The following is a 144,179-nucleotide window of genomic DNA, read 5'->3' on the forward strand; positions in this document are numbered from 1 at the left end:
GTAACAGGATTTTACAAATTTTTTAAAATTCAGGACTCTGAAAACTAGCGGTGTGGCTGTTTCAAGATGCACAATAAGGAGGCACTTGAAGAAAAATGGGTTGCATGGTTGAGTCGCCAGAAGAAAGCTATTACTCCGCAAATGCCACAAAGTTTCTCGCCTACAATACGCCAAACAGCACAGAGACAATCCTCAAAACTTCTGGAACAAGGTCATTTGGAGTGATGAGACCAAAATTGAACTTTTTGGCCACAACCATAAACGTTACATTTGGAGAGAGGTCAACAAGGCCTATGATGAAAGGAACACCATTCTTACAGTAAAGCACGGAAGTGGATCGCTGATGTTTTGGGGATGTGTGAGCCACAAAGGCACAGGAAACTTGATAAAAGTTGAAGGAAAGATGAATGCAGCACATTATCAGCAAATACTGGAGGCAAATTTGCACTCATCAGCACGGAAGCTGCGCATGGGACGTACTTGTACGTTCCAACATGACAACGATCCAAAACACAAGGCCATGTTGACCTGTCATTGGCTACAGCAGAACAAAGTGAAGGTTCTGGAGTGGCCATCTCAGTCTCCTGACCTCAATATCATTGAGCCACTCTGGGGAGATCTCAAGCGCGCAGTTCATGCTAGACAGCCCAGGAATTTACAGGAACCGGAGGCTTTTTGCCAAGAAGAATGGGCAGCTTTACCATCTGAGAAATTAACGAACCTCATCCACAACTACCACAAAAAAACTTCAAGCTGTCATTGATGTTAGAAGGGGCAATACACAGTATTAAGAAATGGGGTATGTGAGCTCTTTATCAGGTTCAGTTGGATGTTTTTGGTTGTCATTAAGATTTAAAATGAGAAAACACAGTAGTTTGACAATAAATGGCTTCACCCAACCAATAACCATGGAGAAAAAGTTTTTTTGTTATCATTCATATTCTCTGAAACAAGGCAAAGAAAGGAAAAATTCTGCCGGGGTATGTAAACTTTAGAGCACATCTGTAGACATCCGTGAGATATATAATTAGTGCCTTGCGTGTATTGGTTACTGTACATGTATTAAGCTAATAAATACATGAAAAAAATGACGTGGGGTCCCCCCCCATTTTTGATAATCAGCAAAGGTAAAGTAGTGAGCTGATATTATCAAGCTGGGAAGGTCCCTGGTTATTGGGCCGTTCCCAGCCTAAAAATACCAGCCCACAGCTGCCCCAGAAGTGGCGCATCACATTAGATGTGCCAATACCCGGCGATTGTGAATGGCAGTATAGATAACGCTTATCTGAGTCGCCGAGTCACACTGCCATCTGTGAGACTCAGCGACTCTGATGAGCGTTATCATTCCTGATGTCACCGTTGTTCAGAGTGGCCGGGTTTAACGGAGCGCAGCATGAGCCTATGACTCTGATGAGACACAACTCCATTACTAACACCAGGGATTGTAGAGAAAATCTGGGCAGTGAAAAAGATAAAAACTGGAAGAAGAAAGGAGCGCTATCTGAGCGCAGTAAATAACATCACATTTAGAATTTTGAAAAGGTAACTGGAGAGGCTCACCTTTGTGGGTTGTGCAGATCCAGGCACAACTCTAGTAAAGATTTAATAAAATGTTTTACAGGGTCTCCACCAATGGTCTGCCGCTCATCCGAAAGCCGTGGTTGCACACCTTGTCGTGGCCAGGTTGTCCAGGTTGCCTCCACTTGGGTTTGTGACAAGAGATTACCGGAGGCGCTCCCGTGGATAATGATAGAGACTCCACTGTAAGTTTAGTGGAAACGTTCCAATAGGCTCGCAGGTGACTGCTCAAAAGCGTATAGGTTCAAGATATAAAAATTTATTGTGAATTAAAAACTACTCAAGGGATGAGTGGTTGGCATATAAGAGCATATAATGGCACAACGTGTTTCTGCTCTCAAGGAACCTTCATCAGGTGCTGGGAAGGGACCAATAACCATGGATATGAAACCATGGTTATCAAAAATGGGGGGACCTCACGTCAATTTTTTTCATTTATTAGCTTAATACATGTACAGTAAACTACACAAGCAAGGTACTAATTATGTAGCTCACAGATATCTACCCCATATCTATCTATCTATGTATCTGTTTACCGCGTATCTAACTATATCTTTGCACATATTTAACATCTAAACATCTGTCATTTTTACTATGCATTCATTACGTGTCACACGGACGGCACATGTTATGTCATCTGTGTGCACATGTGCGGAACGTATTAACATCCGTGCTGCCGGAAAAAACGGACATGTCTACGTGAACTCACGGACATGTGTGCAGGCCCCATAGATTATAAAGGGTGCACTTGTGTGTCTCCGGTACATGTGAAAAATGTTACCACACGTACTGGAAACACGGTCATGTGAAGAGAAAACTGTGTCTGCTGCCAGATCTTGAGGAAGTCGCCGTAAGAGGCATCAGCTGCAGGAAACCTGGAAGAAGCAGAAATACTGTATGAGAGGGTACTTGAGGATGCCGGGAGTATACCATGAAGAATGCAGTTGCTCCTGAAGACTCCCAGGGGAGTAGTTGCACCCAGTCATCCTGATGGGCAGAGATGAAGTGGCCCTCGAGGATCTGATTTATCTGTTCCACCTGCCCATTGGTCTGCAGATGCTACGTGGAGGCAAGGCTGCCACCAGGAATTTCAGGGCCCTATACTGGCAAAATTTTCGGGCCCCCTTGAAACTCCACCCAGGCTCCACCCCAGCTCCGCCTTCACCCTTCAAATCTTCCACAGTCCCATCACCCACTCTTGTAAAAACTCTTCTGCACCAATCACACATTAACAGTTCCCATCGAACACCATATCACATACACAGCCATCAGCTTTTGTTTTGGCCAAAAGATTTTTTAAGCCGCCACCACAACAAGGTATGGCAGGATTCTACTCTACTGTAACCTACTAAAATTTCTTAAATATCAATACTCTTTTAGGTATATTTTTATTTATTTTTCATTAAGGGAATGTGTCACGTACATTTATTAAAATGACCAATAATATCATATACAAGGGATAAATACCGTCACACCATGCCCGGACCACAGATTACCACCACATAGTGACCGAATAATACCACATACAAGGAATACTGCCACACCATGACCAGGCTACATGTTACCACCACATAGTAACCGAATAATACCACATACAAGGAATACCGCCACACCATGACTAGACCACATATTACCACCACATGGTGACCGAATAATACCACATACAAGGAACAAATACCTCCCCGCCAAATGCTACAATACTAATCATTAATGAAAAAACATAATACTAATATTACCATAGGTGCCATTATACACAGGAGCTCTGTATATAGTGTCATTGTACAGGTAATACAGGGATCATCAGTGACATTATACACAGGAGCTCTGTATATAGTGTACAGATAATACAGGGATCACCGGTGACATTATACACAGTATATAGTGTCAGTGTACAAGTAATACAGTTATCACCAGTGACATTATACACAGGAGCTCTGTATATAGTGTATAGTGTTCAGGTAGTACAGGGATCACCAGTTACATATTATACACAGGAGCTCTATATATAGTGTCAGTGTACAGGTAATAAAGTGATCACCAGTGACATTATACACATGAGCTCTGTATATATTGTATAGTGTCAGTGTACAGATAACACACTGACTCACCAGTGAGGTCTCTAGTTGAAGTCCTTCATCTTCGCTTTTCTCCTTCATCCAGGGCAGACCACCATCACTTCTTCAAGCCAGGACTCGTCTCTGCATAAAATAACACACAGTTATCTACAGCACATTCCCCAACTTCTACACTACACCGCTGAATACAGACATGCACCCACCATTAATGTACTGTATAATTAGTTATTATGCAACCCATCATTCAAAATATAAATTGTAATCCACCATTGCGCCCCCACTAACTAAAATAGCTACTTTCCCCACCTAATAAATATATAAATTAATTAGAACCTGTACTCTTTTACCCAATTCATTACCAGTTACACTCCATCATCCTCAATGCCCCCCACTATCCCGATTCATTACATTTACATGCCCTCCTCCGCCCCAATTCATTGTCATGTCCTCTCTCTCTCCCACCCCCACTTCATCATCATTTGTAGTCCCCCACCCTCAATTCATTATCATTTGCTCTCCCCCTCCACCCTCAAGTTATCATTTGCTCTCCCCACCCCCACCTTCAATTCATCATTTGCTGTCCCCCGTCTCCCACCTTCAATTCATCATTTGCTTTCCCCGTCCCCCACCCTCAATTCATCATTATTTGTGCTCCACCACCTTCAATTATTTGCTCTCCACACCCCCACTCCCAAATCATTTGCTCTCCCCACTCCCAGTTCATCATTCGCTCCCCCCACTCCCAGTTCATTAGCTCTCCCTACCCCCCACTCCCAGTTCATCATTAGCTCTCCCCATCCCCCCTCCCAGTTCATCATGTGCTCTCCCCACTCCCAGTTCATCATTTGCTCTCCCACCCCCCACTCCCAGTTCATTATGTGCTCTCCCCACTCCCAGTTCATCATTTGCTCTCTCATCCCCCACTCCCAGTTCATCATTTGCTCACTTACCCGCCACTCCCATTTCATCATGTGCTCTCCCCACCCTCCACTCCCAGATCATCATGCCCCTGATGAAGCCACTGCGGGTGGCAACATGCTTTGGGCAAGAATAGCCCATTCACTGAACTTTCCTGTTGGCAAAAAATGGGTCATTAACCGTTATGCAGCTAACCAAGGTTTCTTTTCCTCCCTAGACACTGATGCAAGGGTTCTCATGGTATGAGTAACGATGGCAGACTGGAGGTCTGTATAATAGATGTCAGACAGGTCCAAGGGATCTCAGGTTAATACACAGATAGAGGGTTTAAACACATGAAATATTGAATTGTGGGCATGTCTGATAGATGTTGATCCTTAAATAATAATAATATTTCTGTAAATTGCAATGATTGCAAGGGATTACATGAGATAATAGGTGGTCTAAATAAACTACATATTGTATTAAGGGCATGTGCAATAGAGATTTGGGCAGTCTAAATTAAGCATGTATTGTATCTGGGGCAAGTGCAATAGATGTTAACCTTTATATAATCATGATATTTTTGTGAATATTATATAGTGATCATAATACATTGACCATCAGAGACAACCCTTAGGTATAAATTATCATGTTTTTTATGAAATGGGAGGAAATGTACAGTGAAAGGGTCACCACTCAGTGGGACGCATGCCACTGAGTTTTCTACTTGTGTTTCAGGTTTGTTTTTGGGTGTTTAAGCAACTGTGGATATGAAATAAAAACTTACAGTATATATTTTTATAACCAATCTCTAGAATTTTGGGTGATCACTGCAAACACAGTGTACCTCTTCTTTCTTTTTGTTGATATACAGTGTTTACAGGGTATACTGCAGATAGATTCCCATTAGATAGGGTGGTGCCCTCCAAAATAACTGTTGGTTGAAGACAGTGGATATGGAATACAAGCTGGAAGAACTGCGTAGCGAGTTTAGGAGTGGAGGGAGGACCAGCCAGAGGTATTAAATGAGCCATCTTAGAGAACCAATCCACCGCAAACCCAGATGGTGTTGCAACCCTCAGAGAGGGGCAGATCCATAATGAAATCCATAGCGATATGTTGCCAGGGAGCCACAGGAATCGGCAGAGGCTGAAAGAGACCAGCAGGCTTATCCCTGGAATATTTGTTTCTGGCGCATTATGAACAAGCAGTTACAAAGTCTCTGACATCCTTGACCATCGAGGGCCACCAAAAGTGGCGAGCAATCAACTTAATGGACTTACATATGCCCATATGACCAGCAAATTTGGACTCATTCCCCCAGGACAGAATTTTCTTCCTTCTAGCAGAGGGGACAAAGGTCTTGCCCAGAGGAATGTCCTTTAAAGGACAGGGGCTGCCTCAATAATTCTGAGGATCAAGACAGGGCATCTGCCTTAACATTCTCCGCAGGACGGAAGTGGAATTCGAAGTTAAAATGGCCAAAGAAGAGTGCCCACCTGGCCGGGCGGGTATTCAACCCCTGGGTGGACTGCAGGAAGGTCAGATTGTTTTGGTCAGTGTAAAATTTCACCAGAGAGCTGGCACCCTCCAAAAGATGTCGCCATTCCTCAATCGCCATCTTGATAGCCAGAAGTTCACGATCCCCAATGGTATAATTTCGCTCACCCGGCGTAAACAGTTTGGAGAAAAAACATAAGACTTTCCCAAAGAAGTTTATTGCAAAATCACTGCCCCGTAACTAACAAATGAAGCATCTACCTCCAAGACAAACTGCTTGTTGGAATCAGGGTGATGCAGCACCGGAGCACTCGTGATTGCCTCTTTCAAGTGCAGGAAGGCCGACACTACCGTCTCAGGCCAGTCTCTGGTATTGACCCCCTTCTTGGTTAAGGAAATAGGTGCCACGAGTGATGAGAAATGCGGGATAAATTGCCTGTAGCAGTTGGTGAAACCCATGAATCGCTGGATGGCACGCAGAACTTGAGGACGGGGTCAGGATATAACAAAGGCTGTGTGCCCACGATGCGTTTTTTAAGCGTTTCCGCAGCGGCAAAAACGCTGCAGAAACGCTTAAAAAATGCATGTTAGAAGGCCTGCCATGGTCCCCAATGATAATCTGCATGTGCTATGCACATGCTGCGGAAATTTCCGCTGCGGATTATCATTGCGGAAAAAAACGCAGCACTACCAATTATTTTGCGGAAGTGCTGCGTTTTTGCCGCCATTGACTTGCATTGGAATGCATCGATTACTCATCACTGCATATGTAGATACGGAATCCATGCGTTTCAATGTGCGGATGGTACTCGGGTGTGGAGGGCAGGAGACCCTCCTCCAGACCCGGGTACCATAGAACCTGTGAAAAAAAGAATAAAATAAAAAATAAATGTTATATTTACCTTCTGACGGCCCCCGGTGTGCTCATCCTCTCATGCCGGCAGCTCGCGATGGACTGAAGGACCTGTGCTGACGTCATAGTCATGTGACGGGTCACGCGACGCTGACGTCGGCAGCTCCTTCAGTGTACCACGATCTGCCGGCAAGGGAAAACGGAGCGAAGCAAGACTCCGGGGGCCATCGGAAGGTAAGTATAGATTTATTTTTTTATTTTTAACCATTCTTTTACGGTCACAGTATATAAATCCATGCTGTTTGCATGGATTTATATAGTGTGACCAAGTTGACAAGCACTTTCCAAGTGATGCTAAAATCGCTTGGAAAGCGCTTGTCAACCCGCATGCGGAAATGCATGTGAAGAACACTTCACATCTGCATGTCCCTGGCAGGAAAAATGCATGTACAATCCGAACGTGTTTTTTCTGCCAGGGAGATGCAGAAACGCTCAGGAAAAATCTGGAGCATTTCTGCATCGTGGGCACATAGCCTAAAGAGACTTTCTCTGGAACCATTTCAAGACCTTGATTGGAGACAGTGTAGCTGTGGAAAGGCAAGGAGGTTTTTTCAAGGACACATTTGGACAATGTGGAAAACAAATTATTCTCCTGGAGGCGCCGCAGAACTTGACGTACGTGCTGCCTGTGGGAAGGAAGGTCAGGGGAGAAGATCAAGATATCGTCCAAATACGCAACCATGGAAGCATAGAGGAGATCCCAGAAGATGTCATTAACGAAATCCTGAAACATAGCTGGTGCATTACACGGCCCAAAGATTATGACGAGATACTCATAGGAGCCATCATGGGTATTAAAGGCCATTTTTCATTCATTGCCCTTACAGATACGAATCAAGTTGTAACTCTGGGATTGAATTTAGAGAAGATCTTAGCTTGACAGATTTTGGCAAACAGCTCTGAAATCAGAGGCAGAGGGTACTTGTTTTTTATAGTGATTTTGTTGAGACCTCGATAGTCTATACAGCGGCGTAGAGAATAGAGATGAGCGAACCTTTCAAGGTTCGATTCCGTTTCGATCTATGAATTTCCTGATATTCGCCGAACAGTTAGTCGAACAGTTTGTCGAACATATCTGAACCCCACTGGATTCAATGGGAAGCAAAACCAATCTCATAGACAACACTTTCAAAGGGGCCCAGGAAAAGTAACATCAATTGACCCACAGTCGAAATTTTATAATGGCACAGCAGCAGTCAGCCATGGGCCATGCATGAGGTATCAGGCTCTGGGGCAGCATTTGAATTTAAGTTCAAATTAAGACAAGGCGGGTGAGGGGTCGGTGTAAGCCTGCTGTGCTAGGAGCCCTGATACCACATGCAACAGCTCAACCTGCTTTTCTGCTCAGCCACACTCAGGTGGCACAAATATGTTTTGTGGACTACTATTGCTAGAAAAATTTAAGGATGGTAACACAGGTTAATGACTGAAAGTAAGTGCAGGCCTGCCGGTCTGAGAGCCCTACTGCTACAGGCAACACACATGAAGGAGACCCAACTTAGAGTCTCCACATTTCAAAAAATTATTGCCATACACCACTAAAGTGGCATCAATTTCATTAGAGTAGAAATAGTATAATGGGGACTGACACCCCTTCCATTACAGGAAACACACCAGATGAAGACCCAATCAGGGGTCTCCACATTTCAAAAACGTATTGCCATACAACCAGGCCCATATTTGCCACTAGGCTCCAGGGGTCCTGTTCCTAGGGCAGCGGGTTGCAGGGGGCGACGCCTGGGTCGAGATTTAAAAAAAATGTTGATTTTCTTTTTTACATCTCTCTTCCTCCTCTAGACTCTTTACGAAAACCGGTGTCTTTCTGGATGAGGGACGGGAAGCATGCTATGGAGAAAATGAGGTTGGGGGAAGCTATGGAAAACATGAGGGGGCAAGTTATGGAGAACATGGGGGTCAAGCACACTATGGAGAACATAGGGGGGGAGGAAGCTATGGAGAGCATGAGGGGGAGGAAGCTATAGAGAACATATGGGGGAAGCACGCTATGGAGAACATGAGGGGGCAAGTACGCTATTTAGAACATGGGGGGAAGCACAGTATGGAGAACATAGGGGGATAACACAGTATTGAGAACATGGGGGGAAGCACAGTATAGAGAACATGGGAGGAGCTCAAAATGGAGTGGGGACAACATGAGGGGGGCAGTAAAGAGGGGGCTGCATTGAGTGGGGACAATTTGGAGATCATAATTCATAAGTAAGGAAGGTGTGGTGGATATAATTCATAATGGAGAGGACAGAGTGGTGATTTTTGTTTATGAGGGGGTGCTGTGACTGTCATATTTCACTAGGGCAGACAGTAGGGTGGGAATATTTTATGGGAAAGAATAGTGTTGAGGCCGTACATTAGTGAGACAGTGTGGGGTCATTTTTTTGTGCAGGTAGCACAGTGAGGGACAATTAATTATTCAGGGGCGCAACATAGGGCGTATATAGGGGCACAGCATAGGGCTTATTTAGGGCACAGCGTAGATGGTTCTTTTTATTCAGGAGCATTATAATGACACTGTTATTTTTAATGGCACCGTTTCAGGATGTGCTGCAGAAGACCGGAGAAGATCGAAGTCTGCAGAAACGAGCTGTGGCTGTGAGAAATCATCATGGAGTCTGGTACTTAGATGAATGTACATTAGTCAGTTGCAGCCTTTAAACGAATTGACGCCGATCAGCAGCCGCTGAATAACCTGTTAAGACAGGATGTGGCCTAACTTTCATGTGCACAGAACGATCATTAACATGATCGTCCTGTGCACATAGAAAAGCATCGTTCTCAGCAGCACATACTGTACGTACACAGGAGAACGTGTTGCTGAGAATGCTGATATATAAATGGAGCCTTTCTCCGCCAAAATGGCAATTATTCTGCATACACAATTATATAGGGGACATATCCTTGTGCACCCTCGCGTGGCCTATGCCTTGGTGCACCGTTACACCCTCCTATTTGCATATTAAAGCCATTCCTTTGTTATAATTGTCAGAGGTCCTTTGGTAAGAGTAAGTGCTTTGCATTTCTGCACTTGTGCCCTAACACTAGAGGAGCACAGTAGCACTCCGAGTGTCAGTGTGAACGCTCACACAATGTGACTGCAGGCCCTTTCTGATGCCTGGTTGCTGCCTGCTTTTGACTGCAGTCTGAATGAGGAGGAAGGGCGTTGAAGTGAGCAGAAAGCACATCACAACGCCTTGTCCCCTCCTCACCGAAGCCGCTCACTACTTCCAAGTGCACCAAGGGGCAGCCGCAGACAGACAGAACGCACCCACAGCCACATTATGTGCACACCCGCACTGACACTTGGAACTTGGTGCTGTGCTGATCCAGTGTGGGTGCACAAGCACAGACAGGTGACCTAATCTTAGACTGTGCTCGCTCTTACCAATGGATCACTATCAAGACAAGAGACTGGCTTTAAAGGGAACCTGTCACCAGGTTTTCCCCATATAAAATACGGCCAGCACCTATAAGACCTCTGTTACAGCATTCTGGTATGCTGTCTGTATGTCCCGAATGGCCTATGCAAGGCACAAAAAATAGGTTTTATTATATACACAGATGGTGCTGTCCGGTCAGATGGGCGTCTCTGGTTTTGATCCAACGCTTCTTTTCTTCTTACGATCGCTGTACTGCTTCCATGCTTCATGTGGATGACGCATCCTACATCATCATCAGGGTGTCCCCCATCGCGCTCCTACACAGGCGCACTTCTCTCTTCCCTGTCGAGGGCAGAGCAAAGTTCGGTAGTGCGCATGCTGCAGCTTTACCTATGTGTCATCAGTGCTCTTTTGTCTTTCCTGGCTCATGCACACTACAGTACTTTGCTCTGCCCTCAGCATGGCAATGAAAAGTGTGCCTGAGCAGGAGCGCAATTGGGGGACACCGTCAGGGCCGTATTTGGTGCTCATACTGCTCTAGGCATTTTAAGTGATCACGCCCCCTACTGATAAATCAGACTAAGGCTGCGTTCACACATTGCGTATTTTCCTGCGTTTTTTTATGCGCACGTATTTTCCTGCTTTTTTTACCTGCGTTTTTTACGCAGGTAAAAAAAGCACTTCCATTCACACACTACGTTTTTTCCTGCATTTTTTTACGGAGGTGCAGGAGAAATGAAGTGTGAGGAGCATAGACACCTGTATGTAATGTAATGTATGTGTATGTAATGTAATGTAATGTATGTGCCTGTGTGTCGTGTGTGTACTGTCTGTGTCTATGTGTCGTGTGTGTGAGTGTCCCTTTAGCAGTGTATGTACAGACAGCTTCTGGCTGCAGTACATACACTGCTTTAAAAGAAAAAAACTATGGATACTCACCTATCCGATGGATGGGAGAGGCGTCCGATCCGGTCCCGCGGCTACCAGCATCTGCCGTGAAGCGATCAGCTGACTGTCAGCTGACAGGCTTGTAAATCAGCTGACCGGAAGCCGGTAAGCTACAGTCAAATCACACAGTGTCTGAACGGCAAAGTGAATTTCCCATTCACTTTGCTGGCAGACACAAGGCAGACACAAGGCAGACACAAGGCACATTGCGTATTTTGAAAAAGCGCGCGAAAATACGCAATGCGTGAACGCAGCCTAAAGGTGCCCATACCCTTTAGATCAGGGTTCCCAAATTCCAGTCCTCAAGGCCCACCAACAGGTTATGTTTTCAGGATTTCCTTAGTATTGCACAGGTGATAATTTCATCACCTCCACAGGCAATAATTCCATCACCTGTGCAATACTAAGGAAATCCTGAAAACTTGATCTGTTGGTGGGCCTTGAGGACTGGAGTTGGGGAACACTGCTTTAGATAGTAGTTAAAGTCCCCAATACACACCAGATTAATGTCGGCCAAAGTCGCCGGAATCACCAGGTTCGAGCATATGAGAAATCACCTGAGTTTCATGCAGAAAACTCTGAGATTTTTTTTACATTTTCATCAGATTTTAATCCATGTGTCTGTTTGTTATGTCCGTGTGCAATCCGTTTTCATACAACTAGTTTAGAACATGTAAATTATCACATAACATTTTCCTGGTTTATAATAGAAATCTCTCTGTAAATATTGGATACCACTTAGATTTTTTTTCTCACACCCATAGACTTGAATGTGTGCATCTCATCCAAGACTTGGTAGAAAGTAGTTCATGCTGAGATTTTTGTCTCATGTACAGTTGGACTGAGAAAAAAATATTCATCTGAACAGCCCTATTGAATAACATTGATCAGTGTGCTTTCTGTGTGTGATCTGCTAAAAAAATCTGACAGCACAAGGCAGATTTAAACGCTCTTCTGCATGAGCCCTCAGGCTCCAGTCACACATCCGTGTGAGTGTTACAATCCAAGAGAAACAGACCAATTTTTTCTCAGGTGTCATCCTACTTGCACCTAATTGCTTTGCAGTGTAGAGGCGTCCTTGCTTCCAAGCCAATAAAAAAACCTTTGGAAGATCACGTTTTTACTCAAGTTTATCACTAAGCAACAAATCTGTGATGCCAAATGGAAGCTAATGTGAAGCCTCCAATGTGCACCCGTGTCTCTCGGATTCCCATAGATTGAATGGCAGAGTCTGATCCACGGATAGGATCCATATAGGATCAGATTAAGGCCACGACCCCACTATCAGTATTTGGTCAGTATTTTTTCTCAGGAGTGGGAGACGAAACCAGGTGAGGAACAATCAGAGAAAAGGTAAAATAGAAACAAGTCACCAATTCTGCACTTATCACCCACTCCTGGTTTTGGCTCCCACTCCGGAGAAAAAATACTGACCGAACACTGACCAAATACTGATAGTGGGGCCGTGGCCTAAGACCTGCTCTGAGAAACAGGGATCTCACTATCAGATCCATGGTCTTAACGATGTGTGAATACATCCATTCTACTCTATGGGAAAAAAATAAAAATTGGACAGCACTACGATATGAATTAGCCTAAGAGCGCAGTCAGACGGCCATATAACACGGATGACAATCGCATCATAGTGCATGGACTGGCCGGCGGCTCTCCTGACCTGAGCGTGACAGCTACATAGAAATACGCTCAGGTCAGGAAAGCCGCCAGCCAGTCCGAGCATAGCGATGCGATCTTCGTCCGTGTTTTATACGGCGTCTGACTGCACCCTCAGGCTAAGGTCCTGCAATCAGTATTTGGTGTAGAAAATCTGCAGTGTCAAAAACTCATCAAATAGCTTAATTTGCATTTTTTCAGCTGTGGTTTTTCTCTCTTTTTGGTTTATCATGTTTTAATTAAAACTACTTTGTTTCAGAAACTTCCTGTTACTTCGCTTTGCTAAGATTTCATTGATAAAGTCATGTGCAGGTTACATGCGCTTTTATTGCATTCCCGCTGTGGAAAAACACAAAAGCATATTTTATCTGTGAATTTCCTCATCACATTCAAGTCTATGAGTAAAATCTGCAAATAAGACAGATATTTACCGCAAGAGAAATTGACATGTTGACGATTTCAAAATCTCACCAATTCAGTTTCGGCAAAGTGAAAAAAAAAAAGCCCAGTGGGCATGAGATTTCGATTAATCCCATACACCGAATGCTCACCTGAGGAACTTAGTCTAAGTCAGGGGCCCCTGACAGATGATTGTCAGGTGAGGTAAGGATCGGGCATGTCTACTATTGGACTGCTGATCCTTTTGTAGTCTAAGAGATAGATAGGTTACCACCAGAAATGTCTGACAACTGCTTTCTCATAAAGAACACAGAACTTGGTGTATGGGAGACTCTGGCGAGATGCCTTGTTGTGGATAAATCATCTTTTATTACTTTATATAAATGACCTCTTCCAAGCTCTGGGAGGAAGATAATATTGCCTCTGCTCTTCATCTCCATATATCTCACCTCCCATCAGCGTCACTCTGTCCCTGTGAATGTGACGTTGGCCGCTTGAGAGGAAATCTCACACATGTGCATTATTGTTCTCTTCTTTCCTCTGCAGTTGCCTGCGCATGTGCAAGATTTCCTCTCGAGCAGCCGACATCACAGGCACAGAGTGGCGCTGATGGAAGGTGAGATATATGGAGGCAGTGTTATCTTTCGGGCTGCGTCCTGTCCATAGCTTGGAAGAGGTCATTTACATAAATGGATAAAAGAGGATTTATCAGCAACGAGGCGTCTGATATGAGGCAGATCGCCGTCCTCAGCAGTCTATAACCTGTAAGCCCATATTAATAGTTTAGATAGGTCAAATATTGTGACAGCTTTCTTAAATATCATTGAACATCAAGAACATTTTTATTCTCTGCGCACAGAGCGATCTTATTAAGTATCACTTTGTGCACATGAAAGTGCAGTCGGCCGGTCTAAACAGGCTAATAAACTACTGCCGATTGGCTTCATAAACCGGTCTGTGGTCATTTAAGTTCTGCAATTGACCAGTGTACATGTAGCCTTAGATCCAGGTAACTTATAGGTGGCATCTCCTCAGAGGTTCTGCTCCTCTTCTTCTTCATCTGGTCCCAATGCTGTAGCTCGTCTCTGCAGATGTCCCTCTTCTCCAGTCTACTGCAGCACATCATGACACAGTGCTCTTAAAAATAAAAAGTGTCTTTATAATGCCACCTGACAAAAAATAGCTGCCCATGCTGTGCCCTAAATACATAATTGCTCCTAACTGTGCGCTCTGCCCAAAAAAGTGAGACCCACATTGCCCCTCTTATGACCTCCTATCCTATAAAATATTGCCTTCACATCGTCCCCCCTTATATATTATAATGCCACCCCATTCCTCCACCATGACCTATGGCCACCACATTGTCCTTCCTTATGAACAGTAACTGTCAAACCATCCTGCCTTAATAACTATAGCCTATACACTGTCCGCCCTACACACTGTACCTGTGTTATCAAATATAGCCTCCAAACCCTACTTCAATGCCCCCACTCCATACTGTACTTCCTCCATACTGTGCCCCCTCACTGTCTACAGTAAAAACTGCTTGTATCTTCAGCTCCACTAAGGAGTGCTTACCTTCCCCTCCTTTGTGGCGCTCTATCACATACAATCCACACCCTATGTACTGCACACATACAGCCAGCACCCCCATGTACCACCCCTACATACAGTCCACACCTCATGTACTGCGCACATACAGCCTGCACCCCCATGTACTCCCCTACATACAGTTCACACCCCATGCACCACACACATACTGCCTGCACCCATATGTACCCCACACCTACAGCCTGCACCCCCATGTACCACCCCTACATACAGTACACACCCCATGTACCACGCACATACAGCCTGCACCCCCATGTACCACCCCTACGTACAGTCCACACCCCATGTGCTCCACACATACAGCCTGCACTCCCATGTCCCCTAGACATACAGCCTGCATCCCCATATGTACCCCCACATATATTTTTATTTATTATGCATTGCTTATATAGAAACATCATATTGCGTGGTGCTTTACAGACATCATCATCGTGGTCCCCATTAGGGCTCACAATCTAAATTCTCTATCAGTATGTCTCTGAAGTGTGGGATGAAACCGGAAAACCCAGAGGAAAGCCACGTAAAGACCGGAGAACATACAAACTCCTTGCATATGTTGTCCATGATGGGATTTGGGCTTCACCCCCATATGTACTCCAAAATATCACCTGCACCCAACATATGTACCCCCACATGTGTCCAGCACCTCCCATATGTACCCCCACATGTAGCCTTCACCCCCATATGTAGCCTGCACCCCCATATGTAGCCTGCACCCCCATATGTACCCCCATATATAGCCTGTACCCCCATATGTACCCCAATATGTATCCTGCACCCCCATATGTACCCAAACATGTAGCCTGCACCCCCATATATAGCCTGCACCCCCATATGTACCCCCATATATAGCCTGCACCCCCATATGTACCCCACACCCCCATAAGTACTCCCACATGTAGCCTGCACCCCCATAAGTACCCCCACATGTAGTCTGCACACCCATATGTACCCCCACATGTAGCCTGCACACCCATATGTACCCCTACATGTAGCCTTCACCCCCATATATAGCCTGCACCCCCATATGTACCCCACACCCCCATAAGTACTCCCACATGTAGCCTGCACCCCCATAAGTACCCCCACATGTAGTCTGCACACCCATATGTACCCCCACATGTAGCCTGCACACCCATATGTACCCCTACATGTAGCCTTCACCCCCATATGTAGCCTGCACCCCCATATGTACCCCTCTATATAGTCTGCACCGAACATATGTACCCCAACATGTAGCCTGCTCCCCCATATGTACCCTTGTTGTCCACTACATACTATACTGCCCCCATTGATTTAAACCTGGTAAACAAGTGTTTTTGGAAATACATACTGCTGCCAATTGTGCCTGTATCGCTGACCGCTCACTAGACATCACGTGACCCGGCTGCAGCCGGCTCTGACATCCGTTGATGTCATGTCAAGTTCCGGCTGCAGCCGGGCGTGAGCCAGTCGCAGGCTCCCCCCTAATTGATGGTCTGTTGGCAGGGTTTCACCGCACGTCACAGCCCAGCATCCACCGCGCGCTTTCCTTCTGCTTTCATTGGACGCAAGCATGCGGTGGAAGTTGGGCTGTGACGTGTGGTGAAATCCCGTCCACAGCCCATCAGGGGGGGCCTGCGATTGGCTCACGCCCGGCTGCAGCCGGAACTTGACGTGACATCTACGGATGTCAGAGCCGGCTGCAACCGGGGGTCACATGATGCCTGGTGAGCGGTCAGCGATAGCGCTGCTCACAGGCACAATTGGTAGCAGTTTGTATTTACAAAAACACTTGTCTACCAGGTTTAAATTATTGGGGGCAGTATAGTATGTAGTGCACAACCTATTTAAATTGATTGGGCTAACGTTTTCCTTCATTGTTCATACCAGTTAAATTGCTTTCCTAAAGTTCCCCTACATTTTTATGAAATTTGACTCTCCAACTAGAATGCAGTTAATGCTATTATAGAATTTTGGATAACTAGAGGAGGAAGACATGTGAAGACTCAAATTTCAAGGTTAGATTTCAGAAAGGCAGATTTTAAGCGACTCAGAAAGAGAATAGGAGGGATCCAATGGCCGGATATCCTTAAGGACAAAAATATCCAGGAAAGATGGGAAATTTTTAAAAATGAGATTCTCAAAGCACAATCGTTAACAATCCCGAAAAGTAGGAAGAATGGGAAGCATTTAAGGAAACCAGGATGGATGAATACAGAACTTAAACACATGCTAAAAAGAAAGAAAGAAATGTTTATCAAATGGAAAGAGGGAGGCATATCTAAAGAAGATTATAATGCAGTCTTCAGAACCTGTAGGGCACGTATTGGGTTAGCTAAAGTTGACAATGAATTAAGGTTTGCAAGAGATGTCAAAAGCAATAAAAAAGGATTTTGGGGGTATGTCAAAAGTAAAAGAAAAGTCAAAGATGCTATGATTTTTACAGGATGAAAATGGTGAAATGGTAAGGAAGGATGTTGAGAAGGCCAAACTTTTTAATTCCTATTTTGCATCTGTTTTCTCTCAGAAGGAAAATGTAACATCAACTGATCTTCACTGTCCTATTAAAGGAAAGAAAAGAACAAACCGAACCTGCGGACTCTAGATCAATATGGAACAATAAAATAGTGTCTTTAGAATCAAATACCTTTATTGTATATAAAAACCATGGTACCCTATACAAGAGAAGTACATGTGCAGCACATCACATATATTATATAGATAGAAAAAAGATTATACATATACATATATAATGGTTACACAGGAAAGAAACACATAGTACAATAGTCAATTCAATCAAAAAAGCACCTGAAAAAGCTCTCCACTATTCCATAATGCATAAATGAAGGGATGGTATTTGCTTGGTATGAATCTAGACTGTATGCCCTCAAATACAGAGAGAGGGATCCAATAAATCCAACATGCACAGCTAAGGTTGGGGTCAAAGTATATATCATTTACAATAATATCGCACAACTGTGTGCATGACCCATATACCCAATCCATCCATACTGGAGGCAACAGTCCGTGGAGTATCAGGACAAGTGCAAGAGAATAAAATTTTTACAAAATGTGTCTCTGGATGCACAATGACATACCGGTGTATCGTTGGAGCACTGCACTAATGTACACCCCGACGTGTGTTTCGGACCGCCGCCCTTCGTCAGGGAGTAGCGTCCATAGAGTGTGCGGTGTTTAAAAAGTGGAATGGTGAATGGTGCGGAAGAGAGGAGGGTCATAACGTCACATCCGGATCATGTGACATCCGGGTCATCATGCGTTTCAACTACCGGAACCCTGCGTACCAGATGGGCGGAAGGAGATATATCCGCAATGATCACGTGATCTCGTGCCGACAGTGGAAAGTGAAGGTGGACACGCCCCGCAGGCACGGACATCCACTTGACAACACTGGACCGGGAAAATGGCGCATGCGTCGTCTGGAGGGACCGGAGGCTGCAACCCCTGCGTCAAACGACCGATGGCGTCGGATGGACATCCGAGTGACCGGTTGTCCCCAGATACCGGGGCAGCAACCAACCGGACCACAGACGAGGCATACACACAACCCAACACGGTGCGACAAATAAGTGTCAAACAATGTAAATCTACTAGTAATCACTAAATAAATGATGACACTATGTGTATTTGTTTGTATTAGAAAAATATATATGTCTATAAATATTTGAATGAAATCTAGTGCCAAACAATATATAAGACCATCCAACAAACAAATCACAGATCACATGACCCGTTATAATGTATCAAAAGGTGACAATCAGGATCCATGGGCCAACTACAACCACCTCAGTAATAATGGCAAAATATGCTGGTAATCTAATAACATCCATATAATACAAGTAAGAGGAAAATAATAAATAAATAAATCAAAAATATATATATAAATAACCATATAAAAATATATATTTCAAGTGTGAAACATAGGCATACCAATTGGGTGTCAATAGTGCAATATATTAAAAGGAATTTATGATAACTAAATGACGTGAATATATTTTGATAAATATGCTAAAATATACACTATTACAAATAAATAAGTAAAAAAATGTGAATTAATTTATATATAATTATACTCAAGTGTATGACTAAAACTAAAGTGCTGGTAATTGTATAGAATGAAGAGAAGAAAAACTAATGTGATGAAGAGCTGATAAACGATGGAGAATCATAGGAGTATATGAACATATACAATTATAAAAGTGCTAATGTGCTATGTATTGTGCAATGAGTGTAAGATCATACAAATGTGATAAATCATGATAAAAAAAGGATACAAATAATTAAAAGAGCTTAGCAGATTGTGTATATCTACATATATTTTTTTCATTTATTTATTTATTATTTTCCTCTTACTTGTATTATATGGATGTTATTAGATTACCAGCATATTTTGCCATTATTACTGAGGTGGTTGTAGTTGGCCCATGGATCCTGATTGTCACCTTTTGATACATTATACCGGGTCATGTGATCTGTGATTTGTTTGTTGGATGGTCTTATATATTGTTTGGCACTAGATTTCATTCAAATATTTATAGACATATATATTTTTCTAATACAAACAAATACACATAGTGTCATCATTTATTTAGTGATTACTGGTAGATTTACATTGTTTGACACTTATTTGTCGCACCGTATTGGGCTGTGCGCATGCCTCGTCTGTGGTCTGGTTGGTTGCTGCCCCGGTATCTGGGGACAACCGGTCACTCGGATGTCCATCCGAAGCCGTCGGTCGTTTGACGCAGGGGTTGCAGCCTCCGGTCCCTCCAGACGACTCATGCGCCATTTTCCCGGTCCAGTGTTGTCAAGTGGACGTCCGTGCCTGCGGGGCATGTCCACCTTCACTTTCCACTGTCAGCACGAGATCACGTGATCATTGCGGATATATCTCCTTCCGCCCATCTGGTACGCAGGGTTCCGGTAGTTGAAATGCATGATGACCCGGATGTCACATGATCCGGATGTGACGCTATGACCCTCCTCTCTTCCGCGCCATTCACCATTCCCCTTTTTAAACACCGCACACTCTATGGACGCTACCCCCTGATGAAGGACGGCGGTCCGAAACGCACGTCGGGGTGTACATTAGTGCAGTGCTCCAACGATACACAGGTATGTCATTGTGCATCCAGAGACACATTTTGTAAAAATTTTATTCTCTTGCACTTGTCCTGATACTCCACGGACTGTTGCCTCCAGTATGGATGGATTGGGTATATGGGTCATGCACACAGTTGTGCGATATTATTGTAAATGATATATACTTTGACCCCAACCTTAGCTGTGCATGTTGGATTTATTGGATCCCTCCCTCTGTATTTGAGGGCATACAGTCTAGATTCATACCAAGCAAATACCATCCCTTCATTTATGCATTATGGAATAGTGAAGAGCTTTTTCAGGTGCTTTTTTGATTGAATTGACTATTGTACTATGTGTTTCTTTCCTGTGTAACTATTATATATGTATAATCTTTTTTCTATCTATATAATATATGTGATGTGCTGCACATGTACTTCTCTTGTATAGGGTACCATGGTTTTTATATACAATAAAGGTATTTGATTCTAAAGACACTATTTTATTGTTCCATATTGATCTAGGGACCGCAGGTTCGGTTTGTTCTTTTCTTTCCTCATGTACTTTTACCGAATGGTCTACCATTCTATGGTCCGTGTACTGACTTCCACATTTTGGATTTCATGCCGGAGACTGGATTCCAATACACAATTGTATTTAGACAGTTTTCCAGTGGCCTTATTCTCTAACTGTCCTATTAAAGGAATAGAAGAATCCAGGTTATCTGTAAACAGAAAGATTGTGAGGGAATATTTAGCTAACATAAATGAGTTCAAGTCTCCAGATCCAGATGAATTACACCCCAGAGTATTGAAGGAGATCGTAGAAGAAATTTTAGAACCACTCTCCATAATCTTTGAAAATTCTTGGAGAACAGCAGAAGTCCCAGAAGACTGGAGAAGAGCAAATGTTGTTCCTATCTTCAAAAAGGGGAAGAAGGTGGACCCAGGGAACTATAGGCCGGTGAGTCTGACTTCTATACCAGGAAAGATCGTTGAACAAATTATTAAACCACATGTATGTAAGTACCTGGATAAGAATGAAGTGATTAACCAGAGTCAGCATGGGTATGTAACTAACAAGTCATGTCAGACTAACTTAATTTCCTTCTATGACAGAATCACTGACTGGGTGGATCAGGGAAATGCTGTAGATATAGTATATCTTGACTTCAGCAAAGCATTTGACAAAGTATCTCACAACATCCTTATTGAAAAAAAGTATGGAATGGACAAGGCAACTGTTAGGTGGATTCATAACTGGCTTAGTGATCGGACTCAAAGAGTGGTCGTAAATGGCTTCACATCCAGTTGGATGAATGTCTCAAGTGGGCTACCACAGGGCTCTGTCCTGGGACCTGTATTTTTCAACATCTTTATCAATGATTTAGATGAAGGAATTGAGGGTAAACTGATTAAATTTGCTGATGACACAAAGCTAGGAGGGATAGCTAATACTAGAGAAGAGAGAGGATTCAAAAAGACCTAAATAAACTGGAGCAGTGGGCAGCAACTAACAGAATGGTTTTTAACATCTGGGCAATAAAAATGAAAAAAGCATATACAGACTGGGAGGAATAGAGCTAAGCAACAGTACATGTGAAAAAGACTTAGGTATACTAATAGATCATAGACTGAACATGAGTCAACAGTGTGATGCAGCAGCAAAAAAGGCAAATACAATTCTGGGATGTATTAACAGAAGCATACAGTCTAGATCACGTGAAGTCATTATCACACTTTACTCCTCTTTGGTCAGATCTCATCTGGAATACTGTGTCCAGTTTTGGGCACTACATTTTAAAAAAGACATCGACAAACTGGAGCAAGTTCAGAGAAGAGCGACCAGAATGGTGACCGGTCTGCAAATCATGTCCTATGAGGAACGGTTACAGGATTTGAGAATGTTTAGCTTGCAAAAAAGAAGACTGAAAGGAGACTTAATAGCTGTCTACAAATATCTCAAGGGCTGTCACATTGTAGAAGGATCATCTTTATTCTCATTTGCACAAGGAAAGACTAGAAGCAATGGGGTGAAACTGAATGGGAGGAGACACAGATTAGATATTAGAAAAAACTTTTTGACAGTTAGGGTGATCAATGAGTGGAACAGGCTGCCACGAGAGGTGGTGAGTTCCCCTTCAATGAACGTCTTCAAACAGAGGCTGGACAGATATCGGTCTGGGATGATTTAGTGAATCCTGCTTTGAGCAGGGGGTTGGATCAGATGACCCAGGAGGTCCCTTCCAACTCTACCATTCTATGATTCTATGATAATTATTGCTAACATATATTTCAACTAAAGCCCCAAAACCAAGATGACACCCGGAAACTGTACCACTTACAGTTTCTCTGTACCTGTCCGTTGGATTGAGGGTGGTATGCAGACGAGAAATCCAGGACAATGCTCAGAAGCTTACACAAAGTTCGCCAGAATCTGGATATGAACTGGACACCTCAGTCGGACACGATGTGGCCAGGGAATCCGTGAAGACGGAAGATGTGCTGGATGAATTTCTCCGCAAGTTCTGGAGCGAACGGAAGGCCTGGTAATGGGGTGAACTGTGCCATCTTCGAGAAGTGATCCATCACTACCCAGATGACAGAACAGCCCAAGGACACAGGAAGATCTGTAATAAAGTCGATAGCAATATGCTGCCAAGGTGCCGAGGGCACAGTGAGTGGTCGGAGTCGGCCAGACAGGAGTTGCCTAGGAGTCTTGTTGCGGACACAGGAAGGACAAGGAGGAAACAAACTCCATGATTTCCTTAAGCATAATTGGCCACCAGTAGTGACGAAATATGAGCTTCAAAGTCCTTTTTCTGCCCAGCATGACTGACAAACTTGGATGAATGCACCCATTGCAGAACTAGCCTCTTGTCTGATTCTGATACCATAGTCTTTCCAGATGGGATTTGGGATAAGTTTACCAAAGCCACAGTAACCATCTTGGATGGCTCGATAATGAGTTGAGGTTCTTCCTCTTGGTTGGCAGGCAGGAAAGAGCAGAAAAGTGGATCAGCTTTGATGTTCTTGTCAGCAGGCCGAAATACAAAACAAAATCAAATCAGGCAAAAAATATAGCAAACCACCTAGCTTGACGTGGGTTCAGCCTTTGCGCAGACTGCAGATAGGTCAGGTTCTTATGGTCAGTAAAAATGACGACAGGATGGACTGCTCCCTTGAGAAGGTACTGCCACTCCTCAAGAGCCATCTTAATTGCTAACAACTCTTGGTCGCCAATCGAGTAGTTGCGTTCTGGGGCAGAGAAGGCCGTGGAGAAGAAACCACAGGTCACCATATGGCCGGAAGGAGACTTCTGGGTAAGAACTGCTCCAGCCCCAGAAGATGAAGCATCTTACTCCAGTAAGAACTATTTGTTCACTTCTCGTCAATTTAAATTTAAATGGCCTGCTTCAGAGAGAGAAAAGTGTTCTCAGCTTCTGGAGTCCATAACTTTGGATCGGCACCCTTATGGATCATGGCGGAGATGAGAGCGGTCCGGGATGAAAAATGTGGAATGAACTGTCTGTAGTAGTTGGCGAATCTTAGGAATCACTGAATAGCTTAAACGCCATCAGGGTGCTGCCACTCAAGGATAGAAGGCACCTTCTTTGGATCCATCTCCAGATCTGTGTCCCAGATGATATAACCTAGGAAAGGGAGAGAAGACTGCTCAAACACTCATTTCTCAAATTTAGCATACAGGCGATTCTCTCTAAGTCGCTGCAGCACTTGGCGAACTTTCCGCCTATGAGAGGGCTGATCTGAGGAGAAGACCAAGATAAAACCACGACACAAGTGTAGAGGAGGTCTCAAAAGATGTCATTCACAAATTCCTGGAAGATAGTGGGGGCACTGCTGAGTCTGAAAGGCATAACTCGGTATTCATAATGGCGGTCCCGGGTGTTGAAAACAGTCTTCCATTCATCTCCTTGACGTATCCGGATTAGATTGTATGCTCCTCGCAGATCCAGTTTGGTAAAGATCCTAGAACCTCTGAGGCGGTTAAACAACTCCGGAATCAATGGCAATTGATACTTGTTCTTAACCGTGATCTGATTGAGACCCCTATAATTAGGTAAGCCAGGCAGACAGGATCAGAGACACCGGTATGGGGACTTTACAACTAGCTAGCAGGATAAAACTGATTGATTAAAATTGTTAAGGCACCTACCAATAGGGGAGGGTGCCTTATATACCAGACGTCTCCCAGCTATTGGCTAGGGACGTTTTTAGCAACGCGCACTAAAGAGACAGGGAGCGCGGACGTGTGAGCCATAAGCACATTCCTAGGAGACCTGCGTGCCGTGCGCACATTCTGGGAGCAGACAGGCGATGAGGGAGCGCGGACGGGTAAGTCAACCTGTCGGCGTCTCTGCAGGGGGAGGGAGAGGACACAAGCAGGGGCACTGGAGATGTCCTAGCACTGCCAATGAGTGCCTCTTCAGTGTCCTATTTTTGGCTGATGGTGAAAATTTATTTACAAATTACATCACATGATAATGTTATGAGAAAAACAGATAACAGTAGCTCAGAATGTTAAAGAGGTTGTCCACTACTTTCACATTGATTGCTGACCAGAAGTATTTATTTGCAGAGCTGGCTGTCTACTTTTAGTGGTCGGGGCTTGTTACTGCACATCTGCCTCCTACTGATTTGAATAGGGGGCGGATGTGCAGTACCCTGCAGAGGCCACTATAAGCAGACGGCCAGCTCCGCAAGTATGTACTTGAGGCCGCCGCCACCGATAACAGCTGATAGGCAGGAGTGCTGAGTGTCAGACCCCGGCCAATCAGACATTGATGACCTATCCTAAGGATAGGCCATCAATGTAAAAGTAGTGGACAATCTCTTTAATTTAATGGAAAATGGTGTTTTGTAATACTTATTCAACTTAGTGACTGTACAATCAGCTAATAAAAAGAATCTACGTGCTATACTTGTTTACAGTGATTTTTGTATTTTTCCCCTTTAGAGGTACATAAGTCTTACTGAACAGCTGAAAAAAATTGTGGCATCATCGATGTAATGCACACGCCCGGGCTGAGCGGCGTGTGCGTGCGATTCCACTGGACCGTACCGGAGAGTGAATGCCTGGAGGGGCGTAACTAGGTATTCACCCGATCCGACCAGGGTCGCACGACGGCATACGACGCCAGTGCACCAAGGAGGAACCGAGCAGAGGGACCAGGTGCTACTCCAGGACAGACCCCGGACACGGCTGTTGACCCACACAGGGGAATACAGGAACAGGCTGGTTAGGATGGCGCACAGACTGGTGGGTATAGGCAGGCACGACTGGTATGCAGGCAGGCGGTATGCAGGCCGGGGGGTACAGGCAAGCACAGCTAGAGTGCAGACAGGGAGGCACTAGCAGGTAGGAACACAGGCGGGATAGGACCCAGTACACACTGGGACTCAGGAACAATACAGGCAGAGGGGTACAGGCAAGCACAGCTAGAGTGCAGACAGGGAGGCACTAGCAGGTAGGGACACTGGCGGGATAGGACCCAGTACACACTGGGACTCAGGAACAGAACCACAGATGTGGCGGACAAACACAGCAGAGTGAGGCCGCCCAGAGAGGTGAGCGAGAACAGGGCAGGACGAGACCGCCTGGAGCGGTGAGCAAGAGAGGAGCAAGACTGCCGGAGCAGTGAGCAAAAGGATAAGAGCGGAGCGAGACTGCCGGAGCAGTGAGCAAAAGGGTCAGAGCGGAGCAAGGCTGCCGGAGCAGTGAGCAAAGGAGTCAGAGCAGGCTAGAACCGCCGGAGCGGTAAGCAAAGGAGTCAGAGCAGGCTAGAACCGCCGGAGCGGTGAGCAGAGGAGTCAGAGCAGGCTAGAACCGCCGGAGCGGTGAGCAGAGGAGTCAGAGCAGGCTAGAACCGCCGGAGCGGTGAGCAAAGGAGTCAGAGCAGGCTAGAACCGCCGGAGCGGTGAGCAAAGGAGTCAGAGCAGGCTAGAACCGCCGGAGCGGTGAGCAAAGGAGTCAGAGCAGGCTAGGCTGAGCAGGGGGGACAGGGCTCTGTTCACACGGAACAAACAGGAAGGGAAAGGCAGAGCCAGATACCCACAGGGTACTTGCAGTGAAGTAGCGAGTGGACCACAAACTCACAAACGGGAGTACAGAGACAACAAGCAGGAGTTAGGTATGAGTTCAGACTCTGCAGAAAAAGGAAGGGAACGGACATAGAGGCAAAACAGGTAAAGGATAGGAGAGAGTTCAGACTGGAACTGAGTGTACGGAGGAGACCAACACTGCAGCGGAATACAGGAGCGGGTCTGGGAATACGGCCCCCAGAGAGGCAGGACGAATAGGCAAGGAGCGTGTTCAGACAGGACAGACAAGATACAGGAGCGGGTCTAGGTAATCGGCCCCTAGAAGGCGGGAGGAACAGGCTAGGAGCGTGTTCAGACAGGTCAGACAAGATACAGGAGCGGGTCTAGGTAATCGGCCCCTAGAAGGCAGGAGGAACAGGCTAGGAGCGTGTTCAGACAGGCCTGGAAATACAGCCTCCAGGATAGGCAGACAAGAGAACACAGAACGGGACCTGGCACCTTCAGAGTGCAAGCACACACTGAATGAAACACTATGCTCAGGCAGGGATCGATTGGAGCAGCTGAGCTATATACCAGGTGACAGACAGCAATAGGCTGAGGACGCACAAGGGGTGTGACCCACAGCAGGTACAAAAAGCAGGAAGTGATCGGGCGCCGCCCTTAAGCAGCAGAAACAGACACAAACAGACAGCATGGAGGGAAGCCAGAGAGACATTCTGGACAGGAGATCAAGTGCGCGCTCTTGCACAGTGGGAGATGGACCACTATGCAAGGACGCCGCCAGGTATGTTACAGTACCCCCCCCCCCTTACGCCCCCTCTTCTTCAGGCCTGCCAGAATCTTCCGCAGGGAATTCGAGGGCCAATTCTTCACTTCGAAGAGATCACTTCCATTGTCCACCGGAAAAACTGGTCTCCTCTGGGTAGCTAGGATGCTACCTCCCATCCAGCCACCCTTAGCAACAGACGAAACGGGTGGAGTACCAGGAACAGCACACAAGGAAGTCTTTCTCCACATATTTTCAGGTGGCACCCCAGAGGGTACAGGAGACAACTGGAAGTCCTCCACCGGGTTGGAGGGGGACAGAGACTTGGGGGTAATCTCTGCTTCGAGGTACATCTTGTCAAGCTCACAGGAAGAAATAGACGGGTTATCAGGTACATAATGAGGAAAAGTCACTGTCTCTTTGTTATCTGGTGGTACCCCGGAGGATTCAGGAAACAACTGGAGGTCCTCCGCCGGGTCAGAAGAGTGCAGAGGCTCAGAGAAAACATCTGCTTCAGAGTACACTAGGTCGGACTCACTGGACGAAGCAGGCGAGGTATCGGGTACCGAGTATAGGAAAGTCTCTGTCCATTCACCACCAGGTGGCACCCCGAAGGGTTCTGGAGACAACTGGCGGTCCTCCGCCTGGTCAGAGGGGTGTAGAGACTCACGGGTAACCTCTGCTTCAGAGTACACAAGGTTGGACTCAGTGGACGAAGCGAGCGAGGTATCAGGTACAGAGTATAGGAGAGTCTCTGTCCTTTCGCTACCAGGTAGCACCCCGAAGGGTTCTGGAGACAACTGGAGGTCCTCCGCCTGGTCGGAGGGGTGTAGAGACTCGGGAGTAACCTCTGCTTCGGAGTACACTAGGTTGGACTCACTGGACGAAGCGAGCGAGGTATCAGGTACAGAGTATAGGAGAGTCTCTGTCCTTTCGCTACCAGGTAGCACCCCGAAGGGTTCAGGAGACAACTGGAGGTCCTCCACCTGGTCGGAGGGGTGTAGAGACTCGGGGGTAACTACCACTTTGAGGCACCCATTGTCAGGCTCACAGGACGAAGCGGACAAAGTATCGAGTACCGGGTGTAGAGAAGTCTCTCTCCATTTGTCATCGAGTGGTATCCCGGAGGATTCAGGAGGCAACAGGGGGTCCTCCGCCAGGTAGTAGAGGTGCACAGACTCTGAGGTAACCACAGCTTTGGAGCATCCTTGGACATGCACACCGGTTAAAGTGGGTGAAGCATCTGATGCCGGGTGCAGGAAGTTCTCCTGTGTGGAGTCTGGATGGGCAGAAGTCTCTTCGGGCAGGAGAACTGGTGCACTACCCACGCACATTACCCGTTGGGGCTTCTCCGGGATACAGGGAGATGAAGCTTCAGTAGGGACTTCAAGGTTGGGGTCAGGAGGTCTCAGGGAGGACAGACCCTGGCGTGACGGCTTGCCTCTACGTCTAGCACGTCTGGACTGCCTCTTGAGGTTGGGAGAAGTATTCCGGAAAGCGTAGTCACCCTGTGAGGATTCTGAGTGGGCAGTAGTCTCATTGGGCTGGAGGACTATTGCGCTACCCACACACATTACCCATTGGGGCTGTTCCGGGATATTGGGAAGTGAAGCTTCAGCAGGAGCCTCCGGGTTAGGATCATCGAAGACCATTAGAAAGGCCACCAGGAAGGCCATTAGGTCCAGGAGGATCGGATCCTGTGTTTCATATAGGGGGTTGATCCATTCCAAGGCATCACCCGCCAGGTAAGACATAATGAATGCCACCTTAACCCGATCGGTGGGAAAACATAGAGGGTAGAACTTGAAGTGTAGCATGCATTGCTCCACAAATGCACGACTTTGTCTTGGATCCCCATAATAACGTAGCGGATCTGCAGGAACGAGAGCAGATAGATCCATCAGGACGGGTGCGTAATTCGCCTGGAACTCAGCTAAAGGGAAAAAAAAATTATTTATTTATTTTAATGCATGTATTCGCTGGAAAACTTCTCAGAGAGCGAAGGCCGTGGGGCTCAACGGGAACCATGGCCTGAGCATGCTGTAATGCACACGCCCGGGCTGAGCGGCGTGTGCGTGTGATTCCACTGGACCGTGCCGGAGAGTGAATGCCTGGAGGGGCGTAACTAGGTATTCACCCGATCCGACCAGGGTCGCGCGACGGCATACGACGCCAGTGCACCAAGGAGGAACCGAGCAGAGGGACCAGGTGCTACTCCAGGACAGACCCCGGACACGGCTGTTGACCCACACAGGGGTATACAGGAACAGGCTGGTTAGGCTGGCGCACAGACTGGTGGGTATAGGCAGGCACGACTGGTATGCAGGCAGGCGGTATGCAGGCCTGGGGGTACAGGCAAGCACAGCTAGAGTGCAGACAGGGAGGCACTAGCAGGTAGGAACACAGGCGGGATAGGACCCAGTACACACTGGGACTCAGGAACAATACATGCAGAGGGGTACAGGCAAGCACAGCTAGAGTGCAGACAGGGAGGCACTAGCAGGTAGGGACACTGGCGGGATAGGACCCAGTACACACTGGGACTCAGGAACAGAACCACAGATGTGGCGGACAAACACAGCAGAGTGAGGCCGCCCAGAGAGGTGAGCGAGAACAGGGCAGGACAAGACCGCCTGGAGCGGTGAGCAAAGGGTCAGAGCTGAGCGAGACTGCCGGAGCAGTGAGCAAGAGTAAAGCAGGACGAGACCGCCTGGAGCGGTGAGCAAGAGAGGAGCAAGACTGCCGGAGCAGTGAGCGAAAGGATAAGAGCGGAGCGAGACTGCCGGAGCAGTGAGCAAAAGGGTCAGAGCGGAGCAAGGCTGCCGGAGCAGCGAGCAAAGGAGTCAGAGCAGGCTAGAACCGCCGGAGCGGTAAGCAAAGGAGTCAGAGCAGGCTAGAACCGCCAGAGCGGTGAGCAAAGGAGTCAGAGCAGGCTAGGCTGAGCAGGGGGGACAGGGCTCTGTTCACACGGAACAGACAGGAAGGGAAAGGCAGAGCCAGATACCCACAGGGTACTTGCAGTGAAGTAGCGAGTGGACCACAAACTCACAAACGGGAGTACAGAGACAACAAGCAGGAGTTAGGTACGAGTTCAGACTCTGCAGAAAAAGGAAGGGAACGGACATAGAGGTAAAACAGGTAAAGGATAGGAGAGAGTTCAGACTGGAACTGAGTGTACGGAGGAGACCGACACTGCAGCGGAATACAGGAGCGGGTCTGGGAATACGGCCCCCAGAGAGGCAGGACGAACAGGCAAGGAGCGTGTTCAGACAGGACAGACAAGATACAGGAGCGGGTCTAGGTAATCGGCCCCTAGAAGGCGGGAGGAACAGGCTAGGAGCGTGTTCAGACAGGTCAGACAAGATACAGGAGCGGGTCTAGGTAATCGGCCCCTAGAAGGCAGGAGGAACAGGCTAGGAGCGTGTTCAGACAGGCCTGGAAATACAGCCTCCAGGATAGGCAGACAAGAGAACACAGAACGGGACCTGGCACCTTCAGAGTGCAAGCACACACTGAATGAAACACTATGCTCAGGCAGGAATTGATTGGAGCAGCTGAGCTATATACCAGGTGACAGACAGCAATAGGCTGAGGACGCACAAGGGGTGTGACGCACAGCAGGTACAAAAAGCAGGAAGTGATCGGGCGCCGCCCTTAAGCAGCAGAAACAGACACAAACAGACAGCATGGAGGGAAGCCAGAGAGACATTCTGGACAGGAGATCAAGTGCGCGCTCTTGCACAGTGGGAGATGGACCACTATGCAAGGACGCCGCCAGGTATGTTACAATCGATCTATACAGTATTACACAGGTACATAGCAGAGCTACTCAACTACATACATTGGTCTGCCGTCAAGTAAAGGTCCAGACTGAACACCAACCACCTGCCTTTCTCTTGGGATCTAAATAAGATTGGTAATATGCATTAAAGGAGAAATTACCTTATTTTCCAGTTATGAGCCAAGTTTTTCCCTCCTCCTCCCGCTTCCCGAATGCATTCACTCTGAAAAAAACTCAGCTCAAATCCACCTTTCTCTAAGAAGTTGTTCCCACGACCGTATTTTCGGTCCGAGTGCTGTCCATAGAAAGAATTGACAGCGCTAGGACCAATGTTATTTAATGGGGCAGTGCAGATGAGCTATTTTTTTCATTGACCATATCTAGGTGTGAAAAAAAAAATCACAGCATGCACTAGTTTCTAATGTAAATCGGATGAGACTCACCCGTGCAAGTCTATGGGTGCGCAAATAAATTTCTGATGCCATGCGGAGCGACAGTATAGCGTCCGATTTTTACGGATACATTCCAATTCCGTAACATATGAAACTGTAAATTGTCTTGTAATTTTTAATAGCTGCTGCTATAAAAACAGATTGCACATGGATCACAAGCAAGAAAAAAAATTGTCAAAGTTTTCTGGATGAAACTCTGAATGATTTTTTATACACTTGTGTGAACCTACCCTAACAAAGATGGACTGACTGCAGAGTGAGGTGCAGGTTACAAAGCCTATAAATCTATATGGAGAGGGAAGGAGGTGAGATGACCAGAGTGAAAAAATAAGCAGAGGAACTTTTATTAGCTTATCTCAGAGCAGGATTTATAGTTACACTGCTCAGTGCTGCTGTATAAAACCATTAATGCCTCCAAAGCTTATGTCTGTGTGCTATCCAAGGAAAGAAGAGCAGGAGTCCCTCTTTGTGTGTGCTGTATAGGAGACATTATAACAGATACTGTCACAGCTATACCGCGACAGAGAGGGGTCAGAAGACTGAGGTGTTTGGTTTCGGGTACCCCTGCACTAGTTAGAAGCACTTCACCATTGTATTAAACAGTGCAGTTTTTTTCCTTGCTTGCTTGCTGTTCAGTGTTGGCCACTACCCTCTGCTATATATTCGCCTCTGGCACTTAGGGATTGCCAGTGTTAGTTCATACTGCCTGTTTCTGGAGTTGGATGTGTAGTTCGTGGTTGGAGGTGGCATTTGGAAATTTGTTCAGAAGACTGTTGCTTGGAGTTTTTGTGTGCACCTCTTCATTTTCTCCTATTTGACTTCTCCTTCCTTTAACTCCCCGGTGTTCCACTCTGGTTTGCGAGTGCATTTTTGTACTATTAGTATCTTCATTTATCCCTATCCATCTTCCCTTGTTTGTCTGGTTAGTGTATTCCTATACACTTCAGCTTCCCACCTCCCTGGGTTGGAGAGGGGACAGATAATGGTTGATATAGGAGCATAGCACATCACATGACCCCGGCGTCTTCACCATCAGAAGTAATCCGAGGGACAGGGATAGACACAAAATCGCTGCAACCAATCACTTGCCTAAGCGGTTTCTTGCTGTACATGCAAGATTACTACTGCTGTTATGTTTGCCTACAATGTTCCACCGAGTACACTGCAGAGAAAGAAACAGCCTAGTGAGACTACCAGAGTGGCAGCTCTAGAGTGACGAGGATTAGAATAGGTAAGTGATGTGTTTTCAACCCAACAACCTCATTTGCCTATATGCCCCACATGAAAGGCACATAGGTGTACAAAGAGACACATAGAACAGTACATATTACAGAATAGTCTACTTTACAGACCCATAATCTGGGTAGAAGGACCTGGATTTGTCATGTTAAGAATGCCCCACCTATCAATGAAACCACAATTTGTCACATATATGTTGCATTACCATAAGAGACCACACGTTCTTTCATCATTGTAACATGTGAAATAAACTAGAACAAAACTCAGCTGTTTTTGCCAGTGCCATTGACAATGAATGATACCTAATGAAAGAAATATACAGGGCGCTCCATAATGCAGACATCATTATGAAATTAAGCAAAACCATCCAATTCATAAGGCGATATGATCACCTTATAAGGATGCTACTACCAGGCACAACCTTGTCACAAGGCCAAAGTCTGGTAAGTCAGCTGCAGCATGACCCAAAATACCAGTCAGTCATAAGAATAAAATAAAAAACTGCATTACTCATGGCCCGAAGAAGGCACTGGTCCAGTGTTGAAACGTATAGCACATACTTGACTTTGACTCCATTCTAACGCATCCTAGATGAATTCTGTCACTTGAGGGAGACAGGGACAAATTCTCCACTTCTGATGACTTAGCAGTAGGATCCCCTCCTATCTGCTGGATAGGTGAAATATGCTGTATATGGTAATACTCCTATAAAGGGGTTGTCCAACAACTTAACATTCAGAACTGTGTAACATAATAAAAGAAACGATACCAATTTACAAGTCCCCCATCAGTCCTGTGCTGATGCCTCATGCTGAGTTCAGATGGAAATGTGACTCCTGCAAGAAATCACTGATCACAACAGTGAAGTTCCCAGACCAGCAGTGGACCTGGGAAGCAAAGCAAGGAGACCAGAGGGAGATCAGTAAGGTGAGTATTGCTGCTCCGTTATTTTACATCATTCTGAGAGTATTTAGACAAAAGTGAAGTTCCTATAAATCCCATTTACAGTCTTTGGCAAATTACTGAAAAGTCTGCACACATAAAGGGCCAATTGTAAATCAATACTGTGTGATTCTTATCTTATCTTATCTTGTTTATCACAACGACTCATACAGTTTGATAAATCTTACACATCTGGACTGAGTTTATGTGACACCCCAGGGGTCTGGTTGCCACAGTGATAGAGATGTTATGTCTGAGAGCAGGTGGGAGGTCCTTTGGTCAGGGATCCTGTGCATGCCACACCTCCTGCCCAGTCTTGGGAGGGGAAGAACTTCCCCTATATAAACCCGGGGCTGAAGCAGGGTTAGCAGTCAAGGAGAGTAGAGACAAGAAACAGCAGAAGCAATACTACTACGAGTCAGGGGCTGGCAGCTGCAGAGCTCGCCCTGACTGAGAAGCTTTCTTACCGGACCCGGCGTCCGAGGCTGTGGGGACTAACTCTTACCCAGCAGCAGAAGCCGACCGGCAGGGGATTTCAGGTCCTCAGGCCCAGAAACCCGAAGGCACGGTCACACGTGTGGGACCAGCACCGCCATCGTGGAGCGGAAGCCATTAGAAGGCCCCGAGTCACCGGCCATACGGGTGAGCACCACACGGTACACTCAGGGACGTGGGCTACTTATATCCGCTTCTAGCAAGGTAGCCAGAAGAGTACAGTCAGTTTGGGAGGCCTACAACTCCGCCTGGCCAGGGGAGATCCCATCTGCTCAAGGACTGACCAGGCCCCGTTCACTAGCAAGTACTCCGGGAGGGTCTATCGTTGTTACCAGTAAAGACCCTGAATTACACTGCACCGTCTCTGAGTGGTTCCTGCTACCCCCATCATCCACATCTGCTGCCCTGAGGCCATACCCCTCCCGTTGGGGGTTATACCATCTACGCTGCACCATCCATCCACCGGCCTCAGCGGACTGTCCTGCAGCGGCAGCTCCATAGCTGCATTCAACGGGTGGCGTAGTCGTCCTGCATCTACCGCTGTTACATCGCCGCTCAGTTTGACTCCCTGGGCACGGACCGGGTCACCGCGACGAGACTACAACCCTCAAGAGATCCGGCTCCGGGTAAGCTCCCGCGTGCGCAACGCAGCGCGACACAGGCCCAGGGGCGCGTCAACTTTGGCGTAGTCGGCAGGATTTCGTGCCCGCAACCACCAGGTACTGCGTGCCTGAAAAAGAGACTTTTCAAACTTACCTGTGGTGAAGATTCCCGCCATCCGGCGCCATCTTCAGCCTTCTTCCCGCCATCGGTGAAGTTTCCCGCCATCCGGCGCCATCTTCTGCCTTCTTCCCGCCATCCGTGGAGTTTTCCCGCCATTGGACGCCATCTTGAGGACGCCGCGCGGGAAGAAGAGGGGCGTGGACTCCGAAAGCGCGCGAGAACTGAAGCCCCGCCTCACGTCCGGACGTTGCGTAAGGTCCTGGAAGGAGCCCAGCAGACGCCGACGTCACAGGAGCGCGACGGAAGGTCCTCAACCCTGACGATCCACTGCGGAGCCGCGGCCTACGGAAGAGGATCATCGCAAGGTAGGCCACGGTCCACTAGGGGGGAGGAAGATGTCGGATACGGAGGAGAGCTTCACTGCCTCAACCCCCGCCAGCGCTACCGCTGCTGCAGTTATGCCCTTCACCATGCCCTATATCCCGGGAGCAGCTTGGCTACCCCAGTACTCAGGGGAGTCACATACCCTGCATGACTTTAGAGAAAAGCTGGATAGCCTCTTCCAGGTGTACCCCCTCACAGAAGAGCAAAAAGTGAGCATCCTGGTGGCCCAACTAACCGGGGCAGCCAAAAGGGAAGTAAAATCCTGGCCACCTGGGAGGAAGACTGTCGCAGGGATACTAACCCGGCTGAAGGACACCTTTGATACCCGCACCTCAGCCGAGATTAAGCTTAGATTCTACGGTTGCAAGCAGCGAGCGCATGAGAGTATAAGGGACTATGCACTAAACCTACAAGAGGCCCTGAGGGCCATTAAGCAGACCGACCCTGATGGAGTGGGAAATGAGGACAGGCTGTTGACCGAACAGTTTATAGAGGGACTGTATTGTAATACCCACTGAACCCAGTTGCGGGCAATGGCCTTACAGGATCCCCATCTGGGCTTTGCACAGTTCAAGGACAGAGCCATCCGGGTGCTCCGAGAACCGGCACCGGGTGGCGTTGTGACCCACAAGCGCCCTGCTATCACTTACCACCAGGAGGCGGCGCCCTTGTCGGCAGGGCCTGTGGGAGCTGATGCGCAGGCTTTGGACAATGACCCGGCTCCAGACCTACACCATCAGGTCCAAGAGCTAGCTAAGAGCGTTGCTGCGCTAACCCGAACTGTGCAGTCTTTACAGGCTTCCACCCCAGGGAAGATCCAGCTGGCATCCGGACCGGAGGACATCCCGTGGCGTCGACCAAGGAGGACCCCACCGGCCAGAGGAAGACCCAGTGACCGATACAGCGAGGACGGACGACCCATCTGCCGCCGCTGCAATCAACCTGGACATATGGCACAACCTGGGGTAGAGGGCCAACCCCCAGGAAAAAGATCACCAGGCCCATCGAACTGGCGCGACAGATATGTGGGAGGACGTCCAGTCTTGCCTGTGGTACTGGATGGCATTCCCATGAGTGCCCTACTGGACACCGGGTCACAGGTCACCACCATCCCGTACGTGCTCTTTAAGCAGTACTGGAATGACTCGGATATTACCCGCTACCCTGACGACGACTTGAGTATCATCGCCAGCAATGGCCAGCCCGTGCCACAGATCGGATTTAAAGAGGTGACCATCAAAATCGGTAGAGTCGAACTGGCAGCACAGGGACTGATCATTGTAGATATTGACAAACATGAGAGTCACCCAAAAATAACTCTAGGAACTAATGTAATTGAAAATTGTCTTGCAGAGGTGATTTTCCTTTTACAGCAGGTTGCCAAGAACGCCAGCTCCGGCGAGCAGCGGGTGCTCCAGAAAGAGATCCGGGCACTGATGCGACGGCAACAGGTGGAACTCTCCGGCGGTGAGATTGGTAGCGTAAGAATGTGTGACCCTTTTCCTATTGCCATGCCCCCAAAAAGTGAAATGATGATTTGGTGCCGGGCAGCTATTGGTCTGAGAGGTAGAGATTACCAGGCAATGGTAGAACCAGTTTACTCGGACAGTAGGCCCACCATTTTGACAGCACGGGGGGTGGTTGATGTACGCCATGGGAGGGTGCCCGTTCGCATAATAAATATCGGGGAGAGGGAAGTGTACCTGCCCCGGTATGCCACGCTAGCCAAATTATATACCATTAACCAAAATTCTATACAATCTGTGGAACCCTTGCCTCCATCTCACCTGGAGGAAGGTAACGGCTCTAAGAAAAACATGGAGGACTGGTGTCAGCAACTACATCTGGGTACTGACTCCACTCCCGCCCACCAGAAACAAGGAGTCTATCGGGTGGTTCAGGAGTACGAGAGAGTGTTCAGTAAACACCCGTTAGACTTCGGGCGAGTCAAGGGGGTAGAACACCACATCCCCACGGGAGACCATCCTCCTATAAAAGAGAGGTATCGACCCGTACCCCCTGCCCACTACCAACACGCCAAGGGGATGCTTAGAGACATGAAGGAGGCTGGGGTGATCAGGGATAGCTGTAGCCCCTGGGCAGCTCCACTAGTCTTAGTCCGAAAGAAAGACAACACCATGAGGATGTGTGTAGATTACCAGAAAATCAATCGTATCACACACAAGGATGCGTACCCCTTACCAAGGATAGAGGAGTCATTGGCTGCTTTAAGATCTGCTAACTTCTTCTCTACCTTGGATCTCACTAGCGGGTACTGGCAGGTTCCTGTAGCAGAGGCGGACCGGGAGAAGACCGCATTCACCACCCCGATGGGACTTAGCGAGTTCACCTGCATGCCGTTCGGACTCTGCAACGCACCGGGAACCTTCCAACGACTAATGGAGTGTTGTCTGGGCCACAGAAACTTCGAGACGGTCCTGTTGTACCTGGACGATGTCATCGTATATTCCAAGACGTATGAGGACCACCTGAAACACCTGGCGGAAGTGTTCGAAGCTCTGGCAAGTTACGGCCTAAAGGTGAAACCCTCCAAGTGTCACCTCCTGAAACCAAAGGTGCAGTACCTGGGACACGTGGTGAGCGCTGACGGAGTGGCTCCCGACCCTGATAAGATCACCGCAATTAAGGAATGGCCAAGCCCCTCCAGCGTAAAAGAAGTGCGGCAGTTCCTCGGGTTGGTAGGCTACTACCGAAGGTTTATTCCCGGTTTCACCAAAAAGGCAGCACCTATGCAGGACCTCCTGATAGGCCAGTCCCGGAAGGCCAAGAACCAGAAGCCGCCCTTCAAATGGGAGGAGCTGGAAGAAGAGTCCTTCCGCCAGCTGAAGATGGCCCTCACGGGGGACGAAATCCTGGCGTACCCGGATTATAGCCAGTCCTTTATCCTCTACACCGACGCCAGTAACATCGGGCTAGGAGCCGTACTGTCCCAGATCCAGCAGGGGAAGGAACGAGTAATCGCCTACGCCAGCCGAAAACTGCGACCCACCGAAAGGAACCCCGAGAATTACAGCTCATTTAAGCTAGAGTTCCTGGCCGTAGTATGGGCAGTCACCGAGCGCTTTAAGCATTACCTCGCTTCTTCCCGGTTCACCGTGTACACGGATAACAACCCGTTGACACACCTGGACACGGCAAGACTCGGTGCCCTGGAGCAGAGGTGGATGGCCCGTCTGTCCAACTACGAGTTCACAATCAAATACCGGGCAGGACGCTCCAATACCAACGCGGACGCCCTGTCCAGGATGCCCAACCTGCCGGACGGAGGAGAAGATCCGGAGGGACTGGAAGAAGTTGAACTCCCTGCGTTCCACCGTCATGGAACTATCCAGTATTCCCACCGGGTAAGGAGTAAGCAGGCTGCTACGTTGAACCCCTTACCCCACTACAACTGGGCGGAAACGCAAGACAGCGACCCTGCCGTCCGACTGGTGAAGGAGATGCTGACTCGGCCGGAGGCTCGCCTTGAACCAGACGCTCCGGAGGAAGCCAAACAACTATGGGCAGAGAAGAGTCGACTGTTCCTTTACAAAGGGAAGTTGTGCCGCAGAATGGTTAACTCCCGGACGCATGAATTACTCTGGCAAGTAGTGGTGCCACGAAGAGACGCAGCCATGGTGATGGAGGCATACCACGACGGAGCTGGACACTTCGGGTGGAAGAAGCTGGAGTTCCTGCTGCGCGAGCGGTTCCACTGGGTAGGCATGAGGGGAACCATCGAGAAGTGGTGCAGAGACTGTGGCCCGTGCAACCTGAGAAGGAAGGACCGTGCCAGCCAGAAGACTCCCCTGCAGTCCATCGTCACCCGGCAACCGTTGGAACTGGTAGCCTTGGATCATGTAAAACTGACCCCAAGCAGAAGTGGCTACGTCTACGCGTTAACCATCGTGGATCATTACTCCCGGTTTCTGGTTGTCGTCCCCGTCAAGGACTTAACGGCTCAAACAGCAGCTAGAGCCTTCCAGCAGCACTTTTGCCGTCCACACGGGTACCCGGACCAAGTGCTGACGGACCAGGGACCTGCCTTTGAAGCGGAGGTCTTCCAGGAATTCTGCAATCTGTATGGCTGCCGGAAGATAAGGACGACACCCTACCATCCGCAAACTAATGGACTTTGTGAGAAAATGAACCAGGTGGTAATGGATCTTCTAAAAACGTTGCCCCTGGAAGAACGCAGTCTGTGGCCTGAGAAGTTGCCCGATCTGGTGGACCTATACAACCACATCCCGGTAGGTTCCACCAACTGTACCCCGGCTTACCTAATGAGGGCAAGACCTGGTAAGTTACCTGTTGACCTGGAAATGGGAGTCCTGACACCCGAGGACACTTCGCCAGAAACAGACTGGGACACAGAGAGGCAGCAGCAGTACCGGAGAGTACAGGAGAGCGTGGAGCGAAGTCTCTGTCAGGCTAGGGAAAGACAAGAGAAAACTTACAACCAGTATGCTCCCGCTGTTCCCCTGGTACCCGGAGAGCAGGTCTTGAAGAGGAAGAGACGGCTCCACAAGTTGGACGACCAGTGGGAGAAGGACCCGTACACCGTACTGCCCTCAAGCCACGAGAACCCGAAGGTTTGTACCATCAGTAAAGACGGAGGGGAAACCACAGCCATTGTATCCCGGGACCACCTGAAGAAGTGTCCCGAACAACTGAGGAACCCTGAAGAGGAACAAGAAGACCATCGACCCGTAGAGGAAAGGGAAGATATGGTTAGTACTGTGCTCGGGGACTTCCCTCGGTCTTGGACTCAAGTCAATGGTGCAGTTGTGGTACCCGTACTCACCTTCCTCCAACCAGCATCCCAAGCACCTACGGAGCAACAGGTAGAGCTGGAAGAACAGCCGGTCCAGGAGGCAGAAGACTCCACACAAGCAGAACAGGAGGATCAACCCTCTGCTTATAGTGAGCCTGCCGTACCCCTAGTGAGACAAAGAGCCGGTAGACAGCTGCCCAGTTTACCCTTGACAGCTCCTACACCCTGTAGTTCAGGGCCAGACAGTCAGCTCCGTAGGTCCACTAGGGCCACTAGAGGCCAGTTACCCGCACGCTGGAGGATTTGAAGTGTATAAATGGTTTTATTTATGTTTATCTGTGTATTGTTGCTTGTGTATAATTTTGTGTTTCCAGTTATTTTTAGGAATCCTTGGTGGATTTACCGGGAATCCTTGTACATAGTTGGAGCGTAACCCAGGACGGACTAAAGACTGTTAAGGACTCGGGGTAGGACAAACCCCTACCTGGTTACGTCTCCCTGTTTTGGTGAAATGGACACCTTGCTTTTCTTCAAAGACTGCACCCGGTTACGGACATGCCGTAACCAACTTTATATGTTTTTCTTATTGTATTATTATTGTTTTTATCTTGTTATGTTTTTCTAAAATATGTTTAGTCCCGGAGTACTAAATTTCACTAGGGGGGAATGTGACACCCCAGGGGTCTGGTTGCCACAGTGATAGAGATGTTATGTCTGAGAGCAGGTGGGAGGTCCTTTGGTCAGGGATCCTGTGCATGCCACACCTCCTGCCCAGTCTTGGGAGGGGAAGAACTTCCCCTATATAAACCCGGGGCTGAAGCAGGGTTAGCAGTCAAGGAGAGTAGAGACAAGAAACAGCAGAAGCAATACTACTACGAGTCAGGGGCTGGCAGCTGCAGAGCTCGCCCTGACTGAGAAGCTTTCTTACCGGACCCGGCGTCCGAGGCTGTGGGGACTAACTCTTACCCAGCAGCAGAAGCCGACCGGCAGGGGATTTCAGGTCCTCAGGCCCAGAAACCCGAAGGCACGGTCACACGTGTGGGACCAGCACCGCCATCGTGGAGCGGAAGCCATTAGAAGGCCCCGAGTCACCGGCCATACGGGTGAGCACCACACGGTACACTCAGGGACGTGGGCTACTTATATCCGCTTCTAGCAAGGTAGCCAGAAGAGTACAGTCAGTTTGGGAGGCCTACAACTCCGCCTGGCCAGGGGAGATCCCATCTGCTCAAGGACTGACCAGGCCCCGTTCACTAGCAAGTACTCCGGGAGGGTCTATCGTTGTTACCAGTAAAGACCCTGAATTACACCGCACCGTCTCTGAGTGGTTCCTGCTACCCCCATCATCCACATCTGCTGCCCTGAGGCCATACCCCTCCCGTTGGGGGTTATACCATCTACGCTGCACCATCCATCCACCGGCCTCAGCGGACTGTCCTGCAGCGGCAGCTCCATAGCTGCATTCAACGGGTGGCGTAGTCGTCCTGCATCTACCGCTGTTACATCGCCGCTCAGTTTGACTCCCTGGGCACGGACCGGGTCACCGCCACGAGACTACAACCCTCAAGAGATCCGGCACCGGGTAAGCTCCCGCGTGCGCAACGCAGCGCGACACAGGCCCAGGGGCGCGTCATTTACACCAACAATTAGTTGTCTTACTTTGTGCAAGAAATTTATGGCAAAATATTGGTGCACATTTGTCCACACCCCTTTACCATCAAACCCATTTAGTATAGTCCACGCCTCTTTGATGCACAAATCGCAGAAAGTATCTAAAACACATAAATTTGGTGTAAGTGATGAAACACAGCTTATTGCTGCTAGTTACGGCACAATCCTTGTGCATACAGCATGATAAATCACCCCCACGTTGAGTTGTGGATTTGGTGTTTTTTGGGGTCAGTGTCGATTTTAGTTGTCAAACCTAGCATGCATTTTTCCTATAGGCTTTTGCTTAGAAATATTAGAATAAAAAAATGTCCAAGATATAATAAAGAGAAAAAAAATTAAAAACACTTGATATGGGGCGTGGCCTAGCCAGGGATGTAAGCAGACGTGTTCCGGTGCTCTCCCGCCGACCGTCGCTGTGTGCGCCGACCCGGTGTACCGCTGAGCCCTTCAGACACCGCCGGATCCTGTGAGAGGCTCTCCTGCCGCCCTGGGGAGCGTTTCTGACGAGCAGGAAAGACGCAATGACCCGCTCCAGGCAGCGAGATCCCGGCCCCGGTAGAGGGGGCAGGGGCCAAGATGGCACTGAGACTCAGGAGGAGGCGGCCAGAGAAAATGCGGCGTGCTCCAGGAGGATGTCGGCTGCTGCTCGCCTTGAGAGGTTTGCAAGGGTGGAAGTGGGTGAACACAGTGCTGGACTTTAAGAAAGGGAGGCTGGGGCAGAAGATGGTATGGAAGATCAGGAGAATACTGTGGGTAAAGGAGACTGTGAGGCTGATGGCTCTGGAGATGTGGTGCAGGACAAAAATATGGAATCTGCTGCTGACACTATTGTGGAGGAACCCACTCTGAAAGATGTGCTCACTGTGGTGTCATATTGCAAACAGGCGCTTACAAAGTTGTCAAAGCAGGTTACGGGTGTATAAGCTGAAATTACTAACATTAAAGCTGCCATGCAGAAAGCTGACATCCGCACAGGAGAGGTAGAGGAAAGAGTGAGCACGGCTGAGGACACTATAATATCTTTACTAACTGCTCAGAAAAAGCTGGACAAGCTATTAACTGATGTCATTGCTAAAAATGATGACTTGGAAAACAGGTCACGACGCAACAATGTCAGGATAGTGGGGGTCCCGGAAAAAGCAGAGGGATCAAACCCTACAGAGTTTATTGAGAACTGGCGGCTGGAAAAATTTGGAGTTGATAAACTGTCAAAGGTCTTTGTTGTAGAGCGAGCTCACAGAGTCCCACTGAGACCCCAGCCTCCAGGAGCAGCTCCCCAGGCCATGCTGTCGAGGCTCTTAAATTACAGGGACAGAGACACTATCTTACGTACGGCAAGAAAGATCAAGGATTTAACAATTGATGGACAAGACATCTCGTTCTACTCAGACTATTCACCCACGGTGCAAAGAATGCGCATGAATTATAGAGATGTAAAGAAAAAACTGAGAGATATGCGACTTGCGTATTCTGTGATGTATCCGGCTAAGCTGAGACTGGTTGCACAGGGTAGAGTACACTTTCTGCAATCTCCAGAAGAAGCACTGGACTGGATTGAAAAGAATTCTAGACGAGTGCGAGAGCACAAGGACAGTTGAAGAGAGGCAGATTGTGTTTTTGTGAATGTGATTTATAATAATCCTTTGCTATCCTTTTTCGGTTGCATTTAACTATTTGTTACAGGATATACTGTAAGTCTGCTCATGAACTGGAGCGGCATACTGGTGGTGCATACAGTTTATATACGTTTTATATACTATGTTTTTCATAAGGCGGGAGAGACCTTTGGGAAGATAGTTGGTGGAATAGGCCGATTTCATTCACCCACTCTCGGATGAGAGAACGGAACGACAAATTTGGAGGTGGATTGGAGGAGATAGGGGCGGTCAGAGGAGTTTTGGTTTGGGGTATGGGGGGGGGTTGGATGTGGGGGGGGTCGTGGACGGACGGCATGGGGGACATATTATGATGTGGTTGGAATGCACACGCCCGGGCTGAGCGGCGTGTGCGTGTATATGTAGTGATTCCACTGTACCGTGCCGGAGAGTGAATGCCTGGAGGGGCGTAACTAAGTATTCACCCGATTCGACCAGGGTCGCACGACGGCATACGACGCCAGTGCACCAAGGAGGAACCGAGCAGAGGGACCAGGTGCTACTCCAGGACAGACCCCGGACACGGCTGTTGACCCACACAGGGGAATACAGGAACAGACAGGTTAGGCTGGCACACAGACTGGTGGGTATAGGCAGGCACGACTGGTATGCAGGCAGGGGGGTACAGGCATGCACGGCTAGAGTGCAGATAGGGAGGCACTAGCAGGTTGTAACACAGGTGGGATAGGACCCAGTACACACTGGGACTCAGGAACAGAACCACAGATGTGGCGGACAAACACAGCAGAGTGAGGCCGCCCTGAGTGGTGAGCGAGAGCAGGGCAAGACGAGACCGCCTAGAGCGGTGAGCGAGAGAAGAGCAGGACGAGGCCGTCTGGAGCGGTGAGCAAGACTAGAGCAGGACGAGGCCACCTGGAGCGGTGAGCAAGACTAGAGCAGGACGAGGCCGCCTGGAGCGGTGAGCAAGAGCAGAGCAGGACGAGACTGCCGGAGCAGCGAGCAAAGGGTCAGAGCAGAGCGAGACTGCCGGAGCAGCGAGCAAAGGGTCAGAGCAGAGCGAGACTGCCGGAGCAGCGAGCAAAGGGTCAGAGCAGAGCGAGACTGCCGGAGCAGCGAGCAAAGGGTCAGAGCAGAGCGAGACTGCCAGAGCAGCGAACAAAAGGTCAGAGCAGAGCGAGACTGCCAGAGCAACGAGCAAAGGGTCAGAGCAGAGCGAGACTGCCGGAGCAGCGAGCAAAGGGTCAGAGCAGAGTGAGACTGCCGGAGCAGCGAGCAAAGGGTCAGAGCAGAGCGAGACTGCCGGAGCAGCGAGCAAAGGGTCAGAGCAGAGCGAGACTGCCGGAGCAGCGAGCAAAGGGTCAGAGTAGAGCGAGACTGCCGGAGCAGCGAGCAAAGGGTCAGAGCAGAGCGAGGCTGCCGGAGCGGAGAGCGAGGCAGGGCAGAGGGGACAGGGCTCTGTTCACACGGAACAGACAGGAAGGGAAAGGCAGAACCAGATACCCACAGGGTACTTGCAGTGAAGTAGCGAGTGGACCACAAACTCACAAACGGAAGTACAGTGACAACGAACAGGAGTTAGGTACGAGTTCAGACTCTGCAGAAAAAGGAAAGGTACGGACATAGAGAAAAACAGGAAACAGGCTAGAAGAGTATTCAGACAAGAACAGACACAGTAGCAAGATACAGGAGCGGGTCTAGGTATGCAGCCCCTAGAAGGCGGAAGGAACAGGCTAGGAGCGTGTTCAGACAGGACAGACAAGATACAGGAGCGGGTCTAGGTATGCGGCCCCTAGAAGGCAGAACGAACAGGCAAGGAGCGAGTTCAGACAGGCCTGGAAATACAGCCTCCAGGAAAGGCAGGCAAGCAAACACAGAAAGGGACCTGGCACATTCAGAGTGAAAGAGCACACTGAATGAAACACAATGCTCAGGCCGGGTTTCCTGGGAGGAGCTGGGTTAAATACCAGGTGACAGACAGCAATAGGCTGAGGACGCACAAGGGGTGTGCCTGCAGCAGGTACAAGAAACAGGAAGTGATCGGGCGCCGCCCTTAAGCAGCAAAAACAGAGGCAAGCAAACAGCATGGAGGGAAGCCAGGCTAGCAGACAGGACTGGAGATCAAGTGCACGCTCTTGCACAGTGGGAGATGGACCACTATGCAAGGACGCCGCCAGGTATGTTACAGTGATCATATACACAGAAGTTGAATCTGATAAACAATGGCGGGTATGGTTAAGGTGTTAAGCTGGAACATACGTGGTTTGGCAGACCGTAAGAGACGGGCTATTGTTCTCCAAAATATTATGGCCCATGGGCCTTCCATTATCTGCCTCATGGAAACACACCTGACGAGGGACAAAATTGGGCTCCTGGCGAGGAAATGGGTTAAAAAAGCATACCACTCTACTTATTTTGCATATGCGAGAGGGGTTTCCATTTTGGTGCATGTGGGGACTCCATTTGAGGAGGTTGAGGTTAAAATAGATAAAGATGGACAGTACGTTTTTCTAGTCTGCAGACTTTATGGCAAATTATATTGTGTGGTGGCAGTGTATTTCCCACCGCCATTTACTGGGACAAAACTGCAAAAGATTATAGAACTTACGAGGCATTGGACAGGGACCCCTGTGTTGCTGATTGGAGATGTTAACAATATAATGAATAAAATTTGGGAAAAAACTAGTAGGCAACCGGGAGGAACTGACGGAGAGGGGGAGACACCCTTTGCTAAATATGTGTGAGAGGTGGGCCTGATAGATTTGTGGAGAGTGAGACATATGGGAGTGAAGACATATTCATGCTATTCCTCGACGCATGGTTCTATGTCTAGAATAGACTTAGCCTTGGGAAATGGGGTGGTTAACCAAAACATCGCTCATATTGATTATTTGCCTAGGATACTCTCTGATCATAGTCCTTTGCTGGTTCAGTATGTGTGGGAATGCTGGAAACGGTAGATATTCGAAAAATAGCAGGAGAGGTGGAGGAATTCTTCCAGAACAATATGGGAAGTACAGCCATAGGAACTGTGTGGGACACAATGAAGGCTTATTCTAGGGGTTTATTGATTCGAGATATATCCAGATGTAAAAATCAGAACAGATTGGAGGAAAAAGAGGCATTGGCTGCGCTGAGGGGGACAGAGGAGGAGTTGGTGCTTAATCCCACCGCAGAGGCGCAACAGAGCATGAAGGAAGCTCAAAAAAAGGTGGATAAAATATTTCTGGCCAATGGGGAAAAGAAGAGGGAATTCCAAAAAATTGCCTTTTATGAAGAGGGTGAAAAAGTTGGTCACTTGTTGTCTGCTATAGCGGCAGCGCAGAGGGAACCGGGATTTGTGTATGGTCTCTTGGATCCAACTGGCACCTTAGTCACTGAAACGCGAGATATCTTAAGGGTGTTTAGGGACTTCTATAGTGAGAGATGATATAGACCAATTTTTGAGGGGTATTCAGTTATCTAGGGTTAGTGAGGAGGCTAGGGATAGCTTGGAGGGCCCCCTGACGGTAGAGGAAATGGAGGAAGCTTTGGCTTCAATGGCAAATAATAAAGCCCCAGGTGCAGATGGTTTACCGACAGAATTCTATAAACATCTTAGAGATGTACTATTACCAAAATTAAAAGATGTGTTTTTGGCGGCTCTGGAGGTGGGAGAATTACCGGAGTCAAAGCGGGAGGCTACGGTGGTGGTTCTGCCTAAGGCAGATAAGGACCGGACACAGCCAGATTCGTATAGACCCATATCCTTACTACCGGCTGATATTAAAATTTTAGCTAAAGTAATGTCTAACCGATTGATCCGGGTGGTCTCTGGTGTTGTACACCCGGATCAGTCAGGATTTATGCCGGATAGATCGACGGCCATTAACTTGAGGCGGCTATTCGTTAATATGCAATTGGCCGCTGATAATGCTGGGCATAGAGTGGTGGTCTCATTAGACACACGGAAAGCCTTTGATAGTGTGGAGTGGAGTTATCTCTGGTGTGTTCTCCAGTTGATGGGAATTGGTCCGTTTTTTTTGGCATGGATAAAATTATTATATACACTCCCGGTGGCCAGATTGAGAGTAAATGGGGAGCGGTCAGATAAATTTGATTTGACTAGAGGAACTAGACAGGGCTGTCCCCTCTCTCATTTTTTATTTGCCCTGGCCATAGAGCCGTTGGCTGCTGTACTGAGACAGTCAGAGGTGGTAATGGGATTTCGGTATGGTGTGGCGGAGGAGAAGATAGCGTTGTACACAGATGATATTTTATTATTCTTACAAGACCCTCAGATATCATTACATGGAGCAATAGCTATTATCAATAGATTTGGTCTATTATCTGGGTTACAAATTAATTGGGATAAATCTCATATTATGGAAATAGACTCCCTGAATAGTTTAGATATTGAACAGGTGGAGCGTACACAACTCAAGTTGGTACGAGAATTTAAGTATCTTGGAATTACAATAACATTACCAGTAAAGGAGTACCTTCAGTTGAATGTATACCCGATACTGGGGAAATTAAAGGATAAAGCATCTACATGGAGCAAAATGCGCCTCTCGGTGGTGGGACGCACTATTCTTCTTAAAATGGTGCTGCGGCCATGCTGACAGTGTGCGCTATTAAGGAGAATGACTATTCACTCCTCTCCACGCCCATATTCCCGGCGTGGAGAGGAGTGAATATCCCCGCAGCTCACCTCGGCTTCTGAGGGTGCATGGTAGTGATGTCATGAGCTGGTCAGATGCTGAGATCAGCTACTGACAGACAGGACACAGCGTTGGCGCAGAGGGGAGGAAGGAAGGTAAGTAGAAGTGTTTATTTTTTTCATGTGTGCAGTGATAGAGGGCCATGTATACCAGGATAGGGGATGAGGGGCCCATGCATACTAGGATTGGGGATGAGGAGGCCATGCATACCAGGATTGGGGATGAGGGGCCCATGCCTACCAGGATTGGGGGATGAGGGGCCCATGCATACCAGGAGGGGGATGAGGGGCCCATGCATACCAGGATTGGGGATGAAGGTGCCATACATACCACGATTGGGAATCAGGGGTGCCATGCATACCAGGATTGGGGATGAGGGGGCCATGCCGCATGATCTGTCCCTCTTTCTCTTCTTCAAAAGTTGGAAGGTATGCCTTATTCACCCTACCTTGGTCCAATGCTTTAGTCTCCACTGGGAATGAGGAGGCCATACATACCAGGATTGGGGATGAGGGGCCCATGCATACCAGGATTGGGGGATGAGGGGCCCATGCATACTAGGATTGGGGATGAAGGTGCCATACATACCAGGATTGCCATGCCGCATGATCTGTCCTACCTTGGTCCAATGCTTTAGTCTCCACTGCTGCTCCAGTGTTATTGTCTGCAGCGGTGCTGTCTTGTCGACATTGCTGCAGCCAATCAGTGAGCTCAGCGGCTCTGAGTGATTTGTGTCATCAAGTGATTGGCTGCAGCGCTTTCTCCATGACATCAGTGCTGCAGACAATAACAGACACAGAGCAGCAGCAAAGACTCTGTGCTGGACCTAGGTAGGGCCAGTAAAGTTAGTTTGTTTTCAAAACAAACTGCAGCAAGGCGGCAGTGGTTTAACCCTTTAGGAAACCCTGGTATATACTCTGGGTGTTAGCATGTGACCATGTACAGTAAACCAGTGGTAATACGTCATATAAGGAGCTGATATCAGTTAATAATAGTTATTTTATTAATAAGTAATAACATAACCCCGCACTGTCTTCATGGGAGCATTACACTGTTCGCACGGTCAGTTTCCGTCTGCACCCCGGGCCCAGTGCCCACACAGACGCTCCTTCACTGCGCTCTTACAGTCTCATTCCAGAAATAAAGATGGCGGCCGCGTGCGTCACATCACGTGTCTGACGTTGGCGAGCGTGCTATTACCTCTATGGTACGCCTCTATGACTGGAGGTCTGAAGATGGCGGAGGTGGAGTTCGGGGACACTGAGCTCTTTGAGCAGTTGGACGGTGAAGCCGCTCAGCCCGTGCACATACGCTTTGACCAGACGGAGGACAGCGAGGTGGAGGCTAACAGCTTCCATGGGCAACTCGCCAGATGCGAAGAAACCATCGAGCAGCTGCGGGCGGAGAATATCCTTTACACTAAGGCTGGGAGTCCATTGAAGGAAGTGTCCGTCCAATAACCCCCCTCCCCTAGTAATGGCAGCTCTCGGCTGTGGTAGCGCACGTGTATACACATAACCCCTGTGTCCTCTCTTACTGCTTATTTCCTTATCCAGTCGTGAACATCAAGAGCTCAGGAGGAAGCTGTCTATTCTGTCCCGACCGAGGTAGGCTCTGCTGCTAGTGTCGTGACTGGTGCTCTGCTGCGACCTGTAGTTCTCCCCCATGCCCTGACCAGCACAGGGCAGTGCTCTAATGGAGACTAACGGGTAACTGCTGGTACATCCGATGTGATGGATCACACTGGTGTAGCGGGGCCCAGTCTCCCCATTATTATCTGTGGGTAATCTAGTGTATCCCGGGAGGGGTTTTCTGGTCTGTACAAATCTGTGTAGGCACCATGGGGGGGGGGGTCACTCTTGTAAGGCACCCTAGGGGGGTGGGGGCGGTCACTCTTGTAAGGCACCCTAGGGGGGTGGGGGCGGTCACTCTTGTAAGGCACCCTAGGGGGGTGGGGGCGGTCACTCTTGTAAGGCACCCTAGGGGGGTGGGGGCGGTCACTCTTGTAAGGCACCCTAGGGGGGTGGGGGCGGTCACTCTTGTAAGGCACCCTAGGGGGGTGGGGGCGGTCACTCTTGTAAGGCACCCTAGGGGGGTGGGGGCGGTCACTCTTGTAAGGCACCCTAGGGGGGTGGGGGCGGTCACTCTTGTAAGGCACCCTAGGGGGGTGGGGGCGGTCACTCTTGTAAGGCACCCTAGGGGGGTGGGGGCGGTCACTCTTGTAAGGCACCCTAGGGGGGTGGGGGCGGTCACTCTTGTAAGGCACCCTAGGGGGGTGGGGGCGGTCACTCTTGTAAGGCACCCTAGGGGGGTGGGGGCGGTCACTCTTGTAAGGCACCCTAGGGGGGTGGGGCGGTCACTCTTGTAAGGCACCCTAGGGGGGTGGGGGCGGTCACTCTTGTAAGGCACCCTAGGGGGGTGGGGGCGGTCACTCTTGTAAGGCACCCTAGGGGGGTGGGGGCGGTCACTCTTGTAAGGCACCCTAGGGGGGTGGGGGCGGTCACTCTTGTAAGGCACCCTAGGGGGGTGGGGGCGGTCACTCTTGTAAGGCACCCTAGGGGGGTGGGGGCGGTCACTCTTGTAAGGCACCCTAGGGGGGTGGGGGCGGTCACTCTTGTAAGGCACCCTAGGGGGGGGGGGGGCGGTCACTCTTCTTGTAAGGCACCGTAGGGGGGGGGGGGGCGGTCACTCTTCTTGTAAGGCACCGTAGGGGGGGGGGGGGCGGTCACTCTTCTTGTAAGGCACCGTAGGGGGGGGGGGGCGGTCACTCTTCTTGTAAGGCACCGTAGGGGGGCGGTCACTCTTCTTGTAAGGCACCGTAGGGGGGGGGGGGGCGGTCACTCTTCTTGTAAGGCACCGTAGGGGGGGGGGGGGGCGGTCACTCTTCTTGTAAGGCACCGTAGGGGGGGGGGGGGCGGTCACTCTTCTTGTAAGGCACCGTAGGGGGGGGGCGGTCACTCTTCTTGTAAGGCACCGTAGGGGGGGGGGGGGGGCGGTCACTCTTCTTGTAAGGCACCGTAGGGGGGGGGGGCGGTCACTCTTCTTGTAAGGCACCGTAGGGGGGGGGGGGGGCGGTCACTCTTCTTGTAAGGCACCGTAGGGGGGGGGCGGTCACTCTTCTTGTAAGGCACCGTAGGGGGGGGGGGCGGTCACTCTTCTTGTAAGGCACCGTAGGGGGGGGGGGCGGTCACTCTTCTTGTAAGGCACCGTAGGGGGGGGGGGCGGTCACTCTTCTTGTAAGGCACCGTAGGGGGGGGGGGCGGTCACTCTTCTTGTAAGGCACCGTAGGGGGGGGGGGGCGGTCACTCTTCTTGTAAGGCACCGTAGGGGGGGGGGGGCGGTCACTCTTCTTGTAAGGCACCGTAGGGGGGGGGGGGGCGGTCACTCTTCTTGTAAGGCACCGTAGGGGGGGGGGGGGGGGCGGTCACTCTTCTTGTAAGGCACCGTAGGGGGGGGGGGGGGGGGGCGGTCACTCTTCTTGTAAGGCACCGTAGGGGAGGGGGGGGGGCGGTCACTCTTGTAAGGCACCGTAGGGGGGGGGGGACGGTCACTCTTGTAAGGCACCGTAGGGGGGGGGGGACGGTCACTCTTGTAAGGCACCGTAGGGGAGGGGGGCGCGGTCACTCTTGTGAGGCACCGTGGGGGGGGGGTCACTCTTGTGAGGCACCGTGGGGGGGGGGGCGGTCACTCTTGTGAGGCACCGTAGGGGGGGGGGGCGGGCGGTCACTCTCTTATAAGGCACCATAGGGGGTCATTTTTATGGGGCCCTTATAGCAGACGTTAGAGAGCCACATCCAGAAGAGTTTCTGCTGTAAATGGTCAAACTGTCTGTAGCAAGAGGCATTTCATCTTTGTAATTGTATGTGATGTTTATAGTCGCACTGTGCTACCGCTGTCTTCGTCATGAATGACATTTTGGGCATGATTGTCTGGAATTACGAAGTGTCTTTGTGCTTAAAAATGAATTTACGCTGAGATTATCGTGAGCCAGCCTTCCTAGAAACGTTTATCTCCCCAAAAACTAAGGCTGCCGATCACCTGATAAACAAACAAAACACTCCTACATCAGGTAAAATGGTATTTTGTGCAGCACAAAAGATCGTTTTCGGCAGCCCAATCTCCTGTGTACAAAGGTCCTGCGAGGCTGAGAACTGGCAGCTTATACAGAACATTCAGTGCACATCAAGGTGGTCGGCCTGTGTAAATCAGCTGTTAAATGACCGCCAATCAGTAAACAAGTTGACGATCGGCAGTTGTTAAAGGGGTTGTCCCACTTCTACCTGTGCTTGCGTGACATTGTCATGTGAGCCCTGCACCCAATCAGTGGCTGCTTTATCTTCCCCTTCTTCGGGCTAATCGGACATTCAGAGGAGGTGAGAGAGCGGTCATTGCGTTTGCAGGAGCGGAGTGTGAAGCAGCCAGTAATTGGGTGCAGGGCTCGCATGACATAATGGCTTCCCATAGAAGTCTATAGGGAAAAATTCAGTTTACATAATTTTTAAACTAACGGTGAGTGTGAGTTTTCATGAAATCACATCCACTTTGCTTGAAGTGTTAAGTGCTGCTGATTATCTGTACAGAAAAACGCAGCATTTACACTACGTGGGAACATTGCCTTGGAGCAATGCCTTCTAGATTTTCAGGCTTTTTGCAAAATACCTGGAGACAGGTTTTATAATTGCTTGTAAGAAATAACGTTGCTTGGTTTTGGCATCCCCCTGTGCTGTCCCCATTTCTTAGTGCTCTCCTTGTCACATAGGTCCAACTACTATCAAGAGCGCTGGGAAGGCATTAGGGTGTTGTTAAGGACATGTAATTGTTTATTTCTACTACACATACAGGTGCATCTCACTAAATTAGAATATCATCAAAAATATAATTTATTTCAGTTCTTCAATACAAAAAGTGAAACTTTTATATAGAGTCATTACAAACAGAATGATCTATTTTAAGTGATTTCTGTTAATGTTGATTATGGCTTACAGCCAATGAAAACACAAGAGTCATTATCTCAGTAAATTAGAATACTTTATAACAGCTTGAAAAATGTTTTTAAAATCCGAAATGTTGGCCTACTAAAATGTATGTTCAGTAAATGCACTCAATACTTGGTAAGGGCTCCTTTTGCATCAATTACTGCATCAATGCGGCGTGGCATGGAGGCGATCAGCCTGTGGCACTGCTGAGGTGTTATGGAAGCCCAGGTTGCTTTGATAGCAGCCTTCAGCTCGTCTGCATTGTTGGGTCTGGTGTCTCTCATCTTCCTCTTGACAATACCCCATATATTCTCTATGGGGTTAAGGTCAGGTGAGTTTGCTGGCCGATCAAGCACAGTGATACTGTTGTTTGTAAACCAGGTATTGGTACTTTTGGCAGTATGGACAGGTGCCAAGTCCTGCTGGAGAATGAAATTTCCATCTCCAAAAAGCTTGTCGGCAGAGGGAAGCATGAAATTTCCTGCAAGAAAGCAATAAAATTTCCTGGTAGACGGCTGCGCTGACTTTGGTCTTGATAAGGCTGAGTGCCCACGTAGCGTTTTTCAAGCGTTTATGCTGCGGAATTTCCGCAGCATAAACGCTTGTGAAACGCTAGGTAATCCGCACCCCATGGTCCCCAAGGGGATTCCGCATGTTCTATGCACATGCTGCGGATTTTTCCGCAGCGTTTATGCTGCGTACAAAAATCCGCAGCATGTCATTTAATTTTGCGGAAGTGCAGCGGAACTCCCGCCATTGACTTGCATTGAGACGCATAGAAACCGCGACTGTACATTTTTACAAGCGGCTTCTGTGCGTCTCTATGTGCGGATGGTACCCAGTTCTGGAGGAGAGGAGACTCTCATCCAGACCTGGGTACCATTCTACCTGTAAAAAAAAGAATAAAATAACAAAGTTTATATTCACCTGTCCGGCGGCTTCTCTCTGAATGCCGGCATCGCTTGAGGACCTGCGGTGACGTCACAGTCATGTGACCGCAGGCCCTTCACCGCTCTGTCTCGCGATATGCCGGCATCCAGGAACCAGACAGGAACGAGCACTGCAGCCACGCCGGGCATCGGGGGTGAGTATAGCTTTATTTGTTTTCATTTTTACGGTTCACACTATATAAATCCATGCTGTTTGCATGGATTTATACAGTGTGACCTAGTTGTCAAGCACTTTCCAAGTGATGCTATCGCCTGGAAAGCGCTTGTCAATCTGCATGCGGAAACGCATGTGGATCCGCATGTATTCTGCAGAAAAAAACGCATGCACAATCTGCATGCGTTTTTTCTGCCAGGGAGATGCAGAAATTTTCTGCTTAATTTCTGCATCGTGGGCACAGCCTAAGGCTATGTGCCCACGTTGCATTTATGAAGCAGAAAATTTCTGCTTCATTTCTGCAAGTCCTCTCCCGGAAAAACGCATGCGGAATTCCGCACGCGTTTATCGCGCATTTTTCGCGCGTTTATCACGCTTTTTCCACATGCGGAATTGCCTTGCGTTTTTTATGCATTGGACAAAGGCAATTCTGCTTGCGGAAACGCAAAATTAAATGACATGCTGCGGATTTTTGAACGCAGCATAAATGCTGCGGAAAAATCCGCAGCATGTGCATAGAACTTGCGGAATCCCATTGGGGACCATGGGGTGCGGGTTACCAAGCGTTTTACAAGCGTTTCCGCTGCGGAAATTCCGCATCAAAAACGCTTGAAAAACGCTACGTGGGCACACAGCCTAAAACACAGTGGACCTACACCAGCAGATGACATGGCTGATTGTGGAAACTTCACACTAGACCTCAAGCAGCTTGGATTGTGGCCTCTCCACTCTTCCTCCAGACTTCGGGAACTTGATTTCCAAATGAAAATTGGAACTCTGGAATCTTGTGGAGTGTGTCAATGACTGCCTTCTGGACATCTGTCAAGTCAGCAGTCTTCCTCATGATTGTGGAGCCTACTGAAACAGACTGAGACCTTTTTAAACAAGAAGGAAGCCTTTGCAGGTGTTTTTTGTTAATTATTTTAATTTACTGAGATAGAATCATAGAATCATAGAATGGTAGAGTTGGAAGGGACCTCCTGGGTCATCTGGTCCAACCCCCTGCTCAAAGCAGGATTCACTAAATCATCTCAGACAGATGTCTGTCCAGCCTCTGTTTGAAGACGTCCATTGAAGGGGAACTCGCCACCTCTTGTGGCAGCCTGTTCCACTCATTAATCACCCTAACTGTCAAAAAGTTTTTTCTAATATCTAATCTGTGTCTCCTCCCATTTAGTTTCATCCCATTGCTTCTAGTCTTTCCTTGTGCAAATGAGAATAAAGATGATCCTTCTACAATGTGACAGCCCTTGACATATTTGTAGACAGCTATTAAGTCTCCTCTCAGTCTTCTTTTTTGCAAGCTAAACATTCCCAAATCCTGCAACCGTTCCTCATAGGACATGGTTTGCAGACCAGTCACCATTCTGGTCGCTCTTCTCTGAACTTGCTCCAGTTTGTCTATGTCTTTTTTAAAATGTGGTGCCCAAAACTGTACACAGTATTCCAGATGAGGTCTGACCAAAGAGGAGTAAAGACCAATAATGACTTCACGTGATCTAGACTGTATGCTTCTGTTAATACATCCCAGAATTGTATTTGCCTTTTTTGCTGCTGCATCACACTGTTGACTCATGTTCAGTCTATGATCTATTAGTATACCTAAGTCTTTTTCACATGTACTGTTGCTTAGCTCTATTCCTCCCATTCTGTATATGCTTTTTTCATTTTTATTGCCCAGATGTAGTACTTTGCATTTTTCCCTGTTAAAAACCATTCTGTTGGTTGCTGCCCACTGCTCCAGTTTATTTAGGTCTTTTTGAATCCTCTCTCTCTCTTCTCTAGTATTAGCTATCCCTCCTAGCTTTGTGTCATCAGCAAATTTAATCAGTTTACCCTCAATTCCTTCATCTAAATCATTGATAAAGATGTTGAACAATACAGGTCCCAGGACGGAGCCCTGTGGTACCCCACTTGAGACATTCATCCAGCTGGATGTGAAGCCATTTACAATCACCCTTTGAGTCCGATCACTAAGCCAGTTATGAATCCACCTAACAGTTGCCTGGTCCATTGCATACTTGGTCATTTTTTCAATAAGGATGGTGTGAGATACTTTGTCAAATGCTTTGCTGAAGTCAAGATATACTATATCTACAGCATTTCCCTGATCCACCCAGTCAGTGATTCTGTCATAGAAGGAAATTAAGTTAGTCTGACATGACTTGTTAGTTATAAACCCATGCTGACTCTGGTTAATCACTTCATTCTTATCCAGGTACTTACATACATGTTGTTTAATAATTTGTTCAACGATCTTTCCTGGTATAGAAGTCAGACTCACCGGCCTATAGTTCCCTGGGTCCACCTTCTTCCCCTTTTTGAAGATAGGAACAACATTTGCTCTTCTCCAGTCTTCTGGGACTTCTCCTGTTCTCCAAGAATTTTCAAAGATTATGGAGAGTGGTTCTAAAATTTCTTCTACGATCTCCTTCAGTACTCTGGGGTGTAATTCATCTGGACCTGGAGACTTGAACTCATTTATGTTAGCTAAATATTCCCTCACAATCTTTCTGTTTACAGATAACTTGGATTCTTCTATTCCTTTAAAAGGACAGTGAAGATCAGTTGATGTTACATTTTCTTTCTGAGAGAAAACAGATGCAAAATAGGAATTAAAAAGTTTGGCCTTCTCAACATCCTCTCTTACCATTTCTCCATTTTCATCCTGTAAAAATCCTATAGCATCTTTGACTTTTCTTTTACTTTTGACATACCCCCAAAATCCTTTTTTATTGCTTTTGACATCTCTTGCAAGCCTTAATTCATTGTCAGCTTTAGCTAACCTGATACATGCCCTGCAGGATCTGCAGACTGCATTATAATCTTCTTTAGATATGCCTCCCTCTTTCCATTTAATAAACATTTCTTTCTTTCTTTTTAGCATGTGTTTAAGTTCTGTGTTCATCCATCCTGGTTTCCTTAAATGCTTCCCATTCTTCCTACTTTTCGGGATTGTTAACGATTGTGCTTTGAGAATCTCATTTTTAAAAATTTCCCATCCTTCCTGGACATTTTTGTCCTTAAGGACATCCAGCCATTGGATCCCTCCTATTCTCTTTCTGAGTCTCTTAAAATCTGCCTTTCTAAAATCTAACCTTGAAGTTTGAGTCTTCACATGTCTTCCTCCTCTAGTTATCCAAAATTCTATAATAGCATGATCGCTGCCTCCTAGGGTCCCAGCCACTTTTACCTCCTCAACCATTTCCTCCTTGTTTATAAGGATTAGATCCAAAGTAGCAGATCCCCTTGTTTTCTCCCCTACCTTTTGGAAGATAAAGTTGTCAGCAAGAGAGGATAAGAATTTGCTTGACCTGTTAGTTTTACTTGAGATTCCCAACAAATGTCTGGATAGTTGAAATCTCCCATGACCACTACGTCATATTTTTTTGAGAACTTGGTCATTTGATACATAAAGAGTTCATCCATATCTTCAGCTTGCCCAGGTGGCCGGTAGTAAATGCCTACAATGGTGTCCTTTCCGTTGTTCTCTCCTTGTATTCTTACCCAAACAGTTTCCACAGAACTCCCAGTCTCTGAAGCTTCAATCTCTGTGCAGATATACGCTTTTCTAACATACAATGCGACACCTCCTCCTCGTTTATCAAGTCTGTTTCTTGCAAATAAGTTGTATCCTTTTAGCCTTTTATTCCAATCATGTGTATCGTCCCACCAAGTTTCAGTGATTCCAATGACATCATATTTCTTTTCCTGCGTTAGGGTATGTGCACACGATGCAGAAAATTTCTGCATCATTTCTGCATCTCCCTGGCAGAAAAAACGCATGCAGATTGTGCATGCGTTTTTCCTGCAGAATACATGCGGATTCACATGCGTTTCCGCATGCAGATTGACAAGCGCTTTCCAGGCGATTTTAGCATCACCTGGAAAGTGCTTGATAACTAGGTCACACTATATAAATCCATGCAAACAGCATGGATTTATACAGTGTGAACCGAGAGAGTGTATATACTTACCTCTGATGGCCCGCGCTGTCCTGCTCACTCCGTTCTCCCGGCTGCCGGCAACTTTGAATTGAAAGACCTGCCGACGTCAGCGTCACGTGACCCGTCACATGACTCTGACGTCACCGCAGGTCCTACAACTCACTGCAAGTGCCGGGAACCAAGCGGGAGCGCTGCGCGGGCCGACAGAAGGTAAGAATACATTTATTTTTTATTTTATTCTTCTTTTTACAGCTTTTTTAATGGTACCTGGGTGTGGATGAGACTCTCCTCTCCTCCACACCCGGGTACCATCCGCACATTAGAACGCACCAATTACGCAAGTACAAATGCTGTCTTGCGGAATTGGCGCGTTCTAATGCAAGTCAATGGCGGCGAAATCGCCGCGTTTCCGCAAAATTAATTGACATGCTGCGGATTTTTGACCGCAGCGTTAACGCTGCGGAAAAATCCGCATCATGGGCACAGCACATGCGGATTTCCATTGGGGAACATTGCTGCCCTTCTACCATGCGTTTTTCATGCGTTTCCGCAACTGCAAAAACGCCGCGGAAACGCATGAAATACGCATCGTGTGAACACAGCCTAAGTAGTTCTAATTCTCCTTGTTTGTTGCCCATGCTTTGTGCATTTGTATAAAAACATTTTAGTTTGTGATTGGTTTCTCTTCCTCCCATATTTTTATTAATTAGATTTTTTGGTCTTTGTTCTTCTTTTCCACTTCCTGTAGCAGAGATCTCAATAGTATTTGTCAGCTGTATGGCTTTTTCTGGCCTTTTGCTTCCCTTCCCACATTGTTCTAGTTTAAAGCTCTCCTGATGAGTGCAGCAAGGCAATTTCCAAATACATGTTTTCCAGTCTTCGTAAGGTGCACCCCATCTCTAGCAAGTAGTCCATCGTATAGGTAATTCATTCTGTGATCCAGAAATCCAAATCCTTGTTGACGGCACCATCGACGTAGCCAGTTGTTCACCAGTAGAATCTTATTCCACCTCATTGTTCCATGGCCATCCACTGGGAGGATGGATGAGAAGACCACCTGCGCTCCCAATTCTTTCACTTTCTTGCCCAAGTCTTCAAAGTCACTGCAGATGGTTTCCAGGTCCTTTCTTGCGGTGTCATTTGTCCCCACATGTATTAGCAGGAATGGGTAGTGATCTGTAGGTCTGAAGAGTCTTGATATCCTGTCAGACACATCTTTAATTTTTGCTCCTGGAAGACAGCACATTTCTCTTGAGGTTATGTCTGGTCTGCAGATAGCAGCCTCTGTTCCTCTTAACAGGGAATCCCCCATGACCACCACTCTCCGTTTTTTCTTCACAACATTCTTCTTTCTCCATCCAGGAGGATTCTGAGGGCTTACAAGGTTATTCATTGCTGGCAAAGTATTATCTTGCTGTATTTCTTCATGGTTCTCCTGCGAGAGAGCCTGGTACTGGTTCCTGAGCAGTATAGGTGCTGACTGCCTCTCTATCCTCCTGCTTCTCTGGGTCACATGCTTCCATTCCTCTGTTTCCTCAGGTGCAGTTCGAATTTCTTCTCTTTCTGAATCATGAAGAGATAATTCTGCTCTGTCTAAGAACTCTTCACCTTCCTTAATGATTTTCAAGGTAGTTAACCTCTCTTCTAGATTTCGCAACTTTTCCTCCAACAGGGACACAAGCTTGCATTTCTGGCATGTGAAGTTTGGCTTTTCCACTGGCAAGTCTGTGAACATGTAGCAGGATATGCAGCTCACCAAATGGCTCCTGGACTCTTCCATGTTCTTATTGTTAATGTTCTGAAAACAGTGAAAAAAGCTTAAAAAAAAAGCTTCAAAATGCGCGCCGGTAGGCGCGTGGTTTACCGATGTCCTCTTTTCAGCTCCAACAGCCAAAATCCAGTGTTCTTTGAGCTCACGGAGACTCTTCACTTACCCCAAAATGCAGTGGGAATATGCAAATTATCTCCTCAGGACTCCTCCCCTGGTTTACCGATGTTCTCTTTTCAGCTCCAACAGCCAAAATCCAGTGTTCTTTGAGCTCACGGAGACTCTTCACTTACCCCAAAATGCAGTGGGAATATGCAAATTATCTCCTCAGGACTCCTCCCCTGGTTAGATATTGACGTGTGTGTGTTTTCATTGGCTGTAAGCCATAATCATCAACATTAACTGAAGTAAACACTTGAAATAGATCACTCTGTTTGTAATGACTCTATATAATAGATGAGTTTCTCTTTTTGGATTGAAGAACTGAAATAAATTAACTTTATGATGATCTTCTAATTTAGTGAGATGCACCTGTATGTACTTCCAAACTATTCCAGAACTAGGGTTCATAGCAACCAATAATACCAGAGTTCTAGCACTGATTTAGGGTTGTGTCCCCTTTACAGACTTTTTTTTGGCATGGTGTGACACAGACCACCCGCTGTGCAGGGAACTGCAGCTCAGACCCATTCTATCATTTTGCCATCACTTTGAAAGATGTAAATAATGTTGGAATTATTATTCTGAAAAGTGAAATAGATTTATTTCATGTGACCCACTGTTTATATAAAGCAGTGTCTTGTCACTTGAGACTTGTAGATCCTCAATGCATTTGAGTGGTTCAGAACACCGCTGTACTGTTTTTTTGGTGATCTGTTATTCTGTTTCTTTCAGTGGCTTGTCGGTGGATGATGTGCTTGATGGACCTCTGCTACAGATCCTATTTATGAACCATGTCATTTCAAAGTAAGTCTTTCAATCCTTTAAATCAAATGTGTATAGGGGCGACAATTCTTCCCCGATAGCAGATGTCTGGAGCAGGGAGTAGCTTTTATTCTCATGGAAGGAAGGTGGGCTGTGACCAGATGCAGGTAAGACTAATTAAAGTGTGTATTGAGGGATGGGGGGGCTGTCTGTAGAAATAGCTTTTGGTCAAGGTGTATGGCCACCTTCTATTTATGTAGAATAAATATATATTCTACTAAATTGTTCAGAGGAGAAGCTGCAATCTTATTACTTATCTATAGGCAGTATCATCAAGAAATTGAAGATTTTGTTGCGGATCTACTCCAGAAGCATGAAGAGGAGGAGAGAGCTAACCCTGAAAAGACCACCTTTAATATTAAGCCTCAGGTGAGTCTCATCTACCATTTCTTAATGCACGTTTGATTTTTTTTCTACCTATTTTTGTTAAATGGTTATTCCTATATTATGTAGTAATGGTATATTGCTAGGATATCCCATCGCTTTGATTGTGGAGAGGGGGGGGGGGGGGGGTTCCTCATTGCTGCAGCGGCGCCCTGGCTGATGCCCAGAATAGAGTATGGATTCAATACAAAGTGTGGGCTTCATACGCAGTCTTTCTTTTGAATCTGTAAGGAAAATGTTCTGATCTTTGTGTTAAACATTTTAAAAGGACACTTTTGACTTGTATGATCCGTCTAAACACATGGGAATGTCAACATATTTCTATGCATAGTTGCATGGCTTTAATCGCTCCCCGGCATTGTGATTGACAACTTTCTTTGCACACGTATGATGCTGAGCGAGCTGTCAAAGTGCTAGGGATTGATTACAGCCGCCCCTCACAGTATAGTAAGTGATGACTGTAATTACTCCATGCACACCCCTTTCACTGAAAGTTAGCGGCTACAGAAATTAAATGACCTTGTAGCCATATTTTCAGTAAGGTAGCCAAGCAGCATCTTAATGCTATTTACCTGCAGATTAACCCTATATCTACAGGTGAAGTGTTTTTGCACGACATGTACCCTTTAAAAGCTATGACTTTTTTTTTTTTTTTTTTTTTTTTTCTAATTATCATTATTGGCTGTTTTATTGCAAGTTTCTTACTTGTAGTTAGGTTTTATTAAAATCTTTCTCCCTACTCTGCTTGCATGCACTACAATGCAGGCTGCTACATCCTGCTTTGTTCCATCAGAGGATCTTTGTGATTGTTCTTGACAGCAGACACGATCTAACCTCTCCCGAAGCAAATTGAAGTAAAGATTTTATTTGGTTTAAGTTTATTATAATATCCAGTAAATTGGCTCTTTTATTATATTGTACTAACCATTTGAATTATTTTATTTGCCATTTTTGGTGCTATAAAGGGAGGTGGGTACTTAAAAAAAAAAAAAAAAAAAAAAAAAAAAACCCAGTATTTTTAATGCTGAACATTTGATTCTGGTATATTTTTTTCCTTTTCAGCCATCAAGTATTTCTTTGGAGGCCAGTGAAAACTCTAGTGTGAATGCAGTTAAGAAAATTAAGGAAGCCTTCAGTGTAAGTGTAAAACAATTATTATTCACACATCCCAAGTTCCGCCCTAATTTCTTTAAAGGGTATCTGTCATCCCCAAAACTGAAATGTGTCAATTTAGAAATTCATATAAGGGACTTAGTTCCAATAAAAACATTTTTTACCAATACTGTAGATTTTAGTCAGTTTGTATAGAAAAAGTTAAATTTCTGGGCCTTTGACCATGGTGACACACACTGACAAGCTGCTGCACACAGGAGAGGGGCATGAGAACCCAATCCTTGCACACCCTGACACTGTTTGCTCTCAGCTGCTACAGTGTCAATATGTGCAGGCTGGGGATTTCTATCAGGCAGCACTCCAAAGTGGGTGCTGTCAGTCACCATTAGGGGAGCGGCAGAGAATGGTAAACGAGGGGGTCAGAAAGGTGCACCCAAGAAGCCCCCCTCACTTGCATATGTACTAAAACTATTTTTCTGTACAACAAACTTACACAAAAATCTACAGTGCTAGTGTGTGGTTGGTCTTTTTTTTTTTTTTTTTTTTATTAATATAGGTGCCAAGTCCGTTCAATTTCAGTTTTGGGGGTGATAAGCCTCCCTTCTAAAGGGAATGTGTCATCCAAAAAGGACTTACCGTATATTCCGGCGTATAAGACGACCTGGTGTATAAGACGACCCCCCTACTTTCCTGTTAAAATATAGAGTTTAGGATATATTCACCGTATAAGACTACCCCTTTTCCAACGCATACCAAACACCGGTAAAAATTAAAAAAAAACAGATTTGAATTTAACATGGTCCTTTTTTAATTTAAATTCTTATGACATGCAGGTATATAGCAGGAAAACTGTCACTCATAAACATATTAAAATAGGGGGGACCCCACGTCATTTTTTGGGGGGGTCCCCCATTCTAATAGCTAGTAAAGGCTAGGTATTCAGCTGGGGGCTGATATTAGTAGCCTGGGAAGCTCCGTGGGTATTACCCCCTTCCCAGACTTCAAACATCTGCCCCAGCCGTCTGCTTAACCTCCGCTAGAGACTATAATGATGGTGGATCCCACGCCAATTTTCTTTTTAAAAAATCCTTTATTTTAACACTAAATGACAATTGAGGGGTTAATAAAGATGCAGTCCCTAAATTATTATTAATTTTGTAATTAATTTTTCCCAAAAATGTTGACGTGGGCTTCGCCATATTTTTGTGTCCAGCCAGGTACAGCAGGCAGGAACGGGCTGCCCCCAACCACCAGCTGCCTATTTGTACCTGGCCGGACACAACAATATAGGGAAGCCCTTTTTTTTTTAATTATTTCATGAAATAATTAAAAAAAAAAGACGTGGGGCTTCGCCCTATTTTTGTGTCCAGCCAGGTACAACTAGGCAGCTGGGGGCTGGAATCTGCAGCGCAGGGAGACCCAAGCTTTCTGGGGCCCCCCCGCTGCAAATTGCAGTCCGCAGCCACCCCGGAAAATGGCGCGTTCATAGAAGCGCCATCTTCTGGCGCTGTACCCAACTCATCCAAGGCCCTGGTGCGGTGGCTCACTGGGTAATAAAGGGGTTAGGGCCAGCTTGGCATTATCAGCTGGCCCTAAGCCCGAAATTCATGGGGTCACGCCAATATTAGACATGACCACCATGAATTTCTAGTAAAGTAATTAAAAAAAACACAACACCCAGAAAAAAGTCCTTTAATTGAAATACACAATTTTTTAATGTTCTAAATTAAACCATACTTACCGTCACGCCCATTCCAGCTGAAGCCAACGATCTCCTGCAATAAAAGAAAAATAATAAAGCAACCTCATCCTTACCTTTCCATGGTTCCCAGGACCGGTCCAGCTCTGCTACATTCACATGACAGGCTGCACCGCAGCAGAACGCTGCCGTTCAGCTTGCCATGCGGCAGACACTGAGAAGCGCAGGCATGCTTGTGCTCCTCAGTGTCTGACTGTGACGGCATCCAGATGAGCCGAGATCATGTCCAATGAACTCGGCTCACCTCATGCACGTCACTGACAGCGTGGGAAAATTCTCCTGCTCCCCGCATGCGCAGTAGAAGTTTCCCACGCTGTCAGTGACGGACGTCCAGGAGGTGAGCTGAGTTCATTGTCGGCTCATCTGGATGCCGTCACAGCGAGACACTGAGGAGCGCAAGCATGCCTGCGCTTCTCAGTGTCTGCGGGATGACAGGCTGGATGGCGGCGTTCTGCTGCGGTCCAGCCTGTCATCTCGATGTAGCAGAGCTGGAGCTGTCCTGGGAACCATGGAGAGGTAAGGATGAGGTTGGTTTATTATTTTTCTTTTATTGCAGGAGATCGTTGGCTTCAGCTGGAATGGGCGTGATGGTAAGTATGGTTTAATTTAGAACAATAAAGAATTGTGTCTTTATTTCAATTAAAGGACTTTATTCTGGGTGTTTGTGTTTTTTTTAACTTTGACTATGGGGTTAGTAATGGGGGTGTCTTATAGACGCCTCTCCATTACTAACCTGGGCTTGATGTCAGCTGGCATTATAAGCTGACATCAACCCCAACCCTATTACCCCACTGCCACCGCACCAGGGCAGCGTGGAAGAGCGAGGCTAAGTGCCAGTGTTGGCGCATCCTATGGATGCGCCATTTCTGGGGCGGCTGACGGCTGGTGTTTCTAGCCTGGGAGGGGGCCAATATTCATGGCTCCCTTCCTGGGCTATTAATATCAGCCCCCAGCTGTCTGCCTAGCCTTTGCTAGCTATTAAATTAGGGGGGACCCCACGTCATTTTTTTTGGGGGGTCCCCCATTTTAATAGCTAGTAAAGGCTAGGTATTCAGCTGGGGGCTGACATTAGTAGCCTGGGAAGCTCCGTGGGTATTACCCCCTTCCCAGGCTTCAAACATCTGCCCCAGCTGTCTGCTTAACCTCCGCTAGAGCCTAAAATTAAGGGGAACCCCACGCCAATTTTTTTAATAATAAATCCTTTATTTTAATACTAAATGACAAGTACAGTAATCAACACTGTCACTGTACTTCATATATATGTGACTGACATGTTTCTATCTATGTGTGAAGCTCTATTCTGTCTGTTATAAATTGTCGGGTACCGCTGCTGAATTGCCGGCCGGCTTTTTTAAAGAGACGGTGCATGAAAACACTATTATTTGTTTTAATAAATCCTTTACACTAAATGACAAGTACAGTAACCAACACTGTCACTGTACTTCATATATATGTGACTGACATGTTTCTATCTATCTAATCTATGTGTGAAGCTCTATTCTGTCTGTTATAAATTGTCAGGTACCGCTGCTGAATTGCCGGCCGGCTTTTTTAAAGAGACGGTGCATGAAAACACTATTATTTGTTTTAATAAATCCTTTACACTAAATGACAAGTACAGTAAGCAATACTGTCACTGTACTTCATATATATGTGACTGACATGTTTCTATCTATCTAATCTATGTGTGAAGCTCTATTCTTTCTATTCTAAATTGTCGGGTGCCGGCTTATGCCGCTGCTGAATTGCCGGCTTTTCATATATTGTCACAGAAGCGATGCGAACTTCCCAGCTCCGGACACAGCGCAGCGCTTCTGTGACAAGTGAAAGCTGTCGGCACAGAAGCCCTGCGCTGTGTCCGGAGCTGGGAATACGCAGCGATGTGTCAGTTTCAGCACAGAAGCGCTGACTGTCTGGACCTACCGCCGCCGTATTTTAACTCCCTCCACCTTATATTAACTCCGACATGGCAGGGATACGGCCACGGCAGCTTATTAACACCCCCAGAGTATCCCCGCATGTCAATTTCTGAAAGTTTAAAAGCATTACCGGCGTATAAGACGACCCCAGACTAGACAGAAGATTTTTCAGTCTTCAAAAGTCGTCTTATACGCCGGAATATACGGTAGTCTTTTTGTTAATGTATGTTTTCAATATTTTTTTTTGCGTAATTTTCCACATCCCTAATTTTTTTGCTTTTAATTATTAAAGATTAAAATGTAAGGTAACATCTATAAGTAGTACAGGTCTATACTACACACATTTTGCCCAGAAACCTCAGGGAGTCAGAGCCAGGTCTCTTACCATTTGTGTCCCTGTGACTACTGAGACAAAGCAACAGAAAAAAATGTTTGCTGAGTTCCACAAAGTGTTATGTCCTGCACACCGCGGTAATTAAGACCACATGAAGTGGATGTGCTCATCTGTTTGTTGTGTAAATACATTTTGGGTTAATTAGCAGCAGGTACCTTCAGACTGCATTGCTCTTGTTTTGGATTGCAATATCCTTGAGAGATCGCTATGAATATGCCTATGCTAACCTCGCTACTATCAGCTATTGAATAAAGCTAACCTGTAATATCCCCAAGTGCTTATATATATATATATTATACTTTGCGTTCTAACCTCCGGCTTTCAGTCATAGAGCAGCACCGTTTTAGACGGCTATTAACCGGTTCCCGACCGCCCACTGTAGATAAACGTCGGCGCTTGCTGGGCTCTGTGCAGCGCCGACGTTTAAAAACGGTGGGTGGTCTCGCAGCGCTCAGGACCCCCAGGGTCCTGCAAGCGCTGCGATTCCGGTGCAGAGCGTTAGCTCTGACAGGGAACATCATCGGGACCTGATTAGATCAGGTCCCAGTGATGTTAACCCTTAGCTGTCTTCTATATGCTGTGATCTATAGTGATCGCGGCATATAGGAGACAGCAGGAGGAGAGGGGGTCGTCAACTTACCTCTCCGAAGACCTCCGAGTCCTTCCAGGACCTGGGGTTGCTATGGCAGCTGGAGGTCACATGACCGCCTCCAGCTCTGCCATATATGGTGTCCTGTCTGGCTCAGCTGCAGCTGTAGCCGGACAGGAGACTCTGACTGAAACAGTCAGGGAAGATCTCATGTAATGTAATATATGTCTATTACATTACATGAGATCAGAGATCAGAAAAATAAAAATTAATGTCCCATACAGGGACTAAGAAAAAATGTGAAAAAAAGTAAAAAAAAAAGTTTTTAAACTATTAATAAAAAAATCACAAAATAAATAAAAATAAATAAATAAAATATTAAACCAATAAATCCGTATATTTTTACAAAACCAAAAAAAGTACACATATTTGGTATCGCCGCGTCCGAAACAACCCGAGCTATAAAACTGTCACACTAATTAACTCCTTCTGTGCACACCGTAATAAAAATAAATAAAAAACGGAGCAAAAAAATATGCTTTTTCATCATATTGCCAAACAAAAAGTGGAAAAAAATGCGATCAAAAAACAAAATAGAAATAAAAATGGTACCACTGAAAACGTCATCTTGTTACGCAAAAAAAAGCCGCCATACAGCTCCATCAGCCGAAAAATAAAGTTGTAGCGCTCAGAATAAAGCAATGCAAAAAAAATATTTTTTTCTCTAAAATAGTTTTATTGTGTAAAAGCGCCAAAACATAAAAAAAATACAGTAAGCGTAGTATCGCTGTAAACGTACTGACCCGAAGAATAACGCTGCCTGATCACTTTTACCACACGCAGAACGGCATAAAAAAAAAACTCAAACAATTCCTGAATTGTTTTTGTTAATTTTACCTCCCAAAAAACGGAATAGAAAGCGATCAAAAAATGTCACGTCCCCAAAAATGGTACCAATAAAAATGTCAACTCGTCCCGCAAAAAACAAGCCGTCACATGACTCTGTCGGCCGAAATATGGAAAAATTATAGCTCTCAAAATATGGTGATGCAAAAACTAGATTTTGCAAAAAAAGCGTCTTTTAGTGTGTGACAGCTGTCAGTCATAAAAACCCGATATCAATCTGGTATCTCTGTAATCACACCGACCCGAAGAATAAAGTAATCTAATCAGTTATATCACACTAGGAACGACGTAAAAAATAAATAAAACCAATTCTTCACCTGCTACTGATTTGTTTATTATGTCCCCAAAGATCCCAGTAAGGCTCTGCCCACATTTATCCTGTGCTCTGCGCTGAGCACTTACACCAGAGTTTCCGTGTAAATCTCTGAAATACATGATTCAGCCGGAACCCATGATGGAAGATTCCCTGTAATGAGACAGATATAGGCCACTGTGGACGCCGTCTAGCCTGGGATCCCACGGTGTCATTTGTTTTAGGCGTGCATAAAAGTGCGGTTGGCCACAGTTTTGTGCACTTCTGAAAAAAAGGACACCGCTACACAGAGGCCAGACGGAGTCCAGAGTAACTCTGCTGCCTCATTACAGTGAATGGATCCCGCAGGGGTTTCATCTGAATTACATCACTTGGAAATTTAGATGGAAACCCCGATGTAAGTGCTCAGCCTAGAGCGCCGGATAAATGTTACGTAAAATGTTCCCAATAAAAGCTTCAACTCAGTCCTCAAAAAAAGCTAGTCCCCACTCAGGTCCGTCATCTGTTAAAAATATAAGGGACTTCCAAGTTACTGGTAGCAGAAAGGCTCTGGAAAAGCAAAATGACCCTTGCCCCCCAAAAGAAATTCAGAAAATTTTGTGCTCCCAAATCCAAATGCCTATTCTACAATAATTTGTTCTCCAATTGTCAAATAGCACTCCGTCCCCCCCAGATCTCACCGTATGGCTAAGCGGTACGATACAGCCACATATGGGGTATTGACACTTTTAGAAGAAATTGTGTGACACATTTCGGCACCATTTTTACCCATTGCCCTGTGTGAAAATGTAAAATCTGAGGGTAAAACATTTTTTTGTGGTAAAAATATAATTATGCTTTTTTCACTGCCCAATGGTATAAATTTAAAAATTAAAAAATACTCACTACTTCCCTAGATGAATTCCTTGAGAGGTGTAGTTTACAAAATGGGGTCACTTGTGGGGGTTTCTGCTGTTTCGGCATGTCAGCGACTCTTCAAATGTGACATGGTGTCTGCTGCCTATCCCAGCCAACATAGCGCTCCTTTCTCTTCCGAACCCTGCCGTACACCAAAGCAGTGGTTTTCCCCCACATATGGGGTATCGGCGTACTCAGGAGAAATTGCACAACAAATTTCATGGTGCAATTTATCCTGTTACCCTTATGATAATACAAAATTAGAGAATGAAAAAGATTTTTTGTGGGAAAAATGTGAAAATTTTATTTTCACGGCTCAATATTATAAACTTCTGTGAAGCAGCTGGGGGTGCGAGGTGCTCACCACACATCTAGATAAGTTCCCTAAGGGGTCTAGTTTCCAAAATGGTGGCACTTGTGGGGGTTTCCACTGTTTAGTCACATTAGGGGCTCCCCAAATGCGACATGGCGTCTGCTAATTATTCAAACAAATTTTACATTCAAAAAGTCAAATGGCGCTCCTTCCCTTTCAAACCCTGCCATGCGCCCAAACAGTAATTTGCCTCCACATATGGGGTATCAGCGTGTTCAGGAGAAATTGCACAACAAATTTCATGGTGCAATTTATCCTATTACCCTTATGATAATGCAAAATTAAGGGATGAAAAACGGTTTTGTGGGAAAAATGTGAAAATTTTATTTTTACAGCTCAATATTATAAACTTCTGTGAAGCACCTTGGGGTTCAAGGTGCTCACCACACATCTAGATAAGTTCCCTAAGGGGTCTAGTTTCCAAAATGGTGTCACTTGTGGGGGGTTTCCACTGTTTAGGCACATCAGGAGCTCTCCAAACGCAACATGGCGTCTGCTAATTATTCAGACAAATTTTACATTCAAAAAGTCTAATGGCGCTCCTTCCCTTCCGAACCCTGCAGTGCGCCCAAACAGTGGTTTTCCCTCACATATGGGGTATCAGCACGCTCAAGAGAAATTGCACAAAAAAATTTGGGGTCCATTTTTTCCTGTTACCCCTGTGAAAATAAAAAAAATTGGGTCTAAAGTAACATTTTTGTGAAAAAAGTTAAATGTTAATTTTTTTTTTCCACATTCCAAAAATTCCTGTGAAGCACCTGAAGGGTTAATAAAGTTCTTGAATGTGGTTTTGAGCACCTTGAGGGGTGCAGTTTTTAGAATGGTGTCACTTTTGGGTATTTTCTGTCATAAAGACCCCTCAAAGTGACTTCAAATATGATGTGGTCCCTAAAAAAATGTTTTTGTAAATTTTGTTGGAAAAATGAGAAATCGCTGGTCAACTTTTAACCCTTATAGCTCCCTAACAAAAAAAAAATTTTGGTTCCAAAATTGTGCTGATGTAAAGTAGACATGTGGGAAATGTTATTTATTAACTATTTTGTGTGACATATCTCTCTGATTTAAGGGCATGAAAATTCAAAGTTTGAAAATTGCAAAATTTTCTAAATTTTCGCCAAATTTCCGATTTTTTCACAAATAAACGCAAGTTATATGGAAGAAATTTTACCACTATCATGAAGTACAATATGTCATGAAAAAACAGTCTCAGAATCAGGGGAATACGTTGAAGCGTTCCAGAGTAATTACTTCATAAAGTGACAGTGGTCAGAATTGAAAAAATTGGCCCGGTCACGAAGGCAAAAACAGGCTGTGGCGCGAAGTGGTTAACCTACCGAACTAGGGTTAATGTGCATGACAGGCTCCCTTTTAAGTTCTTCTGCATTTGACACATCTCTCTGCTTAATGTTCATTGCTGTCTCCTAACGGAATAGTAACGTTGAATTTAGTGCTGTGCTTTTTTTTTTTTTTCTTTAATTATTAAAATATGTCCCGTCAATCATAATGCCACCCCTCTTTCTTTTGTTTAGAGCCTTTAGTTGCAAACGTATGTGGCATTATGGAATTAATAGTGAAATCTATTTTTTTATTTTTTTTTAAGAGGATTGATTTCCCAAAACAAGTTATATTGAAGACAATAATGCTTACTACTTGGTTTTTAAAATGCTAAACACTGGGAGTTTTTTAATCATACAGTTAATTTATTCTGTATTTGTATCTGTCTTAGTGGTCCTTGTGGATATTGCAAGGTTTCTTAATTGTATTTTTTTTTATTTATATTTGTATTAAAAAAAATATATATATAACCTTAAAAACGTGATTGAAAAGAGAAGGCATTTTGTGGTTATACATTTCCTTTCAATGGTTGCAGACTACTAGACAACCAGTTTTCAATGACCCTAAAGTGCTCAGTAAAACCTCACACTTTCCTTCCACACCAGCTCTGCTTCAAGCGCTTTACTCCCTGTTAACTTGCTATGCAAATTCCTTTAAAATAATCTGCATATGACTAACCCATAACTGTTGAATCCTTTTTTTTAAAAAAGACACTTATGAAATACTTAAGGGTGGCTGTGGGCACTTTTTCACTATGCCACTATCTGCATAAGCTGGGTTTACACTGGCTGAATATAATGACCGACTGTTTCTAGGAATGCTCATTGACGATAATCATCCAGTATAATTAGGCTGCCAATCACCCAACAAGTGAGCAAAAACCCTAATTCATTTGGGAAATTATTTTTAAACAATCGTTCGTGCAGCACATCGTCCTGACGTTTTTCTGTGCTGCCCAGAAAAATATCAGTCTATGTGCAAAGAATGATCTATTACAGAGTATTCTGTGTGCATAGGATATAGGGGTGCCTGTCCAAACAGTTTATTAAATGACCGCCAATCAGCACATAAGTAGCTAATCCGTGATATTTTAATGCCAGAAGTCAAATGTTGTAAACCTGCCCCAACACTGCTACATTGCTGATATGAAAAGAAGTGAAAATATACCACGTTGTATACGAAGTAGGTGTTCTCTTGGAGTTCCTAATTGATGATGTGCCCCTAGTTTTAATCTGTAAACCCTCCCAAACATCTCAGCTTTGCTTTTTAGTGACAGATCTTGCAGTTTTTAGGTGCCCTACAGTATGCCTTCTGCTCCCCACTGAGATTTGTGTTCATTTTAATGATGTTGGATGCACATGGTTAACTTCAGTATCACATTTTCTTACAGGTTGTGGGAAGTGTTCTTTATTTTACTAATTTCTGCCTTGACAAACTTGGGCAGCCCCTGCTGAATGAGAACCCTCAATTAACTGATGGATGGGAGGTACCAAAGTATCCTAACATGAAGTTGCATTTGCACAAAGTGGTAATTCTACTTATCCTCATATCCAAGTTTCACCTTTAACACCTAAACACGCCCATATATAAAGCGAATTGTGCTGACCTTCTAGGACCATGTGATGTTTAACACTATGGTTTTTGTGCTTCATCTGTACTTAACACATGGCTGAAAATATTCTAGCAACTTGCAGTAAAACAGCATGTTATTGCCACGTGGTTTTTGGCAATGGGCGCCCAACAGCTGTTTAACGTGAAGCTGCATTTTCATAGAGGGGCAATTACCTTAATTTTCAGTTACGTCTTTCTTTCCTCTATGTGCTTGCATTGTATTCAAATAATAAACTAGTTGTTGATCACCCTTCCCGTCTATATCGGCACTGCTGCAGAGCTCACTGATTGGCTGCAGTGGTCACTAGTGCCGTAGTCATAATGACACCACTCTAACCGCTGTTGTCGGTGAGCAACAGCTAATTTTTATTTTAACACTTTTACTGCTGTTTTTTTTTTTTTTTTTTTGTTCTACTTTTTCCGGCTCTGGTAGCCACAAGATTTTTCCCAAATTTTTGACATGTACAAATAAAATGACAAAATATATTGATAAACCTTCATATCTATTTCTTTTCTGAAAGTAGATACCTGATGCATTATGAAAATTATACTGAGCACTTTATACGTGCAGCCACCTTCATGCAATTTTGCATCAGTGACTCTTCTATTAAAAAAAAAAAAAAAAAAAAAAAGCATAAAAATTGATATTGGTGACATAAGATCCAAACAAAAAATTAAATACACCACACTTCCTTTAAAATAAAAGTTTAACGTGTGGAGGAGATGCCATACATGCCCCTTAGGCCTATGTCTACATTTTATATATCTATATAAAATCTTAAGAACCAGAGACCAAAAATCTTATTTTACACTGAAAAAAAATCAAATTTGATGCGTCACTTCAGATGGCAACAACCTTGCAGTGCTTTTACATAGCCTAGTGGTTCCTCTTATTTTTGAGACATGTTGTACCTTACGTTAGTAGTACATTTTGAATCAGTATGTTTTTAATTTGTTTAAAAAAACAAATTCAAACATAAAAAAAATTTGCATCTGTCAAACTTTTTAGGGTATGTATACAGGTTAAGTACTTGGTGCAGAAACTTCTGCATCTCTTGGCAGGAAAAACAGCGTAAAATACACACGTTTTTGATTGTTTTATTACATGCGTTTTTGGCGCAGATTTTTCCCTAGTTATGGTTAAAATGTGCAAGCAAAACGGTGAACGAATTGACATGCCACCGATTTTAAATCTGCACCAAATGTGCAAGTCACAAATAAGCAACGTGTGCATGAGACTTCAGGATTGTCTTTCACTTTGCGGGCATCAGGAAACCCTTCATGATTTGTGACATCTGCTCAGAAAAAAGCAACAAATCTGCAACGTGTGCTCAGACCCTAATCTAATGCGAGATGCTTGTGGGGTTTGGGTTTCTACCTCCTAGATCAAAAGGCAACCCAGCTATTTTACTTAGAAAACTTACTTTACAATGTGCTCATTTAAATCATTGAGATTCCACAGAACAAGAGTTGTCTACTCTAGTTACAGAATGGTTGTCAGTCAAAGGACTCCTTTTTTTTTTTTTTTTTTTTTACGAATGAATTAAATCCTTAATATATTATAAAGATATCAGCAAGTTTTTGGGCAGATTTTGTCTCTAGACGGCCAAGAAGTACAACTACAAGTAAAAACAAAAAGGTTTGTATATATTTGTTTCATTTCCTAGTTGCTGGTAGAGTTTTTTTTTTTTACTTTAAAATATTAGAATATATCTCTGTTCTTAGCTATGTGGTAACTTTTATTTGATATCTGCAGACAGTGCTTAAGAAATTAATGTGTTGTGTTTTTTTTTTTTTAATTTCTCTATAAGCTTCTGCACTTTGTCAAAGCCAAAGTTTTACAAAAAAATATATACTTATTAGGGAATGGGACAGAGCAATGGTATTTTACGGCTCAAGTGTTTTAATTTATTACAGACCTAAACCATGCTGCTTCAATTGTGGTTCAGAGGACCATCAACTGAGGGATTGTCCAAAAGTAAGTTGTGGTTTTTTTTTGGGTGGGATAATAAGTAATTATTGAATATGCTTCCAGCATAATAGTTTATCATAAGTTACTAAAAAGATAATTTTACGTAATTTAAAAATTCACAACCATTAGATGAGTTTGGGATCATTGAAAATAAAATACTGTCTTGAATCATTTTGTTATTCTTTATACAAACGTTGTGTAGGAGTAGCTTGTAAGAAAAAAAAAAAAAGCAAAATACAAAGGTAGTACATTAGGATAGTGTAACATATGGATGCTCACATTCTATAGTTTTGCTGAGATATGCAAAACGCTACTGCAACCCATTTAAAGTAGATTTGTTGCTGCCTTGTATTCTTCTCCCTCTGTAATTGGGTAGTAGTCCAACTAGTGGAAATGTGATGGTGATCAGTGCTGGAAACCTGGTTCAAAATGAATACCTTGAAGACTGCACAGAGATTGAGACTAAGCAAAAGCCTTGGGTCTGAAAATGGTTCTCTCTGGAATGTTGGGATTTGGGATTAGGGTGGGTTAAGGAATTGAAGTTGAGATACTTTGTTCATGTTTTATACTATGGAATTAATATGTTATTTGAAAGATGGAAAATTTGTATTTGGAGTTTTTCAATAAAACTCTTATTTGATTTAAAAACAAAACAAAAAAACCTTGGGTATACTAAGATCAGACTGCATATCAGTTAACAGTGTGATGCAACAGCAAAAAAGGCAAACACTGGAATGTATTAAGAGAAGCAGAGTGTAGATCATGTGAACTAATTATACCCCCTCTACTCCTTGGTCAGACCTCATCTGAAATGCCCTCTCCAATTCTGAGCACCACACTTTAAAATAGACTGAAAAATTGGAGCAAGTTCATAGATGAGCTACCAGGACGGTGAGCGGTCTGCAAACTGTGTCCTATGAGGAGTGGTTAAAATATCTGGGAATGTTTAGCTTGCAAAAAATACTGAGGAGATTCCCATCTCCAAGATCCCTATCCCACCCAACATGTAGTAGGTAGAATAATAATAATTTTAGCAAATGCCTCAAATTAGAAATGTAGTATCATTTTCTCTATCGCTTCATTGGGGGACACAGGAAACCATGTGCTGTGTCCCCCCAATGAAGGCTCCGTGAAAGGGATTTTACGGTGAGTACCAAAAATCCTCTTTGATTCTCTTTCCTCATGTGCAGGCATTGCAGGACCTTGGGTATCCATGGTTACGGCCATTGATCGTGACAGTTAGCTAGTTGCTAGTGGTCGTAACCACGGATACCTGACTGTCACGATCAGTGGCCGTAACCATGGATACCTAAGGTCCTGCAATGCATGCACATGAGGAAAGAGACATGGTGAATCAGAAAAACAATTACATTTCTAATTGGAGGTATTTGCTAATATTATTATTACACCTACTACATATTGAGAGAGGATCTTGGAGATGGGAATACCCGTTTAAATAGATGTCTACAAATATCTGAAGGGATGTCGGCGTAGCTGGATCATCCTTCTTATTTGCACATGGACACCTGAGAAGCAATGGAGTGAAACTGAAAGGGAGAAGATGGATTACATATTAGAAAAAACTTTTTGACAGGGTGATCAATGAGTGGAACAGGCTGCCATCCTTCAATGGAAGTCTTAAACAGGCTGGACAGACATCTGTCTGAGATGGTTTAGTGAATCCTGCATTGAGCAGGGGGTTGGACACGATGACCCTGGAGATCCCCCTTCAACTCTAACATTCTATGATTTACAAAAGACCATAACAAGGTTTCTTTTAATGATGATCTCCAGTAAAACGGTTTTCTGGAGTCCCTGGGTCCTATATCATTTTGTCTCTGCTTTAACCTCTAATAAAATTATCATTGAAAGGAACCTAAGTCATTGTCATGGTCTTCTGTGGATCTCTTCTCAGCTTTCAAGGTATTCATAGTGAACCAGGTTTCCAACATTGGTAATCATCGCATTTCAATCTATACGAAAGAGTGACACATTTAATTATTCACTGCATCTGTTTTACCATGGTTGCAGATGGCATGGATTTCATATTAATGACATTGCCTCTTTCTTTAATTATCCAGTCACTCTTGTTTTGCATAAGAAGGAAATCACTGAAGTACATTAATATGGCCACTATCTCGTTTCATTTTTGTATTAAAAGGTTAGATGTCTGAGCATGTGCAACAGAATGCTCCGCTGTTGTGATCCAGAGATGGCTTTGATAGTACATGGCATAGATGATCTCCAGGTTAGCACATCCTCTCAGGTTTCTGAAACAGTGGATAAAAAAAAAAGTGCAGCCTCTTCTTACCTCAGTGCCCCTGGTATCTCCAATATTAGATCAGAAAGACAGGGTGAACAGCAGTGTGAGCAGCCTCTTCTTACCACGGTATCTCCAGTATTTGATCAGGTGGACATCAGTGTGAGCAGCCTCTTCTTACCTCAGCACCCCTGGTATCTCCAGTATTAGATCAGGTGGACAGCAGTGTGACTGGCATCTTCTTGCCTCAGTGACCCTCATCTTGGCATTCCTTGTATTTTTTGTATAAGATCAAAATATCCAAAGGGTGCACCACTTCTTGCATATGAAATGACAAACAGAGCTTCTATTGCACATGCTCACAGGCATCTATCCTATTAACATTCTAGGGCAGGATTCTGTCAGTGTAATAAGATGGTGGCCATTATAATTCAATAGTCATTACGTCAATAGGCAAAGCGAGTGTGATTTGATAATAAATGGTGTTTAGGAATATATTTAGAATTACATTCCCTTTCTAGTCATATTTTCCTATTCCTCGAGAAACCCTTGAACACTAGTAAGAATGTTTAATCTTTAATTTACCACTCTGTGGGTGCCACTGTTACATCAATCACCAGTCCTCCTATGGCTGCTGATGTTGGAGAGTCCTGGTGTCCCTGCAGTTGTGAGGTTGAACATGCTGAATAGATGAGTGTGTTGCTCTTTTCTCTCTGTCTTGGCAGCTACTGGGAGTAGCTATCTATCAGGATATCCCTCCTTTGTATTCTCTGTGACTCTCTCCTTTCCTGTGATCTCTCCAGCTCACCTGTAAGAAAACTTCTATAGCACCACTTTCTTGGGGCTCCTTTTTATAGCTTTAAAGTGTCCCGTCTGTGATCCCCCTTACCTCCACTATGCACTGTTCATTTTTTTTTTCTCCCATAATGGTGAAGCTCTATCACCACACTCCATATTGGAAATGCATTTCAGCTTCATCTAATCTGGGCAGACTAGGTTGTACCTTCATTTTCTTCTCTCCCTGCTACCGGGGTGTGTTCCAGTTCTGCCCCTTCTACATTGGACAGATTAGTCTTTCTTGTGGGAGTTTTTTTTTTTCCCTACAGAAGTAATTTAACTTTGCACCAAAATGCTGTGTCCTCTTCTTGGGGTCTCTGTTGCTTCTGTACACCATTGGAAGACTCCTTACTCCTGCAGATTCCTCTAGACCATATATGTCAAAACTCTGTCTCGTGGGCCAAATCTGGCCTGCAGGGTGATATTTGGCCTGCGACACCAGAACCACCTCTCCTATCTGGGGCAAACTATACTGTATAGAGGACTATGTGGGGCCATTATACTGTGTGGAGGACTATGTGGGGCTCATTTATTCTGTATGGAGAACTGTGTGATGCCCATTATACTGTATACTCGTTGCCCTGTGACTTTGGCCCTCTGTGTGTTTGAGTTTGATAGCCCTGCTCTAGACCTACTTGCACCCTTCTGACACCTCTAGGTTATGCTAGGCACCCTGCTAGGCCATTACCCCCTTCTCCCTATGAATTACCTTCTTCTGTCCAGGAAGCTACTTTTAGCTCCTAGATCTGGAATGTCAAACTCAAATACACAGAGGGCCAAAATGCCAAAATTTAAAGCTTGTACAAAGTCAGGGGCCAACTTTGATATTTAAAAAGTCTACAATTGAGGAGGTTTTTCCTTATCAAATATAATGATGGACTTTTTTTATATGGAAATAGAAAGTAGATTTAAACTAATAGATTTTAACATATTTCAATATTTTATTCTATGTAAAAAGCATATGGCCCAATGGCCTAATTTAAATAAATAACAAAGGTTAAAAAAAAAACCTGAATAATGCAGATAATTAAGTATGCCAACAAAAAATACCCCACAGTACCCTCCACACGCATGGTATGATTATTCTACTGTACCCCCCCCCTTCCCCCTTCATTCCCTTCAACAAAGAATGGTGACCCCCCATATAACAGTATGATTCTCCAACTGTAATCCCCACACAGCTCTCCATACAGTATACTGGCCCCACATAGTGCTCTATAAAGTTTAATGGGCCCCACATAACAAAAAAAAATAAAAAAATACCTCTGCCGGGTTTCGCCGCTGATTCGATCTCCTTAGCGTGTCTTCAGATCCTCTGTACAGCGGGCGTGTTGTAATGACATCATAACGCCGATGCGCTGAGACTTCAGATGCAGAGGAGGAATGATGGGAGAGGGAGTGTCAGCTGGCGTTCCTTCCGCCATTATTGCTTTCAACTGTATATGCATCCAGTATGGCGATATAGCTGAAAGTGCTTCGTGGGCCAAATATACGTATGCATCCTGCAGGCCAGGTTTAGCCCAGTTTGACGTGTCCTAGATGGCATTAGTTCTCCTCTTGGGAAGCCCCCCTCTCGCTGGAGGTTTTTTTTTTTTTTTTTTTTTTATCCGACTTTGTTTTCTAATGCTGCAACAAATGCTTAATGAGTATGCCTTGACCAGTCCGAAACTTTGGTTGAAAACACAAACGTTCAAGCAAAACGCTTAACTGACCTTAAACATGCAGGAGCCTATTTGGCTAGTAGTAAATTCCTTCCATAAGGATAAATCCAACTTCTCCTTCACTTGCACTGTCCACAACAGGTGTCTTTTCCTTAACACTGAATTTTTAGTGATCTTATTTCCAGAAAATAGAAACATCCTAAAGGCATACACATCTTGACAGGTTTATCTTTAAAGAAGTGGGGGCACAATAAAAAGTTGTGGCCAAATGTATTCCCCCGGGGCCCATAGGTGTCTTTGTAATTGCCTTCTGTTGTAGGTTCTGCCTGTGAGCTGCGCTATCGGTGGCCGCTCACAGGCATCATGTGACAAGTGAGGCGTGACTCAGCGCTGGGGTCCCCGCGGTAGCTGCTGGGTTGTGGGCGGGGTTACCCCGCGTCACACCCTGCATCCACCGCGCGCTTTCCCAATGAAGGGGGGGGGGGGTAGAGCGTGCGGTGGATGCGTCACCGGTGGAACACATAAGAGGGACCCTCGGCTGCAGCCTGGACTTGTCGGGACATCAGTGGATGTCAGAGCCGGCTGCAGCTGGGGGTCACGTGATGCCTGTGAGCGGCCAGCAATGGCGCCGCTCACAGGCAGAAGCTGTAACACAAGGTAATTACAAAGACACTTATGGGCCCCGGGGGAGATTCATTGGGGAGGGGATAAGTAGTGGACAACGCCTTTAAGGGATCCAAAGTCCTTGGGTAGTCCATGCCTTCCTCCGTATATGTCTTCTGAACAAACACTCTGCCTCTTAGTAAGCAGAGTCTCTGCGACTCATTGGGTAAATAGTTCGTCTCCCTCTCAAATGCAGCCCTTTCAGCAGTCGCTTCCACTTTGGGTCAGGTGTAATTTCTGTGGGTTACAATATGGAATTTACCTTCTTGCCCCCCAAGAAGGTCGTGGTTTTTTTTTCTTCTTCTTCTTTAGGAGTCATTGTTCTAAAAATATTATTTCATGGAGGACTCTTAAAAACTTTCTGTACCTGACGAGGCTCAACATTTTGTGTGAATTTAAAGATTTCACTTCAGTTGTGTCACTGGAGTTGGAAGAGTTCCTCTTTATTGGACATACATGACGTATATATTTACATTCCCATTGGCAGATCGTTCTAGCACCTGGCCCTTCATCCTTTGAATGGGCGACAGCTTGCCAGTGTCTTCACCAAGGTTCTTAATTAGTGATGAGCAAGCATGCTCGTTACTCGATTTATGAGCATGCTCGGGTGTTTTCCGAGTATCTTTGGCGTGTTCCAATGTTATGTTTGAGTCACTCCGTGTGCATGATTTGCGACTGTTTGTTAGGCATTCCTCACATGTATTAAAGCTGTCAAACAGTCGCAAATCATGGACACAAAGTGACTCAAACATAACATTAGAGCACGCCGCAAATACTCCTCGAGCACCTGAGCATGCTCTCCGAAAGGGTTAACAGTACACGCTCGCTCATCACTATTCTTAATCCCTTCATAGCACTTTTACACGCCAGTCTGTCTAGCCTTCAGTTCACTATGGACTTTGTAACGGATTGGGTCCTCAACTGACTGAAGTAATGTCTCACTCCATTCAAGAGCATAGTCTTTCTGGTAATGGTAATGACCTTTGACTTCCATATGGGTCAGTTTTTCTTCCTCTAGAAAAGCCTTCTGCTCTTCAGTCCTGGAATGTTTCTGTTGTGGACGGAGATCTGATTTCCCGTGCGTAAACGTCCTAAGTGGGGTAATCTTGGCCTTTGAGGCAGTACCATATACCCATTTTCACTCTGGTTTCTTTTGGAGTTCCATTTTTGTCTTTTTGTAACAAGTCAATGGACTTTTTTACTATTTAGATCCCATTCTTTTTTGACTGGCGGTGTTCTCAGGCAAAATTGTGAGTTAGCCCACGCTCTTGGATGAAAACAAACCCCACACATGAAAGGTCTCAGGATACTTACTGTTGGCATGGCGTAGGTGTGACGAAACAGCTTCTTATCTTAATCAGCCAGACGTCTAGATTTGTTAAGCCAAGAGAATTACACTATTGTGTTTGTGTTGACTTGTGAATGTATGTGTTTTTCTTTGGCTGGTCAAGGAGGACGTACTATTAGTAGTGTTGAGCGAGTATGTTCTGTTCCGAGTATACTCGGGCCGAGCTCCGAGTATTTACAGCTGCACGGATATGTGTTTGAATCGCTCCCGTGTGCATGATTGGCAACTGTTTGACAGTTTTATTACATGTGAGGAATGTGTAAGAAATAGACATTTCTCACATGTAATAAAGCTGTCAAACAGTTGCAAATCATGCACACGGGATCGATTTAACCTTATCACCGAGCAGCTATAAATACTCAGAGCTCGGCCCGAGCATACTCGGCGAAAGGGTTAACAGAACATACTCGCTCAACACTAACTATTAGGTGTATAAACCTGAATGTTGACTTCTCTTGTTTGGAAACAACAATGTTAAATATGCTAATTACATATTGTACTAAAGCCAGCTAGTTGTTGATTTAAAGAGCCCCCCTCCCTGCTATACAAACGATGTGACCTGGGCCCTGTGGAATAATATCCCTAATCCTTGACCTGTGGATGTGTATTTGAAAGGACAATTGTAACTATTTAAGGGACATATGCCTCTGTAGCAGTCAGAATTGAAAGAGAGCATCAAAGATCAGTCAGACTCTTCAAGATATCAGCTTGGTAGCATGGCTTGATTCAGAGAGACACAGATTTGGATTCTCCATGACTGTGGCCTAAGGGTACATGGCCCTGACTGGAGGGATACGGAGCTGCTCCATTGAACATCAGAGAACGGATTGATAAATTTGAGGAGACCAGGTTGGGACGATGAAATCACCTGAGCCCATGGATATGTTTGGGGTTGCCAGGTGGGACGTTCCGGTTGCCTGGAACCCATGGAGACATTCGGAGAAGCCAGATTGGGACCAGCCGGGCATCTTGTACCATGGAAACTCTCGGAGAGGTCAGGTTGGGACCCTCGGGTCTTCTGGCCTTGTACCTCGATGGACTGTCAGCTTCCTAAGCTTGCCGCTACCTCCTCTCTGTGGGGGCCCGCCAAAAGCAGGGGGCCACTGGTTGAGGTAGTTGGCCCTGGAAGTCCCAAAGTCGCAGCTGTTCTTTTCCCAGGCGAGCCAGCGGAAGGGTGAGACTAATTTTGCACCATCTTGGGTATTTGCTGGGACTATTTATTTTAACTACTGTTCTGTTTATTGCTCGTTTTGGCGCTTCAATAAAGTATTGCCATACTGTTTTACCCTCAGTAGTAGTATGCCCATTATTTACCCTGAGTAGTATTATGACCTCGGAAGACCCGGGTCTTCACAGCAGGACTCGTGGTAGCGCTCGCCTATCTCTTCACTGGACAATCATTCTTCCAGATGTCTGTCTGAAATAGACTTCTTCTATAGTTTCTCAAATCAGGATTGGACTAGCCTCTCCCATCTTAAGGTACAGTTTTCTGCCCTTTCCATACTTTTTCTGGGCATTCTTCAAACACATGAATACGTTCTTTCAGTGGGTGTCCCATAGCACCAAGCATATGGAAAAAACTTTGCACCTCAACCTTGTCCTATATGTGCTGCTAGTCACGCTTTTGCGCCTCTTCGCAATTCTTTCCCCAAATTTCTTTCCTGAAAGCAGCCAGCATTTCTGGTGATCACATCAATTCACAGGTGTCTAATCATGTTGCAATTTTCTATAAGGCTCTCTTCTATTCAATCACGACAAGATGGTCTTATGCCCTTGTGCATTCTTTCTTCTAAAAGTGATGGTGTCCTTGCAGAGAACAATGTCTTTGTTTAAATGTTTCTTTTGCCCTTCCACCTCTCATACCCAGGAAAGATCTCTTTTATAGTTTGGCCATTAAGCCCTATGTTTTAGAAAATGTAGCCTTGCAGCTTTCCAACTCTTCTAATCTGTGCTGGGCAGCTCTAGGGCATGTAGGTCTCCAAAACAACCATTTTAAAGTGGAAAAGGTCTGTGAATATGGATGCCTACAAGGCCAATAATCTCTGCCTTTTCAGATGACTGCTTATTCCACCCGTACAATTTTGGTCTAGAAGTGTTTATGACCACTGTACGCTCTGTGAAGCACTAGGCCATCTGTTGTATTTCTCACTCTTTGGGCTGTTGTAAGACATCCTATGTTGCTATGTCCTCCACTATTAGTTTAAAAATACAGTTTTTTTCTTTTGTTCACAGTAACATCTCATTGGACATATTGGGGGACACTTTCACCCTGTTTAACTTTTTGGTGTCTTGAGTCAGTTCTAGTAACCTTGGGCGTTGTTCTCTTCCTCTGATTCCGGTTATATTGATTCCTGTTTTTTGTTACTACTTGTGAGCAAAGGGTATAGCCCACCGCTCAAAGTCAATATTCTCCACCTAGTGTCATATCTAAGGTGTTATGTCCCTAATTTTACTCAACTGGAGAGATTTTAAAATGAGTAAAAATAAATTAAATCCAATCTAATTCCCACTTCTGTTTGTGTGGGTGTCTCTCACTTTATTTTTTTTTTTAGCCTCGGGACCTTGCGCATATTGACATGAAAAGAAAAGCTTTTAGAGATTCCTGTGCGGAATCTGGCAACCAGAATTACCAGCAACGTTATCATGTTGAGGAGGTAGCAGAGAGATTTGGAAAGTTTAAGCCTGGGAATATTAGGTAGGTTATTGGTATTTAACCATTTTCTAATCACTTAATTGTATGAATTTCTAATTACTGAACCTTATTTCCACCAGTAAAGCTAATTTGAGTATGAGGGTCCAATGACAGGTCCAAAAATATTTGGACAGTGACGCAAGGTTTTTTTGTTTTTTTTTGTTTAATCAAAACATTCGAGATACAATGGTATATAATTTAACTTAAAGGGGTTGTCCACTACTAGGACAACGCCTTCTCAATCTGAGTGTGTTTTCCCTTCAAAATAGAACCACTTATACGCGATTCCAGTGCTGTATGCACTAGTGTTCCCGGGACTCACATGTGGTGTTCACATCGCATGAGCCCTGTGACCAATCAATGCTGGGTTCTCTCTCCACCTTCGGACAACCCAGCAATTAACATGAAGTGAGCGGCAGCCACAGTTCTGACTTCCTGTTAATTAACTGTTAAGTAATTAGGAAGTCAGAAATGCGGCTGCTGCTGCTCACTTCCTGTCAATTACTCAGTCTGCCGAAGGTGGAGAGAGGTGGTGCTGACTGGCCGCATGGCTCACGTGTCACATCAACCGCACGAGTGCCCTGGGAATGCGAGTGCCGGCACTGGAGGTGAGTAGAAGTGTATTTTGAAAGGGCAATACACTAAGATTAAACTCATATTAATAGGGGTGGTACACTACTAGGACAACCCCTTCTTAAAGTGCAGACTCTCAGTTTTTAGGGCTTGCTCCCATGAACGTTTAGCACAGCCGAGTGCTATCTGATGTTTTATTGGATAGCACTCTGACCAATGTTAATAAATGGCAGATCTGTACTGTCCCATTGTATTTCTCATGCTGATTTGGCTTGACAAAAAAATCGCAGCATGCTGTGAGTGGCTCTGGATTACTGCTCACGTTCACCCATTCAAGTCTATGGGTGCTTGTAAAACATTGGACTGCACTCTGATGTCATCTGACAATTAAGAAGATGCAGAAATGAAGTTCTCAGTCTTCTCCAAATCTGTGCTGCGATTTATTTTTTGCAGTAGAATCTAATCACACGAAGCTGACACAAATTGAGTTTGAGCCTAGTGTCATTAGCATAATTGAGCTGATTGTCTCTCTCTCGCATGATCATATGTGGATCACGCAAGACACGTCATCCACATCCATCACAGTGGGAGGATGGTGTTTAGCAGGGCAGAGGATTGACAGGTGCCTCTGCAATGATTCCCATCGGGTCGGACCGTCCAAATTTGGATACTTCACTGGAGCACTTCAAAAGGTGTTTTTTGTTTTTTTTTCTATTGATGGTATCGGTTCATAAATTTAAAAACTGGTGACAGGTTCCCTTTAATTTAAGGGATTTCACATCCCAATTGGAGTAAGGGGTTAGGAAGTACAGCTCTTTAATATTTAGCTGCCTCTTTTTAAAGGAACCAAAGGTAATTGAACAATTATCTCAAAAGCTCTTTCATGGGCTCCATGGGCTATTCCTTTCTTAATCCATCGTCAATTAGGCAGGTAAAATGTCTGGAGCTGATTCCAGGTGTGGCATTTGCATTTGTAGAACAGCAAGAAAAGATATGCAAAAAATCGGGGATCTCCCAAAACTATAGTAGTAGATATTACATTTTATTGATACATAATATATACAGGCCACCAAACAATCTAAAAACAGTTAAAACAGCCCAAATGTACATAGTACTGAACCAGAATACAAGATTAGAGCCATGGCTCTACCCAAAGTCCACAAAAAGTATACACAGCAGAATGAAAAAATTAAAAAATTCAATCATCCACAAGTCTAATGAAAATTTGCATACAGATAAATGAATTTAAAGGTATTCAGAGGGGACTGTCCTATAGTACAACAAGATGGTTAAATGAACTATACATAAAGTGCAATTGCATATAAGAGTATATGTCGGAGACAAATTTAGTTATCATAAAGTGCAAATGCATATAAATATATCCAACCAATGTTGAATAAGAAAAAGGAAACGTTAGAACTCCTTAATAAGCAATAGGACAATTACCTGAAGTACCACAGTGTAGACTAGTCGGGGAACGGGGTAAACTAAAGGTGTAGCAACCCCATGGCCTAAAATCCTAGAGATATGCAGACTTGTAATGACAAAATATAATCTAACACAACACCTGCATGCTGGGACTGGGAGGGGGGTACTAATTCCCAGGGAAAAAGAGGAAATGTCCAGCGATAAAGTAAAATTATCTTTCTTTATTGATTCCTTTAAAATAATCCTGAGTAGGACAAATCACACCAACACACTACAGCTCGATCTAGGTGTTTCAACTTTAGCAAGTCTTAATCTCAGATGGCGTAATTGAGTGGGTGGAAGCACTCTCCCGCGATAAACTGCGCATGCGCACCCGGCCAAGATGAAAAGCGGAAGTCGCAAAAGAAAATGCGTGTGACTCCAGAAATGGGCCAGAGATCACATACAGCTATTGGAACACAGTACTTAGACCTACTGCGGGTCTTCCGACCTGAACTCACAGCCTTGTATATGCCTAATCAGGTTGTTTGTTCAAGTCAGGAGACCAGGTCAGTGTATTCATTGAAGTCCCTATACAGACATCTGAATCCAGCCTTAGGTGTAGCACTCATTAGCACTCAATGACTGAACCATAATTGGTCTGATTGTTTGCTCATATACAGTCATTGTCAGCAGCACATAACTGTTAAAACAGGTTGATGTGCTGCAGACAAGCCATGATTTTAACTTCTACCTAACATGTGACATATATGTACATTACAAGTCTGTTGTAGGTATACAGAGCGGAGTGTGCTATACACCATACACCTGCCTCTAACAGCAGCAATTGCAGCTAGCTCTCATTGCTGCTGTTCAACAATTTAGGCGACTGTCAATCTGACAGCAGCATTTAAGTGTTGCAATCACGTGATGTAACCCTTTTGGCATTCATCGCCAGAGTAACAATTGTTACTTTTGATTGTTTTTTTTTTTTTTGTTTTTTTTAATTATTTCATGGCGATTTCAACAAAAATGTTTGTTACACGAGCTCACTCTGTTCCATCGACAAAACAGAATAGTTACAAGACTCCGAAAATGGCAACATGAACCTCTGCATTTAAAAAGAAAAAAAAAGTGTTAAGCTTTTTTTTTTTTCTGTATTGTAAAGTGAATGGTTTCGAACAAAATTTCTCAGCCTTCAAAAAACACAAAAAAATACAAGCCCTTATACGGCTATATTGACAGAAAAATAAAAATGATGTGCAAATACGAAAAATTGCCCTGTCATGAAGGGGTTAATGTGAACGAGCTTTGTGAGAAAATTGTTTTATAGCTTGAGATATTTTATATATAATTTTTTATTTTTTTCAATCTTATTTTGTTTGCTTTTTTCCACCAAACAATATTTGTTATGCATAGTGAGGAGCTGCAAGAGGCGCTTGGAATTTCTGACAGACATCTTCCACCATTTATATATCGAATGCGACAACTAGGTTACCCTCCAGGTTGGCTGAAGGATGCTGAGCTGGAGAATTCTGGCCTCTCTCTTTATGATGGAAAGGGTATGCAATAATGGGAACTAGGCAAATACTTTGTTTTCTGGATGGCGTGAAATTGAACTTGAAATCTGTTTTGTTTTTGTAGATTCCAGTGATGGTGAGATTGTAGAAGACGCAATGCAAAAGAGGAATCAAGTATCTTACGATGTATCTAAATTAGTCAGCTATCCAGGATTTAACACACCGTCTGTCCCTGGAGTTGCAGATGTCAGTAGCTTTTTTTTCTTCTCTATGCATATTGTTAGTTTCTTCTCACCCTCTGACTCCCAGTCCTTCAGTCAGTCATACAACAAACTACTAGAACTTTGCTTTACATCCCAGCATATGTTTGTTTTTTGTTTTTTTCTCATGTGGATTTTAAAGGGAATCTGTCAGCCATTGGGACTTTTCCGACCTCTAATATGGGCATACAAGTGATAGAAATGTGAATCTATGCTTACCTGTATGTCTCACATTAGAGGTTTGCTTGCTTTGAAATTGCTTTTTATTAAATTAGTTTTGACAAGCTTCCTGTCCGGTGGACGCGCAGAAATCTCCGCCTATTAACTTAATTTCCATATCCCCCCCCCCTCCCCTGCACCTGACAGGGCCTTGTGATGTGCAGTTCCCTGCCGAATCCTGCTCCTGCGTAATTTACCCTGGGGGGAATATGGAAATTAAGTTAATAGGCGGAGATTTCTGCGCGTCCCCAGGACAGGAAGCTTGTCAACTAATTTAATAAAAAGCAATTTCAAAGCAAGCAAACCTCTAATGTGAGACATACAGGTAAGCATAGATTCACATTTCTATCACTTGTATGCCCATATTAGAGGTCTGAAAAGTCCCAGGGGCTGACAGATTCCCTTTAAACATTCAGTAAAAGAAACCGTTCAGCATGTCAAAAACTGTATGTAGGATGTTTCTATATTATGTGAATGACAGTAACTGATTGTAAATCACAGATAAACCGTATTGCTTCTTTCCAGGCTTTTGAGGATATTGTATAGGCATTACACTGTTTAAAGCACCACTCCAGTGTTTTTTTATTTTATTTTATTTTTTTTATTTCAGCGCTGGAGTGGTGCTATGCAAATTGCCTCTTCAGAGAGAGGACTTTAACTCTATAGCGCTACCTATTGGAAGCAGCAATCCTACAAGTAACAATTGACCCTTTAACTAGTCGTGCAATATGACTTTGGATAAAAGCCAAATCAGAATCTCAATTTGCAGACACTGTTTCGGACTATTGGCCCTCGTCAGTGCAAAGTATGTGAACTGATTTGGTAACGTTTCTCCTTGTGGAGAGTGACATGGAGTGGTGCTACTAATGTAAAATCCCTGCAGCTAACATTATACTCACCACCCACTGTTTTCAACTGTTCCCGGCGCTGCTCTGGTCTCGTGGTGCCATCTTGTGACTACAACTTCTGAGTGGCTGGAAGTGAGAAGTTATGTCACAAACTCTCAATGAGAACCAGAACTAGGCTCTCATAGACTTGCATTGAAAAGTGACCTGCTCGCTCCAGCAAACACTGGAGCGATCCTGCAGGTCACAAACTGCTGAAGACAGATGAGAGCGGCGCAGATGACAGAAGAAAATGGCAAATAATAAGTATAAGACTAATGCATTAGTAGCACCACTTCAGCGCTGCAATTAAAAAAAACAAAAATGCTGGAGTGGTGCTATCCATAAGACTGCGCCCCCTTTGTTTGGAGGTCTCAGCCAAAGGAAAAAGACAAGTCATCCAAGAATATTTTGTGCTATGCTTATTAACAAAGCAGATTAGTGTATTATTGTGAGCTAACTTAAAAAAAATCCATTTTTTTTTTTTTGGTTGAAACTGCTTTTTTTATGTAGCAATTGATTGCAGACACGTTTTATTTGTAATGGTGAGGTTTTCATATTAATATTAAACCTGATTTTTAAGAGTTATTCTATTTTAATGTCACCATTTTTAAATATTTTGGTTTGAGTAACTGATCTTTAATTTTTTTTTTTTTTTTCTCCTCAAATTCTCCAGGACTGGAGGAGTTTTGGGTCAATCCCAATGCAGCCAGACCATCAAAAAGAAGTCTTAGCAAATTACTTGTGTTCTAATTTCCCTGATGTAAGTATCTATTGGAATGCATGTGCATATGGCTGCTTAAATGTTTAAAGGGAATCTGTCAGCAGATTTTTGCTATTTCATCTGAGAGCAGCATAACCCAAGACAAGTGAGCCTGATTCCAAGGATATGTCACTTGGCTGTGTGTTTCAACTTCACTACAACCAGTGTTTTATCAGCAGGAGACTGACTGACTGACTGACTGACTGACTGACTGACTGACTGACTGACTGACTGACTGACTGACTGACTGACTGACTGACTGACTGACTGACTGACTGACTGACTGATCTGTGTAGCCCCTCACCCAACACGGATTAGTAGCTTTCTGAATATGTGCACACTGTACAGGAAGCTGCCAGTCAGTGGTGTGGGCAGGGTTAATACAGTTTAGCACTCTGAGCACTGCTACATCTACAACAGAGAAACGGGTATTTTATCAAATCTACGTCAAGTAATCCAGCAAGTGATACATAGTTAAAATCAGGGTCTCTTTCCTTATATTTTGATGCTCTGATTACCTTGCAAAAACCGAACTGCGAGGTTCCCTTTAACCCCTTACCAGATTTTAGGTCTTGTTAGATGAGCATGCTTCATTTTTGGCAGATAATGGCGGTTACATGCCGCTGTCAATCTGTGACTGTCATATAAAGCACACAAAACTGGGGCACGCCTTTCCATGCGCCCATCGGAGCGCCTGATACTATTCCAAGCTGTCAGTGGGTTTTCATGTCAGCCAGGGGCCTGCTAGAGTCCCCTACAACTGCAATGACTGTACACCTGTGAAGACCAGGAGATGGTGATGTTTACTTCATACAGAAACACTGCAGTATTGCATTATATAGAATGTTATCGGACGATATATATTTCACAGCCGCAACATAATGCAGCCCAGAAAAGAACATCATCTCGATCAAGCTCTGATGCCAAAAGACAAAAGACATCTGGAAATGGCCAAGGGCAGCCATCACTGGATATGGATATCGCATCAGGTATGGGTGAACCTGTTTTAAACATTTATGGGAAAGGAGAAATCAGGGATTTTAGTTTCTGCCATATATGTAAACCTAAAAGAAAAACTACTTATAACTTACATTCTGCATTCCTATATACACTTAGTATTACGTTAAAGGGTTGCTCCACTACTTTTTTGATAACCTATTCTTCGGATCTGTATGGTATCCATATCAGATTAGTGGTGACTGGCACCCCACAAAACACCTTTTCATTTAATCTGAGAACAGCTGATTGTTGGAGGTGTTGGACCCTCACCAATGTGATATTGATGGCCTATCCTAAGGGAAAGGTCCTCATTATAATAGTGGAACAACAATTTAACCTATTGAAATAAACTATTTTTCTTTATCTCTTCATTGGGGGACACAGGACCATGGTGTATGCTGTTGTTGCTAGGAGGTTGACACTAGGCAAAAAAAGAAATGGCTCCTCCTCCGCAGTATACATCTGCCTACAGGCACCAAGCTCACCAGTTTAAGCTTAGTGTCTGTAGGAGGTAGACCTGGATCCTAACTGATCCAACCCTTTTGTGTTTTATTAATCCTTGTTCTTTATTTTTCAGATACAGCTCTTCATGGTTAACAGGGAACACTGCGTCCCCTGTTATCACCATTCTCAAGCGACCGAGAGAGCAGTGTCGCATTTCCCACATCGCCCACTCTCGGACCCGCTGGGCAGGACATATCCCCTGTCACCTCACGGTGTCTCAGGGTGATTCCCGGTGGCCAGTCCTTGCCTATTCCCCACCCCAGCCCCCTCCTCGGAGCGGCCTGGGAGGGAGACGGTGGTCCCTATGGGTGACCTTCCCCCCAGATTCTGGGGTCCACACCGTCTCCTGCACTGTCCAGTACGGTCAGTGCGGGAAGGAGGAAGAGCCAGGATCCCCCCTATCCACAGAGGACCTCCCGTGACCATCCTCAGAAGGGGAGAGGAAGAAGAGGTATCGGGACCTCTAACAAAGGTAATCCCTCCCACTCCCAGAGCTGCCTACCAGCGGGTCCGGTAAATCCCGTGGATTATTAATGGGGGCATCACATCTCCACCGACTCACTTACAGCAGCGCTTCCCTGGCCACGCCCCCTCTCCTCGCATCTTCATGGCATCGCAGGACGGCTCACTCTGTCCGATCCTAGACCTCCAACAACTAATCCGACAGGTACGCATACGGCACTTCAGAATGGAGTCCCTCAGGTCGGTAATCGCCTCAATGGAGGCCGGGGAATATCTATGTTCAGTGGACATTCAGGATGCGTATCTTCCTATCCCAATCTGCGCACCACATCAGAAGTTTCTTCTATTTGACTTCCAGAACGCACATTACCAGTTCACTTCTCTCCCCTTCAGGCTTGCCTCCGCCCCGAGGGTTTTCACAAGGGTAATGGCGACGGTCATGGACATTCTACGAGCCAGGGGGATTGTAATTATCCCCTACCTCGACCTATTGATCAAGGGTCCCACGTTCAGGGACTCTCCACAGTCTCCAGATCACCTTGAACACGCTCTCTCGGTTAGGTTAGCTGATCAGCACAGACAAATCCTCCCTGGTCCCATCTCAACGCGTAACCTTTCTAGGGATGCAGTTCGACACGACCCAGGCCCGGGTCCTTCTCCCGAGGGAAAAGAAACGGTCTCCGTCGGATTCCCCTTCTCTCCGACCCAAGTCCACGCTGTCTTCGCCTGTGCATGAGTGTCTAGGGAAAAATGGTGGCAGCTATGGAAGCAGCGCCGTTTGCCCAGTTCCATACCCGGCCTCTTCAACTGGCCCTTCTGTCGGCATGGGACAAGAACCCGTCGTCTCTAGATCGACGCATCAGGTTACCTCTTCATATGAGAAGGTCATTAATGGTGGACTCGCCCTTCTTCCTTCAGACCTGGGAGGTCATTCCTACCGCTTTGCTGGCAGGTGGTCACGACCGATGCCAGCCTCATCGGTTGGGGGGCAGTCTTCCTTCACCACACGGTGCAGGGCCGGTGGAGTCCCCACGAAGTCTCCCTACTGATTAATATATTGGAGATAAGGGCGATCTACCTGGCGTTGCGTCACTGGCAGGATATTCTTGCAGGGTTCCCAGTCCACGTACAATCGGACAACGCCACGGCTGTGGCGTACATAAACCGTCAGGGAGGAACGCGCAGCAAGTCCGTCTTGAAAGAGGTGGGAAGAGTGCTAGTTTGGGCCGAGAACACAGTTCCAGCAATCTCAGCAGTCCACATTCCGGGGGTCGACAATTGGGCAGCAGACTTCCTCAGTCGGCAGGGCCTTGTCTCGGGAGAATGGTTTCTCCATCCCGAGGTGTTCCATCAGATTTGCTTACGATGGGGGACATCAACCTCATGGCGTCTCGGTTAAACCACAAGGTTCCATCCTTTGTAGCCCGATCGCTCAGGACGCGTTAGTCATTTCATGGTCTCAGTTCCAGCTGCCCTATCTTTTTTCCCCCTCTACCATTGATCCCTCAGGTCGTCAAAAAGATCAAGACAGAAGGAGTACCGGTAATTCTAGTAGCCCCGGATTGGCCCAGACGCATCTGGTATGCAGATCTAGTAAACCTGCTCGTCGACTTCCCCTGGAGACTACCGGACCGTCCGGACGTCCTCTCTCAGGGGCCTATTCTTCATCAGAGTTCTCGTTCTCTGAATTTAATGGCATGGCCGTTGAGGCCGCAGTGTTGAAGAAGGTGGGTTTTGCGGACTTCATTCAGACCCTAATTAGTGCCAGGAAACCTGCAACCTCGCTCATATATCATAGAACCTGGAGAGCCTTTTTTCGTCACTGCGAGAAGGATCAGCTAGCTCCCATGTCTTTTTCGTTACCCGTCATTTTGTCCTTTCTTCAGTCTGGCCTGGAAGCGGGACTCTCTCTAAGCACTCTCAAAGGCCAAGTTTCGGCTTTGTCCATTCTATGCCAACGTAACTTGGCTTTCCGTCCTCAGGTCAAGAGGTTTCTACAAGGGGTGGCTCACCTGGTGCTGCCTTATCGCCCACCAGTGGATCCATGGGACCTTAATATGGTCCTGAGCGTCCTTCAACAGCCCCTGTTTGAACCCATTCAGGACATCTCAGCCTCTTCTCTCCTGGAAGGTGGCTTTTCTGGTGGCTGTTACCTCTATTAGGAGGGTTGCAGAGCTCGCAGCCCTCTTGTCGGTCGCCTTTTCTGATCTTCCATCAGGACAAAGTAGTGCTCAGGCCAGTGCCTTCTTTTTTGCCCAAAATAGTCTCCTCTTTCCACATCAATGAGGACATTGTTTTGCCTTCCTGCTGCCCGGCCACAGTGCACCCACGGGAGAAATCCCACACAAGCTGGATCTGGTCAGAGCTTTACGCGTGTACCTTTCTAGAACAGCTTCCCTTCGGTGTTCGGACGTCCTGTTTGTCATCCCTGAAGGGCGTCGCAAGGGTCTTCCTGCTTCCAAGTCAACCATCGCCCATTGGATACGGGTGACCATTTTGGAGGCATATCGCGTCTCGGACAAACCTCCCCCTCCGGGGGTAAGGGCTCACTCCACCTGGGCAGTGGGGGCATCTTGGGCTGTTTGCCATCAGGCTTCAGCTTCTCAGATCTGTAAGGCCGCAACATGGTCTTCACGCCACACCTTTTCAAGGTTTTACAAGGTCCACACTTATTCCTCGGCTGATGCCAGTCTTGGACGTAAGGTTCTGCAGGCAGCGGTTGCCCGCAGTCAGACTTAGTCTGTGGCTATCTTTTGTTTTCCCACTCTAGGGACTGCTTTTGGACGTCCCATGGTCCTGTGTCCCCCAATGAAGCGATAAAGAAAGAGAGGGATTTTTGGTACTCACTGTGAAATCTTTCTTGGAGCTTTCATTGGGGGACACAGCACCCTCCCTGATTTTGGGCATAAGTACAGTTGGCCCTGTTGGGCATCTAATTTAGTTTTCACGGTTGCATAGTTAATTATTTTATGTTCCTCCTACTGCTTTAGCCACTAACTGGTGAACTTGGTGCCTGTAGGCGGGTGTATACTGCAGAGGAGGAGCTATTTCTTTTTTTGCCTAGTGTCAACCTCCTAGCGACAACAGCATACACCCATGGTCCATGGTCCTGTGTCCCCCAATGAAGGCTCCAAGCAAGAGATTTTACAGTGAGTACCAAAAATCCCTCTTTAAGAGCCTTAAAATTTACATGACAACTACAGCTTGTTCTGCAAATAGTCCTCATAAAGTCACCCCCCCCCCCCCCCCCCGTCATACCAACAGTCATAACTTTTTTTATTTTTACGCCTATATAGCTGTGTGAGGGCTTGTTTGTACTTTGGAATGACACCATTCATTTTACCACATAGTGTAATGGAAAACGGAAAAAATTGTAATATAGCAAAAAAAGTGTAATTGTTTTTTGGCTTTTCTATTGACAATGTTAATTTTATGGTAAGACAGACATGACAATATGATTATACAGCTCAGTAAAATTATGCAGATGCTAAATATGCATAGTTTTTGCTTTATTTAAGCCGTAAAAACAACTTCAGAAATTTGTAAAAAAAAAAAAAAAAAAATTGCCACATTCCGAGAGCCAGAACTTTTTAATTTTAGGGATATAGGGCTGTGTGAGGGCTTTTTATTGATATAATTTTGGGGTAGATACAATGTTTTGATCGCATGTTATTTACAGTTCTTCTGTTGCTGCAGCGGCTGAAAAAAATGTTTTTTTTTCTCCCTTTACGACTTTTACCATTCAGATTAATTTACTTTACATTTTACAATACCAAATGTTTTTTGTTTTGTTTTTTAAATGGGTGGGGGGTGGAAGGGAAGGTGATTTGAAGTGTGTGTGTGTGTGTGTGTGTGTGTGTGTGTGTTGTTTGTAAACTTTTTTTTTTTTTTTTTTATTTATTTTTTACATTTCACTATTTTAGTTCCTTTAGGGGACTTAAAGCTGCCATCGTCTGATCCCTTGTTCTATACTTGCGGCACTGCTATGTATAGCTAAAATCACGGTCTCCTTTGAACGCCAGCTGACTTCAGTAGACTCGTAGCGGTCATGGCAACACATTGGCGTCCCGCAATCATGTTGCGGGAGCACTGAGGAGATGAAACAGCGTGCCTTCCCTGCCAGTGCGCTGTTTAATGCTGCTGTCTCGGATTGACAACGCCATTTAACAGGTTAACAGCCAAGGGCGAATCTTCGCTTCACCCTCCGCTGTTAAAGGCTGAACATGTGAGACATTATCTGCTGGAAAACTTGCAAACACAGCATGTCAGCCTGCATCAAAGGCAGTGAGATGACTTGTGACGAACATAGTATGTCCATTTTTGGCCCTCGTTCACTTCAACGATGAGAAACTGCAAGTAGAAAGGGGCAAAGGGTGATCTCCTCAGAGTATAGAGTTTCTAGGAGGGGGGAGACCTGTGGTGTTTTCGACAGGTTCACCTTTGGTGCGATTTTGGGGGTGCACAAGCTGGTTAATGTTTTTGTTGGGATTCTTGTGGGTGTAAAATGCTATGGGGGTGGGGTGCCGGTAATGAGATTTTTGTGAGTGCACTATGCGGTAGGGATGCCTGTGAGCGGATTTTGGAGGGTGTAAAATGCTGGAGGGATGCCTCTAGTGTGATTTTGGGAGGGGTGCAATGCTGCAGGGAAGCCTTTTAATTAGATTTTGGGGGGGGGGGGGGGTGCTATGCTAGGGAATACCTGTGGTGGGGTTTTGGGGGTGGCCAATGCTGCGGGGATACCTGAGGTGGGATTTGTGGGGCGGTTATGGGGGTATTTAGATGCTGGGGAGATGCCTGAGGTGTGATTTGGGGGTGTACAATGCTGTAGTGATGCCTGTGGGTGATTTGTGGGCGTATACAATGCTGGGGCAATGCCTGTGGTGAGATTTGGAGAGTGTACAATGCTGAGGGGGAGAGTTTATTTGAGGGATGTCTGTGGGGGGATTTGAGAGTGTACTGCTGGGATGGGTTGACTTTGGGATTTGGGGGGGATGTATGAGGAAGGATGTCTGGTAGGATTTGTAGAGAGTGTAATGCTTGGGGGTGGTCTGTGGTGGGTGTTTTTTTTTTTTTTTTTTTTGGGCGGGGGGGAATGCTGGAGGGTTGACTGTGGTAGGATTTGAACTGTTTTAGAACCAAAGTGCTTATCAATTTAGTCAGTGTAAACCAGCACTTGAAATGAAATATATATTTTTGATTTTTTTATTTATTTTTTGCAGATGGATCGTACTGCTCTCCTTCCCAAAGGTTTAAGTTTCAGCCACCTCTACCCCCTGGATCTCCATATAATACTCCACCTTCACTACCTCGTGGAACTCCTCCTTCAACACCTCCAAATTTCATACCCCCACCACCACCAACACCAACTCCTCCTCCCTTACCAAAAGGAACACCTCCACCCACTCCTCCCTCTAGAGGCTCCCCACTACTTCTTTCAAGAGATGGTTTTCCTCTGCAACCAAAGGTGTCGGATTCAATGGATGAAGACACTTTGACTTTGGAGGAACTGGAAGAACAACAACGTTTAATCTGGGCAGCTCTGGAAAATGCGGAGAGCACAAACAGCGAGTCAGATGTTCATACACCATTAAATGGTAATTCTGTTTCCTCTTCTCCAAGCAGAGTTGAAACTGACAGTGTCACAGAAGGGAAGAATACATCCCAAAATATTAAAGCATTGAAGAATTCTGTTCTCCCCAGAGAATCAGTTAAACAAGAGTCTAATGAAAATGTTCTTGTGACAACAGAAGAGGAATCCTTTAACAAAGATCCCAATGTAGATGCTCCGATGCAAGAGATGGTTGTTACGGAGCCCATTGACAATACTGATGAGAAAAAGATGACCTGTGTGGAAACAGATGTTACAGAAGAGGCTGCATGTGTTGACCCTTCTTCCTCCAACCCTAGAATTCCAGATAGGAGTAAGTTTGCAGAAGGTATTACACCATTTGAATTTGAGAACATGTCTGAGTCAACTGGTATTTATCTTCGTCTTAGAGATGTCCTGAAAAATTCCCCACGAAACCAGCAGAAAAATAAACAGGGAATGTAACACAATTCTTAGATGAGGACTGTGGTTTTGTTTTGTTTTTTGTAATTGAAAATATTTTATTGGAAAACAGCATTCATATAGATGTACAGCAATTTATATAAACAAGAAGGTATAAATGTGTTTTTATTGGCTCGATTACTAATGAGTATTAAGAAAATCACCGCCAGTTGGCTGGTTCTTTTGAGGTGTTTGATTTTTGTCAGTAAAGTGGAAAGCTATATGAGGGTATGAAAGTCATATTTCATTGTATTCTGACTTTTCTTTAAGAAAAGGGTTACCGTATATAGACATGCTGCTCTAAATTGAAATTGTTCGTTATCTCTGCAAATTTTTTAAAACCTTTTTTTCTTCACTTTTTACTTTTTGCTGGATTTGTTAATGTGTCTAATGTTTTGAGATTTTTGTTTTTTAAGGCTGATGTAATTTACTGTTTTACATGTCCACTTTTTAAAATATTTTTCAATTAATTTCAACCCACTGTGCATATCTCATTTAGAAAAAAAAAACATTTAATATTGGTGGAAATGGATGGAAAACAATACTGTTTATGAAGAAAATATTTCACTTATTTTTTTAAGTTAAAGTAGAAGGTAGGGTGGATTTTTTGTTTTTCTTTTGTACATTGATTTTTACAATGCATATTTGAGATGCAACCTATCTGTTCAATACATTGAATGCTTTTAAACCATCTCAAACTTTTACTGTTGCATACTGGATGAATGAATCGGGGATTAACTGTTATAATTCTTTTTTTATACTTTATGGAGAATGTTTCAGTTTTTAATGCCACTGCTACCCTTTTCTAAGATGATATCTCATAAACTTACTGTGCACCCATCACAACATACAGAAGTTTAATAAATGGGGTTTAAAAAAAAAATTGTCATCTCTTGCTTGTTGAAAGTTGTTTTTTTTGTACTTTTCACTACTCAACAGCTTATAATTCTTAGGAGTATTTTTTTTAATTATATTTTCTTGCGTCAGTGTGCTGTTTTTGTATGAGGAGTGTTCAATAAATTTACCCCAGCAGGTTTTGTTAGTGTTAGAGAGCCAAGCTTTTCTGTGCATTCTGAGTAATATCTGGGCATTCAACAAAGTAGAAGTTCAGTATGATGAAAGTACTAGAGGTGACAGGATGGCAAGTGCAATACAGTGTGGCGCTACAAAGAAAGTGAGGTATTTGGAGCTTCGTTTCATGCTTACATTGATTACAATGGAAGAAAAGGAGCCTAAAGAAATCCATGAAATGATTGTTGTAGAGGGCAATGATGCACCTTCCTACTACCAAGTAAAGTTTTTGGCCAAGCAGTTCAAATGGGGTAGGGAATCAATTAAAGATGACACCTGTTCAGGGCAACCTTGTCGAAGCCTCTGTAGAGGAAATGTACCGTAAAATGGAGGCTGTGATTTTGGAAGATTGTCTGGTCATTGTTATAGCTCATGAATTAGTCATTTCAGTTGGCATGGTTTACAATATCATTCATGATGTGTTGAGGATGTCCACGTCCGCTCCTGGTCCACAAATGCTGACAACTGAGCAAAAAAACATGTCGCCAGCAATTTAGCCAAGAGAATTTAGTCATGGTTAGAGAAAATCTAGGAGACTTCTTTCTCAAATTATTACGGGTAATGAAACATGGCTCCACCACCATGATCCTGAGACTAAACAAGAGTCTGTACAATGCACAAGGTGTCACCAGCTACCAAAAAAAGTGTGTCCAGCAGTTAGCTGGAAAGATCATGACAGCAGATTTTTGCAATACAGAAGGCATTTTATTTCTGGAAATTGTCAACAATGAAGACCTTCAAAGGAGAAACGCTGTGGGAAGTTGTTGGCAGGTGTATTGCTCCTTCACCACAATGTGCCAGCTCACAAGTCTCGCAAATCGCAAGCTGCTGTCGGGGAATGTGGCTTCATGGAGCTTAACCATACACCTTACAGTCCAGACCTGGCTTCCAGTGATTACTTTCTGTTTTGGAGCCTGAAGAAATTTCTACATGGGCAACAACTTTCTGATGCTAATGCAATAAGGCAGTAACAGGGTTCTTGCAGCAGCAATAAATCTATTCTGAGGGCATCCGATCCCTGGACGCGAAGTAGAATACGTTTGTTGAAGTCAAGGGGGATTCATCTGAAAAGAAGTAAGTTCAATTTTCTCAGAACACTTTGTTTTCATATTCAGGTAGATAAATTATAGAACACACCTTCTATATGCTTTGTTTATTGGGTGTAGATTTAGTGCTTTGACCATATTAGTACTTTGGTCCATTTTGGGTCACTTATGGTACTCAGTGGTAGAAAAAATGAACAGGTTCTAGGAAAAATAAATAGGTCAGTAAAGTCTAATTTTTAGAAAAGTTCAAATAAGAAACTCGCAGCTCCAGAGAGAGCGCATTATATAAAAGATAGTATGCACTTGCCGACTTCATTTTATTTTCTCTATCGGAACAGATTTACCCTTTTTAGGTATGTGCGGAGCTCTTGTAATATATCGAATGACCAGGACAAATTTTAAGCAATATTTAATGATTACATTCAGGGCTCTTAGAAACCATAAAACACCAATTTATAGTGCTGGTTTGGGCTGCATATGGACTCATATGCCTATGATGCTGTTATTTCAGGTCCGAAGCCCTGTGGATGGGCCAGGTATTGTGATCTGAGCACAGACTGTATAATATGGACGTGTGAATTCAGCCTAATTTTGTGGAGAAATTGTAAATGATACCAAAAAGTAAATCCAAAATTAGAAAATAATGTAATCTTTTTAAAGGGTTTTTCCAAAGGTAAGGAAAAAAACTAAGTGGGATATGCTAATTTAAAACTAAAAAGCACATTACATACCCAGTGAATTTTCTGCTATTCCAGTTCCCATGCACCAGTTTGTTTGCATCCCAGCAGTGATGACATGCCTTTTCGGCTTGTGACCTCTGAAGCAATTGCTTTCTTCAGTGGTTACAGGACAAACCTGTATTTTGAAAACCACCGACTGGTGGTTTTTTTATTTAGGCAAGATATACATTAAAGGGAATAGGTCACCTCATCTGACCTATCTAAACTATTCGTATGGGCATACAGGCTGTAGATTGCTGAAAATGTCCTACCTGTATTCCTCCTATCAGATGCCTTGTTGTTGAGAAAAAAAATCTTTTATCACTTTAAGTAACTGACCTCTTCCAGGCTGTGGGGAGGTTGTTTTCTGGAAGGATGACTCTGCCTCCAGACTTATTTTAAATATAAGGGGGGCTTTACCAGTTTAGATAGGTCAAATGGGGTAATAGATTCCCTTTAAAGAGGTTGTCCCCTACTTTACTATTGATCTGATCGGTCGGGGTCTGATACCTGGCACCCCCACCGATCAGTTGTTCTCGGCGGTGGCTGGAGCTGCTCGGTTTTCTGATAGTGGCCGAGGCAGAGTACTGCACATCCTCCTATTTAAATCAGTAGGAGGTGGATGTGCAGTACTAAGGATAGGTCATCAATGATAAAGTAGTGGATAATCTCTTTAAAGTCAAAATTAAAATATTAAAGTGATTGTCCCTTTTCAATTAAATTTTGTTCCCAAGCGCAATTCTGTATTAAAGAATAAAGCAAAGTGTGCTATACGTTCCTTCCCCAAGTCCACATGCAAATCTCAGCAGCTGCTCCCAGTATTTATCGGTCATTGGCTGCGGTGCAGATGTCTTGTCAGCAGCCAATCGGTGACTGAGCAGTGTGTTCTGTCTACAGTTGAACTCACTTGTTGGTGAGTGCAGCACATTCCTCTTCTTTTTTTTTTTTTTTTTTTTTTTTGTTCTTTAATTATACCAACTGCACTTATGGACAAACATTAACTGAAAGGGGACAACCCCCTTAAATACACTCCAGATTGGTTTGCATGTAAACTTTTTTTTTTTTTTGTGTGTGGGGAGGGGGTGGTAGGAGGGTTTTTTATATTGAGTGTTTTTATTAATGCCTGATTAACAAGTTTGACAGTTTTTTTTAATTCAATTACACAATAGTAAATACAGGGAGTAAAAACTTCTTTCAGTCGCCTCTTTGTAATAAAGATGCAGCTAAGGTGTTTTTTCATTTGAGACAAAGTATTAAATACTAGTCAAATCTATAACTTGAGCTTATTTGTGTTTTTAAAATGTGATATCCTGGAGAGGTGTTGATCTGGTGTACCCCTTTATTCCACAGATGTGGATTGTACTTATGTTAACTGCATCTTTACTTATCTGACCACTGGTCTGTATTATTAACCCCACTGTCCATAATTGTTGAACATTGACTGATTAGCAATTTTAGATTCTCACTGAACCAAGTATTTAACTTGATTTGAGATAATGACACTGTTTTCGTAACATTATTTGTATGTTGAATTAAAAAGGTTGTCCACTACTTTTACATTGATGGCCTATCCTTGGGATAGGCCATCAATGTCTGATCAACCGGGGTCTGACAACCGGCACCCCTGCCGATCAGCTGTCATCGGTGGCGGCAGCCGGAAGTGCTTGCAGAGCTGGCCTTCTACTTATAGTGGCTGCCGCGGGGTACTGCATATCTGCCTCCTATTGATTTGAATAGGAGGTGGATGTGCAGTACCAAGCCCCGGCCACTACAAGTAGACAGCTAGCTCCACAAGTAAGAACTGGTGGCAGCCACCGATAACAAATGACCGGCAATCAGATATTGATGATCTATCCTAAAGATAGGCCATCAATGTAAAAGTAGTGGACAACCTCAAGTCTTATTTCTTGACTAAAGGCTGTTAAGACTTTTAGCAGACTTGTATGAGTAACCCCTGAAAAGAATTGGCCAAACATAATTATTACCTATTCTTAGGATTGGAAACAACCAGTTTCTCCCCCCCCCCCCCCCCCCCCCCTCTAATTACACACCCTGCTATAAGCCAATCCACTTTTGCCACCTTATTGTGACACACCTTAATCCTATTGGATCCTTTTCAGTGATAATGCAAAAGCTTGTCTGGAATATGCAGAAGGAAATAGTTCCCGGCACTCACATGTTGAATGACTAATTACTGTTTATTCCAATGCAAATTCCATTAGGACGTTTCTGCCCATCCCAGGCTTTTCTCAACATGAGAGCTGTGAATATCACCTGGCAGAATATAAATCCATAGCTTTTCACCGGACAATCCCTTTTATCACTTATCCTGTAGCTCAGTGGGTGTTTGAACACTGGGATCAACACTGATTGCCAGAACAGGGTCTTTTCATCTCTGATCTAGGATTATTCACCTGGCAAAATTAGGCGGCAGGTCTGAGAAAAAATCGAGCACAGTGCTCGACAGCCCTCTAAGGAATTTTGTGTGGTCGAGCATGCACACTGCTACTCCTTTCTAAAGGGAATGAAAGTGCTCCGTTCTGCTGATCAGTATGGGTTCAAGGGGTTAGACGCCCCCCCTTCCCACCCACCAATGTCATAACCTATCCTAATAAGTTGTTTCTCGGGAGAACCCCTTTAAGTCACAGCTGCATAAGCACTACAATGTAGCTACTTTAAGAATTAATCCATAACCAAAAGTGAGTGCCTAAGTTTTAACAGAAGCCCTCCCATCAAATTTTTTATCTTCTCAATACAATGCAATCATCATATTATATAGCACTGTGTACTTACAATTGCTCATTTTGTCCTGCCCAGTTAATTACTCTTCTCTATGTAGAAACAGGAAGTTTCTTGTCCTTGCAGAAATCATGCCCCTCTTCAACTCCTGACCCAGCTGCTCCCCTTCCCCCTCCTTCCCCCACCATTAACTTTTTGTTGTGACTTGAGTCATACAGTGAAAATTTACCTATTTTCTACATGGAGCTTAGAAGGATTCAGCTAGTCAGTTTTTAATCAGGTGAGGTTGTAGACCTAATGGAAAACAAGAATTAGCTGGGTAGAAAGGCAAAATGAGCAATTGTAAGTACACCATGCTTTATAATATGATGACTGCAATATATTACCAGGATAAGAACTTTGATGGGAGTGCTTCTTAAATATACAGTTTAAAAACCTCACCAAGAACATTGTTTCAAACCACCTTATATAATCACTCTTGTATTCTGCTCCTTGCATAAGGTAATGCCCTTTTAAAACAGCATAAAACTTTACCGTGATTTTGGCAGCTATTGGTATCTTGTAACTTGGTATTCATAGCACCCAGTACTTAAAGGGTTATTCCAGTCTTAATAGGCTTTGTTGTTAAGTGCTTATAAACACTAGGATTTGTACTTTGTGACTTATTACAAAACTTCCATTCTCCTGATTATTGCAGGTTTTTTTTTCATTATTTACTGCTCGTTGCTCAGGTGGACAGCGACTCCTTATTGTAAGCACTACACTCAAGCTGACAGGTATCGCTGGAGCGCACTGTTAACTCCCAATCCCAGCCAGCTTCAGCGCCCAGGCACTTCCATTACCGAAGCAGTGTAGGCTCATAGTTCAGGCCAGCAGTGCAATGATGACTCTGCTGGGGAGCAATCAAGTGAGTGCCCATTGCTCCCCAGCCATCAGGAAGTCTGCTAGCTGAGAAGTGATAAGCTCCTGAACAGACAAGGACCAACCCTTAAGGCCAATGCTTCCCATTGCATCTTTTTTGCTGTGTATCTTATGCAGGACTCCTTAGGGAAGATGTAAATTAGGATTTTTACAAATATCACAGTTGACAAATACAATTAAACAGCTAGTTTTACTTGTTTAGAAAATAAAGGCAGATAATCCCTTTATTACAGCAGGCAGAAATGGTACTGGCTGTAGCTGTGCATGTAATGCAGTGCTGATGCATCATGGGATGCACAAGACACTTTTAGCCTCATTTAAACTGGTAGATCTGAAGGTATGAAATTATACAAATCTGATTTCTTTTGGAAAGAAGATGTCTTATTAAAAGTAGCAGGGTTTGAATGCTGATACAACTTGACAAAAGCTATACTGATTTCTAGGAGTCCTTCTAGAGCAGAGGTGGGCCACATAAGAAACTGGTTCAGAACTCCACAACAGTCAAACAGCTAAACTTGAAGGGGTTGTCCACTACTGGGACAACCTCTTCTTGATCTAAATGTTTGGCTCCAATATTATGGAAAAAAAAAAAAATAATAATGCTTATACTCTCCTCCAGTGCCAGTGCTGTTCCAGCGGTGTCAGCACTAACGTTCCTGGGGCTTTCATGCAGTTGTATGACACATGGTGCCCGGCACCCAATCAGCACTGGCGTCACTATTTCAGCCTTTGGACGTTTTGAACATAAAGAAGTCCAGGCTGCAGCTGATCTCTGTTTAGTCAAACAGCGTGAATGACTATGATAAATGGTGCATTTTACAACTTTAGTTTTTAGACACTGCACACTTCTATTAATCTGTATTGATTAATTTGCACCATTATTCATAGTTTCATTGTATTACATATGAAAGAAGACACGACCATCTAGTTAAACCTATAACCTAACATTATGATCCACCGCACAACACATCCTGGGAGTAGGACCGGTGTGAGGTTCCCTCATGAAGACCTCTTCCTGGCATTGCCCTTGTCACATCAGTATAGAAAAATGGTGAGTATTGATCCATTCTGTACCACAAGTGGAAATGCATGATGCATACAAAGCCAAAAGCCTCAGTCTCTAGACAAACCATCAGAAGGCATTTGCAAGACAGTGGGCTATGAACCAGACCTCCAACAAGTGTTCCAATGACTTTACACCTCTGCTCTCAAAGGCTATCATGGTGCAGAGCAAGAAGGTAATAGAGATAAATAAATAAAGATCTATCCTCTTTAGCGATTAGTCACGCTTTTGTCTCAGACAGGGCCGCCATCAGGGCATTGCTGCCCTTACTGCTGTACGGCCCCCGGTGAGCAGTGTGGCCAGGGCCCCTCCCTCCACTCTTGTGCTTCTGCTCACTGGGCCCCATGGTGTAATAAAGGGTTGTGCACTGGGGTGCTGCCTTTGGCGGCGCATACCTCAGCGCCTGGAGCTTTTCCCAGAGCTCCACGGCTGTTATCTGAATGGCTGCGCAGCTTCACCTCACTCTGGACTTCTGGTCAGGTGACTGCACGTACACCGTTGCCAGGACAGCAGAAGCTGAGCTGCACCTGCAGGGGATCGTCAGTGAGGTAAGTATGAAAAACCTTTCTTTTTTTTTTTCTTTGTAAAATTCAATGGATGAGGGGATGGGGACTGCAAATGGTGAAGTGAGAGGGCTAGGGGGACTGCAAATGATGGAGGGGAGGGGAGAGCAAGTGATGACTTGCGGGGGCTGGGGGAGAGCAAATAATGATGACATTTGAGGGTGGGGAGAGTAAATAATGAATTGAGTATGGGGGGGCAATAACTGATGAATTGAGGATGGGGCAGCAAATAATGATAAATTGAGGGTGGGGTAGAGTAAATTATGTATTGAATGTGGGGGAGAGTAGTTGATATTGAATAGAGGGTGAGTTTGGGAGAGAGGACATGACAATGAATTGGGGCAGAGGTGGGGGCATGTAAATCTAATGAATCAGCGGAGCGGGAGGTACAGAGCGGGGCATTGAGGATGCAGGATTGTGACTGGTAATGAATTGGGGGAAAGAAAACGGGTGCTAATTAATTTATATATTAGGTGGGGAAAGTGGCTATTTACAGTTACAGGGGGCGCAGTGGTTTATTACAATTTATATTTGGAATGGTGGGTTGCATAATTATATTAATGATGGGTGCACATTTGTATTCAGCTGTGTAGTGTAGAGGTTGGGGAATGTGCTCTAGATAACTGTTATTTTCAGCAGAGACGAGTTCTTGTTGGAAGAAGTGATGGCGATCTGCACTGGATGAAGAAAAGCGAAGATGAATATCTTCAACTAGAGACGTCACTGGTGAGTTAGTGTGTTATCTGTACACTTAAACTATATAGTATATACAGCACTCCTGTGTATAATGGCACTTCGTATTGTGTTTTGTTTTGTTTTTATTAATGATCAGTATTGTAATGTTCAGCCACTATGTGGTGGTAATATGTAGTCTGATGGTGGGGCGGTATTTGTCCCTTGTATGTGATATTATTAGTCACTAGGTGGTGGTAATATGTGGTCGGTCATGGTGTGACAGTATGTGTCCTTTGTATGTGGTATTATTGGTCATTTTAAAAAATGTATGTGACACATTCCCTTTCCCTTAAAAAAATATATACCAAAAAAGAGAAAAATGTTAAATAGGTTAGAGTAGATTAGTGCCCAGCCAAAAGAGTCTCCTTGTCGTGGTGGTGGCTTAAAAAAAAATCTTTTGGCCAAAGCAAAATGTTATGGCTATGTGTGTGATATCGTGTTTGATGGGAACTGTTAATATGCAAGGACGTGGTGCAGAAGTGGAGTTTTTCCAAGAGTGGATGGTGGGACTGTGGAAGGTTCGAGGGGTGGAGACAGAGCTGAGGTGGAGCCTGGGCTTAGTCTCAAGGAGGCCCAAAAATGTTGCCAATATGAGGCCCTGAAATTCCTGATGGCAGCCCTGGTCTCAGATGCAATTAGTCAGGGAATTGTCTGGAGAATACTTGGGCAATGCCATGAAGAGGCCATCATGAGAAACAGTGAAAGTACCCCTGGAGCATATTTTCCACAATGCAATACCAGGCCACAAGTTGCTTGTGCTACTGTGAGCTACCTGCATGGCTTAAACATGCTACCATGGCCTGCAATGTCTCTTGACTTGTCTCTCATCAAGCACATCTCTCACCAAAACATGTAAGTGTGTGTCTATTTCATTTTGTATTGATCATTGTTAATACTGAATAAGTGGAGATGTTTTGAAAATTGTTTCTGTTTTTTAATCATTTGCATATTATGTCTATTGTATCATTAACATGTCTATTGATCCTGTATTTTTCATAATTCCAAGACTTTTCTTTCTTGCTGTTGCAATTTCAATGCAGAGAAGCTTATTTTTCAAGAAAGGCATCCAGGCTCTCCTTAACCTTTTTTAGTGAATCACAGATATCATGAGACAGAGTGCCATAATCTCACTGCTCGGACAGTCAAGAATTGCCATCTGTGATGGAAATTAAACCTTCTTTCCTCAGTGTGTAAAAAAATAATAATAATTTGAAGGATCTCTGTACTGTCCATTCAAATATTAGTAGACCATAATAAGATCACCCCAAAGTCTTCATTTTTCTAAACTGAATAACCCCAAGTTTCAGAAACTTATCTAGCGGGAGGAGGCAGGCGGGCATTTGCCCCTGGTGCAGCCATCAGGGGGGTGTCATTGGGCCTCCTGATGTGGGTCTGAGGTGTCCCCCTGCGTCTTTCAGATGGGAGTACAATTGAAGCCCTGACCGCCGGGTTAGCAGCGTGATCAGGTCATGTGATCATGCTGCTGATGTCATTCGCCGGCACTGCAGAAGCGCAAACAACATTGGTTTTAAGTGCTCCAGTGGAGCTGAGGACACAGAAGATTTATTGTAATGAGGGTGGGGAAGATTTGAGGAAACAGTTTGGGGAGCAAGGAAGGGATGGGTGCGGAAACAATATGGAGAGCAGGAGAAGTTTGAGGACGGGTGGTCATGTATGAGGAAACAGTACGAGGGGGTAATGGGTGCAGGCACAGTATGGTGAGTGGGGGATGGGTGCAGGCACAGTATGAGGAGCGAGGGAGAGATGTATGTGAACACAGAATGGGGAGGATGGGTGTGGACACAGTATGGGGAGTGAGGGGAAGAATTTATGCGGACACTATGGGGAGTGAGGGTAAAGGGATGGGTGTGGACAGAGTATGGGGAGACGGGGGGATGTGTGAGGAGGCAGTATGGGGAGTGAGGGGGTAAATGTGAGGAGACAGTATGGTTAGCAGGGGGATGTGAGAAAAGACTATGGAAGGAGAAAAGTGTGAGTGAACACAGAATAGAGACTGAGTAGTGTGAGGGAGGTAGCACTGGGGGACAGTATGTCATGGAGGGGGAGTGTAATTAAGGGGCACAGTTTGAGAGGACAGTGTGAACTGGGGGCCCAGTATGGAAAGGAGGCATGTACCATAAAAGACAGTGTGTTGGTCATATTTTGTGCAGGGAATTTAGTGAGGGGCAATTATTTATTCAGGGGCTCAGCGTAGGGCAGACATTTTTATTCAACAGCATTATAATGACACTACTATTTTTAAGGGAATCGTGTGAGGATGTCTTACACAAGACCGGAGAAGATGTAAGTCTGCAAAGACTAGATGTAGCTGTGAAAAGTCATCATGGCATCTGGACAAGATGAAAATCTGTAAGGTACATGGATGTAAAAAAAAAAAAAAAAAAATTATTGTGATACTGGCTAATTCTCATCAGTACTGTGGTTCCTGTATGGTCCGCAGCCAGATGATGACTGATGGCGACAACTCTCAGTATGTCCTTACCATTGTTAAGGATGTATTGGAAGTTGTAGGTTCATGCGATACAAATGTATCTGGGTCTGACCTGACATTACAATTGATGTACCATGTACTGATGGTGGTTCTGGTGCTGAATTCATGTACTGATGGTAGTCCTAGTGATGTATTCATGTATTGATGATGGTCCTGGTGATGTATTCCTGTACGGATGATGGTTCCTGTGATGTATTCCTGTATGGATGAGGGTTTTAATGCTGTGTTTCTGTACTGATGGGGGTTATATGGATGTATTTCTTTACTGCTGCTAATTCTGATGATGAATTGTTGTACTGTTGCTGGTTCTAGTGATGTATTTTTGTACTGCTGGTGGTTCTGGTGATGAATTCTTGTAAGATTACGTGATACGTAGCTATGTTAAGAAAATGTTGTGTCGTCTAACAAGTTAAGGGTTACTATGTTTTTATTTATGTTGGGAGCAATCAAGGGTTGTCCAAGTTTGTGATGAGTCTGCAGTCATTCTATGTGAAAGCTGACTTCTGATTTCTCAGTGCGCACTGCATGCTGTCAGGATTCTCTGGTGCCGGCAGTGACAGTGGGAGGTCCTAAAACGGCAAGTATGCTATAAGCATACATGCGTGGCCTCACTCATTGAAAATGAATTGAGCGAGGCCGGGCACGTCTAGCTGGAATGTGACCAAAAGTATACAAACCTCTGTCAAGTTTTATAAGTTGTCTTGGTACAGCTGTCCTAGGAAGCAAATAAAATGATACCTGTGATCCGATGTCTTATTCCAGAGAAATCCATGTTTTTCTTACAGTAGTGTTCAAAATAATAGCAGTGTGTTCAAAAACATGAGTTAAATTATACCTGTTACCAGGATTGTGCTCAGTAAACTACATATACTGTCTGGTGGGCGACATTATGCTGATTAATATGATACCTTGATTGATTAAATCCATCCTGTGGTTCTTGTGTAATCTTTACTTTCAGTCTGGAGATCATGATATGCTCTTGCTTCGGGGCGATCTGTGGGGGTAGGGGGAGTCTCTATTTGGTTCTCTGCTTACATATTCACCTGGATGCTCTTATGGCAGGTCACTGTGCCTTCACTGACCTGCCTCCTATTTTACCAAGCCCCGCACTACTAGATGCAATATGTAAAATAAGAGGCAGGTCAGTGAACGATCAGTGAGCTGTCATAAGAGCATACAGATGAATATGTAAGCAGAGCACCAGATAGAGTGCCCCCCCACAGTCCTACCCCGGAGCAGGAGCATATCATTATCTCCAAACTGAAAGTAAAGATTACACAAGAACCACAGGACGAATTTCATCAATCAAGGTATCATATTAATCAGTGTAATGTCACCCACCAGACAGTGTATGTAGTTTACTGAGCACAATCCTGCTGACAGGTGCGCTTTAAGCACAAAATCTTTATACTAGTTTATATTTCCATGCATTGAGAACATTGCACGCTGTTTTCTAATTCTGAACATAAGAAATGTATATACTTTTTAAATTACTTTACAGAAAATAACAAAAAATGAACATTAGGCTGTTCAAAAAAATAGCAATGTCTGCATTTGTCTTTGCAAACTCCCAATATGTACTTTTTTTGGTGTGTGTGTGTGTGTGTGGGGGGGGGGGGGGGATTTAGCATTCCTGTGAATCCCTAACCTGATATTTAACATAGTAACATAGTCTTCCTTCAACCTTAAAAACGAAGTCCATCTAGTTCAACCTATAACCTAACATGTTGATCCAGAGGAAGGCAAAAAAACATAGGAAAGAATTTTTTTCCCCAGACTCCATACGACAATCAGACTAGTTCCCTGGATCAATGCCCTATCAAGGAATCTAGTATTTATAACCTGTAATATTATACTTTTCAAGAAAGGCATCAGAGCCCTTCTTAAACTTTAATAGTGAATCACTCATTACAACATCATGCGGCAGAGAGTTCCATAGTCTCACTGCTCTTACAGTAAAGAATCCGCGTCTGTGATTATGATTAAACCTTCTTTCTTCCAGACGTAGAAGATGCCCCCTTGTCCCCGTCTCAGGCCTCAGAGTAAAAAGATCAGTAGAAAGGTCTTTGTACTGTCCCCTCATATACTTGTACATAGTAATAAGATCACCCCTAAGCCTTCGTTTTCCACAGTAAATAACCCCAAGTGTAATAACCTGTCTTGGTATTGCAGACCCCCCCCAGTCCTCTAATAACCTTGGTCGCTCTTCTCTGCACCCGCACTAGTTCAGCTATGTCTTTCTTATACACCGGAGACCAGAACTGTACACAGTATTCTAAGTGTGGTCGCACTAGTGACTTGTATAGAGGTAAAATTATGTTCTCCTCATGAGCATCTATGCCTTTTTTAATGCATCCCATTATTTTGTTTGCTTTTGCAGCAGCTGCCTGACACTGGCCACCAAACTTGAGCTTGTCGTCCACCAATACACCCAGGTCTTTTTCAGTGACAGTTTTGCTCAGTGTTTTACAATTAAGCATATAATTATACATTTTATTTCCTCTGCCCAAGTGCATTGCCTTAAATTTATCCCCATTTAAAGCTCATTTGCCATTTATCAGCCCAAGCTTCTAGTTTACATAGATCCTCCTGTAATATAAAATTGACCTCCTCTGTATTGATTACCCTGCAGAGTTTAGTGTCATCTGCAAATATTTAAATACTCGGTATGCCCCCTACAAGGTCATTAATAAATATGTTAAAAAGAAGGGGGCCCAATACTGACCCCTGTGGTACCCCACTGTTAACTGAGACCCAGTCTGAGTGTGTTCCATTAATAACCACCCTTTGTTTCCTATCACTGAGCCAGTTCTTAACCCACTTACATATATTTTCCCCTATCCCCATTGTTCTCATTTTATGTATCAACCTTTTGTGAGGAACCATATCAAATGCTTTTGAAAAGTCCATATACACAACATCAACTGCATTTCCTTGGTTGGTTGTATAACCACAGTTTTTTAGAAATGACTCACATCTATGTTGCATAGAGTCAACCAATTTCTGGTCGTTGTCTTGTTGAAACACCCATTTCAAGGGCATATCCTCTTCAGCGTAAGGCAACGTGACCTCTTCAAGTATTTTAACACCTTTACCCTCCAGGGTGGTTTGCACGTTAATGACCAGGCCAATTTTTACAATTCTGACCACTGTCACTTTGAGGTAATTACTCTGGAACGCTTCAACGGATCCCGCTGATTCTGAGATTGTTTTTTCGTGACATATTGTACTTCATGATAGTGGTAAAATTTCTTCGATATCACTTGCGTTTATTTCTGAAAAAAAACCTGAAATTTGGCAAAAATTTTGCAATTTTCAAAATTTTTAATTTTTCTGCCCTTAAATCAGAGAGATATGTTACACGAAATAGTTAATAAATAACATTACCCACATGTCTACTTTACATCAGCACAATTTTGGAACCAAAATTTTTTTTTAGTAGGGAGCTATAAGGGTTAAAAGTTGACCAGCGATTTCTCATTTTTACAACAAAATTTACAAAACCATTTTTTAGGGACCACATCACATTTGAAGTGACTTTGAAGGGCCTTTATGACAGAAAATACCCAAAAGTGACACCATTCTAAAAACTGCACCCCTTAAGGTGCTCAAAACCACATTCAAGAAGTTTATTAACCCTTCAGGTTCTTCACAGGAATTTTTGGAATGTGGAAAAAAAAAATGAACATTTAACTTTTTTCACAAAAATGTTACTTTAGACCCAAATTTTTTTATTTTTGCAGGGGTAACAGGAAAAAATGGACCCCAAAATTTGTTGTGCAATTTCCCCTGAGCACGCAGATACCCCATTTGTGAGGAAAAAACACTGTTTGGGCGCACAGCAGGGCTTGGAAGGGAAGGAATGCCATTTGACTTTTTGAATGTAAAATTTGCTTGAATAATTAGCGGATGCTTATCTAGATGTGTGGTGAGCACCCTGAACTCCCAGGTGCTTCACAGAAGTTTATAACACTGAACCATAAAAATAAAATTTTCACATTTTCTCAACAAATAATGTTTTTCAGCCCCCAATTTTGCATTTTCATAAGGGTAACAGGAGAAATTGCACCATGCCATTTGTTGTGCAATTTCTCCTAAGTAAGCCGATACCCCATATGTGTGGGAAAACCACTGTTTGGGCGCACGGCAGGGTTCGGAAGGTTAGGAGCGCTATTTTGACTTTTTGAATGTAAAATTTGCTTGAATAATTAGCGGATGTGCCCCTGATGTGCCTAAACAGTAGAAACCCCCTACAAGTGACACCATTTTGGAAACTAGACCCCTCAGGGAACTTATCTAGATGTGTGATGAGCACCCTGAACCCCCAAGTGTTTTACAGAAGTTTATAACATGGAGCCGTGAAAATAAAAAAATCAAACTTTTTCCACATTCTTTTAGCCCCAATTTTTTTATTTTAACAAGGGTAAGAGGAGAAAATGGACCCGAAAAACTGTTGTGCAATTTTTCCGGAGTACGCCAATACCCCATATGTGGGGAAAATACAGTGTTTGGGTGCACGGCAGAGTTCAGAAGGGAAAGAGCACTGTGAGACTTTTTGAACGCAAAATTGGCTGGAATCGAGAGCGGATGCAATGTCTCCTTTGGAGAGCACCTGATGAGCCTAAATAGTGGAAACCCCCCACAAGTGACCCCATTTTGGAAACTACACCCCTCAAGGATTTTATCAAGGGGTATGGTTAACATTTTGAACCCAGAGGTACGACACAGGATTTGATAACATTAGGTCATCGTATTGAATAAGTTGTCATTAGTCTTGAGTGCAAGTGCTCGCTATTTGAGTTTGCATCGGTTGCTCAGGTATGCACCAAGTATCGTGGGTGCTCGAGTGACATGCTCGAGTCCCCGCCCCGCATGTTTCACAGTTATTAGACACCCAAAAAAAACAATGCGGGGATCACTCGCGCATGGCAGGCAATCCCCGCAAGTTTTTTTTGGCTGTATAACAGCTGCAAAACATTTGGGGCAGAGAATCGAGCATGTCACTCGAGCACCCACTATACTCGGTGCATACCCGAGCACGCGATGCAAACTCAAGTAGCGAGCACTTGCGCTCAACATTAGTCGCCATATCGTCGTCATTTTTTTTTCTTTACTAATGAAAAAATCCCTAGCCCAACCCTAACCCTTATTTTTTTACGCCGTTCCTCGTGCGGTATAAGTGATTAGACGACTTTATTCTTCGGGTCAGTGTGATTCCAATATGAATCTGGCATCGCTGTATTTTTATGATTGACAGCTGTCACACACTAAAAGACGCAGACTTTGCAGACTAGTTTTTACATCGCCATATTTTGAGAGCTATAATTTTTCCATATTTCGGCCGACAGTTATCTGACGGCTTGTTTTTTTGCGGGACAAGTTGACGTTTTTATTGGTACCATTTTCGGGCACGTGACATTTTTTGATCGCTTTCTATTCAGATTTTTAGAAGGCAGAATAAACAAAAACCAACAATTCAGGAATTGTTTTTTTGAGTTTTTTTTTATGCCGTTCTGCGTGTGGTAAAATTGATAAGGTAGCTTTATTCTTTGGGTCAGTACGTTTATAGCGGTACTACATTTATATTTTTTTTTAGATTTTGGCGCTTTTACACAATAAAAACTATTTTATAGAAAAAAAAAATTGTTTTTGCATCGCTTTGTTCTGAGAGCTATAACTTTTTTTTTTTTTTTTTTTTTTCGGCCTCTGGAGCTGCATGGTGGCTTGTTTTTTGCGGGACAAGATGACGTTTTCAGTGGTACCATTTTTATTTACATTTGTCTTTTTGATCGCATTTTATTCCATTTTTTGTTTGGCGATATGATGATAAAACATGTTTTAGGTTTCGTTTTTTATTTATTTTTTTATCGTGTTCACTAAAGGGGTTAACTAGCAGGACCGTTTTATAGGTCAGGTCGTTCCGGACGCGGCGATACCAAATATGTGTACTTTTATTGGTTTATTTATTTTTTCAGAAAATTATTTATGGGTACAACATATTTTTATTTTATTTTTTTTTTATTTATTTATTTTTTTTTCATTTTTTTTTTTATTTTTTTTTTTTTCACTTTCTCACATTTTTATTACTTGTTCACATTATCCCACTATGGGACTTTCACTTTTTGTAGCCTAATCAGCTGCATGGCATAGAAAGCAGCAGCTCCCTATGCCATGCAGCCTGTCAGCGCTGCACAGGGAAAAGTTACTTTTGGTCGTGCACTGCGCATGACCAAAGCAACTTCCTGGTGTCCCAGATGTTGCCATGATGACGTCGGGTCACCATGGCAACATCCGGGACCGGACTCTGACGCCGGCAGAGAAGGTAAGTATAGCGCTTATCTCCTCTTGCCACCGGAATGCTGCGATCGATTTTGATTGCAGCATTTCGGGGGTTAATGTGCTGGGAGCGGTGCGGGACCGCTCCCTGCACATAGTACCGGGTGTCAGCTGTAACAAGGCCCATAAGGCCCAGGGCACAGATACGTATTAATACGCCCTGGGCCAGAAAGGGGTTAATATATGTGAACTGGTCCATAATCCCTGGTATGCGGTAAATGGGTCCGGCACCATAGTAAGAGAAAAATGCCCATATCCTGATGCTTGCACCACCATGCTTCACTGTTTTCAGAGTGTACTGTGGCTTGAATGCAGAGTTTGGGTGTTGTCTGACGAACTGTCTGCAGCCCTGGGACCCAAAAAGAACAATTTTACTTTCATCGGTCCACAAAATGTTTTCCATTTCTCTTTAGGCCAGTACATGTTGTTTTTTTTGTTTGTTTTTTTTAGCAGTGGGACTTTGCTAGGGCTTCTTGCTAAGAGATTAGCTTCACACAGGTGTCTTCTAAGGTCATGGCCCCACTATCAGTATTTGGTCAGTATTTTTTCTGAAGAGTGGGAGAAAAAAACAGGAGTGGGTGATAAATGCCAAAGTGGTGCACTGGTTTCTCACCTGGTTTTGGCTCCCACTCCTGAGAAAAAATACTCACCAAACACTGATAGTGGGGCCGTGGCCTTACTGTCACAGTACTCACAGGTAACTTGAGACTGTCTTTGATCATCCTGGAGCTGATCATTGGCTGAGCCTTTGCCATTCTGGCTATTCCTTGATCCATTCGAATGGTAGTCTTCCATTTTCCTCCACGTCTCTCTGGTTTTGCTTTCCATTTTAAAGCATAGGCTGTTCAGCTAAAATGATCTCCAATCATTGTCTGCACTTCTTTATAAGGTTTCCCTCTCCAATCAACTTTTTAATCAAAGTACGCTGTTCTTCTAAACAATGTCTCGAATGACCCATATTTTTCAATCTTTCAAGGAGAAATGCATGTACAACATGTGCTGGCTTCACTCTTAAATAAGGGCTACCTGGATTGACACCTGTTTCTTCACAGACTGATTGACCTCACTAATTGAACTACACACTGCTATTATTTTGAACACACCCCCATTCAAATAATTATTCAAATACACACTCAAAAAACATGCAGATCATGAATGCTGAGTCTGTTGGTTTTCTTAGAATCTAGTGCACCACCTGGTAAATTGTTTGACATGTAAATGAACTGTTCCTGGCTATGGGCCAGCACAGATCTGCATGAGAATCTGCCTCCAGTGCTTATTTTAAATGAATGAGGGCATTACCTCTGTGATATGTAATGGGCGCTCCCTGCTCTCCTGATCTCACTGCAGAGCTGTGTGTAATTATAACTGACACATCTGCAGGTTCCTCTCAGTTCAGCTTCCATGTAACAAACAGCCAGTGTTGCAATAGTGTTTCAATACAGCAGAGCTGTGAGAGCTGCAGAAAATGTTTGAGACAAAGTTCAGTTCTGCTGTTCTATGTTACATGTCTCATAATGGTAACTCTGCCTTTATTTAAAATGAGCTCTGGAGGCAGATTCTCATGCAGATCAGTGTCTGTCCCGTAGCACTGAACAGCTCATTTCCATATAAGAAAAACGTAGATTTCTCTGGAATAAGACATCGGATCACAGATATCAAGGCATCATTTAATTCAGCTTCCTATGACGTACGTGTCCATACAGACAGGATAGGAGAGCTGATCCTATTGACAGATTCCCTTTAATAATCTTAATTGTTCCTCTCTGTAGAGAAAAATATGTTTAGCAAATTGTCCTTTCTCTCATTGTCTACTATAATTTCACGCACATTATTTTTGAGAGGGACAACATTATCATGTTTTGATAATTACTGTTTATATAGTTTAAAGAATATTTTTGGATTATTCTTACAAATCAAGCCAACAAAAACTGAACCAGAGAAATTTGTTGCAAAAAAAAAATATTTGCACACTTTATTTTTCTCAATTATTTAATGCCTCGTCACTACTCTTGCTTTAGTTCTCTAAATGCCTTTGTGTCATTTATTGCGCCCCTTACAGCTCTATTTAGTCATAGTAGTTTTCTCCTATTTCAACATTGTTTTTATTTATTTATTTTTATTCCCTCAGGATATATATTGGGTGCAGGCCTTATTCAGGGTGCTTTTAATACCGTGTTCCAAATTATTATGCAAATTGGATTTAAGTGTCATAAAAATGTAAAAAAAAAATTGTTGTTCAAATAAACTCTTGGACGGTATTGTGTCTCAGGGCTCACCTGTGATAATTAGTTTATCAGGTGAGCCCAATTGAAGTAAAATACTTTAGAGGGTAGTTCCATATTATTAAGCAGACCACAGGTTTCAAGCAATATGGGAAAGAAAAAGGATCTCTGCTGTACAAAATCATCAAATAGTGCAATGCCTTGGACAAGGTATGAAAACGTCAGTGTGATCATCGCACGGTGAAGATTTGTAGCTGATACTGAGCACAAATGGGTTCATACAGATAAAGGTAAAATGAGGAAGGTTTCTCCAAAGTCATTGGATTAAGACAGCAGCTACTAAAATACCATTACAAAGAAGCAAACAGGTATTTGAAGCTGCTGGTGACGCTGGAGTCCTGTGATCCTCAAGGTGTTGGATCTTCCAGAGGCTTGCACTTGTGAATAAACCTACTATTTGTCCACTCCTAAACAGTGCTCACAAGCATAAATGGTTGCAGCGGGCCCAGGCATACATGCAGACTAATTTTATTTACTGATGAGTGGCGTGCAGCCCTGGATGGTTCAGATAAATGGAGTAGTGGATGGGCATCATGTCCCTACAAACCTGCGACGTCCGCAAGGAGGTGGCGGAGTCATGTTTTGGGCCAAAATAATGCTGCGAGAACTGGTATGCCCCTTTTAGGGTCCCTGAAGATGTGAAAAAGATCTTATCAAAGTCTATAGAGTTTCTGACTGACCACTTTCTTCCATGGTACAAAAAGAAGAACCGTGCCAGCCGTAGCAGAATCATCTTCATGCACAATGCACCATCTCATATTGCAAAAGAAGAGAAACTCATGGTGTGGCCACCAACCTCCTTGAGAACCTTTGTAGTATCCTTAAGCAAAAGTGTGAGGGTGAGAGGCAATTCACATCAAAACAGCAGCTCTTCTGACAGCCAGCAAAGAAATCCAAGCAGAAACTATCCAAAAGCTCACAAGTTCAATGGATGCAAGAATCATGAAGGTGCTCTCAAAGAAAGGGTCCTATGATAACATGTCATTTGACCTGTTAAGGTGTTTTTGATTTCAGTAAATGTGACCTCTTAATGCTGCAAATTCAACAAATGACCGTTTTGAGTTCTTTACAACCTAGAAAATGTTTGGAAACTTTGCATTACCAGAATATTTCATTTCATTACAAATAATGTGTATATATAGTATATTCTAAAAAAAAAACATTTTACTACAAATGAAATGTGTGTGTTCACTTGATCCTAGCTAATTGCTACTGTAATTCAATACTATACAGGAACATAATAAAATATACATTAGAGAATAACACCAAGATCTACCAGTAGTACACTGTGGTTTTAAAGGATAGCTGTCCTTAAAAGCTATTAGTACCTTCTTTTCATAACACTGCAAGGATTCTGGGCATAAGTATTCATATTTTTTTTATGCAGCGTCTTTAATAAACACAGCAACGCTAATATGCTGGAATAGGTTTTTATATCTTATGACTGGATTTTACCTGTTGTAACTTGCTGCGACTTTTTTGTGCAGGTAAAATAGCAGATTGTGGTGTAAATGGGTTGGATATCATGACCCCTTTTGCAATACCTTGCAAATGTTAGAGAAAATAAAAATATGTTCAGTTGCATCATTAAATATATCCTAATGCGTTTTCTGTACTGTCAGTTAGTGACAATGCTTATGGACTAGAAATCATAACAGTCAGGTAATTTTGTAAACTCTTTAACAACCACGGAGCCGGAAAAAAAAAAAAAAAGTAACACTTTGCATTCCTTGTCTGTATGATGTGCCCTAGCGGTCCATGAATTTCTATTTGTATTGTGCTAAAGGAATACATCACCAGCAGTGAATTTTAAAACAGCAGATCAGCATTCTAACTTTAGACCATGATGAGGCAGATACTTTATCACATTGTTATCTTTCATTAGCTTTACAGGAAAGTCATTATGAGGGCTTGTGATGAAAGCCGGCCGGTGGGTGCAGCTCTCTGGCGCCCCCTTACCTCTCAGGTCAGTCAAGGTACTGCACCTAGAGAAAGTAGTGCCAGGTAGCTGCAACCAGCGCAGGGAACACGGTAGTGTGTTATCCCTTCAACGTCACTAAACCGTAACGTCACTACACAGCACAACTCGCTAGCGCCCTCTTAGCCTCAGGTCAGTCAAGGAACTGCACCTAGGATAAGCGGTCGCCAGGGAGACTGTCCTGTAACCTACTGGGTATCGGGGCCCTCTGTAGTGAGGGCGGTATATATATCTTCCTTGGCCGCGCCAGGAATATATATATCTGAACCTCCGACCGTCACTACCAGCCTTCCCCAATCCCCAGTTGGTATGCTGCCACCAGTCCCTATTTTAGATATACGCCCAGTCCGTGAATGGGCCTATATCGGGTCAGGAACCAACCCTGGGTAGCGTTTTGGCTTGAGCCGAGCTCACACGGACGTGCGTTCGTTATGCAGAATAAAAGGCAGGCCCACAATTACTTGAGGTAATTGATTATAATAATACACTAGATACACGATATACAACTAAATATACACAGGTATAAGGTCAGGCTAAACTATACAACAATGGAATACAACACACAGAATCACCACAGCATATCAGTTACCGGTTTCTTGATTTTCTTGTGACGCAGGGAGAGGATTCTGCGGTCGCAGGCACGGTTCTTTGTTACAGGCTGAGGCCTACCACCGCATGGTCAAACTGCTCCTCCCCTTGGTGGCCTCAGCTGGTGCTCAGATGTTCAGCACCCCACTCTTGGGTCAAGACTGACTTGTCTCTTGTCTGTCCTGCTATCTTACCTGCCCCGTCCCGCCCACTGCTGGTGAGGTCAGCTGGCTCAGTCTCCACCCTCAGGTCTAACTTCGATCAGAAGCCCAAATTCTATGGAACCCAATAACTTCTTCTGGGATGGTCTCATGATACCCCCAGGGGTTCCCATGGATTCGGGCCGCCGTAACCGACCTTTTGATATCAATTATGATACCATACGGTCCTCAGGAATGGCTCCGCGCTATATCTTGGCTTCCAGAGCACGTACAAACGTCTACTGCGGAGGCTTGTGTGCGCAATGGCTCCGGGACGCCGTGATATTTTTTTATTGGCCCATCCCATGCAACATGCGTGTACTTTTCATGTTTCTATATCTTATGCCTCCATGCTTGTGACAGACAAAGAAACTAGTCCTATGGGACAAATGGTCAGGTACAGATAGACGAAGCACCCCCCCCTGCTGGCTGTGTTTCCTCTCGAAGTCTTTGAAGCTCCTAGCATTCAAGTGTTAAGTAGGCTTCTTATCTTACAGGAGCCTGGATGGGGGGAAACTATCTAGTTGACGTTTTAACAGAAGGTCCCAAGGGTGGGGGCTGCTGAAGTGTGGCCATCCCTGGATATGATTTATCATTACCAAGATGGCGGCTACAGGTTCATCACACCTCCCCCTATACGAGGGCGCGAGGGGGTAGCACATTCCTGTGTTCCCCCGTGCGTCCTTCTGCACCCTCCCCTTGCCGGGATAACCCGTCAGCGTTACCGTGGTCACGGCCTCTTCTGTGGCGAATGGAGAAGTGGTACTGCTGGAGAGCGAGGCTCCAGCGTAGCAACCTGCCATTCGACCCAGAGACCGTGTGTAACCAGCTGAGGGGGTTGTGGTCCGTCTCCACGGTGAAATGGCTCCCGTACAAGTAGGGCTGCAGACGCTGCAGGGCCCATACAATTGCCAGGCATTCTTTTTCCACCGTGGAGTAAGCCACCTCCCGGGGCAGTAGCTTCCTGCTCAGGTACAAGACAGGATGTTCCTGGCCTGTCGTGTTGACCTGACTTAGCACAGCACCGAGGCCAAAGTCACTGGCGTCGGTCTGTACCACAAACGGCCGGTCGAAGTCGGCAGCTTGCAGTACAGGGGAGCTACTTAGGGCGGCCTTGAGTGCCCCGAAAGCTGTCTCGCAGGCGACTGTCCAGTCGACTGCGACGGGCAGCTTCTTCTTGGTGAGGTCCGTCAGGGGCTTGGCCAGGGTGCTATAGTGTGGGACGAACCTCCTATAGTACCCGGCGGTCCCCAAGAAGGACATCACCTGCTTTTTGGTCCTAGGAGTGGGCCAGGATGCGATGGCATCCACTTTCCCCGGTTCTGGCTTCAGAACCCCCCCGCCTACCCGGTGACCCAGGTAGAGGACCTCACTCATGCCCAGCTGGCACTTTTCCGGCTTGATGGTCAAGCCTGCCCGGTGGATCCGACCGAGCACCTGCCGCAGGTGCTCTAGGTGATCCTCCCAAGTGGGACTGAAGACTGCAATATCGTCCAAGTACGCAGCCGCGTACCCTTCAAGTCCCTCAAGCAGCGTGTTGACCATCCGCTGAAAAGTGGCAGGGGCATTCTTCATGCCGAATGGCATCACTGTGGACTCGTACAGTCCAAAAGGGGTGATAAAGGCAGAGCGTTCCCTTGCCGCGGGGGTCAGAGGAATCTGCCAGTACCCCCGGCTCAGATCCATGATGGTCAGGTACTTAGCCCCGGCCATCCGATCGAGCAGGTCATCGATGCGTGGTATGGGGAACGCATCGGTGGCCGTTACAGCGTTGAGCCCCCGGTAGTCCACGCAGAACCGTGTAGTTCGGTCCTTCTTTGGTACGAGGACTACAGGCGAGGCCCACGCGCTGCTGGATGCCTGGATCACCCCCAGCTTCAGCATCTCGTCTATCTCTTGGCGCATGTTTCCCTGCACCTCGAAAGAGACCCGATATGCTGAACGCCGGATCGGCGGGTGATCGCCAGTGTCCACGTCGTGGACAGCCATCTCAGTCCTTCCGGGCAGGCTGCTGAACAGCCCCCGGAAGGGGTGCAGGGTGGTCCCCAGCTGGGACCGTTGGTCCTCCGTGAGCTGGTGGCCAACCCCCACATCCTCGATGGACCCACCCGCCTTGGCTTGGGTGAGCAGATCCAGGAGGCTTTCTACCTCTCCTTCCTCGGGAAGGTTGCACACTGGGTGGGCAGTCGCTTCCCGCTCATGATGAGCCTTCATCATGTTCACGTGGAAGGCCTTCCTCCTTCCACGGGCGTGATCCAGGGTGACCAGATAGGTGACGGCATTGAGTTTCTGGTGCACGAAGTAGGGACCTTCCCAGGCTGCCTGAAGCTTGTTCTGTGGTACGGGGACCAGTACCCACACCTTTTGACCCACCTGGTAGGTCCTCTCACAAGCATTCTGGTCGTACCACCGCTTCTGGTCGGCCTGGGCCTGGGCCATATTGTCCTGCACCAGCTTTGCCAAGGCCATCATCCTGTCCCGGTGGCGCACGACATACTCGATGACCGACACCTCGGGGGTGGCCAAATCCCCTTCCCATGCTTCCTTCACCAGAGCCAGGGGGCCCCGTACCCGTCGCCCGTACAGGAGCTCAAAGGGGGAGAACCCCGTTGAGGCCTGCGGAACCTCCCGGTAAGCAAATAGGAGGTGTGGGAGGTAACGCTCCCAGTCTCTCCCGTGGGAGTCGACCAACATCTTAAGCATCTGCTTTAAGGTGCCATTGAACCGCTCACACAGGCCATTAGTCTGTGGGTGATACGGGCTGGCCACCAGATGTTGCACCTGCATTTGCTTACAGAGGGACTCCATCAGCCGCGACATGAACTGGGTCCCTCGGTCGGTGAGCATTTCTTGGGGGAAACCCACTCTGGAGAAGATCTCCAGTAAGGCGGTAGCCACCTTGTCGGCCCGAATGGACGACAAAGCTACCGCTTCCGGGTACCGGGTGGCATAGTCCACTACCGTGAGTATGAAGCATTTCCCGGAGTGGCTGGGAGTGGACAGAGGTCCAATAAGATCCACAGCGACCCTCGAGAAAGGCTCTTCGATGATTGGCAGAGTTACCAGTGGGGCTTTGGGGAGCGGCCCCGCCTTCCCCACCCTCTGACAGGTGTCACACGAACGGCAGTAGGCACCCACCGCGGCTCCCATCCCAGGCCAGTAGAAATGCTGAGCTATCCTGGCCTTGGTTTTAGCGATCCCTAGGTGTCCGGCCATCGGAATCTCGTGTGCGATCCGCAACAATTCCGCCCTGAACGGATAGGGTACCACTAACTGTCGGTCCCTGGGCCACGCCTCCGGTGAACCCTGCTGGACCGTTACCCGGTACAGCCGTCCCTGGTCCCAGACCACACGCTCGCAGTCTGACTCCATGGGAGGCTGTGCCGCCTGTTCCTTGAGAGCTTTCAGGCTGTCGTCTGCTTCCAACGCAGCCTGAAATTCCTGACTTGATGTGGCCAGAATCGACGAAACTGCCACATCCTCCGTCAGCCCCTCCGGGCATGTCACCTGGCCGCTGTCTGACCCGGCAGACACTTGGTCAGAAGTGGGGAAGCCGTCGGACCTCTGCAAGGCTCCTTGGGCTCCGGCGCTCCCACTCCTGGTGACAGCGGCTATGACCGCTGTGACCGTGGGTAGTGCCTGCTTCCCCTCTGTTTCTGACCAAGCCGCCCGATCAGGCAGGCTTCCTAGGCCTTTGGACATCTCGGATGTGGGGAACTCCTGCCCTGGGGTCTTACCTGGCGGCTCCTCTCTTGGGACACCCCCACCCCCCATGGCCTGTTCCTCCCCCTGCAGTGGGCCTATACTCAGCAGCCTGGATACCCCTGGGAGCCCTACACTGCCGGTAGCTGCCCCCCTCTCCATCCCTGAGCTTCCCTCTACAGAATCCTGCCCGCCCCCTCCCTCACCGGAGGACAAGAGGTCACGGCACGCCGGCTGAGCACCTCTGCGGGCATCCCCACACTCCCCACCTGCTTTCACTAACCCTGTTTGTGTTGTGTCTGTGCAGGTGTTACCCTCAGGTTTCACTCCCTCCTCCTCAGCAGGACACACACTACATACAACATGGTTGGCATTAGCAGCAGACAAATCAATACACTCTTGGGGGGCCGAACTTGGGGGTTCAGAGGGTACATACTGCGATACTAGACGCCCCAAGTCGGTCCCTAATAAAACATTTGCGGGAATATTTGGCGTTACTCCCACCTCCCGCATCCCCCTTCCGGCACCCCAGTCCAAATACACCATGGCAACGGGAAGTGCCGGCTCCACGCCTCCAACCCCGGAGACGGAAAGAGTCTTTCCTGGTACCAAGTCCTGGGGGGACACCACCTCAGGCCGTACCAGTGTTCGTTCAGCGCCCGTGTCCCGCAGTCCCATGACCGCAGAACGGCCTATGGTGACGGGTTGGATGTTGTCCAGGGACCTACCACCACCCCCTCCCACACACAAAATATTGGGCGCTCTCTGGGACTGGGATGGGGTCTTTTGGCGCTGGGGACACTCAGCCCTAAAGTGTCCTGGTTTGTTGCATAGATGACAACGTCTTACGTCTGGTCCTTGCCTGGAGAGGGCAACAGGGGGATACACCCCTTGTGTTCTAGGGGCCGGGGAAACAGGGGCATGACTGGGCTTACCCCCTCTCCAGGTGCTGCTGGCAGACTTCTTCAGCTCAGGCGCCCTGTTATTGGCATACTCGTCTGCCAGGGCGGCTGTAGCAGAAGCCCCTGTTGGTTTTCGGTCACGGAGGAACTGTCGGAGGTCCTCTGGGCAGTTCCACAAGAACTGCTCCGTGACGAACAGTTCCTGGACCTCCTGGCGGGTAGTAAGCGCTAGACCCGAGGTCCAGTGCTCTGCGGCTCTCAACAGCGCCCGCATATGATCGGTCCAGGTGTCCTTGGGGCCACGCAGCAGGCTCCGGAACTTCTGGCGGTACGACTCGGGAGTGAGGTTGTACTGCCGGATCAGGGCCCGCTTGATGCAGTCGTAGTTCTGTACCTCCCCGGCAGGTAAGTCCCCCAAGGCATCCAGGGACTTACCCCTCAAACGGGGGGTCAGGTATCTGGCCCACTGATCCCGGGCCAGATGGTGCTGAAGACAGGTCCGTTCAAATGCCACCAGAAAGGAGTCCAGGTCCCCATCCTTCTCCAGTAGAGGGAAGTCCTCAGCTCGGACTTTGGACGACTTGGTCTCCTGATGGGTTGGTTGCTCTAGCGGAAGCCCCCGCTGGGCCAGGTCCAGTTGGTGCTGGCGCTCCGCAGCTCGCTCTGCACGCTCCGCAACCTCCCGGCGCTCTGCAGCTTCACGCTCCGCAGCCCGCTCCGCAGCCCGCTCCGCAGCCCGCTCTGCACGCTCCTCCTCCGCTGCCTTCTCTGATGCTGCCAGGAGGGTTTTGTAGACGGCATCGCCATGAGACTGGAGACTTGCCATAGCCGCTTGTAAAAGGGCTTGTGATCTGGACAGGCTGGGCTGGGTAGGTGGTGGGCAGCCCACTGCGGGACCGTATACTGGGGACTGGCTCCCTGAGGTGCCCGGGCTGGACTCCTCCTCGCCATGAGTAACAATGTCCTCCCCTCCTGCCACACGGACCGTAGCATTAGCCTCTTGCAGGGTCTTGCTCCTGGTGCCGTCTGCCATCTTGGTAACCGACACCGCTGCAACCCTGAGTTTGCACACACCTTGTTATACTTTTAGCCTGACCGTCTAACGTTGGGCTGACCTTAAGACTCCAGCAGTGGAAGTTACCACTGGCAGTCTTTAGTGCCTGGGAGTAGGGGTCCCACAACACTATTATTCTGCAATCCCACCGCTCTGCCACCAATGTGATGAAAGCCGGCCGGTGGGTGCAGCTCTCTGGCGCCCCCTTACCTCTCAGGTCAGTCAAGGTACTGCACCTAGAGAAAGTAGTGCCAGGTAGCTGCAACCAGCGCAGGGAACACGGTAGTGTGTTATCCCTTCAACGTCACTAAACCGTAACGTCACTACACAGCACAACTCGCTAGCGCCCTCTTAGCCTCAGGTCAGTCAAGGAACTGCACCTAGGATAAGCGGTCGCCAGGGAGACTGTCCTGTAACCTACTGGGTATCGGGGCCCTCTGTAGTGAGGGCGGTATATATATCTTCCTTGGCCGCGCCAGGAATATATATATCTGAACCTCCGACCGTCACTACCAGCCTTCCCCAATCCCCAGTTGGTATGCTGCCACCAGTCCCTATTTTAGATATACGCCCAGTCCGTGAATGGGCCTATATCGGGTCAGGAACCAACCCTGGGTAGCGTTTTGGCTTGAGCCGAGCTCACACGGACGTGCGTTCGTTATGCAGAATAAAAGGCAGGCCCACAATTACTTGAGGTAATTGATTATAATAATACACTAGATACACGATATACAACTAAATATACACAGGTATAAGGTCAGGCTAAACTATACAACAATGGAATACAACACACAGAATCACCACAGCATATCAGTTACCGGTTTCTTGATTTTCTTGTGACGCAGGGAGAGGATTCTGCGGTCGCAGGCACGGTTCTTTGTTACAGGCTGAGGCCTACCACCGCATGGTCAAACTGCTCCTCCCCTTGGTGGCCTCAGCTGGTGCTCAGATGTTCAGCACCCCACTCTTGGGTCAAGACTGACTTGTCTCTTGTCTGTCCTGCTATCTTACCTGCCCCGTCCCGCCCACTGCTGGTGAGGTCAGCTGGCTCAGTCTCCACCCTCAGGTCTAACTTCGATCAGAAGCCCAAATTCTATGGAACCCAATAACTTCTTCTGGGATGGTCTCATGATACCCCCAGGGGTTCCCATGGATTCGGGCCGCCGTAACCGACCTTTTGATATCAATTATGATACCATACGGTCCTCAGGAATGGCTCCGCGCTATATCTTGGCTTCCAGAGCACGTACAAACGTCTACCGCGGAGGCTTGTGTGCGCAATGGCTCCGGGACGCCGTGATATTTTTTTATTGGCCCATCCCATGCAACATGCGTGTACTTTTCATGTTTCTATATCTTATGCCTCCATGCTTGTGACAGACAAAGAAACTAGTCCTATGGGACAAATGGTCAGGTACAGATAGACGAAGCACCCCCCCCTGCTGGCTGTGTTTCCTCTCGAAGTCTTTGAAGCTCCTAGCATTCAAGTGTTAAGTAGGCTTCTTATCTTACAGGAGCCTGGATGGGGGGAAACTATCTAGTTGACGTTTTAACAGAAGGTCCCAAGGGTGGGGGCTGCTGAAGTGTGGCCATCCCTGGATATGATTTATCATTACCAAGATGGCGGCTACAGGTTCATCACAGGGCTCTTTCACGCAACCGTATTTTTGGGCTGAGTGCTGTCCGTGGAAAAAAAACGGACTGTACTTGGACCAATGTTATTAGTTGGCAGTGCAGATGAGCAATTTTTTTTTTCAATGACCGAATATTTGTGTAAAAAAAATAAATAAAAAAAATTGTAGCATGCACTAATTTCTTCCATAAATCAGATCAGACTTACCCATTCAAGTCTAGGGGTGCATACAAAAAAATCGGATGCCATACACAGACACGTTATAGCATCTGATTTTTACAGATACATTGCAATTCTTTAACACAGGAAACTGTAAATGTTCCTGTAAATTAATAGCTGCTGCTGTATAAAACTGATTGCTTATGGAGGACAAGTGTGAAAAAAAATCATCCCACTTTTTTGGATGAAACTCTGAACAATATTTTATACGCCCGTGTGAGCCTACGCGGAGAATGATCTTTTCCATGGGAGATTTGCCTGTTCCACTACTTATCATTATTAACCATCGAAACCTGAGCAACAGAAAAGTGTTTATTGTACTGTGACAGTATTAATAGGGGACTATTCATTAAGACTGGTATTTACCACGCTAGTCTTAATGAGTAAGATGCACCTAATGGGTTAAGAGGCACACACCACTTAATGAATTAGGCCGCTCTCCATAAATGTTTCTCCAGTCTCCAACTTTTGATGAAATTATTTGGTGTACTTCAGCATGCCCGTCCTACCCATGCTTCACCCATTTTGGCGGAGCTGCCAAAACTAGCGTGAAAACATCAAAAGTAGCAACACTTTTGCGTGACTTTAAGTAGTGCAAACGTTTTGCAACTTTTCAAAGTGTCTGGTGAAAACACTTGGTGAATCAGGGCTTTTGTGGCTTTCCAGATGTTCTAGTATCGTGATACCTGATGGTAATTACTTTTGAACAAAATGTAGTACTAAACCCATGGGACCTAATAGAATCTCAACTGTTTTTAAGGAAAATTAAAAAAGCAAAAGAACACAGCTTTCATGACTTTTTCTGGTTTGTCTTGTGGACAGAATGCAAACATTCAACTGAATAGATCAGTGAGGAAAAAAATTACTGATTTTGGTTATTAGGACAAGCTTGGAAAACCTCCCATAAGTTTCTTTGTTTGCACATGAGAAAAATGTACGACACACGGATGGTAAAAACAAACACTTGGGCCAATAACAAACGAAAAACGGATGCAGCACACTGATGACAAAATGTTTTAATTTTTTTTCTGGACATAAAAAAAAATACTGTGCGATGGTATGGAAATTTCATCCGTTCTACAAAGGTATTTTGTAATGTTTACGCTAAGCAAATTTCTTTTATTCAATTGAAAAAGGATAAAGATAAGCGATAAAAGTAAATTCATTCGCAGTCCAAATAGTGATAGAGACCTCACTTGCCTCCCAAGGGGTGCAGTACTTAAATTAAAAATTCTGGTACATCACACTGGTGTTTCTACCCACACCAAGATAATATTGAAGAGCAACAACCAAAACAATGAAGTGATGCATTAACAAATTTTCATTTTCAAGGATTACTAAGGGTTCATGAAGACTTCCATCGATTTGGGTCCGCTATCAGACCGCAATGCACGGACTGGCCACTGGTCTCCTGACCCAAGCGTCACAGCCTCACAGAAATGTATGAAGCTGTCAAGCTCTGGTTGGGAGAGCCGAAGCCGATCCGTGCTCAGACCGATTGGCACAGACGTGTGAATGAGCCCTTATGCAGTATAGATGAACATACTGTTCTCATGTTGATAACCAATTCAAAATTTGTTTGAGTTTTAGACAAGAATTTTGCATTTTAGGTCCTTTTTACAAAAAAAAAACCTGAGTAGATTGGAGCTATGCAGTATAAATATAAATTATATACTAATAAGAGCATAATTTATTAATGAAACTAAGCAATATTGGCAAGTTATAATGGCTATACTGATTGTGTTTTTTTCCCAGGGGCCTTAGTGACTAATAATGTGTTGACTTACTGTCAACCAGTTGGTTGCACAAAGTGCTAACTAATGGATTTGTTGGATTTTGAGATGTTAGTGTATGTACTACTCTGCTTTGAAGAAGTGGCTGATCCCTGATTACCCCTTCTTTAGCAGCAATATTTGTAGACCAGCTGGTAGTATTTCAACTATTCCTAGAAGAGCGTGAACAATATTGTCACGGTTCAGTCAAAATGCAACAAAAACATTATGCTAGGCTTAAAATTAACTACACAAGAGACCAACAAAAAGCTTTTGGGATTGTATTCTGGAAAGGATAATTCATTGGTAAGGCTTTAGGATTCTACCAAAGCAAAGTATCTATACAGGTGGTGAATATTTCTAGAAATCACTGTCCTGCCAAAATGAGTCAGCAATGATCGTAGCAACCGCTCAGAGGAATATCTATAGGACTGCTGAGGCCCCGTGCACATGACCAGCAGAGAAAAAATAGTAGCATGCTCAATGAGTCAGATGTGGAGGTTACAGAAGTATTTTCCACTAGATGCATTGCTTCTTTGTAAGATGTCATCTATAAGACATATAATAGTGTATTAAGCTTGGGTGGCTCTTCTGTATCTAAGCAAATTGCTGTTTTTAAATGCAACGTAAGTAGCGTAAAATTCTAAAAATTCTGGGATGTAAATTATTACAAAGTAATACAGGAAAAAAAAACATAAACACACACACAGCCTTATTCACAGAGCTTTGAAAAGTCGCAAAATGTAGGTGTAACTTGAGACTCTGCTAAAATTTTGTGACTTTTGGCGTTCTCATGCTGTTTTTGCCTAGCTATGCCAAAAGTAGGTGGAACTGGGCAGGACAGGGAAGTGATGACCGCTGCTTAGCAAATTCATGACGAGCTGCAGTGTTCACTATGCCACAAATCTTGTTCCAGCAGAGAAAGAAGTACATTTAGGCCACATTCACACATTCAGTATTTGGTCAGTATTTTACATGAGTATTTGCAAACCGAAACCAGGAGTGGAACAACCAGAGGAAAAGTATAATAGAAACACGTGCACAATTTCTGCATTTTTCACCCATTCCTGGGTTTGGCTTTCAAATACCGATGTAAAACACTGAACGTGTGAATGTGGCTTGATGGTGAAGCGCACACGAAGTCGCATGCCATTTGTCTGACGGTCCTGAATCTTTAAGAGGCATGCACTTCTTAATGAATCAGGAGTGTCTGACTCCAGCTTTGCCAGCTTTTTGCTTTTAGTTATAAGTGGATCCTGCAGGAACAATAATTATTAAAAAAGAACCTTACACTGGAAATTTTAATTTAAATTGAGCGAAACCCCCAATTGAGGCTGTCTTTATGATTCTGGAACTGTTCCAACATTTTGTCCCCCCGGTAATAAAAGTACAAATTTTCCCTTCAACAGTAGTCCTGTGGTACGCGCCCAGTTGGATGAAGAAAACTTGCACCATTATTATTGCGGGGCATAACTTTGGAATAAATGGGCACAGAAGAAAAAGGAAAACTGTTCCAGAATTAGTGAAGCAGCAATTGCAGGGAGTACTCAGTTTAAATGAAAAAATCCAGGAAAAGGTTCTGTGGAAGTCCTGTTTTTATATTTACCATATCCTTTTAATCCACATCTGGCTTTATCTTAAAAAAAATATATATATATGACAATGAGGCCATCATATTCTATAGAAGGGGCTGTGGGGGCCTCTCATTGTGCATATGGGGGGGGCTGTGGGGCCTCATACTATATGTAGAGGGGCTGTAGAGATCATCTTACTATATACAGTATATGGAGCTGTGAGACCATTGTGACGCTCGCAGCCCTGCCCTGGGAAGATGGGGGTACTCGTGTCAGGTGTTTGGTGGGTTGTAGCCGTGGCCTGGACCCGTCCCGTGCCCAGGGCCGTCACATTAAAAAGGATGTAAGGGCTTTCAGGGTTGAGTGATATTTCGACTACGCCACCTGTGGTGTCTGGTGATGGCCACCAGCGCTGCTGCAGTCCTCTGAGGCGGGATGTTGTGGCAGCCGTCATTGACACTACTCCCCACATGCGGAGCAGGGCCTCAGGGCAGAGACGAGGATGGAGGGAGTTGTAGTGTAGGAGGACTGGTGCTGCGTGGTGCGGTGCAGTGCAGAAATAAAGAGTCCGGAGGCCATAGGGGTTGACTTCCAGGGATTTTACTCACGGTGGAGAGTGCAGCTGCAAGGCGTCTACCTTCTCCTCATGGAGTTCTGCGGTCACCAGGGACGGGGGTCCGACAACCTCCGAATAATTCCAGTGCTTAATCAGGACCCCGCACCAGAGTGTTCCTAAACTTCAGACTAAATCCTCTCCTGTCTGTGTGTAGCTAGGCCGGGTCTCCCTCTGGACTACGCTCAGAAACAGGGTACGGGTGGCAGCTCCATTCCGTCCGTTACCCGGTGGGATCCTCAGGGCCTGCCGGTCTAGGACGTAGAGTAGCAAAGTCAGGTGTCGGGGGCCGGTACCCCTCTTGCAGCCGGAATCCCTCTGAATAGATCAGAATAGCGAGGAAAGGTGGCGTATACCGCTCCGTCTGCATCCTCCCAGGATCCTTTTGCAGTGGAGCTACACTCCTAAGCTCCGGGCCTTCTTGGTCATGGTCCTTGACCAGGTTGAGACATATATTAACTCAAACCTGCCCCTCGACCCAAGGCCAGGGTACAAGGGCCGTGTCTCCATCCGCTGCAGGTCCACACAGGATCCATGTTCAGGGAGGGAGATCACAATCAAAAGACCATGAGCCCAAGATGGCTGTTTATTAAATATGAAATATTAAGTGTAAACTAAATGTGAGTCCTCCACCCTCACCCACTACTTGGTTCCCCCTATTTCTTGGTTCCCCAGTCTCCCAATTCCCAGTAGGGGCAGCACACTAGTGCCTACTAGCCCCGTCTGGTGGGAGAAGTGTGGTGTTGGATGTGGAGGTGAGGTCCTGATCATTGCACCATTCTTACCTCGAAGGAGGGATACTACACCCCATTAGAGAGGTGCAGCATCCCTGTGGCGGTCGAACCCTCAGGGGCGCCACATTCCCCCCTGGTGAAACACAGCACGTCCGCTGGCTGCAAAGAGAGCAAAATCTGGTACAGTCTTTTTATATTTTTGTAAACAGTAAACAATCTTCCCAATATGGGAGGCACTTCTCCTTTAACATTGCAAACCTTAAAAATTATAAAAGTATAAAAGTATGAAACCATCCAGAGACATTATGCATAGACAGACGGATTAAAGTGCAAAGACGAAGAGTCAGTTCAGAAGCGCGAGGGACCTGTCCCAAACCCCCAACGTAGGCCCTGGGGTGGCTGCAGGGCATGAAGATCCTGAGTTGGACCTCCAGTAGAGCCACTCCCGACAGGTTTTTCTTCTGAGGTCTGAAGTAGGAATAGACGCAGTTTTACATAAAACCAATAAGGGGCACCTAAAGAGATGCAAACTATGTACAGTTAAAGAGTCTGTCTACTGCAAGTCCGCAGGGACAAATGTCTCTAGAGAACCGGGAGAAAACATGGCAAAGCATAAACACAAACTTTTAAACAAGTTACAGTCGACTGGGCTGCTCAATTCTTGGGTCCCCTCCTGGGAAAAGGCTGATTCCTCCCGACGGAGGCTGACCGGGCCTCTATGGCCGAGCGCGAGGGGGCATCGCTCCTGGACACCTTGTGGACATCCAGGGCGTACCACCCCCGCACCCCTATGTCACCTGGGAAGAGGTTCCGGCCAGGGTGTCCCTTTTTCAGCCGCTGCTCGACGTCCCGCCTGCTGACGAAGACGTCGTCCTCATGCTGGGAACTCCGTATGAATCCCCATCCCGCTTCGTGGTGAAAGCGGACCACTTGCCCTTCCACACGGGGGCTTGGACGGGTTGCCTCCTCTTGGCGGGCCCGGGATTTTGCAGCTTTGGCGCGCACCTCGAGGCGCTCGCAGCGGACCTCCCTCTGGCGTTGCTCCCGGCCGAGTTGGAGGGTCTGCTGACGGCACAGCTCTCTCCTCCTCTGCGCTTCAGCCCGGGTCTCCCGGGGGAAGCCCATCAGGTCCCCCCCCCTGGTAATCCCAGGCCCACTCTTCAGCCGCCGGCCAGGTGACTGTAGGTGCGGGCCGCGGTGACAGCAGGGGCTGCTGTGGGTCCTCAAGGAGTGCGGACCAGTCTCAGGTTCCTCTGAGTCAGGAATTGGGAGGCAATGCAGGTCCCCGCCGATTGCAGAGGTTTCTAGCTCCGGGGCAAAGACCTGCTCCCAGGTGACCGCGCCGGGCAGCAGATACTTGGTCATGAGGTCCAGTACGGGCACGGTAGGCTCAGCAGCCGGGGCAGGGGTAGCACACTCACCCGCCTCTGGGCTGCTCGCGACCTCTGCTTCAGCTTCTTCCTGGGCTCCGGCTCCTTGGCGGCGGGTCCGGATGCGCAGCAGCATTTCCTCCCGCCACGCAGCGGACGCCGCTTTCTGGTCCTCAGCCAGTCTCCGAGCGAGACCCGGGGCTTCCTGGTGGAGAAATTCAATATCTCCCGCTGTGAGGATTGTGCCGCCTCGCCTCCTGACTGGAGAGGAATCTGGGACGGGTTCGGAAGATTCCAATTGTTCCGCTCCAGCAGCGTCCATGTCCGCTTCTGAAGATTGCCAAACTCCAACTGCTATGGCCGCACCTTGGTGTTCTTCCATCTCCACCTCTTTTTGGGGTGGCTCCAGGGCAGTAGGCTGACAGGCACGCCTTCGTACAACCCATCCATTTTGACGGGCATTACCCCGCGGATAGTTTATGATGGAAGGGGCGGTCTGCTCTTTTGGCGCCATGTGGGAGCCTGGCCCACGATAGGAGGTGCTAGGAGACTGTCTTTCTGATACACTATGGCGTCTGTTCTTCTTGGGCGGGCGCCATTTTAAGTGGAAACGACAGTCCAAGGTGTAAGGCGCACAGTACCTGGTAGCAATGGGCAATTTCCTTCCATTGCTGCGGGCACGAAATCCTGCCGACTACGCCAGTGATGTGACGCTCGCAGCCCTGCCCTGGGAAGATGGGGGTACTCGGAGCCGGGTCAGGTGTTTGGTGGGTTGTAGCCGTGGCCTGGACCCGTCCCGTGCCCAGGGCCGTCACATTAAAAAGGATGTAAGGGCTTTCAGGGTTGAGTGGTATTTCGACTACGCCACCTGTGGCGTCTGGTGATGGCCACCAGCGCTGCTGCAGTCCTCTGAGGCGGGATGTTGTGGCAGCCGTCATTGACACTACTCCCCACAGGCGGAGCAGGGCCTCAGGGCAGAGACGAGGATGGAGGGAGTTGTAGTGTAGGAGGACTGGTGCTGCGTGGTGCGGTGCAGTGCAGAAATAAAGAGTCCGGAGGCCATAGGGGTTGACTTCCAGGGATTTTACTCACGGTGGAGAGTGCAGCTGCAAGGCTTCTCCCTGCTCCTCACTGAGTTCTGCGGTCACCAGGGATGGGGGTCCGACAACCTCAGAATAATTCCAGTGCTTAATTAGGACCCCACACCAGAGTGTTCCTAAACTTCAGACTAAGTCCTCTCCTGTCTGTTTGTGTGTAAATAGGCCGGGTCTCCCTCTGGACTACGCTCAGAAACAGGGTACGGGTGGCAGCTCCGCTCCGTCCGTTACCCGGTGGGATCCTCAGGGCCTGCCGGGCTTCCCTGACTAGGACGTGGAGTAGCAAAGTCAGGTGTCGGGGGCCGGTACCCCTCTTGCAGCCGGAATCCCTCTGAATAGATCAGAATAGAGAGGACAGGTGGCGTATACTGCTCCGTCTGCATCCTCCCGGGATCCTTTTGCGGTGGAGCTACACTCCTAAGCTCCGGGCCTTCTTGGTCATGGTTCTTGACCAGGTTGAGACATATGTTAACTCGAACCTGCCCCTCGACCCAAGGCCAAGGTACAAGGGCCGTGTCTCCATCCGCTGCAGGTCCACACAGGATCCATGTTCAGGGAGGGAGATCACAATCAAAAGACCAAAAGACCATGAGCCCAAGATGGCTGTTTATTAAATATGAAATATTAAGTGTAAACTAAATGTGAGTCCTCCACCCTCACCCACTACTTGGTTCCCCCTATTTCTTGGTTCCCCAGTCTCCGAATTCCCAGTAGGGGCAGCACACTAGTGCCTACTAGCCCCGTCTGGTGGGAGAAGTGTGGTGTTGGATGTGGAGGTGAGGTCCTGATCATTGCACCGTTCTTACCTCGAAGGAGGGATACTACACCCCATTAGAGAGGTGCAGCATTCCTGTGGCGGTCGAACCCTCAGGGGCGCCACACCATCATATTACAGTGTGGAAAAAAAGTATTTAGTCAGCCACCAATTGTGCAAGTTCTCCTACTTAAAAAGATGAGAGAGGCCTGTAATTGACATCATAGGTAGACCTCAACTATGAGAGACAAAATGAGAAAACAAATCCTGAAAATCACTGTCTGATTTGGAAAGAATTTTTTTTTTTCAAATTTTGGTGGAAAATAAGTATTTGGTCAATTACAAACGAGCAAGATTTCTGGCTCTCACAGACCTGTAACTTCTTCTTTAAGAGGCTCCTCTGTCCTCCACACATTACCTGTAGTACTGGCACCTGTTTGAGGTTGAACACAGGTGTCTTTTATACTGATAACAAGTTCAAACAGTCACACTCCAAACTCCACTATGTTGAAGACCAAAGAGCTGTCGAAGGACACCAGAAACAAAATTGTAGCCCTGCACCAAGCTGGGAAGACTGAATCTGCAATAGGCAAGCAGCTTGGTGTGAAGAAATAAACTGTGGGAGCAATAATTAGAGAATGGAAGACATACAAGACCACTGATAATCTCCCTCTGTTATGCACACGCCCGGGCTGAGCGGCGTGTGCGTGTGATTGTAGTGATTCCACTGGACCATGAACCGGAGAGTGCCTGGAGGGGCGTGACTAAGTATCTGGCCGATCCGACCAAGATGGCACGACGGCATACGACGCCAGTGCACCAGGGAGAAACCGGGCAGAGGGACCAGGTGCTACTCCAGGTCAAACTCCGGACACGGGGGTTGACCCACACAGGGATTACTGGATCAGGCTGGTTAGGCTGGCGCACAGACTGGAGGGTATAGGCAGGCACGACTGGTATGCAGGCAGGCGGGTAAAGGCAAGCGCAGCTAGAGTGCAGACAGGGAGGCACTAGCAGGTAGGAACACAGGCGGGATAGGACCCAGTACACACTGGGACTCAGGAACAATACAGGTAGAGGGGTACAGGCAAGCACAGCTAGAGTGCGGACAGGGAGGCACTAGCAGGTAGGAACACAGGCGGGATAGGACCCAGTACACACTGGGACTCAGGAACAGGCAGGTTAGGCTGGCACAGACTGGTGGATATAAGCAAACACGGCAGGTATGCAGATGGGTGGATACAGGCGAGTATGCAGGCAGGGAGGTACTGGCCGAAAGGACGGGCTGGAGCACAGAAAGGTTAAGACCCAGTACAGACTGGGTCACAGAACCGCAGATGCGGTAGACAACCACAGCAGAGAGGGAACGCCCGAAGCGGTGGGCAAGAACAGAGCAGGACGGGGCTGCCGGAGCAGCGGGCAGAAGCAGGGCAGGACAGGACTGCCGGAGCAGCGGGCAGAAGCAGGGCAGGACAGGACTGCCGGAGCAGCGGGCAGAAGCAGGGCAGGACAGGACTGCCGGAGCAGCGGGCAGAAGCAGGGCAGGACAGGACTGCCGGAGCAGCGGGCAGAAGCAGGGCAGGACAGGACTGCCGGAGCAGCGGGCAGAAGCAGGGCAGGACAGGACTGCCGGAGCAGCGGGCAGAAGCAGGGCAGGACAGGACTGCCGGAGCAGCGGGCAGAAGCAGGGCAGGACAGGACTGCCGGAGCAGCGGGCAGAAGCAGGGCAGGACAGGACTGCCGGAGCAGTGGGCAGAAGCAGGGCAGGCTAGAACCGCCGGAGCGGTAAGCAAAGGAGTCAGAGCAGACTAGAACCGCCGGAGCGGTGAGCAAAGGAGTCAGAGCAGGCTAGGCTGAGTAGGGGGGACAGGGCTCTGTTCACACGGAACAGACAGGAAAGGAAAGGCAGAGCCAGACACCCACAGGGTACTAGCAGAGAAGTAGCGAGTGGACCACAAACTCACAAACGGGAGTACAGAGACAACAAGCAGGAGTTAGGTACGAGTTCAGACTCTGCAGAAAAAGGAAGGGAACGGACATAGAGGCAAAACAGGTAAAGGATAGGAGAGAGTTCAGACTGGAACTGAGTGTACGGAGGAGACCGACACTGCAGCGGAATACAGGAGCGGGTCTGGGAATACGGCCCCCAGAGAGGCAGGACGAACAGGCAAGGTGCGTGTTCAGACAGGACAGACAAGATACAGGAGCAGGTCTAGGTAATCGGCCCCTAGAAGGCAGGAGGAACAGGCTAGGAGCGTGTTCAGACAGGTCAGACAAGATACAGGAACGGGTCTAGGTAATCGGCCCCTAGAAGGCAGGAGGAACAGGCTAGGAGCGTGTTCAGACAGGCCTGGAAATACAGCCTCCAGGATAGGCAGACAAGAGAACACAGAACGGGACCTGGCACCTTCAGAGTGCAAGCACACACTGAATGAAACACTATGCTCAGGCAGGAATAGATGGGAGCAGCTGAGCTATATACCAGGTGACAGACAGCAATAGGCTGAGGACGCACAAGGGGTGTGACCCACAGCAGGTACAAAAAGCAGGAAGTGATCGGGCGCCGCCCTTAAGCAGCAGAAACAGACACAAACAGACAGCATGGAGGGAAGCCAGAGAGACATTCTGGACAGGAGATCAAGTGCGCGCTCTTGCACAGTGGGAGATGGACCACTATGCAAGGACGCCGCCAGGTATGTTACAGTACCCCCCCCCTTACGCCCCCTCTTCTTCAGGCCTGCCAGAATCTTCCGCAGGGAATTCGAGGGCCAATTCTTCACTTCGAAGAGATCACTTCCCCTGTCCACCGGAAAAACTGGTCTCCTCTGGGTAGCTAGGATGCTACCTCCCATCCAGCCATCCTCAGCAACAGACGAAACGGGTGGAGTACCAGGAACAGCACACAAGGAAGTCTCTCTCCACATATTTTCAGGTGGCACCCCAGAGGGTACAGGAGACAACTGGAAGTCCTCCACCGGGTTGGAGGGGGACAGAGACTTGGGGGTAATCTCTGCTTCGAGGTACATCTTGTCAAGCTCACAGGAAGAAATAGACGGGTTATCAGGTACATAATGAGGAAAAGTCACTGTCTCTTTGTTTTCTGGTGGTACCCCGGAGGATTCAGGAAACAACTGGAGGTCCTCCGCCGGGTCAGAAGAGTGCAGAGGCTCAGAGAAAACATCTGCTTCAGAGTACACTAGGTCGGACTCACTGGACGAAGCAGGCGAGGTATCGGGTACCGAGTATAGGAAAGTCTCTGTCCATTCTCCACCAGGTGGCACCCCGAAGGGTTCTGGAGACAACTGGCGGTCCTCCGCCTGGTCAGAGGGGTGTAGAGACTCACGGGTAACCTCTGCTTCAGAGTACACTAGGTCGGACTCACTGGACGAAGCAAGCGAGGTATCAGATCCAGGATATAGGAAAGTCTCTGTCCATTTACCACCAGGTGGCACCCCGAAGGGTTCTGGAGACAACTGGAGGTCCTCCGCCTGGTCAGAGGAGTGTAGAGACTCGGGAGTAACCACTGCTTCAGAGTACACTAGGTTGGACTCACTGGACGAAGCGAGCGAGGTATCAGGTACAGAGTATAGGAGAGTCTCTGTCCTTTCGCTACCAGGTAGCACCCCGAAGGGTTCAGGAGACAACTGGAGGTCCTCCGCCTGGTCGGAGGGGTGTAGAGACTCGGGAGTAACCTCTGCTTCGGAGTACACTAGGTTGGACTCACTGGACGAAGCGAGCGAGGTATCAGGTACAGAGTATAGGAGAGTCTCTGTCCTTTCGCTACCAGGTAGCACCCCGAAGGGTTCAGGAGACAACTGGAGGTCCTCCGCCTGGTCGGAGGGGTGTAGAGACTCGGGGGTAACTACCACTTTGGGGTACCCATTGTCAGGCTCACAGGACGAAGCGGACAAAGTATCGAGTACCGGGTGTAGAGAATTCTCTCTCCATTTGTCATCGAGTGGTATCCCGGAGGATTCAGGAGGCAACAGGGGGTCCTCCGCCAGGTAGTAGAGGTGCACAGACTCTGAGGTAACCACAGCTTTGGAGCATCCTTGGACATGCACACCGGTTAAAGTGGGTGAAGCATCTGATGCCGGGTGCAGGAAGTTCTCCTGTGTGGAGTCTGGATGGGCAGAAGTCTCTTCGGGCAGGAGAACTGGTGCACTACCCACGCACATTACCCGTTGGGGCTTCTCCGGGATACAGGGAGATGAAGCTTCAGTAGGGACTTCAAGGTTGGGGTCAGGAGGTCTCAGGGAGGACAGACCCTGGCGTGACGGCTTGCCTCTACGTCTAGCACGTCTGGACTGCCTCTTGAGGTTGGGAGAAGTATTCCGGAAAGCGTAGTCACCCTGTGAGGATTCTGGGTGGGCAGTAGTCTCATTGGGCTGGAGGACTATTGCGCTACCCACACACATTACCCATTGGGGCTGCTCCGGGATATTGGGAAGTGAAGCTTCAGCAGGAGCCTCCGGGTTAGGATCATCGAAGACCATTAGAAAGGCCACCAGGAAGGCCATTAGGTCCAGGAGGATCGGATCCTGTGTTTCATATAGGGGGTTGATCCATTCCAAGGCATCACCCGCCAGGTAAGACATAATGAATGCCACCTTAACCCGATCGGTGGGAAAACATAGAGGGTAGAACTTGAAGTGTAGCATGCATTGCTCCACAAATGCACGACTTTGTCTAGGATCCCCATAATAACGTAGCGGATCCGCAGGAACGAGAGCTGATAGATCCATCTGGACGGTGCGTAATTCGCCTGGAACTCAGCTAAGGAAAAAAAAATTTATTTGTTTATTTTAATGCATGTATTCGCTGGAAAACTTCTCAGAGAGCGAAGGCCGTGGGGCTCAACGGGAACCATGGCCTGAGCATGCTGTTATGCACACGCCCGGGCTGAGCGGCGTGTGCGTGTGATTGTAGTGATTCCACTGGACCATGAACCGGAGAGTGCCTGGAGGGGCGTGACTAAGTATCTGGCCGATCCGACCAAGATGGCACGACGGCATACGACGCCAGTGCACCAGGGAGAAACCGGGCAGAGGGACCAGGTGCTACTCCAGGTCAAACTCCGGACACGGGGGTTGACCCACACAGGGATTACTGGATCAGGCTGGTTAGGCTGGCGCACAGACTGGAGGGTATAGGCAGGCACGACTGGTATGCAGGCAGGCGGGTAAAGGCAAGCGCAGCTAGAGTGCAGACAGGGAGGCACTAGCAGGTAGGAACACAGGCGGGATAGGACCCAGTACACACTGGGACTCAGGAACAATACAGGTAGAGGGGTACAGGCAAGCACAGCTAGAGTGCGGACAGGGAGGCACTAGCAGGTAGGAACACAGGCGGGATAGGACCCAGTACACACTGGGACTCAGGAACAGGCAGGTTAGGCTGGCACAGACTGGTGGATATAAGCAAACACGGCAGGTATGCAGATGGGTGGATACAGGCGAGTATGCAGGCAGGGAGGTATTGGCCGAAAGGACGGGCTGGAGCACAGAAAGGTTAAGACCCAGTACAGACTGGGTCACAGAACCGCAGATGCGGTAGACAACCACAGCAGAGAGGGAACGCCCGAAGCGGTGGGCAAGAACAGAGCAGGACGGGGCTGCCGGAGCAGCGGGCAGAAGCAGGGCAGGACAGGACTGCCGGAGCAGCGGGCAGAAGCAGGGCAGGACAGGACTGCCGGAGCAGCGGGCAGAAGCAGGGCAGGACAGGACTGCCGGAGCAGCGGGCAGAAGCAGGGCAGGACAGGACTGCCGGAGCAGCGGGCAGAAGCAGGGCAGGACAGGACTGCCGGAGCAGCGGGCAGAAGCAGGGCAGGACAGGACTGCCGGAGCAGCGGGCAGAAGCAGGGCAGGACAGGACTGCCGGAGCAGCGGGCAGAAGCAGGGCAGGACAGGACTGCCGGAGCAGTGGGCAGAAGCAGGGCAGGCTAGAACCGCCGGAGCGGTAAGCAAAGGAGTCAGAGCAGACTAGAACCGCCGGAGCGGTGAGCAAAGGAGTCAGAGCAGGCTAGGCTGAGTAGGGGGGACAGGGCTCTGTTCACACGGAACAGACAGGAAGGGAAAGGCAGAGCCAGACACCCACAGGGTACTAGCAGAGAAGTAGCGAGTGGACCACAAACTCACAAACGGGAGTACAGAGACAACAAGCAGGAGTTAGGTACGAGTTCAGACTCTGCAGAAAAAGGAAGGGAACGGACATAGAGGCAAAACAGGTAAAGGATAGGAGAGAGTTCAGACTGGAACTGAGTGTACGGAGGAGACCGACACTGCAGCGGAATACAGGAGCGGGTCTGGGAATACGGCCCCCAGAGAGGCAGGACGAACAGGCAAGGTGCGTGTTCAGACAGGACAGACAAGATACAGGAGCAGGTCTAGGTAATCGGCCCCTAGAAGGCAGGAGGAACAGGCTAGGAGCGTGTTCAGACAGGTCAGACAAGATACAGGAACGGGTCTAGGTAATCGGCCCCTAGAAGGCAGGAGGAACAGGCTAGGAGCGTGTTCAGACAGGCCTGGAAATACAGCCTCCAGGATAGGCAGACAAGAGAACACAGAACGGGACCTGGCACCTTCAGAGTGCAAGCACACACTGAATGAAACACTATGCTCAGGCAGGAATAGATGGGAGCAGCTGAGCTATATACCAGGTGACAGACAGCAATAGGCTGAGGACGCACAAGGGGTGTGACCCACAGCAGGTACAAAAAGCAGGAAGTGATCGGGCGCCGCCCTTAAGCAGCAGAAACAGACACAAACAGACAGCATGGAGGGAAGCCAGAGAGACATTCTGGATAGGAGATCAAGTGCGCGCTCTTGCACAGTGGGAGATGGACCACTATGCAAGGACGCCGCCAGGTATGTTACACCCTCGATCTGGGGCTCCACACAAGATCTCACCCTGTGGGGTCAAAATGATCTCAAGAACGGTGAGCAAAAATCCCAGAACCACACGGGGGGACCTAGATGAATGACCTGGAGAGAGCTGGAACCAATGTTACACAGGCTACCATCAGTAACACACTACGCCGCCAGGGACTCAGATCCTGCAGTACCAGACTTGTCCCCCTGCTTAAGCCATTACATGTCTGGGCCCGTCTGAAGTTTGCTAGAGAGCATTTGGATGATCCAGAGAATGTCATATGGTCAGATGAAACCAAACCAAAGTAGAACTGTTTGGTAGAAACACAACTTGTCATGTTTGGAGGAGAAAGAATGCTGAGTTGCATCCAAAGAACACCATACCTACTGTGAAGCATGGGGGTGGCAACATCATGCTTTGAGGCTGTTTCTCTGCCAAGGAACCAGGACGACTGATCCGTGTACATGAAAGAATGAATGGGGCCATGTATTGTGAGATTTTGAGTGCAAACCTACTTCCATCAGCAAGGGCATTGAAGATGAAACGTGGCTGGGTCTTTCAGCATGACAATGATCCCAAGCACACTGCCAGGGCAACAAAGGAGTGGCTTCGTAAGAATCATTTCAAGGTCCTGGAGTGGCCTAGCCAGTCTCCAGATCTAAACCCTATAGAAAACCTTTGGAGGGAGTTGAAAGTCCGTGTTGCCCAGCGACAGCCCCAAAACATCACTGCTCTAGAGGAGATCTGCATGGAGGAATGGGCCAACATACCAGCAACAGTGTGTGCCAACCTTGTGAAGACTTCCAGAAAATATTTGACCTCAGTCATTGCCAACAAAGGATATATAACAAAGTATTGAGATGAACTTTTGTAATTGACCAAATACTTATTTTCCACCAAAATGTAAAAAATAATTCTTTCCAAATCAGACAATGTGATTTTCAGGATTTGTTTTCTCATTTTGTCTCTCAAAGTTGAGGTCTACCTGTGATATCAATTAGAGGCCTCTCTCATCTTTATAAGTGGGAGAACTTGCACAATTGGTGGCTGACTAAATACTTTTTTTCCCCACTGTATATATGGGGGATTGTGGGGACATCATACAAAATAAATATATAAATATATATATATATATACATAGTTATAGCCGAAATTGCTGGCACCCTTGAAATTGTTCCAGAAAATGAAGCATTTCTCCCAGAAAATTATTGCAACTACACATGTTTTATTATACACATGTTTATTTCCTTTGTGCGTATTGGAGCAACAGAAAAAAGTAAGAAAGAAAAGGCAAATTGGACACAATTTTACACGAAACTCCAAAAATGGGCCGAACAAAATTGTTGGCACCATCAACTTAATATTTGGTTGCACACCCTTTGAAATAAATAACTGCAATCAGTTGCTTCCTATAACCATAATGAAGCTTCTTATACCTCTAAACTGGTATTATAGACCACTCTTCTTTTGCAAACTGTTCCAGATCTCTCATATTTGAAGGGTGCCTTCTCCAATAGCAATTTTAAGATATTTCCACTGGTGTTCAATGGGATTTAGATTCGGACTCATTGCTGGCCACTTCAAAACTCTCCAGCGCTTTGTTTTAATCCATTTCTGGGTGCTTCTTGAAGTATGTTTGGGGTCATTGTCCTGCTGGAAGACCCATGACCTAGGACGCAAACTCAGCTTTCAGATACTAGGCACTACATTGCGACCCAAAATCCTTTGGTAATCTTCAGATTTCATGATGGCTTGCACATAGTCAAGGCACCCAATGTAAGAGGCAGCAAAACAACCCCAAAACATCTTTGAAACTCCACAATATCTGACTGTAGGTTCCATGTTCTTTTCTTTGTAGGCCTCATTCTGTTTTCCCTAAACAGTAGAATGTGTTTTACTAAAAAACTCTTATCCTGAACTCATCTGTCCACAAGACGCTTTCACAGAAGGATTTTGGCTTACGTATATTTTTGCAAACTGCAGTCTACCTTTTTTATGTCTCAGCAG

General features: G+C 46.0%; 1 protein-coding gene across 1 annotated transcript; it reads left to right on the forward strand.

Moving 5' to 3' along the window:
• The first annotated feature begins 48,869 nt into the window (after window positions 1-48,869).
• ZCCHC8 (zinc finger CCHC-type containing 8) lies at window positions 48,870-97,283 on the forward strand. Its single transcript, XM_073676240.1, has 14 exons — window positions 48,870-49,084; window positions 49,242-49,284; window positions 60,367-60,438; window positions 60,720-60,825; window positions 61,903-61,977; window positions 71,829-71,932; window positions 73,617-73,688; window positions 73,967-74,027; window positions 83,343-83,485; window positions 86,882-87,024; window positions 87,107-87,228; window positions 89,022-89,108; window positions 89,980-90,097; window positions 96,293-97,283. Exons 1-14 carry the CDS (start codon window positions 48,895-48,897, stop codon window positions 97,123-97,125), a joined length of 2,169 nt encoding a protein of 722 aa, XP_073532341.1. The 5' UTR covers window positions 48,870-48,894; the 3' UTR covers window positions 97,126-97,283.
• Window positions 97,284-144,179: the final 46,896 nt, after the last annotated feature.

This window comes from Phyllobates terribilis, unplaced genomic scaffold (genome assembly GCF_046119375.1).
Source record: "Phyllobates terribilis strain yellow unplaced genomic scaffold, ASM4611937v1 Scaffold_1__5_contigs__length_1240528914, whole genome shotgun sequence".
Classification (NCBI taxonomy): domain Eukaryota; kingdom Metazoa; phylum Chordata; class Amphibia; order Anura; family Dendrobatidae; genus Phyllobates; species Phyllobates terribilis.

Coding starts and splice junctions, on each gene's coding strand:
- ZCCHC8 (XM_073676240.1), top strand. CDS start 48,895: ATGACTGGAGGTCTGAAGATGGCGGAGGTGGAGTTCGGGGACACTGAG. Junction 60,826..61,902: donor CCTTTAATATTAAGCCTCAG/GTGAGTCTCATC, acceptor TTTCCTTTTCAG/CCATCAAGTATTTCTTTGGA. Junction 73,689..73,966: donor CTACAAGTAAAAACAAAAAG/GTTTGTATATAT, acceptor AATTTATTACAG/ACCTAAACCATGCTGCTTCA.